The sequence below is a fragment of the Syzygium oleosum genome, unplaced genomic scaffold (genome assembly GCF_021117445.2).
Source record: "Syzygium oleosum isolate NSW1041296 unplaced genomic scaffold, Sole_v2.1 Sole_v2.16, whole genome shotgun sequence".
In the NCBI taxonomy this organism is placed as follows: Eukaryota; Viridiplantae; Streptophyta; class Magnoliopsida; order Myrtales; family Myrtaceae; genus Syzygium; species Syzygium oleosum.
The window spans coordinates 6,902,968-7,047,146 of record NW_026607500.1 but is presented as its reverse complement, the minus strand read 5'-3'; the positions used below and the strand labels follow the sequence as shown (position 1 = coordinate 7,047,146).

The following is a 144,179-nucleotide window of genomic DNA, read 5'->3' as shown; positions in this document are numbered from 1 at the left end:
GACCAAGACAAGTTTCCTTAGACTATAATTCTTTGACAGCATTAAGGAGGGATGGTCTTGGAGAGTGGTGAAGAAGTTGGCTACGAACACCTTCATAGGGAGAGCCGAGCTTCATAAGAAAAGAATGTAGACGGTGCCTATCTTGAGTCTGAAGTCGAGTAGATGGACACCGAGTACAGTTCAGGCATGATGGGCAGAGAATAGGAGCAAGAATATCCAGTTGACTCCAAAGTGAGTACATGTATTTGTAGAAATCTCGAATAGAGCGAGACCCTTGCGTAGCACTGTAAACTTCTTGCTTCAACTGATAAACTCGAATGTCCCCTGTCTGGGTGAACATCTCGGCAAGCTGATCCCATAAACTTTTCGCCTCAACAACATTAGAAAATTGTGGGCGAAGAGCAGGATCAATGGAAAATGATAGCCCATGCCTTCCGATCAGCAACATTCCATGCTCGAATTTCAGCGGCACGTTTCGCAACTTCATCAGATGATTCACTTTCAAGAGCACCAGGACAAGGACAAAGTCCCTCAACATGCTCAAACAAGTCGCAGTAAACAAGTGTTGCCATTGCCGATGGTTTCCAAAGAGAATAGTTTCAACCATCGAGTTTGACGTCAATACGGTCACTAGAATCACCCATAACAACAGAAAAAGAAATCACTAGCAAAGCTAGAAATATGGATTGAGGTGATCGAAAGGATCGAGAAAGAAGAAGCGCGGATTAGAACGAGCAAGGATGATGGCCTAAAAGCCCTAAACTCATTATCTTAATTTCTGATGCGGAAGATCCAATTTATGGCAACCGCAGAGCATATTTTAAAAAAAATAATGAGCTCATTGTCTTAATTTCTGATGCGGAAGATCCAATTGATGGCAACCGCAGAGCATACTCTTCAAGACAAAGAACCTGGCTCTGATACCATGATAAGAAAGAAAGATTAAAAGAGAATGGTATTTGTTCTCTTATAATGGTATATGAAACAATGTACATGAGAAGCCTTTATATAGGCTTAGAGGAGTAAAGGAGCCTAGCATTCTTCCTATGTGGGACCAAAGAGAAAGAAGAGATGTAAAGGAAAACCTACAAAACTATACAACATGTTCTAACACTTACAAGAAAGTATTGAGCAGAAGACACAAAATTTAAGCCAGGGTAACCAGATAGAGCAAGTCATAAGTCCCGACCGGTGCTATTATCTCTGATCGACTCAGCCACGTTGAGGATAGAAAATCCAGCTCCAGCAGGGGAATCGAGGAAGAGCAAATTGGCCTCTAGGAAAAAAGAAAACGACAAGATGTTATTATTCAATCTTCGTCTTAAATATGGATTTCTTAGTGATGACGCATTGTTTACAAGTTTGAAACAAGTAACATTCATAATGATAAACATTGGTTCAAATACAAAAACAAAAATGGATCGTTTAGTCCGCCGTCAAGAAAAAGTAGTTACTTTGGTCCAAAGTTATATCGGACAACGAGTTGACAGGATAAAGCTAACCAACTGATATACCGAAAATGTTCAGCCTCCATACTATAATCTGCACACTAATTTAGACCATATTCAACACTAGTGTAAATTCTCAATTGAGTTTCGCCTGAGAGAGAGGCGGGCCTAAAAATTTTCTTGAGTTTGGCTTTCCCTCATCAATAAAAACAAACAGTAACTCATAAGGTAATAGCCATTCTAGACATTCAATGAACGAGTCTTTATGAAGTTTTAATACACGAAGCGTTGCTGAAACAAAATTACCAGTGTTCCATGCAAATTGTCTCTTAGAAAGCTTCCCGTCGGGCAAGATCTGAAAGGGTCCGATCTCTTGAAAAGCCCCGTACCCAATTGTCGAGGCGCCGGGTCCTCCATTGAGCCATAGGAGAAGAGGTTTAGACTCTGCATCTGATGACGCTTCAACCAACCAATAGAACAGCTTCTTCTTTTCGTTTATGGTCACATATCCCGAATACTAAGCAAAACTCGGGTCCGTTGGTTGTCCAGGTAATGTCATGATCTTGGCATTTGCTGCTTCATCTTTCGAAGGTCTTCCAGCAATGGACGACACCAGTAAGTTCAACAAGAGAAGGCAAACGGTATTCGATGACGCTTCTTTCGCCATCTTTCAATTGTGTCTTGGTGGGGTTTCTTCTGAATGTTCTTGGAATCCTTCTCCTCTTATACATCTGTGTATGTTTTGGTGTTAACCAACCGACTGAAGAGATAAAGTTGTTTGCACGGTTTTGGGCAAATAACAGTAATTTGTTGCCTCTTGTTGGCAACAGTACGTCATTCTTCTAGAGGTTTTGATGGTTATAAGTTAAGATGTTTGTTTTACCAACGTCGAGCTTTTCTGAGCTGTAAGCACAAGGGATGGCTGAATTAGGGTTGTGCGAGTTAAGGGCAATAAGGCTTGAGACTGCGATGCAGAGTCTGTTACCAGTGAAAAGAAAAAAAAAAGGAAAAGAGAAGAAAAGAAAAAAGAAAAGGAAAAGGAAAAGGAAAAGGAAAAGAATAAATAAAATTCGGAAAAATATTAAAAAATTATTCACGTTCATGCTGGTCGTGCCACAAAGGTTAGCTAGCGTCCATGTAGGCGATTTTCGGTCAAAATTGGCCTGATGGACTATATTGTCATATTGTCAAAATGTTTAGACTAGATTTGCCATATTGAAAGGTTAATGACTGAATTGGCACAAGCGCAATAAGTTAAAAACTTTTTGGAATTTTCTTAATTATTTTGACGTCACTAACTTCTAATAGGAAATAGGTCGCTGGTCAAATAAATTGGAGCAATCCACTTAGCTATGACAAATCTGTTAGTACCATGCCTAATTGAGTTTTATGAAGCAATTGCCAAGAGATTTGGTGAGATTACTATTATTGATTTGCAGAGAAGAAAAAAAATTGAGGATAATATTACTTCAAATTCATATTCCTTAACCTTATTTTGTGCATTAAAATAAGTAAAACATATCTCCTATGTCCTAACTTTTATTTTTGTCAAGAAAAGACATATGTCCTTAATAATAAAAGGGAACCGGGTACGAAGAGTCGAGAATAATAATTAATTAATCACTATATATGCTTCACTTTTTTATTTATTCGAAAAACATAGGTCTTTGAATATTAACTTCGAAGTTTCCTTGTTATGCTACTGAAATATCTTAAAATATTCTTTATTATATTATTAGGATGGACAGAAACATGAAAATAATGGGAGCGGGATTTAGTCAGGCAACAAGAAGAATATTAATAGTACGAAAACGATATGCTAGAAGATCGGCAAAAGAACACTACAAGTGCCATAACTTGTGTACGGCGCTCACTTTGGTGCCATAAGTTTTTTTTGGATCACTTTAGTGCTAAAATTTTTGAAAAACGATCACTTAAGTGCCAACTCCGGTGCCGTACACAATTTTTTGCCGGAAATCCGACGTGGCATTTTTTTTTATTAATTTCTGAAGCTGACGTGGCTCACCGGAGATTGACACTTAAGTGATCGTTTTTCAAAAATTTTAGCACTTAAATGATCGTTTTTAAAATTTTTTAGCACTTAAGTGATCGTTTTTCAAAAATTTTAGCACTGAAGTGATCCAAAAAAAACTTATGACACTTAAGTGATCGTTTTTCCTCCGACTTGGCACCAAAGTGATCCGAAAAAAAGTTATGGCACCAAAGTGATCACCGTACACAAGTTATGACACTTATAGTGTTATTTTGCCCTAGAAGATCGGTTTCGTCCTTTTTTCCCAAAAAAATCGCCAAACCAATGCCAGCTCCTTTTATAAGCGCTCCTCAATGAAGACCGAGTTTGAAATTGGCAAATGAGAAAACAGCTGGTCATTGTATAGTTGATTAGACGATTACAGTGTAAAAAGGTGCACGACCTAGACTTTAGGATGACTCAAAACTAAAATCAGACGGCACAAACTCAAACGTGTGAAAGTCTAGAAACATAAACTTAGTTTGGGATTAGCCAAATTGGAAAGTATAGAATTGAATTAGCAGTCATACGATATGTTTATGGCTCTTTTGACAATTTTCCCACAAATACAATCTTCCTCTCCATCGGATGCAGTTTTTTGAATCCACATGTGTGGTCAAAACCCAATAATATGATGCCCTATTAATGTGGTGGGCCAAATAACAAACCGTAAGATTTTGTGGGATCACCATCAACTATTCCAAAAACTTAAGTTATTAGATGAATGCGTCATTTAGCATTTAATCTTGTCTTTTGACTAGTATTAAGCATTGACATATTTAATTAGAGAGACAAATAAGAGTCTGAAAGAAATCGATTTCAAGATCTACTCTCTAATACCAGTAAGATTTCGTGGAATCACAACTAACTATTCTAAAAGCTTAAGCTGTTAGATAAATGTGTGGTTTAATATTTAAATATTTTATCACACACAAGGCTAGATTCGGGTAGATGGTCCAAACAGCAGATAGTTTACATGCAATAGCGTGGAACATCGAACCTGAAATATGTATTTGTTCATAACAGATTGACCATATTACCGATCGTAGAGTCTAATAGGTTTACAACACATTGATCTCGAGAACAGCCAAAGCAGGAGATTTATGAAGGGGAGCCCTTGTAACCTTCCCTTTGCTAACTCAAAATCCATCTCCAAGGTGTGTGGTACAAGCATGGTGATGAGGATTAGCAACAAATTACATAGGAGTCGACATTGTTACAGGAGAGCATTGGTGATTTGTGGCAACAAAATACCGATTCCCCACGTTGTATTTTGAAATCCAAGCTAAATTCTGCAACTGTGTCAACAAGGACACGGTATTCGGCGTTTGTGCTGGAACGTGAAGCAGTGTGTATGTATATGAAACTTTAGAGATTAGCATCATAAAGAGTAGCTAAATGAATGGTGAATTGCCTAGTTTGAGGACAACCGGCCATTTAGAATCAGAAAATGCAAGCAATCCATGTCTTCTATGGAGAGATAAAGTCCCACAAGCTATTTTATTGGCAACATAGTGAATGACCCGTTTGGTATCTCAAAAAGATGACTCGTAGAAGGTTTTATCATAAATTGCCAAATAGAATTCGCGGCAGAGGCATGAACCAGGACGTGCTAAAGCTAAGATTTGTACTCGGGGTCTTGCATCATAACACTTGTACTTTACAATAAGCGTGTTCATCCTGCTTGCCTAAATCGTACATTCAAATCGCTATGATAGTGTGTTTTTCTAAGATGAATCTCCGGATCACGAGATTTATGCGCTCCTCGGTAGTCACCCGATATGCCTTGCTTGAAAGGCCATCATTACTTTATTCAATTAGCATTGTTCAAAAATGGAAAATTTATCGGGAGAAATAAATGTAGCTTAATGGTAACATTATTAATCATGACATGATTTAACATGGTCCTCTATGGAAATGAAATCTTGATCAAACAAGATAAACATAATCTTTGCAGTGACATGTTGAAAGGTGTGGCAAAGCGTGGTTAAAGCCAATAGCAATCAGCTTGCCAAATTTGACCAAGACCCAACAAATTCATGCCAATTATTTATTTTATTTTTCATTTTCCCAAGACTTATTCATTAGTTTGATGTATGGTGATAGTGATAATGATAATGATGATAGGGATAATATTGGCTTGTCCGAAGTACAGCTATTGGGCCAATAATAAGGAATAAACAAATGGAGAGAGTGATTAGAAGCACGGTTTGATCACGTCACAGCACGTACTTTTCAATATAAACCAGAACATCCGATATTTATTTTTTGTCCAAATGAATATAATATTACTTTCGAAGACTTGGACTCTGCTCGAACACATTTCGAGACTGTTCAACTCGAGAGAGGCTACTGAAACTCCAAAGACTATGAAAAATGAAAATTTCAAGTGGCGTGGACTTTTCATAATGGCCAAGAATGGGGTCCTCTACATCGGATGCAGTGTTTTGGATTTACATTGCTAACCGGACTTCACCTTTCGCTGTTTTGATACGATCCTATCTCAGATAGCCAGGATATCCGATTTTCGGAATTCTGGACTATGGATGCTGAGGCTTAAAAAAATGTCCGAGGAAGTTGAAGGAGAATGGGGGACACTAAGGGAGGCCTAATAGTGTGTGTATTCTCTGTTCGTCAGAAGAAGAGGCCTAATAGATTATAACCCCTTTTTTTAATGGCAAAGAAGCCTATTTTAAGTGGATAAATTCGGAGGCCATGCAATACGCTACTAACATCATGGATTAAGTAAGACGCAAGTCAACATAATAAGGATTTGTTGATCCTACAAGCCTTTTGCAAATGCTAGAACGTTCATCCAGCTACATGTTTCCCTCTCGCCAATTAACTCGTTAGAATGTTGAAAGTCCCAATTCTTCAGCTTCTTCCAATTGGATAGATCAGGCAAGCTTCGCAAGGATATGCAGTATCCGATCTGAAGACTTTCTAGTGATTCTAGTCTGTGAAGACCTTGAATCTCAACTAGTTCCGGACAGCCCCATACTTTGAGGTCCTTGAGGTTCTTGAAGTCAGATAAGTTGGAAAGGTCCACAACTTCAAGAAGATCACAATTGTAAACTGTAAGTTTACTCAAACTAGAGGGAAGTTGTCCAATGTGATGCAGGTTCTTGCAGTTGTTGAGTTCAAGTTCCTCTAGACAGCAAAGGAAACCCAAATATGAGCTTATGCTGGTGATACTTGAAAGTTCCAATCTACAACATGGGCTGGAGATGTCTCGAGCTTTTTCTAGAAAAGTGGTGGGGAATGTGACGGGAAAACATAATTCCAGATTTCTTAAATTCACTAGGTTGGAGATTTCTGGAGCTTTTTCTGAGGCTGTTGAGGATAGACATAGACTTACCAAACTCTGGGGAAGCTTTGGTACATTCTTCACCCGAGTTTGTGTTAATTTCAAAATCTTCAAGAATGGTAGTCTCACAATATCACTAGGAATCATCTCTACCTGCTTGCAACTCTCTCCATAAATCTCCTCAAGTTTCTCCAACATCCCAATTGTCTCGGGTAACTTTTGCACGTGACTTCTGCTTATTTTCAACAATTTCAAGCTCTTTAGATTGACAATAGCATTTGGCAACTCTGCAATGCCTGTATCTGAGACATCCAACTCAACTAAACCTTTCAGCATTCCAGTCGAGTTGGGAAGCGTAATTAGCTTGAAGGCTCCACAAATGACCAAGCGCTCAAGATTTACAAGTGCTCCAATTGAGCTTGGCACTTGACTAATGCTTAAAGGGAAATTGTAGTTATCAATAAGCAGCTCGGTCAATGCTTCTAGAGAATCCAATTCAACGGGAAGCACTTGGAGACGACGACATCTATTTAGATTCAAGTGCTTCAGACGTTTCAGATGACCAATGGATCGATCAATCCTTAATAGACTTTCACAACGCTCTAGAATTAATATTTCTAAAGATAAATATGCAGAGAGGTTAGGAGTTTCCTCTAACAAGAAGCAGTTTGACAGATTAAGGACCTTCAATCTTGTAGCCACCTGTAAAATATAAATGTATATTCAACGAGTTTGATTTATAATTAGCAGGACATAAACAAATATATCAACTAAGGAAGCTTTCCACTAAAGTAACTTTATAAATATTCTGTGCATATCCATTCCTCTCTAACTTATGCCAAAATCACTCTTCGTCTCACTTTTTCATTTCTTCCAATATTGTCCCCAACAACAAATAAAAGAAAATGGATATATTTTCAAAATACCCTTGTATCAAATAATAAAAAGACAAAAGAATGTAACCAAAATATCTCTTATAGATTATTACATCCCTTTTCAACTTCATCATGGAATTACCGATATTGTCCTCGACACTCGTACTTATGACTTTCCTATGTGAATGCATCATCAAAACATCAATATAGAAAATAATCTTACATGTCTTCTAACTATCAACTAATCTATATTTGCAGTTTACTATTTTTACATTTTTTTGTTTTTTGTTTCATACATCTTTTTATACTATTGATGTACTAAACAAGTTAGTTTGCATGCTCAATTTTACTTACATCCGATGTATGCGGAGAGTCTTATTCACCACCTATGTTTAACTTAATATAAACATCTAAAAGTAACAACTTATTGGCTTGATTAGGGAACTCAAAACAACATGAATGTTCATATAATGTTCTATAAAAGTAATGTAAGTCAATAGATATCAAGCGACAACAATTATTCCATTAGACGATTTAACAATTCTATAAATCACTTGTATGGATATCTAAATAAGTCATTGCCCAAAAAATGGAGTTACTAGTAACATGGAATGTCCACAGTACAATACCCTTTAATCGTACAGCTACAATCAATTTGAATTGAAGAAAGTCATCAGGAAAAGATTTTCCATAAATGATAAAACATCAATAGCATAGTATCAATGTAAAATTATAAATGCAATGCAGATTAAGGACCAACAACCAAATCTTAAAATCTTTTTTTTGGTAAATTTATTGTTTTTTTTTTTTTTTTTTTTTTGATAACCCAGGAACCCCCGCACGGCCGACAGCCGGAGGGGTAAACCTGGGGTGACGCTAGCGCAGGACCCACCACCACGGCGCCACACTTAAGAATCCCTAACGACTACGCTGGGGTTCGAACTCTGATCCCTTCGTGGGGGGACTAGAGCGCAAGCCAACGCAGTCGCTGCGGGCGGTGGTTGGTAAATTTATTGTTTGATTCGATAAAAATGAAAAATGCAATCTCGAAAGATGTACACATGTTACATTCTCTCCTAGCATAGTGATCGAATGTAACATTTTTTCTATTGACCGTAATGTGTACGACACATCTATGACATATATGTAAAGTAATTGTTTGAGTTGATATACTTCTAGTGAAAACTTAATAGTTAAGTTTCAAGCCTGTGGAATGAGGGATTGGTGTCATGAGCCTTCTTCAAGACCAAGATTTGTTCTATGAATTAAGCCAACAATTTTTTATTATAAAAAAATAATCAATAAAATGACGGTCTACAACCCTGTGCGACACAAGAGCTAGTGTGACTAGAAGAAAATATAACATGTTATACCGAGTTATTTGCACATATATACCTTGAGCTGAGTCCAACCACCCCAACGTTCATTGATGAAGCTCCATGATAGGTCAAGGATGACTAGGTTTTTTGGGCAAAAGTTGGTTGCTTGCATTTCTTCTGGAAAAGAATCCCAAGAAAGCCATCTCAATTCTGAAAAGAGATCCTCAAAGTCTCCAGAGAGGGTCCAACCAGACATTTGGAGAAACCTAATATTTGGCACTTTGATAAAGTCTTTCGATGTCAAAACAAACTCCTGGAGAGGCGTGTTAACTTTCGTACAGAACGCTGCAACAGTTTCGGTTCCCTAAATTGAGGAAAGAGTCAGTTCAATGTGAGGAGTTCCAAACAAGGCCTGAAATAAAGGGAAAATAGTCCAAGGAAGATTTCTACAATGAAAAACAGTAGACGAGGGTACACTTAGACTTATACCTTCTTTCTCTGGACAATATTAGGAACTTCTTCCTGATTCCACACCCGAGAACCCTTTCTTGGGTCTATGCAATTTTCTTGGTACACAATGCTCCTTCCTAAGTCTTTAAGCTGATCATGCATCCGTAGTTCATTCTGTTCTCCGATTTTCACCAAGGACATTAAAAGTAGAACTTCAATTCCCTCATCTGGAAAAAATCCACAGTCATCCCACATGTAAGCTGCATAGCTCTTATTATGTCCATCAAGAAAGCAAGCAATATCAAGAAATATTTGTTGTTGCTGATGATCTAACGCCTCATAACTCAACATTAACTTGTCCTTCACATCCTTATGAGGAAAATGTTCCATCTTTTTCAATGTATCTTGCCACACTGCTTCCCTTTTTCCATATAAAAATGAGCCAATGACTTCAATAGCCAAAGGAAGCCCTCCTGTTCTTCTAGTAACTTTCTTAGATAAACTCAAGAATACTATTGGAGGTTTGTTGCTTCTAAAGGCATGCTTGCTAAAAAGTTGAAGAGCTTGGAGATTGTTGAGTTCCTTAGCTTCATAAATCAAACAATGTTCAAATTGATCTTGGAATCCACATAAAACACTTTTGTCTCTTGTTGTAACAACTATTCTACTTCCCGAACCAAACCATTCATTCTTTGCTGCTAATGCCATAAGTTGGCTCCTATGATCTACATCATCAAGGAAAATAAGAACTTTCTTTCTGTTGAATCTATCTCTGATCATATTGATCCCATGATCGATGCTAGAAAGTTCAACTCCTATGTTTCCAAGGACATCAGAAAGTAGCTGCCTCTGCAAATTTGACAGACCAGAACCTTTTGATGCTTCTCGGATATTTGAAATGAAGCTGCAACTCTCAAAATTAGTGGATAGTTTGTGGTAGACAACCTTGGCAAGAGTTGTCTTGCCTATTCCACCCATTCCCCAAATACCAATGAGCCTTATGTCTTTAGATTCAACATTCAGCAAATCTACTACTTCATACACGGATTTGTCCATTCCAACTAAATGATCAGCTATGTGAACACAAGATACCTTAAGCTTAACCAACACTTTCCGAGCAATCAAACGTGCGAGTTCTCCATGGCTGTGTCAGGATGTACAACATAATCAAGTTAATTATGAGATTGATGGCAAACTTGTATACATGCAAGATCAAGCAATAACATGAATTATCAAAATTGATGCTGGACCTGGTGAACAAAAGAAAAAATAGATGATTCTTTGGTTCTGTTCAATCTAGGATAATAGATTATAATGCTCATGTCGAGAAGGCGATCCTTCAGTCTTGAGATAATGGAGTGTAGAATTCCTTGACATATTCCATCACAATTTATTGTCCAGAACAAAGGAAAAGCTGTCCTCTTCATATTATAATCAGTATTCAAGCAAAAGAAATAGAGAGAAAAAGGAAGATGGAGTTGAGTGAGTTAACATACCCTGTGTTCTTGGTGTCCCATCCCTTGATTCCAGTAACTTCCTTGAGCGCCTCAGCCCAGCTCCGCACAATCTCAGCCCCACGTTTTTCTTCATGCAGAGTTAATGCATCCCTGTATACTTTGGTTTCAAGCTTCACATCGAAAGGTTCCACATCATAAAAAATGGGCATAACCTCCAGTTCATTGGTTTTCCTTCGCTCCATCATGTGTTCCAGCTCACGCAGGCACCAGCTACTGGAGGCATAGCCTCTAGAGAAGATGGGAATGCAGATTTTAGAGTCATCGATGGCCTGCAAAATCTCTGGGCTGATCTCTTCACCGACGTCGATGCCCTTCTTGTCTATGAAAACATGGATACCCTTATCTAGCAAGGCGTGATAGAGGGAATCTGTGAAGTTTGCGCGAGTATCCGGTCCTCGAAAACTCAAGAACACGTCGAACTTAGCTCCTGATGAGCCATGGCTTGTGGATCCAGTTTCCGGAGATGAGCTCCTTATTCTCTTCATCCTAACCGTGTCTGCCAAAATTTTGAAAGCAAATCACAAAAGATTTGATATGCTTTTCCCGTCGAAGTACATGTACAATCACAGCACATTTTATAATGATTTTACAAGACTTGGATGATGGAAAACACGGTATGATGCAATTCAAGGAAGTTGCAAGAACTCCGTGTGGAACAGGGGACAACGAGCGATGGTCAGGTAGGAAAGTGAGGGTCGGTTTCCATTCCTGTCGTGTTGCGGCATTGATCGAGAGAAATGGCAGAGATATGATTGAAGGCTTAAGAAATGGCCTAAGCCCCACAAGTTGACATAATCTAGAAGAAGTGAAGTCCAAGTCGAGTAGTCTCAAAATGCGGGGGACAGTGGGAGTGGTTCGTCTGTTCTCATCAATTTAAGGTACCATATTGACCCCAAATACCAAAGTATATTTGCAAAAATTAACGAGACTTTAGGAGTTTAACAAGACCCAAGCGGGTGGATGGGGCGAGAATCAAGTGAAATGTCCGAGAAATGTTGCTCTAGACTTGTGGAGTTGCACATCTCACCTAGCTTGAACAGAAAAATAAAAAGGATAATTCCATTTTGATCCTGTTAAATATGTCTTGAATTTTATGTATTCGATCCGGTTCATGACCTGACCCGACATATTTTGTGCGACCCGAAAGTGGAGAGAAAATTAAAATTTGGTTCGTGACGCGGAGGGTTGGACCGATAGGCCCAACCTGTAGCAAGCGAACAAATCTCCATGGCGGACCGCCCAAGCTGGAGCAAGCGAATCAATGTCTCAGGGGGTTCGGGGGCGTAACCCCCGAGGAAAATTTTCGAGAGCACTATTTATACTGCGGCTAGGTTTTCTCATTGATGTACAGAGAGAAATTTATTTTCAAAGAGTTTTGTAAGCCGTGAGCTTTTGTCGTTGTTTCGACTTCTGAAAAACTGTACTCTCTTTTGATTATAGTGGAATCTTGTCATGCCTCGCCCGTGGACGTAGATCACCTCGTGATCGAACCACGTAAATCCCTGTGTTCTGTTTTTGTTTTTCCGCGTTTGCTACAACATGATCACGTCTAAAATTCAGGTTTCTTACTTATTCAATTGATTACTTAACAAGTTGCCTCGAGAGCACTCTTTGACCAAAACCTTGTGACCATAGACTTCCGTGGTATGGACAAACAACCAAAAGTGGGTTGAGCCATTATCTTGTCCGACGCATTCTAAAACATTATCGTTGTGACCGTGAAACCTTCCCTAGTGAAGGGTCATTTTAAATTCTCCCCTGCCGAAAGTCAGTTTACAACTAAAACGATCAATTTCTTAAAATTTCATTCCAAAGTCATTGTCAACCCTTCATAAAAAAATCTTACGTTGATTAAAAACATCATAATAACCAAAGTTCCGACGGGAAATCTATCTCACTACCTAGGTATCTCTAATGTAGTGATTCTTGTGGTCAACTAAAATTCTAATAATGAGTTGCACTGAAGGTTTGATTATAACGTTGCTCGTGGAAAAGTGATAAACACTCCTATGATATTCTTACCATATCACAACTCTTTGGTTATTCCTAATCAAGCAATTATCAAATCAAAAAAATGTGAATTTTATATGATGTCATTTAGAGGTATTGTAAGGGTCTGCATAGCAACGTTTCTGTTCCCAGAAATAATTTTTGATCAGAAATAGTTTTTTCTAATTTCTATTTCTTGGAACAGTTTCTGAGCAAAAAATAGCGTTTAGTAACTGCACAAAACTTCTATTCCTGGAATAGAAAAAGAATAGAAACGCATTTAGGGCGCGAATGATTCATTTCTATTCCATGGACGAGTTTCTCCCTTCTAAGCTACCGGCGGAGGACGGCGGGTGGCGGTGGGGGGCGGAGGACGGTGGTCGGCGGTAGCAGAGGATGGCGGCCGACGGTGGGAGGTAGTGGAGCACGGCGGTTAGCGGTGGAGCACGGTGGCATCGGGTGGCGGTGACGGCAGCGGGGGGCGACGGCGGGAGGTGGTTGACGGCGGAGGGTGGCCATCGTCGGTCGATGGAGCACGATAGCCGGTGGCGAAGGATGGCGGCCGATGGTGGGTGACCGCCGGCGTCGGGTGGCCAGAGGCAGGAGTTGGTGGCCGGCGGCCGAGGGTAGCCAGCACCCGAGGGCAGCCAGCGCCGGGTGGTGGCCGACATCGGGCGGTGGAGCACAATGGCCGGCGGCAGAGCATGGCGACTGGTGGTGGGTGGCCGGCAGCGGCGGAGGACGGCAACCGATGGTGGGTGATCGCCGGCGTCGGGTGGTTGGTGGGGGGAGGCGGCCAACGCCGGGTGGCGGCCGGCGTCGAGTGATGGAGCACGGCGGCCAGAGGTGGAGGATGGCGGCCAGTCGCGGGTGGCGACAAGCGTCAAGCGGCGGAGAATAGTGGTCGACGACAAGAGGCGGCCAACGGGCGGGAGGCGGCCGGCGAGCGTTGGCCGGCGGGCGGCGGCGGAAGGCGGGCGGTAGGTGGCGGCGAAGGACGGCGAGAGGCGGCGGTGGGCGGGTTGCGGCCAATGGATTGTTTCTTATTTTTGGAGAATTCTAGAAAAAAAAATCGTTTCTTTTTTCTTGTTCCAGAAACAAAGAAGCAAATTTTTTTTGCTTCTTGTTTCTGTTCCAAATCTATTTTTGGAACACTTTTTTGTTCCAGAAACAAAAAAATAGATTTTTTTCACTAAACGAATTTCCGTTCTTTTTCTGTTCCGGGGAACAAAAGAACAGAAAAACAAAGAAACATAAACGTTACTAAACAGACCCTAAGTCAATAGTTATTGTTAACACCTTAATTTTGACTCATGTATTTGCCATTCTTCTTATACGAAAATTAGGATCAAACTCGACCCTCAAACAAAAATGTTGATATAAGCACGGCTTTACGTTTGCATTTAGGAACTAGATGCATGTAAGCTTAGGATTATTTTTACATGAAGCAAAGGTGGCGTTGGAGGAGACCAAGAACAAGTTGGAATGTTATTTTTACATTGGGTTATGCTTAAATGAAAAAATCATGACCGGAAGACAAGACGGAGTAGATGTGGGCTGAAAAGAAAAGTTTATTGGATTAACGAATACAGGTCGAGTTCTAAAAGGGAGCACGATCTAAAAGACAAAATAATAATAACAAGGGTTAATAACACAAAAAATCTCAAATTATGCTCATTGTGACAAAAATATCTTGAATTTTTTTCTATGTCACTAAAAAGTCTAAATTTGCCCATTGTGACACAAATGCCCTAAACTTTTTTTTTTATGTCATAAAAAACTCTAAACTTATACCTGTGTGACAAGCATACCCTGAATAGAACTGATAAAGATGGTATATATGTTACACATGTATACGTTTGGATTTTTTCGTGATACAAAAAAAAAATTGGGGATATTTTTATTACAACGAGTATAGTTTGAGATTTTTTATGATATTTTTTCTAATAACAATGGGACGAGAAGGTTATAGTGGAATGTCCGGATATCGGATGATAAATTTGAGAAATAAAAAAAAATGAAGGCGGTGGAAGATCGTGGTGGAGACAATGTCATAAATTAAGTAGAGCCCACGAGAACTTTCTTCCTCTGACTATCACCCACCCACCATGTATCCTCGTTAATGGAGGAGAATTCGGGCGTGCTGGGAGGGAGATGAACGAACGCACATCTGATCTCTCATCACTCTTTGTCAATTTTCGCGGCTGAAGAGAAGACTTTGGTTCGTAGAAGGAACCCAGTTGATTGCACTTTTGAAAATTTTAAAACTCAATACAAGCTTTAGGACTTGATTACACTTTTTAAAAGTTTTAGAACTCAATTATACTTTCGTGCGCTCATCTCCATGTCCCTCCCTAACGACGTCGTACTCGGGGCCATAGCCGTGTCCTGACACTTGCACTGCGCGATAAACGTGTTTGTCATGCTCGCCCGAGCCCCTACGTTTGGAGCATTACGATCATCGCGTGTTTTCCTGAGGAGAATTTCTGGGACCACGGAATCTACGCACTCAACACGCCTCGTGTGAAAGGATGTCCTTATTGTGGTGTGGTCCGTGTGGAGCACTTAATCAATCATAGTTAAATTATAATTCATTAACTTAAACTTTTGAGTGAATATAGATTCAACTGAATATGTTAATAGGCTCGGATTTGAACTCCCTCTTAGTATTAAAATCGATTGTCGAATTGATGGAGTACGGACTATATCAGGTTTCTACCTTACCAAAAAAAGACTATATCAAGTTTCTACTGCGCGCTCCCAACACATCTAATAAGAATAAGCCAAATATGATGAAAATATTTAGTGCGATGGTAACATGATTAGTCGGATGCGACTCAACCCGGTCCTTACATGGAAACGAAATCTCGATCGCACAAGATAAACATGATCTTTGTAGTTACATGTTGAGGGGGGTGCGGCAAAAATCGTGACTTTAAAGCCTATAGCAGCCAGGTTGCCAAATTTAACCAAGACCCAACAAATCCATGCCCAATTATTTTCTCCCGGAATCAAGTTTGCTTGGGCGGCGAACTTGCCTGGACGTGGTCGACTAGGGCCACGAAATTTGTGAGATCTTGACGTTTATCATTGTGACATTTCGAAATTTCGCTCATTTGGGATTTATGAAATGAATTATTTTATTAATGTACTTGTAGCTAATTCTCGCCCGGAACTGATCATTCCTGGGATACTAACCTATAGGGAAAGGCTAGTGAGGGATTTAAATTCGTACGACTAGAGGAATTCGACCGTGAACTGAATTTCGACCATAAAATCGTCGAGGTGACATTTTGAGCCAGTGTAGGCCGTTCTTAGGAAAGGATGGGCTGATTCGTCATTATCATGTACGTGGATCACGGGTGATTCCGTTTGATTCCGAAATGAATTGACAAACGATCCCGAACTTATTCCGAACGATCGTACTCATCGGAACTAGTGATCGATCCTCGCGATTTTATTGGCAACCGAAGTCGTTACAGTCTGAATAAATTGCGCGTGACTCGATTTAGTATCAGTCGCGGGTCGTATAGGCGATTTTCCCAAAAGCCACCCGTTAATCTGAGAAACACTCGAGTTACGTTATATATATAATTTGAATATTGATTAGAGACCAAACCGAGCATCAGAAAATTTGGAAAGTCACGTTGGAACGTATAACTCTGGATTTCTTCGGATTTTTCAGAAAAATTCGATTTCGGCAAGAAACGGAGAAAGTGACCATTTTACCTTTGGGAATTATTAAAGGGGTTAGTTTTATGGGCAAAGGGCATTTTACCCTCAAATTTGGAAAGGACAATTTTGCCCTTGGACTTTTAAGAAATTACAACATTACCCTTGGATATTTTTGGGTGAAATTTGATCTGAGCCGTCGATTTCAAGATTAGATCGAATCTGGACCGTTGGATCAAAATGTGAGAGAGGGGTATTTTGGTCATTTGGCAAAATTGGTCAAAACTTGAAAGATAAGTTAGACCATTCTCTCTCCTCTCTCTCTCCCCCATTCGGTCACCCCCCCCCCCCCCCCCCCACCGTGAGCCTCCCCCTCCATCTCTCTCCCTCCCGCCGCCACTACCGCACCGCCCATCGCCGCGCCGCCGCCGATCCGCCGCCCCACCCTCACACCACCTCACCGCCGTTCTCTCTCTCTCCCTCTCCCTCTCGAGTTCTTTCCCCTTGCTTGTGAGCCAAGCCGACCCCACCATGAGCCGATCACCGCCCGTCGGGAGCCGTACACCGTCGCCGCCGCAAGATTGCCGTCGATCGCCACCGTTTTTCACTCTAGCTGCGTGAGTCTAGGGTCGGGTAAGTCGCGCCCTAAACCCGACTTAGGATATTGGGTATCGACGGGTAATTTTGGTTGAAATCGGGTTTATTTGAGTACGGGATTGTACGGATTAGGAGTAAAATCAATTGGCGGGCCTAGGATTGAATTTAGTAAATTTTTAATGGAAACTTTGAGGACAACAGTTGGCTGTGAGTGACTGTTCAGTGGACTGTGATGGGTCGATCGGGACGCAAATTGGATTTTTAGAATCGGCAATTAACGATGAGAAAATGTCGTGAAGGACCGGAATTGATTTGACGCCATTTGGTTGGAGAAAAATGGCAAATTGTATGTTTAATATGTGTTGGAACTACGACTGGGTTGAGGTGATGAAATTGAGTGCATGGTTGTGTAATTACATGATTGAAAATTGCCTTTTGGGTGCACGCTTGAGCCAAACTGATTTATTTATTAAAATTGGCCATGTCAAATGCTTAGTGAGCATATTTTGCGTGTGAATTGAGGCGTGCGCAGGCCACGTGTGATTGGCCAATTAAGTGTGGTAAATGCTTGTTGAGCATGTGCATGAGTAAGAAAGAAATGTGGTTAGACATGTGTTCGTGGAAAGTGTGCCGTCCTGAGGCGTGTACTTCAACGTGGACGATGCCCGGTATTACCGGAAGACTGCCAGCCTGAGGCGTGTACTTCAACGCGGGATGTGCAGTAGGTGGTAGGTGTTGAGCCTGAGGCATGTACTTTAACGGCGGGCAAGAAACATGGCCTGAGGCGTGTACGTTAACGCGGGCCCTGAAGTGTTGTGATAAGTGGTCGCAGTGAACCTGAGGCGTGTACTGTAACGCGGGTCACTGGCAAGGAATGTGGAAAAGAGATAATGAGAATGTAATGAGTGCATGACATGAGATTTGCCCATGCTTGTGATCGTATGTGAAATGCCTGCTATGTGATGATTTAGTGTATATGCGATAGTGCTTTGTGATTGTCTGGAGGTACGTGATAGCCTAGGTGGGGTTTAGAGGTGTACTTACTGAGATGTAGTCTCATGGTTGTTTCAATCAATATTTTTTTCAGAACCCCGACCCGAGCCATGAATCCTCCGCCACCGCCACCTGAGCGTTTTGGGGTACCAGTGCACTCCGAGTATGAGGTTGTAGAATTTCCTATGGGTGATGGCATGACCTGGATTAAGCATACTACGATTGTTTTTGTAGAGGTAGGACTACCTTTATGGGAGACCCATGTCTATACTGCCTGGTTCTTCCGGGATGTAGCAGGGGATGAGTTCGGACCCGTTAGGGGTTTCGACGTTCCGTTTGACTTAGTTGGGGATTGGGACCCGTCTACCATACCCCCGATAGATGTAGAGTTGACCAATGCAGAGATTAGTTTAGCTCAGTCTGGTTTGCATCCAGCGCCCGCAACTCAATAACCTTCCGGGGCTGAGCACGAACCCGAGCCCGAGGTATCGCAAGCAGAAGACGACCCGATGGACATAGATTTGATCCAATTCCCGAGGAGGAACCAGAGGAGATAGAGCCCGAGAACGAGCCTGATGAGTCTGAAGAGTCCGAGGAGAATCCGGAGTATAAACTTCCATATGAGCAGTTTATGGATCCCAATTTCGTGCCTGAGGATAACTTCTTTGAAGGACCGGCTGAGGAAGATCAATTTGAAGTTCCATCCAAGTCGGGTGACATTAATCACCCGATTGAAATTGAGGCAGAGCCGGAGTCATCCGAGGAGCAAGCTGTTCAGGGGAATTCGGATTCGGATGGCGAGGAGTCGGACTCAGAGTGGACGCCGAATAAGGCGCGTAGGGGCTAGTATAGGTGTTGAGAATGGATTTTTGGAAGGGTACCATTTTTGGGGTTAGAATACCAGGTCATCGAACTCTTTTTGCTATAAGTGGCGGGTAGTACAGTGTGCCTATGTAAATGATGGCCGTAAATTGTGAATATTATGGTTTAAGTTTGAATGAGAAAAGAATATGTGTATTCTCCCTACTCTCCCCAGTTTTGATTGTCAGGGTTTTGTGATTTCCGCTGTTGAATTAAATCTCTGATAATTATAAGTGAGGTCGGCGATACCCTGGGATGTCGCACTATTTCGACCTAAGAGGGATGTTGCGTGCCAGATGGGGTTCGGGGCGTGACAATCATATTCTATTTTCGTTTCTTTATTTTGTTTTCCTAGACTAATTTAGTAGCTTGATGAACGGGTGATGGTGACGATGATTGATAGGGATAAGACTGGTTTTGTCTCAAAGTACAGCGCGATTAGGACTATCACGGGGGGAGATTTAAAATTAAGGTATGATCACAGATGGAGAGATTGACCATGTCATTTGCACTTAACTTTTTTTTCAATATTAATGAATACGGGGTTGCTTTCAAGGACTTTGGGACTTTTTGCCTCGAAATTCCAAAGACGTACGAGAAATGGAATTTGAGTGGGGATGCAGCTTCTTTGGATTGACAGTGCGTGGTCGAAACCCAATAATATGATAGGCCCAATATAATGTTTCGGATGTGAGCCCCTGTGGGTATTCTAAGTGACGAGGAAGATGGAAAAGTACCAAAAAAATTATAAACCTATTGTATTAGTATCAATTCATATATATATATATATATATATATATATATATCTTTTAATCGAATTAATTTAATCCTAAACCTTTTCACATTTGTACCAATTTAATCCATCCAGCCAATTTAGGCCGAAAATTCCTGACGTGGACGCCGGCCGTACTACGTGACATAATCGGCACTGACGTGGACAATTTTTAATATTTTTTTCCTTTTTCTTTTTTTTCCCGCTTTCTCCTTCCTTGGGCTCGTAGGGAAAAAAGGGAAAAAAAGAAAAAAGGAAAAAGGAAAAAAATATGAAAAATTCAAAAAAAGTACTAAAAATTATCTACGTCAGCTCCGGTCGTGCCACGTAAGATGGCTAGCATCAAAGTCAGCGATTTCCGGCTTAATTGGCCGGATGGACTGAATTGATACTAATGTGAAAAGGTTTATGACTAAATTAGTCAAACTGAAAGATTTAGGACGGAATTAGTGCTAATACAATAGGTTTATGACTTTTTTGGTACTTTTTCCCGATGAAGACTATTCTAGGTAGGTAAGTTCGGGGCTTATGAAATATCTTGCTAACATCGTGGGTCGAGTAAGATGCGAATCTGAATTTGGATGGACCGTAAGAAAAACATTGGATTGTTTAGGCACCATAGCGTGTGAAACCAAACGTGTGATGTGTGTATTATGTTTTACAGCACATCGATCGTATTACCGACCCGAGCGTCCCAAAATATTTTTTATACATTGGGTTCGCGAAATGTTAATCTCGAAAATAGAAGAAGCATGACATAGTTAGAGGGAACCATACTAACCACCTTCCCTTTGCAAAATCAAAATTAATCTCCAGAGTGTTTGGTGCAAGGATGATGGAGAGGGATTAGCAACAAATTACAAAGGTTTCGATGGTGTTATAGGAAGTGGTCGTGGCAACGAGTTACCGGTACCCTGCGTTTTGCTCCCCGTTTTGGACATGTCCATCATGTTTTGGACGCAGCTGGTATCAATTCTAGTAATAGGTTCGATATTCATGCCAACTGCTTCTTCATGTATGCTAACCCACTTCTATTACGTGTCTGTCCACGATCTCCATCACTTCTTTTAAGAATGAGGTTTGGCCAGAAAAAAAACTGTTCTCGCAAATTTTTTTGACTTTAACCTGTTTGGCATTAACCCAACCCCTTTTGCCACATGTATGCCGGCCACGTGTATGCCAACTGCCTATGCCACATGTTTGGTTATGAGAGATGATCGGTTTTAAGGTGGATCGATTCTCACCCTCAAACCGGGAACCGTACTGTCAGCAGGGACGATTCCTAGCTTCTAACATCGTGAACTGGCCCACATGATCCTGGAACAGGTGGTGATTTCTTTCTTTCTTTCATTCTTTCTTTTTCTATTCCATACAAGGAAGCTAAAATGTTTGAGATGTATGTATATATACAAAATGGGTGATTGATCGTATGCCCATGCCCAATCTCAATGTTTTGGCCCATTAAGATCGAAGGAAATTAGCCCTTGTTAATTCGAGGAAAGAAAAAACCTAAAGCCCACTCAGATCACAAAATAAAACAAACCCAAGAAGGAATCAAAATGGACACCCCCAAGAAAAAGGCCTAACGTTTCCCATTTCCCTTCGCTCCTTTTAGCTCGCGTGTCCATAGCGAATGGCTCGCCCGATTCCTTCTCTAGAGCTGGCATTTGCATGACGGGATCAGCTCTTGATCATGCACACGCGGAACCGACGGAGAAATTCTCTCCCTAGGGAGCGATTCCCTGGGGATTTCCACGTCTCCGGACGCTGTTCACCGCTGCTGTCATTCATTTTTAACGCCGTGCATTGGAGCTCAGCTCTGCTTTGTTTCTCGGCCGGGAACTTGTGAAGTGGCTTGGCTCGCCGGCGCCGATCCTCATCGCTGGTGCACTGAGGTTGGGAGTCATAGAATTTTTCGCCAGTCAGAATCGATAATCCATCTCAAGAAGGCGCAGCGCTGAAGGAAGGAAATTATTTTTGTTCCGGTTCACGGCTGCGAGAGAGCACAAGAGAGGAACGCTTGGGCACGAAATTTTTTCTCGTCGAACCAAGTGCGAGAGGCTTCGAGAACACACTGACCGACACTGAAATCCGCCATTTATGGTCGCTAGCATTCGCCGTGGACGATCGCCTTCCGCCGCTCGCCACCGGGGTTACAAATTTAGAGAAAGACATTCGTACGTACACATCCCTAAAGAGAGAGCCAACAGTCTTCTGGATCGAATATTCCCTTCGTTAAAAGCGTTCTTTATCGTTTCAGAACGCTCTTTGAGGCATAGAGCATTGCCGTCTTCAGTTTAGAAGACGGCAGTTGCAATGCTCTGTTTTGGCTCTGTTTCGCAGCCAAAAAGCCTAGAAGTAATTGGACTATGCTCGATCCCACTTCTGCAGCGTCAACCACGGGCGACGACGTCTTGGAAATTATGGTTCTCAGTTCAATCGGTGTTCCTGGTCATCTCATCTACCAGGTACGAGTATTCTTAATCTAATATAGCTAATCGAGTATGAGAAATGGGTTTGAGACTCATGCGAAATTCATCTCTAGTTAAAGTTTATCTATGTTTCAAATGTGTATTGACGTTGTCGTGATGACCTGGTAGCGATTCTTGGCCTGATATGTGGATAGAAGTTCATTAATTGAAGTGCATGCCACCTATTAGAGGAAATGTCTGATCAAAATCAGAATGCAGGTTCTCTGAAGGAAACAAGTTCAATAGCCATTTCTTCTAGTGTTTTACTTCTCGCATATGATTGGTGCATTTTCAAGTATGTATATGTCATTTTTCATGATTGAACCGAGAGCCATATCTTGTTAACCCGACTCATTAAAACCATATTGATTCTAGTCATGCATGAATCAATTCATGTTATTTTTTGATTTAATGATTGATGTGGAAACCGTATTTCGTAGTTCTCAAATTACCATGAACAAGACTGACCAATCGAGTTGTTGCTCATGTGGTTGATTCTTTTTTATATTCGATATGTTGACTACATATTTAATGAAAAGCAGCTTGCTAAAAAAACAAGTCTTGGAATTTGGAATGGAACAACTGAGTAGCTCATTAAAGGTCATCAAGCACATCGATAATGTCATTTGGCTGTCAAATATGAGGGAAAGGGAGGAAAATCTTGAGCATCTGGACACGCCAGACCAACCACTCATAGTAAATGAAAGTAACACCAATGATGAGATTCAAGAAGCTCCCGAAGAATTGATGGATGTCAGTTTGCTTTTCTCATCCTCTTGTATAGCTAGATTTTTAAATTTAACACGAGTTTCTCTTGCGGCTATACGCCCACTGATTGAGTGCCAATTGACTTACTTTGCAGGTATTAGAAGACACATGTAGTGATCCTGAGGTCGACCTTGGGTGACGTTTCATGCTCAGCATGGAGCAATCTCCTTGGTCCTGCTCGTCATCAAGGTCCTCTTCACGCTGGAATCCCCTCGTGGCTCATCATGTAGGGCCATCTGGGTGACGCAAAGCGCTTCCTTACCAGGACCTCCAACTCTAAGGAGGAGGCTGCGCTAACATAAAGCAGGCTGCCGACATCCCTAAGAAGTGCAATGAGGACGTTGTTAAGATCACCAAGCAGAGCACTGGAGAGGGCATTTGGAAGGATCTCATCCTCAACCTGACCCTATCCTTCCACAACGTGCTCATCGGAGAGCATTTGTTGAGGATTAATCGACTTAATGATATTATATTCGATTTATAGTATATATCAGTATATAGTTTTTGTAAGGTAATTTTTTATTTTTCTTTATTGTTCGTCTATCTCATATTTAGAATTTCACGATGATTGTCATTAGTATAATTTCAAGAAAATATAATATTTTCATACAAGCCGAACACGCAAAACCAGGATAGGAACCTTAGTCAATACGAATATCCCAAAAATTATAAAAGTTAAATTTCATGCAAAACATTGCTTACATGATACATTCAATAGGAATTTGTAGGCACTTTTCATAATCCATTAATTACCAAAAGGTCCATTTTGAAATAGACAATGTACCATAACAGTTCTTGCATTTCAGTTGGTAAGGTAAGCTTAGCATTTTCAAGAACATATGAATCCTTTAAAGTAAAGGGATGATATGCATGACGAACGTTCAACCCCATGCTGGCATTTGCTTCCTGCCATCGTCATATCCTCATTGGCCTCTCTCTCTGCCTCTCAAAAAAAATTGGGGGACACGATCTCATGCTATCAAAAAATAAGGAGGGATGTTCAATGAACGACAAATAAGGAGGGATGCCCAATAATCGACGAATAAGGAGTCTCACCCTTATTTGATTCACTAGAGATTACCTGATTCAAATTAAATGACCAAATTTGCTTGCTCTAGAGTTTCTTCTATTTGTGAAAAAAAGAGCTAGAGGAGGGTTTCTCTTATCCAACAAGGCAACCCTGTATGAGGCAGCTACCTCTGCCGGTGCTGCGAAGATGGAGAACCTGCCTTTGTGGGAGCAACTCCGGTGAAAGGAATGGTACAAAAACTCCAGAGGTCTCTCTTCTTGCTTCTTTCTCCTTAGTTGGCCAAGCTCCAATCCCTTTTTTTTTTCTTTTTTCCTTTATGGTTTTTTCTGTGCTCGACTTTTCGTCGCTAATTTCTCATAAAGATTCATACATTATTGCTGTTTTTCTCAAGAACTGTGATTTTGTTTTCGTTGTTGTTAGAATTAGTGTGATCGGGGTTACAGATGACACATCTTGGATATCTAAAGAACCCAAATAAGGGTTGAAGTTTACCTTGATTTTGAGTGGTTTTTGCCCGAAAATTCGACCTTGTCAGTGCGACTTTTTGATTTTGGCTCATTGGTGGGCCACCTTCGACCTTCTCAACACTTGATTCCATCGATGAAATGTTGAGTGGCGGAGGGTAGGTAAAGTTATTTTGTATTGTTAACTAGTGAGCTATTGCACATGCGACCCTGAAGTGAAATCAAAAGTCGGATATTATGATGATAAGTTTAAAGCTGGGCTGAAATTGCTCGTGATATTATGATGATAAGTTTAAAGCTGGGCGGAAATTGCAATTTGGGCAAAATACAGGTTGCTTAGTTTAGCCATGTTCCCTATATTAGTTAAAATTAATTCATTTATATGTCACTTTTAAGTAGTTAAGAATTTGAATTTCGGAATTAGTAGTTGAATTTTGGCAGTTTGGAGTGCTAGGATGCACGTGTGAATTGTGTTAGAGAAATCCCATATCAGTTGGTGTAAAGCAATTAATATTTCATAATCAGTCTATAACTCATTGACTTAAGCTTTCGAGTGAATGTATGTATAATTGGATATGTTAATAAGCTCAGACTTGAGCTCTCTCTTGGTAATCTCTCTAGGCGAAAGGTACTCAACTTCTGATAAGCGCTTCCAACAAATGGTATTAAAGCCGATGGTAGATTGATGGGCCCCCAATCTATTTAAGTTGAGATATCTTCATGCAGAAGGATATCTAGATTAAGGGGAAGTAAACCCAACACAGAGTTCACATGTAAGGGGGAGATTGTTAGAATTAGAGAAATCCCACATCAGAGAATTGGTGTGGTGTAGAGTAATTAATATATCCTAGTTGGTTAATAAATCATTGGCTTAAATTTTTGAGTGAATATAGGTTTAACTAGATATGTTAACAGGATCGAACTTGAGCTCTCTCTTGGCGATCTCCTCAGGCAAAAGGTATCAAGCGAAAGTTTTTTGAACAGCCGGCAGTGGTCCCACAAAATTTCACTTGGTATTAGAGCAGGAGGTCCTAAGTACAAATCTTTCCAAGCTCCTATTTACCTCACCAATTACGTATTTCCACGCTTAATACTAGATAAAAAAAGCTAGACTAAACGTGAGGGGGAGTGAGAGAATCATTAAATATTAAACTGCACATTCATCTAATAACTTTAGCATTTAGAAATGTTAATGTGTTATCACAAAATCTCACATGGTATCAAAATAGTAGGTCTTGAGTTCGAATATTTCCAAGCCTCTATTTGCCTCCCTAATTAAATATTTCCATACTTAATACTAGACAAATGTCGTGACCTCTCCCTAGGGCCCCTCGGAAGTGGTTTAGAGATATTGCTCGGAAGACGGTCCGAATGGTTCACCTAAAGATGGCAATCCAAGGGGTCCATCAATTAAGAGCGTGGGCCCTCCCAAGTATATACCTTGTGTGACATTAGATTTCGTTTTTTAATTCTTTAACACCCTAAGTATTTTCTAGGAGTCGTCACTAGCCATTTGGGGTCAGCTAGAAACCAATTGAGATGCGGTAGTGTCGTCTCAATTCCTACGCAACCAAAATTTCTAGGTCGAGGGACTTGATTATGCTAATATTTCTATTAATACCCTTTCGGTTCCTCTAACTTGAAGTGTCTTATCTAAGTGCTCATACAATCTTGATTTTGTCAATTATGATCCTAAAGGTATTAATCCACTAAGTGAGCATGCTGATATTCTTGTAGGGTTCAGTATGATTCTAAACTAATCCTAATAGCTCTTGAAAAGAAATTAACAATCAATTTTTTAAAAGATGGTGTGATAAGTAAACACCAAAGTAATTGAAAGCATATCTAAGTGCAAGAAAGGAAAACACAATACAAATTGGGCAAAAAATATACATGGCCTTATTTTTGAGCCTCGAGACATGATCTCTCGAAAGCTTGCTATTTGAAACTAGGGCGAACCTAAGTCTAACTAATTGATTAAGGAGGAGCAAAGGCTAGAGTAGCCTAATCATTTATTTAAAAGATGAGGCTAAGTCTAATTGGTTTTATTAGGCATAACCTATGCTAATTACTTAAACTAGCCTAATTAAGACTACACTAGTCTAAACTATTACAAAAGATTAAAGACCAGCATGGACATTGATTTGTCGCCACCATTTACTCACCGGAGAAGGTGCATGGCAAGATCTCCTCCTCCACCTGACCCCGTACGTTAGCCACACGCTCATCTGCACCATTGGGATCCACTTCTTCCAACAAGCCCTCAAGCGGTCCCGGGCTGTTCATCTATGTTTTTGCATTAATCTCATGTCATCTCACGTGTTTGCATTATGTTAAGCTCAATTCTTAGCGTCGTAACTCGTTTGTTATCTTCCGAGGTGCATTAGTTTATCTAGGTTGTAGTTTACTTCTACCGTGCATATCAATGAAGACGAAAAGAAAAATCAAAGTTGCATTTACGTAGAAATTGCATCATAGGAATAGGTCCAATTCAAGCTTAGACTCCATTTATTTTGTGATATTTCAACGTTTATAACACCTAGGAAATTGAGTTAACGCACTATCTTTTCATAGCCAACCGAAAACTTATATTTAAATTCAGGAAAACGATTTCCTTTTTAAAAGTCAGAAAACATTGACTTTTCATAATTTTTCGTTTTCCTTCTTGTAGGGTTGTTAGAATCGAACTGAGATACGAACCAAACCGAACCAAACCAAAAATTTCGTGCATTTCGATTCGGTTTCGATTCGAATAATCAAAATTAAACATTTTTTTTCAATTCGGTTTATTTTAGTTCGGTTCAATCCGATTGAACCGAGCTGAAATAAACACTTCGGTTTTAGCCCTAAAACTAAAAGCCCTATCTCGCCCTCGCGCTGCATCTGCCATCTCCTGCGTCGACTCAAAGCAAGAAGCCATCTCCTGCGTCGACTTAGGGCCCGTTTGGTTCGGCTTTTCAAATGCAACTTGGGGGAATGCAAATACCTTTAGGTAAAAGCCACTTGGGGAAATATAAGTGGTGTTTGGTAAAAAAAAAATTGTGAAGCTACTTTGGCCTAAGTAGTGTTTGGTAAAAAAATTTTTGCAAAGGGCTTTGGCAATTTTTATTCTTAATATTCCGGTTTTGCCCCTATTACTATTCATCTTCTTCACCGTGAGGGTGGCCGGCGACGGTGGCCGGCGAGGGCGGATCTGGCCGGCGAAGGCCCGGCGAGGTCGCCTGACCCAAGCGACGGCCGCCCTGGGTCGGGCGACGGCCCAGCGCTGTCGCTGGGTCGCGCGACCTCGCGACGGTCCGCCCGAGGTCGCGCGACCCAGCGACGGCCGCCCTGGGTCGCGCGACCTCAGCGACGGCCGCCCGAGGTCGCGCGACCCAGGCGACGGCCGCCTGGGTCGCGCGACTCCAGGCGACGGTCGCCCTCGAGGTCGCGCGACTCCAGGCGACCGCCGACCCAAGCGACGGCGCGCCGGACGGTCGCCCGACCTCAGCGACCGCCGACCCGGCGACGGCGCTTGGGCGGTCGCCCGAGACCCCAGGCGGCCGTCGCCTGGGTCAGGCGACCTCCGGCCCGGCCGGCCAAATCCGCCCTCGCCGGCCGTTCGCCGGCCACCCTCGCCGGCCACCCTCACGGTGAAGAAGATGAACAGTAACAGGGCAGAAAATTGAAATTTGAGTGAGGGCAATTTGGGAAGGAAAAATAGGCTTCAGCATTCCACAAATGCTGAAAGCCCAAAGCTAGTCCGGACCAACTTTGGGCTTTCAGCATTCCAATGGCATTCCAAACGCTGGTTTTCAGGTTTTCGGACTCGGAAAGCCGAACTAAACGGTTCAGCATTTTGGGAAGGGGCTTTCGAGGCCGAAAGCCCCTTCCCAAAGCTGAACCAAACGGGGCCTTAAAGCTTTTAGCTGTGTTCAAGATTCGGCTCTGTCATTGCTTTTGCTCCAGAGATTGAGCGATAAGTTCGTCGCTTCGTTCGTTGCTGCTTCTTGTTCTTTGTATTGTCTCTTGTTGTTCCCGAGTGTTTGATGAGGTTTTTGGGGCAAGGGGCTTGCGGATTGATTGAGTTCTTATTGGCATGATTTTGTTTCCTGAGATCAATTCTTGGAATTATGGAACCATTAGGTTGTAGTTGCTGTTCTTAACTTATTGTTACGTGCAAAGCTTCGAGTGAAGTTTCCGGTTGTGCACGTAAGGTGTTCGATGAAATGATGATGAGAAACCCATTTGACGTTAGGTGCATTTGCACTGAGTTGGAGTTGCATTTGCTATGTCTTCCAATACATCAGTTTTTGATAAGTTAGCGTGGGCATATTTGGAAGTAACTCGTTTTGGCAAATCTGATCCAAAACAGAAAACAAAGCCATGAATAAAAAGCAAAAAAATAAAAATAAAAGCAGAATAAGAAACCGAAAACTTATCCGGACCAAACCAAACCAATTTGATTTTTCAGTTCCTTGCCAATTCGGTTCGAGCGAGTTTCGGTTCGGTTCAAGGGGGCACCCTTAATGGTTCGGTCCGGTTTTTCAAGAAAACCGAACCGAACCGAACCGTTTATACCCCTACCTTCTTGGAATAGGCCAGGAGCAAGCAGCATGCACATCTCAGTTTCTTTTCTTGTGGTAGAGGAAGAAAATGGAAAGAAAGGAGCAAAAGTCGAGAGATAAAAGTAGAGGAATGAAACACAATAACCTTCCTCATTGCAGTTGAGAATTTGGAATCAAGAACCAGCAGGAAATATCAAGCACTCCCAACTACAGAAACATGAATTCCTTAGCCGGTTGTGTACTGGAAGCACTTCACTAGTTCCAGGCTGTCCTAGAAATTCACAAATGATTGACATCAACCGCTTCATCAAATCGAACATGGATATTTTCATGATCCATCACTCGAGCGATACCGCGCCAAACTTCTCATTGTTGACTTGGTGCCCGTGGCATGGGTGTATTCGATAGGAAGCTCTTGAACAAAGCATGTGCATGAGAGGGAAGATACATTGGGACTTCGTGTCCTGATCCCAAAACAGCAACGAATGTAAGCCCTTCGTATACCTCGATCCAACCTCCGAGCTGATCAGAAACCAAAGAGTCCTCTTTTAGTTTGCTGTGAATTACTGCGTGAAAGCTTTTCTTCAACTTGATTTGAATTGCACTTACCAGATTGTTATGGTTCCAGGGGTGCCATTTATTCTGTAGTTTGAGCTTAAGTGCCTCAATGTTGCGCCGAGTCGTTGACAAAGTAATGGCTATATCTGTAGTCCCGCTGCTCAAAAGTAAAGAAATAATCTGTGAAAAACAAATATTCGGTACTACTGATGTCTAAAAGAAAAAAAAGACTTCTTGATGATGAATTAGAATATGACATTCATTTTCATCGTTTAATGTTAATGCACTAATTCGACCAATTCAATACAATTTTGATTAAATGCATTGGAATGATTTTCTCTTTCCTTGATTCTAAATCTAATACGACTTACCTATATATCCAAATGCGCAAATGGGCCTCTACGAGTTCTTTTAGAACCGGCAACATCGATGATTCTGTGTCACTTTCTATGTAGCTGTTTTGAACCAGGTCACTGCATAAGCCAAACCACATGATTCATTGTTCTCCTGAAAATTTTCATGCCCTTGATTTGAGTGAAGTTCTTGTATCATGAACAATACCTGTCTAGAGTGTAGTTCACTGGAATATAGGAGGGGTCAATGTGGAAAGCTTCCTGCACCTCTCGCCTTCTCAAGTAATTAATAGTGTCATTATCCGAGTAATATCCAAACCCATCTCTGTACATCAAATCCTACTTGCAGAGAAAAACGAATGATAAGTATCAAAGTGCTGTCAGGCTTTCTTATCCGTTCATTTTCTAGCCTCTAAGAATAAATTCAGGAGCTCTCTCACCTGTATGGGGCTCGCAGATGGTCTCATATATAGGTTAAAATTGTTGACGTCTCCAATTTCATTCATAAATGCTTCATCCTAGGCTTTATTGCAGCCATCAGAATGTCTATCAACAACGCAAAAGTTCTGTATGTTTCGGTATGTAGTGTCTGACAGCAACCCGTGATTCCAAAAGCAATCAGCCATTCCCGGTTCTCCGGTTTCGTCGTCAAGAAGAGGGTTTCCTAGCTAAAAGATTTTACCCAAGAATAGCACTAGTTTAGTCCAGTTCAATGGTGAAAATGGATATGCTTTGACATGCTGATTCCACACTAATCATCTCACCAATATTCCCTTGAGATTGATGATTGGTCGCACGATCCCGTTGTTGTGATTTAGTATCAGTCGAGCGAGTTGAGGCACATAATGTCCTGGTGTTAGTGTTCATTATCGAACTCCTGAGTGACCTGAAATTACATTATAAATCAAATGGCCACAAAACACACGTACCTGCATAGCTCTCTCCTGCAACATAGAAGTCCCGGTATTTGTATTTTGGAAAGATTTCGAGCCATTTATTTAAAAATGTTCGACTGTCCATGGCTGAGATAGAAAGAATTAGAAATAACTTTGAGACTTCTTACAAGAAAGTATTGAGCAGAAGACACAAAATTTAAGCCAGGGTAACCAGATAGAGCAAGTCATAAGTCCCGACCGGTGCTATTATCTCCGATCGACTCAGCAACGTTGAGGATAGAAAATCCAGCTCCAGCAGGGGAATCAAGGAAGAGCAAATTGGCCTCTAGGAAAAAAGAAAACAACAAGATGTTATTATTCGATCTTCGTCTTAAATATGGGTTTCTTAGTGATGACGCATTGTTTACAAGTTTGAAACAAGTAACATTCATAATGATAAACATTGGTTCAAATACAAAAACAAAAATGGATCATTTAGTCCGCCGTCAAGAAAAAGTAGTTACTTTGGTCCAAAGTTATATCAGACAACGAGTTGACAGGATAAAGCTAACCGACTGATATACCGAAAATGTTCAGCCTCCATACTATAATCTGCACACTAATTTAGACCATATTCAACGCTAGTGTAAATTCTCAATTGAGTTTCGCCTGAGATAGAGGCGGGCCTAAAAATTTTCTTGAGTTTGGCTTTCCCTCATCAATAAAAACAAACAGCAACTCACATAAGGTAATAGCCATTCTAGACATTCAATGAACGAGTCTTTAGGAAGTTTTAATACACGAAGCGTTGCTGAAACAAAATTACCAGTGTTCCATGCAAATTGTCTCTTAGAAAGCTTCCCGTCGGGCAAGATCTGAAAGGGTCCGATCTCTTGAAAAGCCCCGTACCCGATTGTCGAGGCACCGGGTCCTCCATTGAGCCATAGGAGAAGAGGTTTAGACTCTGCATCTGATGACGCTTCAACCAACCAATAGAACAGCTTCTTCTTTTCGTTTATGGTCACATATCCTGAATACTGAGCAAAACTCGCGTCCGTAGGTTGTCCAGGTAATGTCGTGATCTTGGCATTTGCTGCTTCATCTTTTGAAGGTCTTGCAGCGATGGACGACACCAGTAAGTTCAACAAGAGAAGGCAAACGGTATTCGATGACGCTTCTTTTGCCATCTTTCAATTGTGTCTTGGTGGGGTTTCTTCTGAATGTTCTTGGAATCCTTCTCCTCTTATGCATCTGTGCATGTTTTGGTATTAACCAACCGACTGAAGAGATAAAGTTGTTTGCACGGTTTTGGGCAAATAACAGTAATTTGTTGCCTCTTGTTGGCAACAATACGTCATTCTTCTAGAGGTTTTGAGGGTTATAAGTTAAGATGTTTGTTTTACTAATGTCGAGCTTTTCTGAGCTGTAAGCACAAGGGATGGCTGAATTAGGGTTGTGCGAGTTAAGGGCAATAAGGCTCGAGACTGCGATGCAGAGTCTGTTACCAGTGAAAAGAAAAAAGAAAAGGAAAAGGAAAAGAATAAATAAATAAATTTGGAAAAATATTAAAAATTTTAAAAAATTATTCACGTCTGCACTGGTCGTGCCACGTAGGATGGCCAGCGTCCACGTCGGCAATTTCCGACCAAAATTGGTCTGATGGACTACATTGTCATATTGTCAAAATGTTTAGGACTAGATTTGCCATATTGAAAGGTTAAGAACTGAATTAGCACAAGCGTAATAGGTTAAAAACTTTTTGAAATTTTCTTAATTATTTCGACGTCACTAACTTCTAATAGGAAATAGGTCGCTGGTCAAAAAAATCGGAGCGATCCACTCAGCTATGACAAATCTATTAGCACCATGCCTGATTGAGTATCATAAAGCAATTGCCAAGAGATTTGGTGAGATTACTATTACTGATTTGCAGAGAAGAAAAAAAACTTGAGGATGAAAATTTCTCTTCAAATTCATATTCCTTAACCTTATTTTGTGCATTAAAATAAGTAAAACATTATCTCCTGCGTCCTAACTTTTATTTTTGTCTTCTATCAAAAAAAACTTTTATTTTTGTCAAGAAAAGGCATATGTCGTTATTTCATATTTTGATAAGCAATTGAGGAGAACATGTACTAGGACGGGATAATGAAAGAGAACCGGGGTAAGAAAAGTTGAGAATAATAATTAATTAATAACTATATGTGCCTCACTTCTTCTTTTTGGTGAAAAACATAGGTCTTTGACTGTCAACTTCGAAGTTTCCTCGTTATACTACTGAAATATCTTAAAATATTTTTTTATTATATCATTAGGATGGACAGAAAAATGGAAATAATGGTAGCGGGATTTAGTCAGGCAATGAGAATATTAATAGTACGAAAACGATATGCTAGAAGACCGATTTGGTCCTTCTTTCCCAATGAACGGTCCTCAATGAAGATCGAGTTTGAAATTGGCAAATTTGAAACCAGCTGGTCATTCCATAATTGATTAGACGATGACAGTGCAAAAAGGTACACGAACAAGACTTGAGGATGACTCAAAACTAAAATCAGACGGCACAAACTCAAATCAAACTCTAAAGTGTGACGGTCTGACAAAGAGAAAAGAAACATAAACTTGGACTAAATAAGCTGAATCTGACGATTTGGTTGAGTGGGTGTGCTTTTCTTCTTTCGTCCATGTATAATTATGAGCTTCTAGGATCTCACTTTTCACGTTTTAAGACTTGTCGTCCACGGTTTGGATGTGTCCCCACATTCTGGGCATGTCTCCCATGTTTTGGACGTGGCTGGTATTGATTTCTAGTAATAGGTTTGGTACTCCTGTCAGTCACTTCTCCGCGTATGCCGATCTACTTTTGTCATGTGTCTGGTATCACGCCCTCGCCCCAGCGACCTTCGCCGACGTGCTGGCGACCGGCAAAGGGAGCAGAGGAAAATTCGAAAAAAAAAAAGAATTTAAAAGATATTGCAAAAAGACGTCGTTTCGTCTACTTCAGCTGCCGGCCGACCATTGATCGTACCGCGTAGGATGGCTCTGGCCGGTGCTAATTGGACTGCAACATCAACGATTCCCGGCCAAATTAGTCGGATGGACTACATTAAAAGATAGTCAAAATTTTTATGATTAAATTGATCAAATTAAAAAGTTCAGAACAAAATTAGCGGCCGTACAATAGATTTATGCCTTTTTTTTAAATAATTTTTCCACTAAATTAATATTCCTCTCTGTCGGACGCAGTTTCTTCGGATCCACATGCGTTGTGAAAACCCAACTATATGATACCCTATTAATGTCATGGACCAAGTTAGACGCCTCCAAACTGTGACATTCCGAATTTCGACCCATTTTTGGGATTTATAGAACGTGTAATTCGTAAGTGTGCTTATAGTAAAATCTCGCCCGGGAACTGATCACTCTCGGTTATTTTTTTTAAAACTAGAGATTTCGCTAGAATCGCACTCGATCGAATTTGGCCGTTATTTAGAGCTCAAACTTTGGTTTCGAATTTCTCGGAGTTCTAGGACGAATTTAATTAGACGGTGTCGATATTATTGTGGCCAGTGTCGATATTTCCAGGAATAGTGAAAAAGTGAAATTTTGACCGAGTGCGAATTTGGACTAGTAGACCTTCCTCATAGTGTGTTTTAATTAATATCGTTTGGCCTTTTTCTTAAGTTATAAATTAGAGTTTTCGTGGGCCGTTAGATCGTTTTCAGATTTGAATCGTGGCCGTCAGATCGCACTTGATTGCGATATTTGACACACTCTCTCTCTCTCTCTCTCTCTCTCTCTCTCTCTCTCTCTCTCTCTCTCTCTCTCTCTCCCCTCCCTCGCTGCCGCGCATGTTTCCCCCCATGCACACGTCCCTCTGTGCACATTTTCCCCCTTCTGTAGGACTCTCTCTCTCATTTTTCTTCTTTCTTTTCTTCTTCCTCTCTCTTCTTCTTCTTCTTTTTCTTCGCTGGTCTTCCTTTCCGCCCCGACCGCTTCTGTTCCTGCTCCTGCTCGACCGCCCGAGCTCGTTGCCGCCCGACCGCCGTGCGGCGCCGCCGTCGCCAGCCAGCCCGACCGCTGCGCCGCGCCGTCCGCCCCGCCGCTCACCCCAAGCCCGACTGCCCTCTCCTCCCTCTCTCCCTCTCCTTCGCGCGAGGAGCAGCTCGCCACTGCGTCCACCACGGCCAAGCTCCGCCGAGCAGCCGGCCAGCTTATCCGACCTCGCCCTGCCGCCCATGACGCCACCGTGTCGCCTCCGGCCGCCACGCGACCTCCCCTTTTCCCCTTGTTTTTCTTCCCCGGCGCCTTCCCCTGTTTCGGGCCCCAGCTTCGCCGCCGCTGCGTACCGCCGTTCCTGCCGCCTCCGCCACCCGGCCTCTCCCCTCAGCCCTCCGCCGCCAAGCTGCCCCCTTGGCCACCACCACCTCCCTTTCCCCTACTTTTTCCTTCCTCCCTGACGCCTCCCCTGTTTTGAGCTCTCCCCGGCTCCGCCTCGTTCAGCTGCCTTTCCGGCCACCGCCGCTGCTCCGTCCGCCACCACCTCGCTCTCAGCAACCCTGCCCAGTCACCTGCAGCTGCCGTGCCCGCCTGGACAGCCCAACATCGCCCCAGCTCAGCCTTGGCCGGACTGTCCCGGTCGTGGCCGAGCCTCCGTCACCGCCGCCCTCGCCCTCGCCCTGGCCTGGCCTCTACCCAGGCCGTGGCCGAGCTGCTCAGCCACTTGCCCGTGGCCTAGCCGCTTGCCCGGCCGTGGCCGAGCCCGTTGCCCAAGCATCCCGGGCCTTGGCCGAGCTCGCCTAGCCCGCTGCCCAGCCGTGCCCGAGTCGTCCCAGCCGCTGCACGTCTCCGTCGTGCCCGTGCTCGTGCCCGCGTGCTTGCCCACACGCCCGGTCGTGGCCGAGAGCCCCGGGCCGTGGCCGAGGGTGTGCCGAGCCGTGGCCGGCCACCGTGCCCGTTGCGCCCTCGCTCGTGCCGAGTCACCGCCGCTCCGACCGGGCCATTTCAGGCCATAGTGGATTTTTCCCTGGCCAAATTTAAGTAAGCGACTCCCTAAACCCTACCTAGTACATTAGGTATTATTAGACTTGTCTAGGGGTTAATTAGTACCGGTTTAAGGATTGAACTTGGGGTAGAATTGCTAGTTGGATGTGGCTTGTAGTGGATTATATTGTTATATACATCGAGTGGCTGATTGAGATGGATTAGCTGGTCATCGTGGCGTTTGTGAGTGGAATTGATATTTGATTGTGACCGACTTGAATGTCGGGTTGGTGAGATAATGTGGTGAGTATGACTTGAATTTGAATTGTACGACTTGTGAGAATGGCGAATTGTGTGGTGGCGTGTGTGCTTGGAAGGAAAGTTGGACCTGAAGCGTGTTTACGCGGGTCATTGGACAAAGCCCGGATTGATCGGAGGACTGCTAGCCTGAGGCGTGTTTACGCGGGCTGTGAAAGGAAGGTTAGACTTGAGGGGTGTTTACGCGGGTCATTGGTAGATGTTGAGCCTGAGGCGTATTTACGCGGGCTGTAAGAATAGACCTGAGGCGTATTTACGCGGGTCGTGTGAATGGACTTAAGGCGTGTTTACGTGGGTCGTGTGATTGGGCTTGAGGCGTGTTTATGCGAGCTGTGAGAATGGACCTAAGGCGTGTTTACGCGGGTCGTGTGAATAGACCTGATGCGTGTTTACGCGGGTCGTGTGAATAGACCTGATGCGTGTTTACGCGGATCGTGTGATTGGGCTTGAGGCGTGTTTACGCGGGTCGTGTGAATAGACCTGATGCGTGTTTACGCGGGTCGTGTGATTGGGCTTGAGGCGTGTTTACGGGGGTCGTGTGATTGGGCTTGAGGCATGTTTACGCGGGCTGTGAGAATGGACCTGAGGCATGTTTACGCGGGTCGTGTGATTGGGCTTGAGGCATGTTTACGCGTGCTGTGAGAATGGACCTGAGGCATGTTTACACGGGTCGTGTGATTAGGCCTGAGGCGTGTTTACACGGGCTGTGAGAATGGACCTGAGGCTTGTTTGCGCGGGTCGTGTGATTGGGCATGGGGCGTGTTTACGCGGGCTGTGAGAATGGACCTGAGGCTTGTTTGCGCGGGTCGTGTGATTGGGCATGGGGCGTGTTTACGCGGGCTGTGAGAATGGACCTGAGGCGTGTTTGCGCGGGTCGTGTGATTGGGCATGGGGCGTGTTTACGCGGGCTGTGAGAATGGACCTGAGGCGTGTTTGCGCGGGTCGTGTGATTGGGCATGGGGCGTGTTTACACGGGCTGTGAGAATGGACCTGAGGCATGTTTACACGGGTCGTGTGATTAGGCCTGAGGCGTGTTTACACGGGCTGTGAGAATGGACCTGAGGCGTGTTTGCGCGGGTCGTGTGATTGGGCATGGGGCGTGTTTACGCGGGCTGTGAGAATGGACCTGAGGCGCGTTGACGCGGGTCGTGGATAGTTGGTTGGACACGTGTGCGTAATGTAAGTGGTTGGATTGGCTGGATGAATATGTGGATGTTTAGTTGAATTGGTTGAATGTACGTGTGGATATTTGGTTGGATTGGTTGAGTGCAAGTGTGGATGGCGCTCGAGTGATTGTGTTATATTCTTGGGATATTATTGAATTACCATGATTTGACTAATGTGCAGAGTTGGCGTGTGATTTGAGGCAAGGTAAGTACATTATGTGAAATTTGCTATGTGGATAGTTAGATTGCATGTTTAGACTCGTCTGGATACGCATTGGCCTACGTGGGGTTTAGGGTGTCTGCTTATTAAGAAGTGTTCTCATGGTTGTTTAACCAAACATTTCAGATCTGCGACCGTGATTGATTGGAGACGCTGCAAGGATAATCTTGGGGATCGAGGACGGGTCAAGTACCCTGTATTTTGAGTGCCCCTTTTGTAGAGTAGTTAAGTTTACGAACCACGGTCTCTTTTGATGAAAGTGGTTCTATCGTTTGTGGCCTAGCTGGCAGTTGTCTTTTGTGAACATTGTATGTATCTGCCAAGTGTATGAATTGCAAGTATTGATTTGTGCTATTGCTACCCCTTCGTCATTTTTAATTGTCTGGATTATTTCATTTTGTTTCCGCACGTGCCTAATCTCTTATGTTTGGGTTCGGTCGGCGACATGCCTGGGACGTCGCTTTTAATGATCGACCATCGAGGGATGTCGTGAGCCCCTTGGGGTTCGGAGCGTGACACAAATAGTGTATTGTTTACAAGTGACAGTGCGGAACATTGAACCTGGAATATGTATGTTAGGTTTTGTATCACGTTGACCATATTTCTGATCTTAGAGTCTAATAGGTTTACATCACATTGATCTCAAAGAACAGGCGAAGCAGAATTACTCATAATCCATCTTCAAGGTGTGTGTGGTACAAGCATTGTGAAGAGGATTAGCAACAAATTACACAGGAGTCGACATTGTTATAGGAGAGCGCCGGTGGTTGTGGCAACAAAATACCAATACCCCACATTTTATTTTGAAATCCAAACTAAATTCTGCTACTGTGTGAACCAGGACACGATATTCGACGTTTGTGCCGGAACGAGAAGCAGTGTGTTGTATATGAATCTCTAGAGATTAGTCATCATAAAGAGTAGCTTAGGGTGTATTTGGTAATCATTTTGTTCCCGGAAATAATTTTTGCTCAGAAATGATTTTTTTTTATTTTGTTCCCGGAAATAATTTCTAGGCATTTAAAAGGCGTTTGGTAACAGCAAAAAATTTCCATTCTTGAAATAGAAAAAGAACATATATACGTTTGGTAATTGCACAAAAATTCTTTCTATTAATAATATTTTAATATTTCTTTCTTTTTTTCTTCTTCTCCTTCTTGGCCATGGCCGGCGAGGACGTCGTGGCCCTCGTCTAGGCCGCGAGTGGCGAGGGTGGCCCTCGCTAGCCATTTCCAGCCCTTGCCCAAGTCGGCGAGAGCCACCCTCGAGGCTCGCGGCCTGGGAGAAGGCCTCCCTCGCCGGATCTAGCGAGGGTGGTAGCTGCCCAGGCCAAGGCTTGCGAGGGTTGGACCCTTACTGGCTCGGGCAAGGGCTGGAAATGGCCGACAAAGGCCACCCTCGCCTAGGCTACAAGGGTCCAACCCTCGCCTTCGCCTATGGCCGGTTGCCGATCGCCGGCAACCCGGCCATGGCCAAGAAGAAGAATAGGAAAGAAGAAAAAGAAAAAGACAAAGAAAATCTTTTCTATTTCTCATTCTTGTTGCCTTGCATGTTGATTCTATTCCAAAATTGATTTTGGGAACAAATTTGTGCCCCGGAACAAAAAATTTACCAAACGGATTTTTATTCCAAAATTAATTCTGAAAACAAAAGAATAGAATTAATTACTATTTGGCCAGTTACTAAACGCACTCTTAATGAAGGGTGAATTGCCTAGTTTGAGGACAACCGACCTTTTGGAATCAGAAAATGCAAGCAATCCATGTCTTCTATAAGAGGAGAGGCGAAGGCCCATTATCTATTTTATTGGCCACATAGCGAATGGCCTGTTTGGTATCTCGAAAAGATCACTCGTAGGACGTTTTATCATAAATTGCCAAATAGAATTCGCCTGCAAAGGCAGGATACCAAGTAGAGGTGTTAACAATTCGGTTCGGATTTTCGGGAAATCCAAACCGCACCGAACCAGTAGGGTGAGCATTTGAACCGAACCGAATAGCGATTCGAACCAAATATAACCCAAACAAAAAACCCGGTTCAATTCGGTTTGGTTCGGTTCGGATCGGATCGGATTTTCGGTTTTTTCCCCCTTTTTTTTTAAATTCACGTATCCTTTCTCTCTCTCCTCCCACTGCGCCCTTCCCCCTCTCTCTAATGGGGCGTTTTGCTTCACCTTCACAACAATAGTGGTTTCTCCTCCACCTCCGCTGCAAGACGAAAATCAAAAGTTCGTGCCTTATATCACACTCTCTCCACTACAAGACGACTCAAAAGCCCCGAACCTGCACTAGTAAAAATCCAGAGCTGAATTCCCACATACGCAACCACTCCAGCTCCAATTTCACCTCCAGAAGCGAAACACACCCAGCATTTTTTCTCCCAAACCCAGAAAAAAAAAAAAGAAACCATCTTTTAAGGGCATTCCACACCCAGTCAATCGCAAAACAAACGGAAGGCGCCAATCTCTCACAAGCCAGCACATCTCCTAGAACAGCAGCGGGCATGCGCGAGCTCAGAAGATAGAAAATGAAAAAGAAAACTCTCCCACCGCAAAATCACGAGCAAGAGGGGGGCCTCGTCCGCTACGAAGAAGAATCCGCGAGGATGCGAGAGGGAACGGAGAATGAGCTCGTGAATTAATGGAAACTTCTGAAGGGATTGGATGAGTGAGAGAGAGAAGGGAGACGTGAAGATTGAGAGAGAGAAACCCAGCCGCCAATTCTAAGATTGAGAGGGAACGGAGAATGAGCGAGGGCCGCCCTCGCTCGACGCCGGCGAGGGCCCCCCTCGCCGGAAAGGAAAAAAAAAGAAAAAAAAAAGCAGAAAAGACGAAAATGCCCATGGACTAAATACATTGGGGTAAATGTGTCACAAAAAGCAAAGTTCGGGGTTTTTGGTGTCACAAAAAAAAGTTCGGGGTAAATGTGTCACAGATGGCAAAGTTTGGGGTTTTTTCCCTATATTTATTTATACATAATTATTTTTTAAAAACTTATGTGTATAATTTTTTTGGCCTAATTCCATTAAAAACCCCAAACTTTATGTTATGTTTCAAATCTACCTCAAACTTTTTTCTATCTCATAAAAAACCATCAACTTCTACTTTCTTCCCAAATCTGCCCTCTGTTATTTTTTGTCCAATTATATCCTTGGAATTTGACTAGTGAGTTCCACATCATTCTAATCTTCTAAGTGAATTTTTTTTTTCATTTTTTTCCTTTCTTCTTATCCTTTTCACTTTTGTCATAACAAACCACCGTCAACCCAACCATGATATCAACCGGTGGCCTTCGGGATGATGCGTCCGACGGGGATGTTGCGGAGGGCACCGCCGGCGGTCCTGTAGCCACAACAGCTCTTGCAAAAGTGGCGCGACTAAAAGAGGTTGGAGCTATTTTAGTAGCAGAACTTGGTACTGGTGGAATCACAGGGAGGGCATTTTAGCTGTTCTTGCTCTGGAAGTTAAGGACTCGTCGTGGGTTGAAATAGTGATGATGGGTCTTGATGCATTTTAGTGAGACTTACCAAAAATAAGTTCAAGTTCCGAGAGTTTTAAGGACTGAAAATGGTCGAAATCAGCGGCTTTGAGGCCAAAATGATTTAATTTTGAAGTGATTATGTGAGTTAGAGCTCAAAGGCATGTGCGAAACTGAGTCTTGGTTCCATTTTGTTGAGCTTAAGAGGAGAGATCAACTCAAATGTGAGGTTGCGTGCCTCAATCGCGGGTGGCAACCTCCATTAATGGAGGCCGACCATAGAGCACAAAGTGAGAGAGAGAAGAGCTTGGGCTCGTTCTGTTTTCGCCTGGGCATGAAATAATTCTACAAAGCTGCGGGGATGACTGAGCGAAGGTAATGGCCAATAAAAATGCCTTCTTGAAGCTTGAAAAACTGGAACCGAAAATAGGGGTCTCGGTTGAGACTGCCGGAGTTGATTCCGATGACTGCCCACAGTCGTGGAGGGGTTGTCGGAGGTCGTGGTGTGGCGTCGGAGTTCTGGGTGGCGATGGGTGAGCGCCGGTGAACTATGGCCGAGCATGTCTATGCGAAGAAGACGATGAACAGTATCCATGGCGGCAGTAAAAGGAAGGAGAAAAAGTGAAAAGGATAAGAAGAAAGGAAAAAAATGAAAAAAAAAATTCATTTGGAAGATTAGAATGACGTGGAACTCACTAGTCAAATTCCAAGGGTATAATTGGACAAAAAATAACAGAGGGCAGATTTGGGAAGAAAGTAGAAGTTGATGGTTTTTTATGAGATAGAAAAAAGTTTGGGGTAAATTTGGAACATAACATAAAGTTTGGAGTTTTTAATGGAATTAGGCCTAATTTTTTTAGGGTAAATTCATTCTAGGATTTTTATTATTATTTATTTACTTATTTGAATCAAATTTAAAAATAATAATTTATTGTGTATATATAAAAATATATATTTAATATGCAACGTGTCCTAACGTGTCGGAATTCTCTATTTTTTGAGAAATAACGTGTCGCGTGTCGTGTCGCGTGTCGTGTCACGTGTCACGTGTCACGTGTCGCGTGTCGCGTGTCGGTGCTACTTAGGCCGCGATACGATTGAATCTGAATTTCGCGCATTTTCAGTTTGGTTCGGTTTAAACCGACTGAACCGGTAAAAAAGAAATGTGGTTTTTTTCGTGATCCGAACCGAAAACCGAACCTAATAAAAATGCACGAAATTTCGATTTGGTTTGATTCGGCTTCAGTTTCGGCTCGATTTTCTGATTCAGTTCTGACACCTGTTGAAGTTGGCAAATACTTCGAGGACCCTTGTTTCTCATACGGGGCACGCCCACATGAGCTTAGGAAAACGAAGTATGATCTAACGACATGTGACTCCTGCGCACAGAATGCGGGGGTTCGGGGGCAGCGCTCCTGACACGGGGGTCCCGCTGACAGGACAGCGGGCGGGGGTTCCGCTCATCGGTGAGCGGACGGCGACCCCGCTCGCCGGTGAGCAGGCGGGGGCTCGGGGGCAGCGCCCTCGAAACAACATCGGGTTTGCTGGCCCGTTTATTGTGGGATTAAAGGGATTCAGATAGGCCTGGGCTTTGGGCCCATTTTAAGTTCTATATATTATACTCGTATGAAAAATTATTAGAACGAGCGGTTGTGATTGTAAACCCTAAATATCATAGTGAAATCCCTTTGCAGGACGTAGCCCTATTCGGGGGTGAACCTGAATAAACTTATGTGTCAATTTCTTCTATTTTCTCTGTAATTGTTCTGATTCGATTTCAGATACACCCCCATCAACACCCCTAATACCAGGACGTGTTAAAGCTAAAAGGGCGTTCCCCGCAATGCCTGTTGAAAAAATGGTCCGGCGACTTATAACCAGTGGCTTGATTTGGAAAGTGATACCAGTACTTTACTGGGTGTCTTACCACGGAAGAGACAGAGTACATCATAAGGAAAGTGATGTTTGGACGAGAAAAGGCATATCCAACGTCGTGTGCTCCTCAAAGTCCTCGTTACCGACGTCGTACTCGGTGCCTTGTATCATAACACTTGTATTGTACGGTAAGTGTGTTCATCTTGCTCGTCTAAACAGTACATTCGAATCGTTATGATCGTGTGTTTTCCTAAGGAGGCTAATCTCCATATCACGAGATCTATGCGCTCCTCAGTAGTCGCCCAATACGCCTTGCTTGAAAGGCCTTCATTATTTTATTCAATTAGCATTAACCAAATAAGGAGAAATTTATCAGGATAAATCAATACTGCGCGATGCTGACATAATTAATTGGGATGCGATCTAACATGGTCCTATCTGTAAATGAAATCTTGATCAAACAAGACAAAAATAATCTTTGCAGTGACATGTTGAAAGGGGTGACAAAATTGTGATAAAAGCCAATAGCAATCAGCTTGCCAAATTTGACGAAGACCCAACAAATTCATGCCAATTATTTTTCCAGGAATCAAGTTGCTTGGGCGGCGAACTTGCTTGGACGTGGTAGACTCGGACCACGAAATTTTGTGAGATTTTTGACATTTTGTTTATCTAATTTTCCATTTTCCTAAGACTTATTCACTAGTTTGATTGATGAATGGTGATACCGATGATGATGATGATGAGACTAGTTTGTCTGAAGAACAGCGACCATGCCTATCACGGGAGAAATTGAATTAAGGAATAATCAGATGGAGAGAGTGATTAGAAGCACGGTTTGACCATGTTACTGCACGTACTTTTCAATATAAGCCAGAACATCCGATATTTATTTATTTATTTTATCGAAATGAATACGAGGTTGCTTTCAAAGACTTGGTTTTTTGCTCGAACATAATTTGAGACCGTTGAACTTGAGAAGCTACTTAAATACTGTGCTAAAATCATGGATCAAATAAGACACAAGTCAACGTAATAAGGATTTTCTGACCCAAAAAAAAAACGTAATAAAGATTTGCTGATCATACAAGCTTTTTTTTAAATTCTAGGGTGGAGATCATAGCTTCGAGCTACTTGTTTTCCTCTCGCCGAATCTATTGTAAGAGCATCAACGTCCCACATTTTCAGCTTCTTCCAGTTGGATAAATCAGGTAAGCGTAGCAAGGAACAACCTCTGATGTAAAGACTTTCCAGTGATTCCAATTTGTCAAGACCTTGAATCTCAACCAGTTTCGGACAGTCCCGGAGGACCTTGAGCTTCTTGAAGTTAGATAAGTCGGAAAGGTCCACAACTTCAAGAGATCTGCAATCGTAAACTTTAAATTTCCTCAAACTAGAGGGAAGCTGTCCAACGCGGTGTAGCTTGTTGCAGTTCCAGAGTACAAGCTCTTTCAGACAGCGAAAGCAACCCAAATATGAGCTTATGCTGGTGATACTTGGAAGTTCCAACATACACTTTGGGCTGGAGATGCTGGAGATGTCTAGAACGCCACTTATAAAAACGCAATCTTTTGAGGGAAAACATAAATTCAGATCTATTAAACTCACTAAGTTGGAGATCTCCGGATTTTTTCTTGAGACTGTTGAGGACAGACGTAGAATTACCAAACTCTGTGGAAGCTTTGGTACATTCTTCACTAGAGTGTATGTTAATTTCAAAATCTTCAAGACTGGTAGTCTCGCAATATCACTAGGAATCATCTCTAGCAGCGTGCAATGCTCTCCATAAATCTCCTCGAGTTTCTCCAGCATCCCAATAGCCTCGGGTAACTTTTGCATGTGACTCTCATTCATCTTCAACACTTTCAAGCTCTCTAGATTGACAATGGTTTTTGGCAACTCTACAATGCCTGTTTCCGAGATATCCAACTCAGCTAAACGTTTCAGCATTCCAATCGAGTCGGGAAGCATCATTAGCTCGATGGCTCCAACAATGACCAAGCGCTCAAGATTTACGAGTTCTCCGATTGAGCTTGGAACTTGACTAATGCTTTCACAGAAATCATGATTCTCTATGAGCAACTCGGTCAATGCTTTCAGAGAACCCAAATCATCAGGTAGCGCTTGGAGCTTAGCACATCCACCTAGTCTCAAGTGCTTCAGACGTCTCAGGTGACCGATGGATCTATCAATTCTTAACAAACTTTCACATCCCTTTAGATTTAATATTTCTAAAGATAAATATCCAGAGAGGTCAGGAGTTGTGCTTAACTCGCTGCACCATGACAGATCAAGGACCTTTAATCTTGTAGCCACCTGCCATAAGCAAAAATATCGACTAAGGAAGCATTCCACCAAAGTAACTTCATAAATGCTCTGTGCAAATCCATTCCTTTATAACTTAAGCCAAAACCACTCTCTGTCACACATTTTTTAAATTTTTTTCCAATATTATCCCCATCAACAAATAAAAGAAAATGGATCTATTTTCAAAGTACCCCTGGATCGAATAATAAAAAGACAAGAGAATGTAAGCAGCATATCTCTTATAGATTATAACATCCCTTTTCAACTTCATCATGGAATTACCGATATTGTCCCCGACACTAGTACTTATGACTTTCCTATGTAAATGCATCATCAATAAACATCAATATAGAAAATAATCTTACATGTCTTCTGACAATCAACTAATCTATTTATGCAGTTTTCTGTTTTCTTTTTATGTTTTTTTGTTTCATACATTAAAGCGCTCACATAACCTTTGAAGAGTATAACATCTTTTTAAACTATTGACGTACTAAACAAGTCAATTTGCATGTGCAATTTTACTCGCATCCTATGTATAGTATAGATAGTCTTATTCACCACTTATGTTTAAACATCTAGTAGTGACAACTTATTGGCTTGATCAAGGAACTCAAAACAACGTGAATGTTCATATAATGTTCTATAAAAGTAGTGTAAGTCAATAGATATGAAGCAAGATCAATTATTCCATTAGATGATTTAACAATTCGATAAATCACTTGTATGAATATCTGAATAAGTAATTTCCCAAAAATGGAGTTACTAGTAACATGGAATGCCCACATTACAATACCCTTTAATCATGCAGCTACAATCAATTTGAATAAGAAAGCCATCTTTCAACCAAAAAAGAATAAGAAGAAAGCCATCAGGAAAAGATTTGCCATAAATGATAAAACAGCAATAGCATAGTATCAATGTAAAATTATAAATGCAATGCAGATTAATGATCAACAACCAAATCTTAACATCTTTTTTTTGGTAAATTTATCGTTTTTTTGGTAAGGTTGGTAAATTTATCGTTTCATTCAATAAAAATGGAAAACGCAATCTTGGAAGATCTACACATGTTACATTCTCTCCATAAACACAACAAAATATCTATGAATAGAATATTGAAAGAATGAAGTAATAATATCGAAGGTAACATTATTCCCGTTGACCATAGTGTGTACAACAAATCTATGACTTAAATGTAAAGTAATTGTTTGAGTCAATATAATTCTAGTGAAAACTAGTTCAGCTGTGGAATGAGGGATAGTTGTCATAAGCCTTCGTCAAGACCAAGACTTGTTCTATGAATTAAGTCAATAAACTTTATTAAAAAAAAAAGGATCAATAAAATGACGATCTACAACCCCATGCGACACGTGCTGGTGTGACTCGAAGAAAATATAACATGTTATACCAAATTATTTGTACACACATACCTTGAGTTGAGTCCAACCACCCCAATGTTCATCTATTGAGCTATGCGATAGGTCAAGGATGACTAGATTTTTTGGGCAAAAGTTGGTTGCCTGCATTTCTTTTGGACATCGTTGCCAACAAAGCCATCTCAATTCTGAAAAGAGACCCTCAAGGTCTCCAGAGAGGGTCCTACCAGATATTTTGAGAAATCTAATATTTGGCACTTCGATAAAGTCTTCTGATGTCAAAACAGAGTCTCGGAGAAGTTCCATATAGAAAGCTGCAGCAGTTTCAGTTCCCTAAATTGAGGAAAGAGTGGATTCAACGTGAGGAGTTCCAAATAGAGCCTGCAATAAAGGGAAAACAGTCCAAGGAAGATTTCTGCAATGAAAAAAGTAGACGAGGGTGCACTTAGACATATACCTTCTTATTATGGACAAAATCAGGACCTTCTTCCTGATTCCACACCCAAGAACCCTTTCTTGGGTCTTTGCAATACACAATGCTCCTGCCTAAGTCCTTAAGCTGATCATGCATCCATAGTTCATTCTTGTCTTCGATTTTCACCAAGGACATTAAAAGCAGACGATCAATCCCCTCATCCGTAAAAAATACATAGTCATCCCACATGTAATCTGCATAACTCTTGTTTTGTCCGACTAGAAAGCAAGCAATATCAAGAAATATTTGTTGATGCCGATGATCTAACACCTCATAACTCAACATTAACTTTTTCTCCACATCCTTAAGAAGAAAACCTTCCATCTTTTCCAATGTATCTTGCCACACTGTTTCCCTTTTTCCACGTAACAATGGGCCAATCACTTCCATAGTTAAAGGAAGACCTCCGGTTTTTGCAATAACTTTCTTAGATAGTTTCAAGAATGCATTTGGAGGAGAGTCGCTTCTAAAGGCATGCTTGCTCAAAAGTTGAAGAGCTTTGTCATTGTTGAGTTCCTCAGCTTCATAAATTAAACAATGGTCATATTGATCTTGGAATCCAAGTAAAACACCTTTGTCTCTTGTTGTAACAACTATCCTACTTCCCCAACCAAACCATTCTTTTGTTGCTGCCAATGCCCTAAGTTGGCTCGCATGGTCTACATCATCAAGAAAAATAAGAACTTTCTTTCTGCAAAATCGAGTTTTGATCATATTCATCCCATGATCAGTGCTAGAAAGTTCAACTCCTACATCACCAATGATATCAGAGACTAATTGCCTCTGCCCACTTGACAGACCAGAACCTTGTGATGCTCCTCGAATATTTGAAATGAAGCTGTGACTCTCAAAATTAGTAGATAGCTTGCGGTAAACAACCTTGGCAAGAGTCGTCTTGCCTATTCCACCCATCCCGCATATTCCGATGAGCCTTATGTCGTCGGATTCGACATTCAGCAAATATACTACTTTGTTCACCGATTCATCGATTCCAACTAAATCATCGGGTATATGAACACGAGACACATTAAGCTTAACCGACACTTTCCGAGCAATCAACCGTGCAAGTTCTCCGTGGCTGTGTCAGGACACACAACATAATCAAGTGAATTAGGAGATTGATGGCAAACTTGTACACTTGCAAGATCAAACAATAACATGAAGTTACGAAATTGATGCTGGACCCAGAGAACAAAAGAATGAATACATGATTTTCTGGTTCTGTTCAATAAGACGATAGGTTATAATGCTTATGTCGAGCAGGTAATCCTCGAGTCTTGAGACAATGGAGTGTAAAATTCCATGCGATATCCATCACAATTTTTGGTCCAGAACTAAGAAAAAATTTTGCTCTATAAATTAAATCCGCATTCAAGCAAAAGAAATAGAGATAAAAGGGAAGGTGGAGTTGAGTGAGTTAACATACCCCGTGTTTCTGGTGTCCCATCCCTTGATTTTAGTAACTTCCTTGAGCGCCTCCTCCCAGCCCTGCACGGTCTCATCCCCACGTTCTCTTTTATGCTGAGTCAATGCATCCCTATATGCTCCGGTTTCAAGCTTCACAACAGAAGGTTCCACGTCATAGAAAATGGGCATAACCTCCAGTCCGTGGGTTTTCCTACGCTTCATCATGTGTTCCAGCTCGCGTAGGCACCACCTACTGGAGGCATAGCCTTTGGAGAAGATGGGAATGCAGACTTTCGAGTCATCGATGGCCTGGTAAATCTCAGGGCCAATCTCATCACCGACATCGATCCCCTTCTTGTCTATGAAAACACTGAGACCCTTATCTTCCAGGGCACAATGGAGGGTGTCTGTGAAGGTCCTGCGAGTATCTGGTCCTCGAAAGCTCAAGAACACATCGAACAGAGCTCCCGATGTGCCCTGGCTAGTGGATCCTGTTTCCGAACTACTCCTTTTCCGTTTCATCGCAGCTGCGTCTACTGCCATCAAAGATTTCACAAAAGATTTTACAGACTTGGGTGGGATGATGAGCCCACCAGAGGCTCAACATTCAGAGTCAAGTCGAGTAGAAGACGAAGCCTAAGCAAACGGAAAATATGGGGGCGTCTTTGGTCAGTCCTCATCAATTATCGCGTCCACACCAATAAACTTAAGGAACAACATAAAACACATGTACTTAATCAAACAAACGAAAAAAAAAGGTGAGGCTCTGGAACTTTCAGAAGACAAACGCTGGTGCAAAAAAAGGTCTAGAGGCCGGAGGGTGTGACCCAACAAGCATTGATGAGAAATTTTCTCATGACGGAAAAAAAAAAAAAAACGTCGGAGTCCAGGAACACGAGATGGTGATTGAGAGTAGGAAAGTATCTATGAACACTAGATAATGAGAAACTATTGAACAGACTTAAATGAAAGCCCAGTCCTCTGACCTTCGGAATGAGCCTCGCCGCTGCGATCTACACACCAACCAACAAGCTATTTCAGCAAAATCCGTAAACAAGATGAGTAAACAAAAATCTCTAAAAGGGCAAGTTGTTCAAAACCTGAAGGGCCACCCGTCGAAGGAGCTAAACTATTGAACAAACTTAAATGAAACCGGAAAGCTGAAAGAGTTGCAAACTCCATCCATCTCAAAACTAGTAAGAATTAACAACAAAAACACAAAGCAAACAAAATAAAAAGAAATTAACTCTGAATAAGCAGCTATCTTTACGTGTAATGCACGGATATATCCATTAAATTTGAATTTGAAGGAACAAAGCAGAAGTAAATTTCTTGTGGAAATATTATATATTTCAAGGGAAATATGTATAATTGTGTCGGCAATAAAGATTAGATTAAACAAAAATTAAAACATAAAAAATAAAGCTCGAAACTAGCTTTTTTTACTTTTCATGCTTGTGCACCATGTCACTGTCCTTTAATTGGAATGTGTCATCTTTTCGTTTCTTCGAAAGGTGATTAAAAAGAGTTTCAGTCTTGGTGAAGCAAAGGCACACTTTTTCACTTCCATTGGACTGGAGCCCACCCGAGTCAAGTCAACATAATTTAGTGGAAGTCGAGGTCTGAGTAACCTATAAATGTGAAACACATGTACCTAAAAAAGGAAAAGAAATGAAGAATTGGGACTTGATTGACATTAAGATCGAGTGGCCTGATCGTAAGTAATGGTCATGAACAAAGTGTTGCTTTTTCGGAGTTACTTTATTATACTAGTCAAAAGCAACAAGAAAAATAAAATCTAAAAAAGCTGAATTTGTGACTAATTTAGGTGTAAGTAATTTTTATATCGATTTAGGTTGGATGATTTGTTTATGTGATTTTCTATTGAATAAAAATTTACGTATAAAGGAAAATTAAAATTATTATCAAATTTTTTAAATTTTGTTATGCAATCCATAAACCCGGATCGAATTATCGAAATGGGAAATTTGCTAACATGGAGATGTCTAAAAATCTCAAATAAATCAAGATTAGAATCAAACAATATCAAATTAGATAATCAATAATTGCGAACTAGGCAACGAATACTCAAATGGAATCGGTTCGAGAAATCACCTAGTTTGAAGTATTTGTTTCCAGGAATCGGCGCTGGCGACGGGAGCTTTACGGCGACCGGTGAGGAGGAACGCCCGGTCCAAAGCAGCAACGATGGCAAGTCAGCAAGGACACAGCAAATTGCAGACAGGTTCGCTAGAACAAAAGATGCAGCGGTGAAGGTTTGTTGGTGGTGTTGAGCAGTCCAACTGGAAAGCTGGGGTCGCCGGACCCTGCTTGGAGATTCGATCAACGCTAGTCTGCGCTGGGCAACCTGCGAAAAGAAATCAAAACGCAGCAGAGGAAACAAAACAGCAAAGCGGTGGCGTCAACTGGAGCTGGGATGCCGCCTGGAATCACCGGAAACCGCCCGGGGCTGCAGCTGCGGTGCTAGAATAAGTCGGCACAGCTGCCGTCGGGCTTGCAGCAGGACGTGCTGAGCGCGACGAAGCGTGCCGGCAAGCGAGGTGGTGGCGCGACGATGGACGAGCCGGCGGCGAACGCGATGACCGGTGAGGGGCAGCGGCGGTGGCGCTGGCGCTGGTAGAAGGATGGGAGGCAGAGATCGACACCAGCAAACAAGGTCTCGAGAATTTCGAGGAGAAAGCAAACTAGAACGCCGAACGAAAGCAGCAACTACGCCGAGAAATCAAACCACGCCGGCGAACAAGGACCGGAGAACACCCAAGAACGATGAACAGTCGCCTCTTTTGTCTCTCTAATTGTTGCGTGTCTGAGGGTTGTGCAGAAGCTGCCGTCCCATTGCTCACCTAAGCGTGTCTTTTTAGAGTGTTCTTTTTTTTTTTTTTTGTACTTTTTCGTTTTTTTAAGAAAAAATGACATAAATAGTCCCCAAACATTGATTCAATGTGTAATATTATCCACGAGCTTTTACTTTATTTAATGTGATCCTTAAACTATAGCTTAATATGTAATGTGGCCCCTGAATTTTTAATTTGTTCAATATGATTCATGAATTTTTGATACATATTAAATTTACTTCTTGAACTCCTTCTATTAATTTAAGTTCATGGACAACATTGGATATTTTCATATAGTTTAAGTTTTAAATTGAATATATACCAAAAGTTCATGGATCACACTGAATAAATAAAAAGTTTAGGGAACACATTACATATTGGGCTAAAGTCCATGAATCACATTAAATAAATTAAAAGTTCATGGACCGTTTTATATATTGGGCTAAAGTTTAACGACTATTTCTATCATTATCGCTTTTGTGAACTATTAATCTCCCCCTTTCTTTTAAAATAACCATATATTACTCTCAATATTTCTTTCCCTCTCAAACCTCACGTAAAGCTCTCCCAGAATTTGCTTCAGATTTTCTTTATTGTTGATGTTGACCGAGCAATCCTAGCTCGATTGGCTCTCATCTTTTCCTTTTTAATTTATTGTTTGCCTTCGTCGTTTCCCGCAATGTGGAAGACCACGATAATTCGTCTTCTTTTCTTCGATCTTGCCATGATACGGTTGCGAAGACTTCGATGATGGAAAGGGCGGTATGATGCATTTCAAGGAAGTTGCAAGAACTACGTGTGGAACAGGGGTCAATGAGTGATGGTTAAGTTATCAATTTCTATTTACATTTCTATCTTCAAGAATTACTATAGATTGGGTTTGATCTACAATCTTCTATTTACATTTCTTTATAATGCCTTAAAATGACTATACTTTTAAAAAAATTACCAACTTTAATTAGATTGACTTATCTACTTTTCTCTATCTAATTTATCAATTAGTTTTCGGTTACCCAAAAAAAAACTCTTGTTTAAGTTACTTGCTAAGTTTAATTTTTTTGTTAATTACCAACCTTTCTTTTTTTTTTTACCAATTTCCATTGACTTTTCTTTTTTACGCCTTAAATTTACTAACTCTCATTTGTCAACCTTTTCTTCGATTGAGTTTTCAACCAGTTGTGAACTCTCATTTGAGTTAATTATCAATGTTTATTTGGTTTTTCTTAATTTATTAACGTTTCCATTTAATTACTTAATCTGGCGAAGTCACCAAATAAATATGGGTAATTTTCTATATAATTTGGTAAGTTTAAGATGGTGATAATTGAATAAAATTTGCCAACTAATAAGAGAATTGGTTTATGAGTCATAAAAGAAATTAGGAACTAATTTCTTGGAGCCCACGAGGAAACTTCCAAGAAGGCGCTCAAAAGGTTATCTCCGTGGGTGGCACACCGTGTGAAGTGGGTAAAGACTAACGCTATGTTGCCCAGCCATCAACACAAAGAAAGAGTTTAAAGATCAGTCATGAAAGAAATTTCAAATTAATGGCGCATAGAAGCGCACCGTCATCTAGACAAACAGCCATAAATGAGTCAAAAGACATCATCTCTGTTGTATGCATTCTACAAGCACTATCGTCATGACCACAAGCATTGAAGTTCATGACATAAACCATGTGCTGAGGCACCCGAAAAATTTATCTCACCCCAACCAACGCAGTGAACCAAACAACATATTCAATTTGAATAAACAAAATCAGAAACAAAACCCTAGAATCGAATCGATGCAGAGATCCCCAATCACAAAAACCTAGACTCGAAAAAATGAAGTTGTACCTTCCACTCTTCGATGCAGGGATTCTCAATGTACAAAGCACTAGGTGAAGTTGGTTTTCTTTCCATCCAAAATAATATTCTCTTGTTGTTTTCAAACTTATATTTCTTAGCAAATACTTAAAATTACCAACTTTAGTTGGAGTGGCCAAATAGTTTGAGGTTACCAATGTTAATTACCATGTTTATTTTTAATTATAAACTTTTCTTATTTTTTTTTATCAACTTTCAATTACCTTCCTTTATTACGCCTTAAACTTTCCAAGTACTCACTTTAATTTAAGTGATTTATCAACCTTTTCTTCGATTAATTTTCAACTGGTTACTGACTCTTATTTGGGTTACTTAGCAACGCTTGTTTAATTTTTCTTGATTTATCAACTTTTCCATTATATTATTTAATCTGTAATAGAATTGGTAAGTCACCAAACAAACATTGGTAATTTCATATATATTTGGTAAACGTAAGATGTTGTTAAGAAAGTTAAAATAAAGGTTGCTGAATAATGAGAAATTTTTTTTTGCCAATGATAAAAGAAGTTGGTGATTTAAAAAAAAAGAAAAAAAGACTTTGGTAACCAATTTCTTAGGGTCCACGAGGAGCTTTCCAAGAACGACACTCTAAAGGTAAAAATCTCCATGGCTGGTGTACCGCGGGAAGTGGAAAAGAGTGACATTCTTTTCCCAGCCACCAAGAAAAAGAAGTAGTTTAAAGTCAATCATGAAAGAATTCACAAACGATCATCCATTATTGTGTCTCTATGACCTTTCTTGGAAATCAAAAATCAACTGTTCTTTAAAACTTCCGAATACCTACTACTTGACATGTACGTAACAAAACAAAACAGAGGAATTAAAACCAAGAGGGCTATGAAAATGCGAGATGGCGAGATAATATTAGTAAGTTCGATGAATGTACTTAGCAAGAGGAATAATTGCGAGATGGCTTGTCTTGTAATACGAAACTTCATTAAAGTTGTTTGTGTATAGTTGTGAGCTGGCGCACCATTTGCCTTCCGCCGACTATATGTTTCGTGTGTGTTCTTTGTAAAAGGGAAAACAAGATAACGCATTTAACCAGCACCAAACTATTAGATCGCGATGCATTTTTTGAAGAGTTCTCTAGAGGATCATGCGAGATTGTAGAGGACAATTAATCCGATCTCCTAAATCAATCTCTCTCTTTAGCTCCAATAGCACTTCAATCAGCAGACAACTATTTAAGTTCATATGATTTTTCTGAATTGTAGAAACATAAAAGCGCTCGTGTAATTGCTTGATATTTAGAACTATTGGCTCTAGACAACGGAAGGATCGATGTGCTCACAACCATCAGTAAAGTTTTCTCCCACAAATTTGTTGAGAAATCACTTTAATTAGTTATTTTCTTACTCTTTCATTATTTTTCAACCATGATCGCAAACTGCAGTATATTGATATATAACTTATGAAGGTTTAAGTGCAAAGTTTAAGCATAATCTAATTGAAATTTTACTCATCATTCTATTTTTTTTTCAAGCACAGAAATAATATATTTACTATTGAATCAATAAATTTGTACTTACCTTTAATTTTTTATTTGGTTTTCCCGCTGCTGAAAATTTCTGAATCCGTCCGTGATTTTCTCCATCGTAACACGAATATAAAAGCAGCCAAGATTAGTCCAACGAAATCTCAATTACAGAAGGAAAAAAAATCACAAAACTAACCTCAAATGGTCCAAATAGGATTCAACCAGGTCGGCAGGTCCTTGAATGCCTTAGGCTAGTTCCGCCTAATGATCAGCATGGCTCGCTGATGCGGTGGACCTTTAGACCAATCGCTATAATGGCCCAACAATGGAGCTAACACGGGACTGACGCAGAGCGACTCTGACTATAGTCAAAGTAGAGACTGATGAGGAGTGACACGAAGGGACACGAATTCTTGTGAGGCAGGTCACTATCACATGAAACTGAATCGAGACAATCAAGCATTTATGACAAACCCACTTGTAAACACAGAGAGAAGATAATGTACATAATTAAGGCATTTATCTACGTGAAAGATAAACTGTGTAAGGGACTCTTTGTAAATAGTTAGAGGTGTGGTTTGTAGTTTCGGGCGATATTGCTGTGTATAACAAAGTATTGGAGAGTCTCATGGTTACCTAGTTTATAGCGGGATTACTGTAGAAGGAAGTTAGGTCTTGCACGACAGCAAGTTCTACACTTGAAACAAGGCGGTAATTGCACTCTTGGCATAACTAGTAGGATTCATCCTATTTGGGCTGTTAGAGCTTGAAAAGAGGATTAGGTAGACTCACACCGGGCCTCTATTAATCGCTTTTGCAATTTCTATTTCTTTATACTCTTTAATTTCCATTGGTTATATTGCTAGTTCACTTTACTTACTCATAGAAGTGGAATTTTTATTGGGATTAATTTTACAAAATTAATTTGTGTTTTCTTTAAAAACAAATTGGTCCTCCCTCTTTGGTTGGTTATTTGGGCCTAACAATTGGTATCGTAGTAGGCTCCTTGTTGTAAAAGTGATATACTTTTGCGATAAAGATGGATGCCAATAATTGTTGGAACTAGGTCAAACCGATTACCCGACCTCCTTTGTTTAATGGTGCTAATTATTCTCGCTAATTATTTTCATTTGAAACATAGGATGGCCATGTTCATTCAATCAATGGACCACGAACTTAGGTGGCTGTGCAAAATGGATCCTTTGTACCAATGAAGATAGGGGAAACCCCTAGTGCTCCCAAAGATAAAATGAGTTCACGGCATGTTCTCTATTGTGCAGTTGCCCATGCTGAATTCGACCGAATTCCGTCATGTCAAACGGCCAAAGAAATTCGGAACCGATTGGTGGTCACCTATGAACGAACTAATTGCGTGAAAAAGACCTAGATTGGCGTGCTACAACTAAATAATGTATTCTTCATGGTGGAGCCCCATGAGAGCAGCAAGGATGTGTTCGTTCACTTCATGGACATCATCAACGCCTAGCCACTCTTAATAAGACTATTTCTAGTGATATACTGAGGGAAAATTGTTATTTCAATCCTAAGCCAAATTATATCGATTTCAATTCGGTTCTAAACTTTTCGAATGATCCAACGTAGTCCTTAACCTTTAAATGAAATTTCAATCTAATCCTTTAGGCCAAGTGTCGCTTGAAATTGCTGACATGGCGGTTCAGCCATCGCTAACCGTCTTACTTGTCATAGCCGGTAATCTAGCATTGAATTTTCCAGATTTTTTTCTTTTATTTATTTTATATATTTTCATTCCTTGTTACTGTTCATCTTCCAAAATGAACTTACAGCTTCTCTAATTTTTTTTGGACACGCAAAATAGTTGCATCAAATTGTCCGGCTCAACGTGATAGATTATCCCAATCCGTTAAATCCAAAAGTTCAATCATTAAAACCCCTAATAAGAATCAACACATCATAATATAAACATTGCATTGAATTAAGTGGCGTTGAAGCAAATCAAAGACAAATTACTCACCAGAATGTCTCGAGGCAAGGCTTCGAGATCGGATCGTGCGAGGTTGTTGCTCCCCTCATCTTTGATCTTTAGGAAAGAGGATTAAGTTGAAGTTGTCGAGCAACAACCTCGCGCTGCACTGCCTCTTCAGCAGAGCTCAGAAGTTGGCGGAATAGGCCATCTGTGCTGCCACCTCGGGAGCCTCAGAGATCCTGATCCTCTTCCGCCTTGGACCTCGCGTGCCCTTCCCACGCCCAAATCCTTATCCCCCCTTCCCATTGCTCACCAAGCTCTCTGCAAATCTGCATCGCTTCCAAATGCAACATCAAGTGCAACATCATTTAACCCCACAAAGCCCTTTTTCTTGATCTCCAAATCGGAAAAAACTCCCTATGTAGAAATCAAATAGGAGTCGATCACAACATCCATTTAACCTATAGAGAGCTTTCCAAGAAAACAGTAAACAATTAGAAAAACTCATAAAACTATGCAAAACAATGTCATTTCAAGTAAAGTTGTCCACATCAGATCGCCAGCCATGATACGTGGGACGGGTGGCAATGAATGGATTGCCATGTTGCCTATATCGGGCGAGTATTCACTGGGAGGACTAGATTGGAAGTTTACTAAAAATTAAAGACTACATTGAGACAAGTAAAAGTTTAGCACCAAATTGGAATGCATACAATAGATTTAAGACTTTTTTTTTGGTCGAAACAATAGATTTAAGATTGAAATCGCAATATTTTTAATGAATTTAGAATGAAATTATTGGCTCTATAATGTCTTATGAAGTAGAGAAAGAAAATGAAGCCCATAGGAAAAAGAAAAAGGCAATCGCCTTAGACAGTGGTGATAGCAACGAGGAAGAGTTTCGATCACGGATGAGGATGACAAAGATGAAGGGGAAAAGTGTCAAAAAAGTCCTAAACCTTTTGCATTTATGCCAATTTAGTCCTAAACCTTTTTTTGGTGCCAATTCAATCCTAAACCTTTTGCATTGGTGCCAATTCAGTCCTAAACCTTTTTTTGATGCCAATTCAGTCTTAAACCTTTTGGTATTGGTGCCAATTCAGTTCTAAACCTTTTGTATTGGTGTCAATTGAGTCATAAATCTTTTTTTTGTGCCAATTCAGTCCTAAACCTTTTGTATTTGTGCCAATTCAGTCCTTTCGGTTAATTTAGCTAAAAAAGGTTTAGGATTGAATTGCCACAAATGTAAAAGGTTTAGGACTGAATTGGCATCAATACAAAAGGTTTGGAACTAAATTAGCACAAAAAAAAGGTTTAGGACTGAATTGGCACCAATACAAAAGGTTTAGGACTGAATTGGCATCAATACCAAAAGGTTTAGGACTGCATTGGCACCAAAAAAAGGTTTATGACTGAATTGGCACCAAAAAAAGATTTAGGACTAAATTGGTATCAATGCAAAAGGTTTAGGACTTTTTTGACACTTTTGCCTACATGCTTCCATGTAAATTCAAAAAGTTCCTTCGGAAGAGAAGTTTCAAAGGAAGATGGAATTACAAAAGGCAGACAAAGAAAGCTTTAAGTAAACATGGAGTGACGCTAAAAGTGAATCAAGTGAGGATGAAGCAGAAGCTGCAAATCTATGTTTGATGGCCAACGTTGTAGAAGCTGAGGTAAAAGCACTAACGTCGATTCTACACCAAATGAGAAGTCCCATGACGCATTTAAAAATTATTTTTTAGCATTGTACATGTACAGTTTCTACAAGAATACCTTCGAAGAGAAACTTGATGGAAAACTTCACAAGAATGCGTACATCATTTCCTCGGAGCATTTTGATCCTTCCAAAGGATATTGTTTTTTTTTATGTTGCGATGGAAAATTGTAGGCATAAAAAATTAGGCCATGCAAGTTTAAACGAATCTCCATTCTTTGGCAAAGGATTTAGTTCATGGCCTACCGAAGATCAAATTCGAGAAAAAGAATTTTGGTGATGCATGTTCTTTGGAGGGCAATATAAGTCAAGATACGCATGAGAGCGTGCCCGGACATCCAGAGAAATGAATCTGGTCCAAAGAAGCTTGGCTGGGCAACAAAATCAGAAACTGCTAATCCAGTCTCCTAAACCAACACCTCCCTTTGAATCTACAATGCGAGTTTCATGAAAAGAAAGGCCTAATATCATAAACAATCTTGAACATTGTCAAATCACAACCAAACCAATAAACTATTAGAACATTATCGGCATAATTCCAAAAAACAACACAAGCTTTACATTAAGTGATAATTCTGGTCCAAACTTTTTTTTATCTTATAAAAAATCACCAACTTTCACTTAAATCCCAACTCTGACCCCGTTGACTTGGAATCGTTAATTGTCCCAAGTGACTTTTCCACCTCAGGAATAAATCCATGTCGCTTGCTAGCTGGATTTAAAGCGTTATTCATTGTCTTCTTTTCTAAGCCACAGCCTGAAGAAATGTGAATTGTTCATGGTCTCCTTTACTTCACCAGGAAGTCAAAAAGATCTCCAGATTGAGTCTTTCCAGCCAGCCTCCACCGTCTCGTCGTAATTTGAAGGTTTGAATCACCACCCGTCGAGAGACACCATCAACGAGATCCGCCAAGCTCACGACCATAACCTTTTTTTCTTAAATAAGCCCAAGCCCTCCCATTGAAACTTCGAAGTCTACGTCGAATGGACATTAATCAATTGATCTCATTTAATATATCAAGCTCTAGTGATAAACATTAATAAATTGATTTTGTTGGGAAGTATAGTGAAGGAGATTCTAAAGCTATGCCCTACCAAAGTGCCTTTAACAATCTACAAGATCTCAAGCTTTGGTTAACGGTGGCCAGATTTGGAACTCGAGTAAAAGTTGGTGATTTTTATTGAGACGAAAAAAAAAGTTCAGGCCAAAATTGTCATTCAAGATAAAGTTAGCGCTTTTCTTTTGGAATTAACCCGAACATTATCTTAACTTAAAATGAAAAAGCTAGGGGAGTTATCATCTAAATTAATAAGCCATCACCACTAATCAACTCAATGCCAGAGTTAGTGGATTCTATAATTCCTTGGCCCTAATCAATGCTGAAAAAGTAGGACGCATCGTCCATTAAAATGTTGGTAAATAGTAATACTATATCATTTCAAAGACCATGAAATTATGATCAGATATTATATGCAATCTGTGCTTCACGGATTGCTACACGGATCTATAATGAAGAAATGATATACAAAGATTCGTGTATAAAGTAACCTTCATGTTATCGTATTTGCAATAAGAATGTAGTGTTAGCATAACATCAATAATTTTTTAGCAACTTATTAATGGAATAGCTAACCTGATTTTTTTATCTCTTTCTTTACTATGATTCAAGTAAACATAATTTATAAATTATGTGTAATATGTTACTAAATTAAAGATATATAAATTATGTGTATTTTTTCCAAAAAAAAAAGTACACATATTTTTATATATCTTTAATTTAGTAACATATTTGTATACTAATGTAAATTATAATGTTATTATTAAGGTGAGAAATTTCTTTAATAGAAAGGAGTACAATTAGATTGAATATAGAGAGAGGGGAGGAAGAGGGACAAAAAAGTAATAAGCAGGTAGCATAATGAGTGCATAGGAAAGGATCGAATCCCTTTTAAATTGGACACTAACTCTTAGAGAAGACATTGTTATTATCTATTTAGCATTTATATGGATAAATAATACTACTTAAGCACACATTTTCTACTTTCGAGTTCATTTTTTCCCCTTTCAAGTTGCAAAAGCAATCGAAAGTAATCTATTCATATAAGAGGTTTAAAATGGCGACCTAACTTCAGAAAAACTTCAATTTTCTTATTTCCAGTTTAAAATAAGTTCACAATAAATGAATTTTACTGTTTCCTTGGCATCCCATTTCAAACAAACGTAAAAAAATATTTGATCATGACAAGTTCTTGGTAAGAGAGAGAGACACACACACAGTGATGGTGGCGGCGGCGGCGCAATCTCGGACTGGTTGCAACGTGGTGTTGGGCGGCCATTAGCCACGGTGAAGAGTAACCGCTGTTTGCGACAGCCGCGAGCACGGTGGCATAATGTGTAGAGGGTGGGACAGAGATGATGATTGACGCAAGATGTGACGTTGATGGGTCTGTTGTGAGATGTGGAAGGACAGAGTAGCATTTTAAATTATGTTGACAGTGGTGACCGAGTGATTTTGAAAATATTTAAAATCCTTTTTTGAGATTAAAAATTGTTCTTGCTATTAGAAAATAAGGATAAAATATTTACCAGTTTTTTAAATATATTCAGTAATTGATAATATTGCTTCAGAAAAACTTCACGATTATATATATATTACTTGGAGGCTAGACTCTCAGCTATAAATACTCAGCTATGAAATAAAAGAATATAATCCTAGATACCTAGATGAATAAGGATGTACCATAATCTATACTATCAGTAAATATGAATGTCGATACATATCAATTAAGATTTACACATCAATTCATTTATGGAGTAGATTACTTATACATATTAATTTAATTTTTGTTTTTACAAGCCAAACACATAACAAGAAAACGGAAAATGAAAATTAGAAAGTATTATCAAGTTAAAAACATTTTCCAAAACCAAATGGCCAATCTCCACATAATTTCATGAAAAAGATTAAGGCTAGATGGTTGAGTACATAAAAAAGTTAACAAACAAATATAGAAAGTCAATGAGAAGATTTTCCTTAAAACATTCATACATCATCTGAGAAAAATAAACCCTTGGACCCTATTAATGTACCGAAAACCAAATTATATGTTCAAGATAATTAATCTCCTGTGGTTGTGAAAAAACAACAAATTGCTTACTCTTGTAATATATAAGAGCAAAGAAAACTCATAAGATTCTACCACGGGGGACAACTATATCTGCTCTTAATTTATTCACACTTAATTGAGTGTGTATACAGGTACATGAGTATAACTCCTAGCAACTCCATATTATTAAGAAAATTGACCATTTCATGATTGAACAAATTACTTACACTCCTTACCCAAAAAAAAAACAAATTACTTACACTAGTGCACTCCCACACCAGCAAAAGCCGGAAATAGAACGTTCTTGAATCATTAGAAATACTGCTACATTGATCACTATTTTCATAGATCATTACTTTATTGCAAAAAGCAAGCTAGATTTCGAGAGATCGAGAGCTTAATAATATTTATAAGTTTTCTTCGTGGCGGAGATTGAATGTGCGAGAAGATAGTCTAAACTTATGTAATTGGGATTTTGTTGAAGAGTGCCTAGAACACCTGTTAAGAAACTCAAAAAAAGATTGAACGTCACATTTTAGTTGCCTCTTTGTAGATCCTACCTCAGTCATCATCGTAAAATGAGTCAGTCACATTTTGATGACAATTTCCTCCAAGCCTCAAAATTCAGGATTTACTGATCTTACAAGCTTTTTCAATTGCTAGAGTGGGAGATCATCTCTTCGAGCTACTTGTTATCCCCATCACCAATCTCTCTTCAGCTTCTTCCAGTTGGATAGATCAGCTCACCTTCGTAAGGATTTGCACTGTCCGATCGAACGGCTTTTCAGTGATTCCAGTCTGTCGAGACCTTTAATCTCAACCAATTTTGGACACATATAAATCAACAAGAGTTGTAGATTGACCAAGTTGGAAAGGTCAACAACTTCAAGAAGATTGCAGCTGCGAACTTCAAGTTTCCTCAAACTAGAGGGAAGCTGTCCAAGGCTGCACAGGTTGTCACAATCCATGAGTTGAAGTTCTTTTAGACAGCAAAGGCGACCCCAATATAAGCTTATGCCAATGAAATTTGGAAGTTCCAACATACAACATGGGCTGTAAGTTCTCGCCTTTGGAAAAGCTCTGATGGAGGTTGAGTTGGTAAAACATAATTCCAGATTCCTTAAACTCACAAGGTTGGTGATGTTTGGAGCTTTTTTAATGGCTGTTGAGGATAGACATAGACTTACCAAACTCTGGGGAAGCTGTGGTACATTTTGCACACGAGTTTGTGTTAATTTCAAAATCTTCAAGAAAGGTAGTCTCCCTATATCACCAGGAATCATCTCTAGCCACAAGCAATTCTCTCCATAGATCTCTTCAAGTTTCTTCAACATCCCCATTGCCTCGGGTAACTTTTGCATGCGACTTCTATTCATCTTCAACACTTTCAAGCTCTTTAGATTGACAATGATATTTGGCAACTCTCTAATGCTTGTGCTTGAGATATCCAACTCAGCCAAAGATTGCAGCATTCCGATAGAGTCGGGAAGTGTCGTTAGCTCCGGAACTCCACAAATGGCCAAGCACTCGAGTTTTATGAGTGCTCCAATAGATCTCGGGACTTGACTAATGCTTCCGAAGAAATTATAGTTACGTATGAGTAGCTCAGTTAAAGCTTTCAGAGAACCTAATTCAACAGGAAGCACTTGGAGACGAGTACAGCTATTTAAATTCAAGTGCTTCAAACGTCTCAGATGACCAATAGATCTATCAATCCTTAACAAGTTCCTGCACTCTTCTAGAATTAATATTTCTAAGGAAAAATATGCAGAGAGGTCAGGAGTTTTCTTTAACCTGGGGCACTTTGACAGATTAAGGACCTTCAATCTCGTAGCCACCTGTCAAATCATTATGTATATTAAACGAGTTTGATTTATAGAAGTTATGTAAGATTAAAACAAATATATCCACTAAGGAAGCATTCCACCAAAGTAACTTTATAAATACTCTGTATATATGCATTCCTCTATAATTTAAGCCAAAATCACTTGTCTCACTTTTTTAAATTTCTTCCAGTATTGTCCCCAATGACAAATAAAAGAAAATAGATCTATTTTTCAAATTACCCGAGTATGGAATAATAAAAAGATAAAAGAACGTAACACCACATCTCCTATAAATTATAACATCTCTTTTCAACTTCATCATGGAATTACCGATTTTGTTCCCAACACTAGTACTTATGATTCCAAATTTTGCAGCTTTGCCTATGTACATGTATAAAAAAAAAATTAATGTAGAAAATAATCTTACATGTCTTCTGACTATCAACTAATCTATCGTTGCAGTTTATTATTTTATTTTTATTTTTTTGTTTCATTCATTAAGACAAGGGCGTTATTAGCTTCCACATAACCTTTTGAAGAGTACGATATTAGAATTGATGTACTAAATAAATCTATTGTTTGGTGTTTCTTCGGTAGCACATCCTATGTATAGTATAGATAGTCTTATTCACTACTCTTATTTCACTCAATTTGAATAATTATTAACAACTTATTGGCATGATTAGGAAACTCAAAACAACGTGAACGTTCATATAATGTTATTCAAAAAGTAATGTAAGTCAACAGATATTAAGCGGTCATATTCCAATAGATGATTTAACAATCCTATAAATTACAGAAATTACGAAATATGTATGAATATCTAATCCAGTCATTTCATTTATTAATTGTGATACCCAAAATGTAGTTTCTAGTAACATAACATGTACACATTACAATACCCTTTACTCATGCAGCTACAATCATTTTGAATCGAAGAAAGTCATCAAGAGAAGATCTGCCAAAATAACAAAACAGCAGTAACATAGCATCAATCTAAAACCGTAAATGCAATTGAGATTAATGACGAACAACCAAATCTTAATTTTTATTTTATTTTTGGTAAGCTAATTGTTTGATTCGATAAAAATGAAAAAAGCAATCTTGAAAAATCTACACATGTTACATTCTCTCCATCTACACAACGTAATATCTATGAACGCAATATCAAAAGAATGAGATAAAAGTGATCAAGGGTAACATTCTTTCCGTCGACCAAAGTGTGTATAACGTGGATATGCAAGTAGCATTATGTATTCAATCACATCTTTGACATCCATCTAAAGTCAATGTTTGATTCGACATACTTCTAGTGAAAACTCAACAGTTGTATTTCAAACCTATGGAATGAGGGATTGTTGTCCTAGGCATTCTTAAAGACCAAGGTCTGTTTGAATTAAGGCAACAAAATTTAATTGACAAAATAGCAATAAAATAACAATCTACAACCCCATGAGACACAAGACCTGGTGTGACTGGAAGAAAATATAACATGTTATATTTAATCATTTGCACATACCTTGAGTTGAGTCCAACCACCCCAAAGTTCGTCTATTCGGCTACTTGATAGGTCGAGGATGAGTAGATTTTTTGGGCAAAAGTTGGTCGCGCTCAGCATGGAAGGACCATTCTTCCAAGAAAGCCATCTTAATTCTGAAAAGAGATCCTCAAAGTCTCCAGAGAGGTTCCCACCAGCCATTTCAAGAAATCTAATACTTGGCACTTTCATAAATTCATCTGATGTCAAAACAGTGGCTGGTCTAGACCTGCCAAAGTTCATACTGGTCGCAACAACAATTTCGGTTCCCTAAAATGAGGAAAGAGTCAGTTAAATGAGAGTTCCAAATAATGTTTGAAATGAAGGGAAAACAATCCAAGGAAGATTTCTACAAGGAAGACTTTGTACCTTCTTTCTCTTGATCATATCAAGAGCTTCTTCATGATTCCACACTCGTGAACATTGTCCTGAATCTTTAAAATTTTCTTGGTAGACAATGCTCTTGCCTAAGTCTTTGAGCTGATCATGCATCCATAGTTGATTGTCTTCTCCAATTTTCACCAAGGACATCAAAAGTAGAGCTTCAATCCCCTCATTCGGGTAAAATCCACAGTCATACCACATGTAATCTGCGTAACTCTTTTTTTCTCCAGCTAGAAAGCAAGCAATATCCAGAAATATTTGTCGTTGCTGATAATCTAACACCTCATAACTCAACATTAACTTTTCCTTCACATCCTTATGAGGGTAATGTTCCATCTTTTTCAGTATATCTTCCCACACTGCTTTCTTTTTCCCGTACAATAATGAGCCCATCACTTCAATTGCCAAAGGAAGCCCTCCGATTTTTGAAGTAACTTTCTTAGACAGACTCAAAAATGCATTTGGAGGAGAGTTGCTTCTAAAGGCATGCTTGCTAAAGAGTTTAAGAGCTTCGAGATCCTTGAGTCCCTTAGCTTCATAAATCAAACAATGTTCCAACTGATCTTGGAATCCACTTAAAACACTTTTATCTCTTGTTGTAACAACTATTCTACTTCCCGAACCAAGCCATTCTGTCTTTGCTGCTAATGCCATAAGTTGGCTCCTATGATCTACATCATCAAGGACAATAAGAACTTTCTTTATCTTGAATCTATCTTTGATCATATTTATCCCATGATCGACGCTAGAAAGTTCAACTCCTACATTGCCAAGGATATCAAAGACTAGTTGCCTTTGCAAATTTGACAAACCAAGACTTTTTGATGCTTCTCGGATATTTGAAATGAAACTACAACTTATAAAATTAGTAAAAAGTTTGTGGTAAACAACCTTGGCAAGAGTTGTCTTGCCTATTCCACCCATTCCGCAAATTCCAATGAGTCTTCTGTCCTCAGATTCGACATTCAGCAAATCTACTACTTCGTCCACTGATTCGTCCATTCCAACTAGATTATCAGATATATGAACATAAGACACCTTAAGCTTAACCAATACTTTCTGAGCAATCAATCGTGCGAGTTCTCCATGGCTGTGTCAGCACACACAACATAATCAAGTTAATTATGGTCTAAAACAAAGAAAAAATTATGCTCTTCAAAATATAATCAATAATCAAGCAAAAGAAACGGAGAAGAAACAAGAAGACAGAGTTCAGTGTGTTAATTTACCCTTGGTTCTTTGTGTCCCATCCCTTGACTCTAGCAACTTCCTTGAGCGCCTCTGCCCAGGGTTGCACAATCTCAGGCCCGTGTTTTTCTTCATGCAGAGTTAACGCATCCTTATACACTTCGGTTTCAAGCATCACGTCAGAGGGTTCCACGTCATAGAAAATGGGTAAAACCTCTAGATCGTTGGTTTTCCTACGCTCCATCATGTGTTCCAGCTCGCGCAAGCACCATTTACTGGATGCGTAGCCCCTAGAGAAGATGGGAATGCAGATTTTCGAGTCATCAATGGCCTGGAAAATCTCTGGGCCGATCTCTACACCTACATCGATTCCCTTCTTGTCTATGAAAACCTGGATACCCTTATCTAGCAGGGCATGATAGAGTGAATCTGTGAAATTTGCACGAGTATCCGGTCCTCGAAAACTCAAGAACACGTCGAACTCAGCTCCTGATGAGCCATGGCTTGTGGATCCAGTTTCCCAAAAAGAGCTCCTGTTTCTTTCCATCTTAGTTGAGTCTGCTAAAATTCCAAAAGCAAATCACAAAAGATTTGACATGCTTTTCTCGTCAATGTACGTGTAAAACTGCACTCATTTTAAAGTGATTTTACAAGACTTGGATGATGGAAAACGCAGTGTTATGCAATTCAAGTAAGTTGCAAGAACTCCGTTTGGAACAGGGGTTGACGAGCGATGGTCAGGTAGGAAAGTGAGGCTCGGTTTCCTTTTCCATATCCATTGTGTTGCCGCATCGATCGAGAGAAGTGGTAAAGATACGATTGAAGGACTAAGAAATGGGCCTAAGCCCCACAAGTTGACATAATTTGGAGGAAGTAAAGTCAGCCATACCTCAGTTACTTTCGAGCTCCTTGCTCTGTTGCCACGGCAGATCTGGAAAGCACGGAACAACCTCGTGTTCAGAGCTCAAAGTCCGAACCCCCAGCAACTCATCGAACTCGACTCTGGCGATGAATCATGATCTCAGAGGATGGCGTAAACAAAAACGCAGGCGAAATCACGGCAGCGAATGGACTTACCCCAATGTCGGAAACCCCCATCCCGCGACATGCCCGAGATGAACGTTGATGGATCTTTCGTACAAGAAATAGGGGAAGGAGCCATTGCTTGTGTATGTCGCCGCGACAGCTACGGCTTCTCGGCATTACAAGCAGAAGCGGCAGCCATTGTTGAAACCCTGAAGTACTTCGAAGCAAAAAAAGCCGAACTGAAGCTAGGAGCGTGAAACAGATCAGGTTGATCTGGTGAAGGAGACATACGGAAGCGCAGATCAAGCAAGTTGGGGGAGGTGGTTGCTCTTATCACTGAAGCCCAAGCCCATTTGACATGTTTTCCAACATCTTGAGATAGCCCCGTTACAAGAGAGATTGTGATATGGTTACTGCGGATATGGGTAGTCAATGCATCTCACCACCCAATCTCATGTTGAAGATTTCCATGATAAATCTTATATGTTGATTGAAAGCACAACAACCAAGGTTCTTCAGGGAAATCTATCTCACCACCTACGTATCTCTAATGTAGTGATCCCTGTAGTAACTATTGTATGGATTATCAACTTAAATTTAGAATAATTTACTGACTTTTATCGTATTAAATTATCGATTAGTTTTCAATAAGCAACTCTTATTTATTTGGGTTACTAATTTTTATTTGTATTGGTTGGAAGCCCTTATATTTACCAATTCTAATTAAAGATTACCGGCCTTAGTTAATGTGATTCGCCGACTTGTCTCCCATAATGTTACTACTTAGTATTGGGTTATTAACTCTCATTTAAGTTACTTACCGACAATTTATTTAGTTTTTTATTTTTAACTTTTCTTATTGTCTAAAAACTTCTATTTGCATTTCTTAGCAATGCCTTAGAATTACCAACTTTTTTTAAATTACCATATTTAATTATAGTGACTTGCTAATTTTTCTCTAATTAAATTATCAAATAGTTTGGAGTTACCAACTCATTGAGTTACTTACCAAGTTTTTTTTTAATTAACAAATTTTCTTATTTTATTCACCGATTTTCATTCACCTTTTCTTTATTACACCTTAAATTTATCAACTCTTGAAGAGATTTTTAATCAATGATAAGAGAAGTTAGTATTTTAAACAAAAATTAAATATACATTGATAACTAATTTCTTAGAGCCCACGTGGAGCTTTCCAACAAGGACGCTCACAATATAATCTCCATGGTTGGCTACCGTGTGAAGTGGAAAAGAGTAACACCTCTTTCCCAGCCCTCAACAAAAAGAAAAAGTTAAAGATCCGTCGTCAAAATAATTACAAACCAACTTACTTTTTCTCATCCATTATCATGTTTCCATGGCCTTTTTGGAAATTTGGAATCAACTGTTATTTAAAAATTTTGAATACATACATGACATATATCATGAAAGTAATTACAAATGATCCTACTTTTTCTCATCCATTATCGGATTTCCGTGAACTTTCTTGAAAATCTAGAATCAACTATTCTTTAAAAATTTGGAATACATACGCGACATATATCATGAAAGTAAACGATTTTACTTTTTCTTATCCGTTATCGAGTTTCCATGACCTTTCTTGGAACTCTAGAATAAACTGCTCTGTAAAAATTTGGAATATACGTGACATATACATAACATAGCAAAACAGAGGAAAGGAAACCAAGAGAGCTGGGAAAATCGTAGAGGAAAGGAAATAGTATTACTAAGTTTTATCACTCTACTTATCAAGAGGAATTATTGCGAGAAAATTTTTCATGTAATATGAAACTCCATTAAGGTTGTGTAGAGTTGTGAGCTGGTGCACTTTTTGTCTTCTACTGATTATCTGTTTCATGTGTTCTTCGTAAAAGGGAAAACAAGAAAACGCATTTAACCAGCAACAGTTGTAGACGATTGCATTTAATCCGATATCCTCAATCAATCTCTCTTTTTGGCTTGGACAACACTTCAATGAGCACACATCTATCCAAGTTGGTATGGTTTTTTTGAATTGTAGAAACATGAAAACTCTCATGTAATTGCTTGATATTCAGAGTCATCAGCTCTAGCTTCTAATGGTCGCATCCAACTCAAGCATTGATACCATTAAAGCATCAGCTAGTCCTAATCACCTAGCTCAAAAAAATTATATTGATAACTTTACCATATTATGTTATACCACTAATCAAGAAACCACCCATTTAATAAATCAATACCTAAAGTATTTTGATGACAGCAAAACTTAAAGTATTTGATAAGTTCATTTAAGTGTACAGAGGATCATATATAAACTATGCAAGCTTTATATATTCACTTGCCATCTTGTAATGCCAACATCAGCACATTCTGCAGCACATATTGCAGTTAGACAAAATTTATTTAACTAAAAAGAAATGCATCGTTTTAAACATTTACGAATTAATTTATTCATAAATATCGACCAAATATATATAGCATGGAAATGTTAAAGTTACGTTTCTATTAGACTACGAACTCGATAAGTCTTTATTCCCGTTTTAAAACTCATATTCTCTCATAAGTTGAACACTAAATAATAATAGCGCATCTTTATTTATGGTCAACTTTTTATATTGTTTTTATATCTATGGGTTTTGGGTTTTATTTGCGTATCTGACAAAATGTATTTAGACCAATGAATGATTTGTCATTCAGGATTGTTAGGTATGGAGTTTCACCTTATGCAATTATAACCTGAAATTAATTGATCAAGGGATGACTTCGGTTTGGTCTCTATATATCGTGTATCGGACCTAATTATAACATTTCTCTTGAATTCCGGAAAAAGAGATTATCAACTAATACTCAATTGTAATTCCTAAATTTGTCATTTAGGATCAAGTTTTACATAAATCTTCAGTTATTCCTTTATTAGTTTTATCTGGACAGGACCGAATTATTAATTTTTGTATATTTTCGTATTATTTATAGCTTTATCGTTCTAAATCCATTTATAACTTATTTATCAAATAGAACTAACCCATATAATATAACTATTCAGCCATTAAATATGGGTTAAAAATGGGTTTGTCTGCTTGCCATGACCAGAGATTTCATAAGCCAGAACCCAAGCGTTAAAACTCGAAATGGAAAGGGCGCAAAACCAACCTATCGGGTGGATTCCGCCGGCAAGACACTCTCTGAAGTAGATACGAAAGGATCGTGGATCGAAGAGTCGACGGATGGTGCGACTGCAGGTGTATGCCGAGATCCGAGTGGAATTCTTATTGACGGATTTGCAAATGCGGTCACAGCTCCCTCCTCAACGATTGCTGCTGAAACCCCTCGCCTTACCAGATTGCAAAAGAAAGCCGACCCAGCTCAAGTGGGTTAACGTGCCCTATTGGCCCCGCGAGGCAAATCAACAGGTGCATTAGATTGTTAAAGCCCATCGCAAGCGGGCCCGCTTAATCCCCACAGACCATGTTAGATATCTTATGTTCAGCAACTTACAAACTCTGTCCTGTTCTAGGATTGTTGCTTGACGAAACGATCGGGTTTCTTCGGAAAAGAAGAGGAGGAGGAGGCAAGGACAGAGATCAAGTGCTTAGTATCAGATGTGATGCGACCTGTGAGTGGGTGGGTTTTTTATGGGGTTAATGTCACGAAAAAATTTTAAACTAATATATTTGTGATAAATTTACCATAAATTAATTTTTTGACCACCGAAAACCTCAAATTGGTATACCTGTGACAAATCTACCTCAAATTAAGTTTTTGATCACCAAAAACTTTAAACTGGTACATTTGTGATAAATTTACCATTTTTGAATTTCCGTTAAATTGGATTAATATCACAAACTGGTACACATGTGACTAACAAATGGCAAAATCCCAAATTGGTACACTTGTCAATTATTACATGTCATTCAACTCAGCAATTTGTCGGTAAAATTTAACAAAAGCTAATTTGTCACATGTATACCATTTTTGGATTTTTTGTGATTAAAAAATTAGTTTGAAGTAAATTTATCACAAATTTATCAGTTTGAGGTTTTTTTATGGTATTAACCCTTATTTGTAATAGGAGAGTATTTTACATTAAGTTGACATGTTGGTAATCAAGTGATGTCGAGAATATTTTAAATTATTATTTGAAGATTTCAAGGTTACCTCTTCTTATTTTTTGATCCTGGAAGTATATTTTGGATATTTTCAAGATTGCTTTTATCTAGATGAGGAATTTGATGTTTATTTAAATTTTGTATTATAGATGATGTATCTTTTTTTCTTGCTTGAAGGTGACTCAAAGGGATCGTAAGTTCTTAGCAGTAATTACCTAGGTTATTTCATCGCAGTACACAATTGAGTTATCGAATAAAGTTTTGCTCTCTGGAATTATTCTTACTTTCTTTTTGTTCTGCTGTTTGTCCTTTTTGGTGGATTTTGAAGGTTCACGAGCGATGGAGAGATTTCTATATTTTTGGAATGGCCAACCAAGTTGGTGGATTCGATTAAGAGTCTCTTCCTTCTTTCCTTATCCTCCTTTTCTTTTGCATTTGGTGTTCCGTACGTCCCAATGTATTTTTGAGCCGAAGACCCATAAAGAAGAAACCTGATTCTCATGTCTTTATGGTAGCATGGACTTCTTGTCATTTGGTGATGACCGTACGGCCAAACACCAAGAAGTAGCATGCAAGGGCTAAATATGTCAATTGGCGCATAAACCCAAGAAAGGAGGGGGAGAAAATTGATGGTTTTCCCTTGGCCTAATTATTTATAATTATGCTATTATTATGTACCAATACTTTGTACCGTCTCTCAAATATTATTTTTATAAGCCTTATTTTATCATATCCTATCCCATTCAATTCTTTATATAGGATGTCGAGTAAAGATTGGACCTTTCTCAAATAAGGCCCATTCTATTATTGTATTAGTTAATTTTAATTTTCATGTATATTTCACTTATATACCTTTGTAACATAGGCACCTTATGCTCTATCCACCAGTTTTTTTTTTTTTGACCAGTTGAACCTGTTGAACTATATGTTTGACCACTTGTAGACCTCCAATGCTAAAAAGGACCGGACCGGACCAGATGCCGGGTGCAAATGAAAGTCCAAAAATATCCTTCAATTAATTATGAGATAAATGCATTAAAAGTCTTAAAACTTATCATAAAAGTGCAATTGAATCCTAAAACTTTCAAAAAATACGATCAAGTTCTAAAACTTATCACGAAAGTACAATCAAGTCCTAAAACTTTCAAAAAGTGCGATCAAGTCCTAAAACTTGTCACGAAAGTGCAAACAAGTCCTAAAACTTGCTAAGTTGGTTCAATCAAGTCCTTCAAAGGACGGGAAAATTACCAAAAAAGTCCTTAACCTTTTGTTATTGTATCAATTCAGTCCTAAACCTTTCTTTTGGCCAATTCAGTCCTAAACTTTTTATAATCGTGTCAATTCAATCCTTTTGGCTGGCCAGCGCTGACGTGGACGTCGGGCGGCGCTGACATGGCGCCAACCAGCTAACATGGCAATATTTTAATATTTTTTTTTCATTTTTTTTAAATTTTTTCCTTTCTCTTTTTTTTTTCTTTCCTTCCTCCCCTTGGCCTAGCTAGGGAAGGCTCGTTGGCAAGGTGGGTGGCGCCGGCTGGGCGAGGTCCGCCCTCACCGGAGCTGGGCAAGCCGCTCTTTCGCCAGCGGCGGCGGGGTGGAGCTCGCCATGGCACCCAGTGGCGGCGGGGCGAGCTCGCCTAGCCATGGCAAGCTCCCCCCCCACCGGAGCCGGGCAGGCGAGGCGAGGCCGCCCGGCGCGCGGGGCAAAACTCGCCATGGCTGGGAGAGCTCCACCTCGCCCAGATCTGGCGAGCTCCGCCCCCACCGCCGCTAGGCGAGCCTTGCTAGAGCTTGCCCAGCTTCGGCGGGGGCGGAGCTCGCCCAACCATGGCGAGCTGCGCCTTCACCGGAGCTAGGCAAGCCGCCCTCGCAACCGCTGGACGAGGGCAGAGCTCGCCCAGCCGGCGCCTCCCACCTCGCCAGCGAGCCTGCCCCTGGCCTAGGAAAGAAAAAAAAAAGAGAAAGGAAAAAATTTAAAAAAATTTCGAAAAAAATAAAAAAATATTAAAATATTGTCATGTCAGCCGGCCGGCCAAAAGGACTAAATTAGCACAATTGTAAAAGGTTTAGGACTGAATTGGCCGAAAAAAAATGTTTAGGACTGAATTGGCACAATAGCAAAAGGTTTATGACCTTTTTGGTAATTTTCCCTCAAAGGATTTAATTGCATTTTCGTGACAAGTTTTAGGACTTAATAACATTTTTTTTTGAAAGTTTTAAGACTCAATTACACTTTCATGACAAGTTTTAGGACTTCTAATGCACTTATCCCATTAATTATTGAGTTAATACCACGAAAAATCCCAAACTGGTACACCTGTGATAATTTTATCCCGAACTTTTTTTTACCACAAAAACCTTAAACTAATACACTTGTGATAATTTAACTATAAATTGATACACCTGTGACAATTTTACCCCGAACATATCACAAAAAACCCCAAACTGTTACACCTTTGACAATTTTACCCCGAACTATTTTTTTGACCACCAAAAATCCTAAACCGGTACACCTGTGACAATTTTACCCCGAACTAATTTTTTAATATTATTTTTATTTTTTTGATTTTTTTTATTTTTTCTTTTCTTTCTTTTTTTTTCCTTCACCTTCAACCTCTAGCCAGTTGCCGGACTGGTGAAAGGCCAGAGGCTGAAGCTGGCGAGGCTCGACCTCACCGTTGCAAGGCAAGGCCAGCCTCGCCAGTTGCCGACGAGTTCGAGCCTTGCCAGATCTGAAGATAAAGATGAAGGAAAAAGAAAAGAAAAGAAAAGAAAAGAAAAGAAATAATAAATAATAAATAATTAGAAAAAATAAATAAAAAAATTTGAAAACATATAAAAAAATAATATTAAAAAATTATTTTTGGGTAAAATTGTCACGTGTGTACTAGTTTGAGGTTTTTTGATGTAAAAAAAATAGTTTGTGGTAAATTTGTCATGGTGTACCAGTTTGGGATTTTTTATTGTAAGTTCGGGATAAAATTATTGCAGGTATACCAGTTTGGCGTAAAATTATCATACATGTACTAGTTTTGAGTTTTTTGTGGTATGTTCGGGGTAAAATTATCATAGGTGTACCAGTTTGGGATTTTTTGTGATAAAAAAAAAGTTCGGAGTAAAATTATCAAAGATGTACCAATTTAAAGTTTTTCATGGTATTAACCCTTAATTATTTAATGTCTCCACCTCCTATTATTTACGTGAGACGAACTAGAGGCAGAACATATCAAAGCTCGAAGGGCCATCTAGCTTTTCTTGAAAATCTCTCTTTCCCCCTGTTTTTAGGCAGCGGCAGGCCGGGAAGAACCACAAAAAATGTGGGAATCGTCAACTAGTTTCGAAACCTTTAAACAAAATAAAAACTAGATTAAAAAAATTTTGTTTTCAATTTTCCCCACCCTTTTTGCCGACAAAAGATATGAAATTGTCGTCTAGCTATCTGTTTCGAATCCCACATACCTATAAACCCGCACTGATTTCTCTCATTGAGTGACACAGATAGGAGACTAAAGTCTCTTTTCAAGTGAGTTAGCCCTAAATGCTATTAGCACCAAAATACAAAAAAAAAAATACATGAAGTAGCTATTAACTATTACCTAAACATATATTACATTCTAAGAAAATTTATATGTGTCAGTTTTTTTTTTGAGCTATTTTGTATAGCTTAAAGATATATATGTCAGCCCTAAATGCTATTATAAAACCTTCAAAACCTTTAAACAAAAAAAATTAGCTACTAATTATTACCTAAGCAACTACCAATGATCCCGTTTTTATATATACATGAATCACTTTAAACGTACTTTTTTAGAAACATCAATGTAAGATTAGTGGTATATCTGACCTTTTTTTTTTATCTAATTAATGTGAATGGTAATGGTTACTAAGTAATGTAAAGGGAAGTGGAAGAGAATGGAGTTTAGCCATGATGTGGTACAACTACAAAGCTCCACGTTACAATTGAACAAGAGTCGCGTCCAATGTCCCTGTTGCAAATATTATCCCATTCTCTAATATTGTTCTCAGTAGTCTATGCTTCTTATTTCCAAGCAGATAGTTTTACTATCTCGCATCTAAGCACAAACTATAGCTCTGCCCATACTTCTCAAAAGATTAGAGTATTAAGCTCTAGTAGACAACTGAAAAGTATTTAAAGCTCTCTCAAAATTTGGAATAATAAATTCTCGATCTCTCTCTCTTCATCGCCTTGGTCTTCTTTTATACTCCTCCCATCCAAGTTTCCTGCTGGACAATCTTTAGAGGATCAATCTCAATCTAGCCATTAGGCAATTGTTGAGAAGATTAAATAGCCGTTGAGGTTGATCAACCAGAATTCCATTGATTTGATCGCTCATACAATCAAATCTTGATTTCCAAAAATGGAGTGCTTCAACTGTAGAAACAATCAAGATATCTTGCATGATTGAATACATGTCGTAGATAATCTTGGTTACTTTAAATCTTATAAATTGGAAGTCCATAGCATATCACAAGGTGTCGAGGAATAAAATATCTCAAGAAAATGTTCTTAAAATTCGTGATAAAAAGTTTTCATCGCAGGTTTATAAGTACACTACTCATATTCACAGTCATTGCCTATATCTAGTCGTGGATATCCACGCAGTACTCTGCCCATATTTATGCAGTGCTCTGCCCATATCCACGTAGTACACTGCTGATATTGATGCACTATCATGATGATATCCATGCGGTATTCTGTTGATATTCAAGCGATAAATACACCTAGCTCATGGATACATTCAATTGCTCTCCTAAAGATACTTTGAGTATGATATTGATGTAGACTGTCACTCCACGAACCTCAACGAACTCGCGGCACCCTTCCAAGGTCGCATTGAACACGACGTCCCGGGACGCATCGCCGACCCAAACGAAACACCCAATGACATACACAAGCGGAAGCGAAATCTACACAACCCAGACAGTAAACAATGAAGAAGGGGTAGTACTTGTACAAATCAATAAACGCATTTCATAAACTTGACAGTTACTTACAACGTTTAACCTTACAAACAAGCATTAGGCCTCTAAGGTTAGAATCCACCATCATCATAAAAAGGGGACAAGTGGTAGGATAGGCTAACTTAGCTATACAAAAAAGGGTTCCACCAAAAAGGATTCCTAGACCTAGCACTCATCACCCCTATGGTGCCCAGTCCGAGTCGGACCTTACCGACTTAGACTCCGTATCAGTCTTGATCTCGATCGACTCTTCCTCGGGCTCCAACTCTATGGGCTCCTCTTCGGGATCGGACTCCATGGTGTTGCGACCTACCTCACGAGGGCCGAACTCGATAAGGCGGGTTTAGAGGTAAGTGTTCATGAAACAGTTCATACGGCACATCATAAAAGACGGCTTACCGAAGTGTTAATCTTTTGGTCATCCGTACGGTCCATTAATCATGAACGCGGATCTTCCCTAATCCATACCTCGCGTGACAGCGGATCGATTTTATCTTTTTTAGGAGTCGCCACTAGCCTAGGTCGGAGGTCAGCTAGAATACCCAACCAATACGCGGGAATTTCGTATTGGTTTCTACGAGAACTAGAGATCATAGGTTTGGGGACTAGCTTACGTTAATATTTCTATTAACTCCTTTTCGGTGCCACTAAACTTATCATGGTTGTTATCTAAGTTGTCATGCATTTTTTTTTTACCATTTTCATGTCAAAGTCTTAGTCCACTAGGTGTTCATACATCTTGTTTTTGTGTTTTCATTTAAGATTCTAAACTAATCCTATCCTAATCTAGAAAAGAAAGAAAGAAACAATTGTATTGAAAGGCATTGCGTAAAGTAAACAACCAAGGTATTAAAAGGACAAACTAATTCTAAGTGCGAGAAATTAAAAGCCCGCAACTCGTCGGGTGTTTATTACAACATGAATGGAAAACCCGAAACATGATCGGGAATGAATGAATTGAATACAAATTGAGACCGGATAGGACATCGGTCTATCACCTTGGTCTTCCATGACCTTGGAGTATCCCCTCCACGCACCGCACCTCGGGTGTCGGTGTTTACATTCACAACATACATTCACAACAAATGATGCACAGAGGAACAACCAAAAAAACACAATGGTGCAAACAATTCACTAATCAAACACGGGCCTCGGGATCGGCCTTTACTTTACATGCATTTCAATTCACCCACCCACTTAATCATCTAACATTATTTGATTAATGGTTAACGATAACGAGCTACCATTTGCATTCACAAAACAGCAACTCTTACCGATTAACCCCTAAAATCGGGTTCTAAGTGACCATAATGGGCTACCCGCCGATCATGCATCGGGCCTAACATACATCTAACAAGCACATGCATAATAATGAAATAAGCATGCGTTCAGGCATATGGGCCTTCTTTCCCAACCAATCAAACAATGGAAAGTGGGCTTCATAAGAAGACCACTTAATCAATCATTGCCTAATTTGGATTAATTCTGTTCAGATGTGATTAACTAAGCTAATGATGTCCAAATGAAGTGATTCAGGTATCATTAGAAAGCTCATGTTGTGAGGATAAAAAATCAAGCAGACCATTTTTCCTAATTCCCCACCGATTTTCACGAAAATGACGATTTTACCCTCAGTGACAATCTAGACCCGGTTCAGTTAGGGATTTCAAAATAACGGCGGGAAAAATAACAAAATCTATAAAAACTGCGTGGAATTTTTTAGACGGTTAGGATTCTCCGTGTGTAACAACTTTCTATTTTTGAGTTTTTGCTAAAAAGTCCTCCAAATTTTTATAAAATTCGGTTTTCACCAAGGACTCATTTGCAAATCGAATTTTAACCCGAGGAGACCCTGTTTGAGATTTTTAGCAAATCGACCCCATAAAAATTGCTATTAGGCCCTCAAAATTTCCAGTATACATAACAAGACCCTAACGAACAACTTTTGAGTTTTGAGTTTTTGCAAACGAGGACTCTAACTTTATCAAATTCGGAGAAACATATTTTGGATTCCAGAGGAAGGAAAATCAGATCTGAACACAGATACTGATTAAATAATCAAAATTCCTTTTGAAAATCCAAATGAAATCCGATTTTGATTAAATTAGTATCACTGGAAAGCTCTCGATCTCAGTGTGAACTTTTATGAATAATACCTTTCCAGATTTTGAACACATGAATTTATAAAAATCGAAGAACACATGAAGATCAGTCAGAAACTAGTCTGTCACCGGATCTAGGCATATATGACGCTGCAAATCGTACAATCCTAACATAATTGAAATTTTATGAAAATTTTATGATGAACAGATTAAGATGTGTTCTACGTTTTTCATGCAGGAAGTTTTCTCAAAAAACAAACGTAGAAAATCATAAAAATCAAAGAATAGCACAACATCAGTCAGGAAATCATCAGAACAGGTTCAAACATCACATTCCAGATTCTGATCCTAACTTTCGAAGTGATTTTCACCTAGCAAACGAAGTCCGATTGAGGCATGTAATATATCAAATCGAAACTTGAGACATGTATTATGACTCGCTAGTTCATCACTTCACGAGATTTTGACATTTACTAGCTGAAATCGCCATCACAAACATGCAGGTTTCTCTGTACACGAATTCACAGAATATCACCCAAGTGTACATACCTTGTTCAAGAGTGTTGCTGAGCTCAAACGAGCTATTTTGGCCACCAATGAACTTCGGAATGGCGCCAAATATAGCTCCCGGTATCTACGTCACAATGCAAGAAAATTGACGTAAGATTGCGATCTAAAGAGGAAGGAGTAAAAACAAGCTCAAAGTTGAACTCCGGTGGCTTTTCTGGTGAAAGCCGGCCACCACAGCTTTGTGATGAGGCTGAGGATGCTGATCGCAAGCCTTGGACCGCCAATGGAAGACGCCGGAATTGCCGGAATCGCCGGCTGGACAGATCGCCGGCAGCAATGCCGGTGGTTGAACCGAGATGAAGATGACGCCGGCGAAGGAGCTCCGGCAACCAGAACTGGTGGCTGATCTTGCGACCAGCCTCGGGACGCCGAGAGGCTGCCGGAGTGGCGGCGGTACGCCGGAAATCGGCGGCAAGTGGCCGGCGTGAGCAAAGAAGACTCACGGCCAAGAGAGAGAGGGAGAGGGAGAGAGATACGTGAGATGTAGAGAGGGAGGGAAGAGAGGAGAGATAATTCAGATCTGGAAATATGTATCCTTCTTAAATTTTGGAGGAAAAAATGCCTATATACTCCCCTCAACTTTGAATCCTAGCCCTTAGATTAATCCAATGGCCTAGAATGCATCCCTAATGATTAAGAATATTCCTTAAGGGCTAAGGATATGTGACATGGCATTATGGACGGCTATGATCGATTCTAAATGAACGGCCATGATCGATTTGTTTATCCCCTAAATAATTTGATTAATTCTTAATAAAGGGCATTTTAGTAATTTCATTTAGGGGCATTTTCGTAATTTTCATTTAAGGGCATTTTTGTAATTTTGGGCTTAAAAGGACATGACCGGCCTTGGTTGGTCGGAATAGACCGCCGGCCGCCGGATTTTCGATTGGAAAATGGCCGGTCCGATCGGACCGGTTCAATTCGGGTGAAACTGGGTTGAAACGGTTGAATCGGTTTGACCTGAATTTGACCGGGTTGAATCGATTCAATCCTTGGCTCAATTTGTTGCAATTTTGTACAATTTGATCCCTATCATGATTAATTGACCCAATTAATATTGAATTGAATTTGATTGGATTGAACCGATTTGAAATTCAGACACAAATTGATCCAATTTTACTTGTTTAGCCCAATTGTTCTTTAATTTGAGTTAATTTCATGACCGAGCTAGACTAACAAATTTAATTGAAATCCAATTGGCCAAATTGAACCTTAATTCATCAAATTGGATATTAGTCTAGAGTGGGTCAGGTTGAATTGCACTAATTAGACCAATTACTCTTAGATTTCTCAATCATTGGATCACTAAATTTATCAAATTGGTTCAAATTCATATGAATTTTCCAAAATTGATCTCGAATTGGGATTTCGTATAAGAAATTAAGCTCATTCGTGTCTCAATTACGCAGATCATGAAGAATAGATCAAAATCACTGATTAGGGCCAAAATTGGGGGTTTTTGCGTTTGGCTTGGAATTACAAAATTTGTTCCAAAATTGAATGTAATATGACCTCTAGATCAAATGTCGTGAAGAAAACTAACCTAAAAAATGACTAGAAATGAAGTAATTTCATTTTTGGCCGATTTGAATCAAATTCCGCAATTTGAGGAAAAATTGATTCTAAATCGATTTTTGCAAAATTTCAAATGCCAAAGTCAAATTGGATGTAAAATAAAATGATTTTGAGATTTTTGTATTTTCTAATTTTATTGGTCAAAGGTTTGATCAAAAGTCAAACCCTAGTTGACTTTTTACTAGGAGTTTGATTTTATGATCAAATCTTTGAATTTTTCTGAAATTTTCACTTCTAAAGTGAAATTGGACTTGAAAGGAATCCTTTGTGAGAAAGCCTCAATTTGGCCTGGGGTTGACTTTTGGTCAAAGAGTTGATCGAAAAGTCAACTCGAAAGTCAATTTTTTGACTTTTCGGGTTCTTGCATGAAATGAATGGTAAATTGTCTACAGAAGCTAGGCTAACAAACATAATTAAAAAACGACACTTTTTGCTCAAGAAACGGGTTCCGTCGCAATCGAAAACCCTAATCTTGAATTTTCTGTTTTTAATGACACGTCGGCTAAAAATTAGATGTCAACACATGGGCTCCTCTTGAGATTCCTCCTCGGGTTTGGGCTCCTCAGGTTTTGGCACGGGCTCAGGTACCATAGGTTCCGGCTCAAAAGGGTCTTCAGCATCAATGACCTCGCCATCAAGGGCATACTTATCCGCAGGCTCCAGTCCATGGCATCCTCACCACCATGCTATTGTCCTTCGAATCCACGGATCGGACCGATCATCTCCAACCCCTCACGATAGAACCGAGCTAGATAAGTGTGACGCTGCAAATCATCCAGGTCCTCAATCTACCCAGACTGTACTAAGGTGTCTAATGTAGGTCTTATTTGCACCAACGGGATACTCGGTCTCCACATGAGCAGTATGCATAGACCCCAAAACACCAAGGCGGCATGGTTAGGGTCGAGGATATGAAATGGTTTATAATTCAACTATGAGAATAAATCTCAATAAGCAAACCCCTCAACCCCACATAGGCCAAGGCGTACCCCAGACAAGACGAAACATACATTTGACACCCCAGAGTCCACACAAGCATTCTTACCTTGTCATCAATTTGTGCACAAATCTGCATATTAGTTCAATCACTATATACAATAACATCACACGACCACCTCACATTCAACCAAGCACATTATACATACGCGTTCTTCCAAGCCATCCGCGACCCACGTAATACGCCTCAGGTCCATACCACAACCAGCGTAACACGCATCAGGTTGACAGCCATTCGATCTATCCGGGCTTTGTCCCGCGTAACACGCCTCAGGACTGTCCAATCTCTGCGTAAATACACATCAGGGCATTTGAAATCACACACACCACGTGACCCAACAATTCCGCATCAATCACACGTTCAAACGACACCCTACTATGTCCAACGCCAATCATTCCAATCAGTCCGTGCAAGTATCAAACTCATTCCCCAAGGCATCACAAATCAGCCACATTGCATAATCACCATTCTAACACATTTTAAATATCCAAATTCAAGTCACAAACTCACTACATTAGCCCACAATTCCGGCACTCAAACCGGCCATACTCAGCCCACAATTCAACACGAACCGGCCCCCATCGAGTATCGAATTTCACTCACAAGTGCCACGACAAATCAACCATACATGTGCCCACCATATCATCACATTTAACTCACATTCCAAGCCATAAACAACCAACATTAATCTAACAAACCAGCAATTAAACCCACCAAAACCAGTTACTAATTAAGCCTTTAAATCACCCCAATCCACCCAACATTTCAACCACGATCAGCCCACAAATTTAGCAACCAAATTCAACCATAAAAAGCCCCTAATCCACCCGATTTAGCCTCTAAACAAGTCCAATAAATATCCGAAGTCCTATATGAGGTTTAGGGAGTCGCTTATCTCGACTTAAGTAAGAAAATGGGGCAAGGGTAATAAGGGGGGAGTCGGAACAGCCACGGCAACTGGGCGATGGCGACAACGGGAGTGGTGACCAGGGGGTGAGCGGCTAGGTTCACAGCGGGGACGGCGGGCAAGGAATGAAGCAGAAGCAGCCACATCATCGCTAGAACAACAGGGGCGACGACGGCTGGGTTGGCAGCGGGAACAAGGGCGACGGAAACAAAACAAGGGGAGCGGAACAGGCGAAGGAGTGGTAGGGGAGTCTCGTCGGAACAGGTGCGGCGATGGCGGAGTTGCTGGAAGCTCGACCGGCATGCGGCGACCCACGGCGGCGACGGACAAGGCTAGCAGCGAGCTGGGCAGCAGCTGCTCGGCCAAGGGAGGGAGTCGGCTGGACGGGGCAAAAGACGGGGCGGTGAGCAAGAAACGGGGGAAGGATGCTGGGTAATGGCGCGGCCAGAGGCAAAGGCGGCGATGGACGGCCGCTGGGGCGAACGGAGCGCAGCAGCTAGATGGGCAACGTGCGGTGGTTGGGCGTTGGGTAGGAAGCACACGTGCGGAGGAGGAAGAGGGAGCAGATCGACTGAACTAGAGGAGAGGGGGTGGCAAGCGGCGGACGACTGGCAAGCGGCGGTTTTGACGGACAATCGGCGAGCGGCGGTCAGGCGACTGTTGGACGAGCGACATGCGGCGGCTGGGGCGACGAGCAAGGGCGTGCACGGAGGAGAGGGAAAGAGAGTGGTCGGGAGAGAGAGAGAGAGAGAGAGAGAGAGAGAGAGAGAGAGAGAGAGAGAGAGAGAGAGAGAGAGAGAGTACAAATTAGCCGATAACCCCACTCAAGAAGATCCAAGGGCCACAATCTCATCTTAGTGGGCAAGCCAAGATCCTAGGGTCTAGAAAAATCCCCACTTCTAATTAAAAGAAAAGCTAAATGGCATAATTGAAAATAAGCAAAGTGGAACGGGCAAAGTGGTCATTTTTCTCACTCGGTCCAAATTTCATTTTCTGATAAATCCAGGCATCTCGAGGCTGGCCACACTTATTTTGACATCGTCTAATTAATTTCATCGTGAAACTCCGAGGAATTCGACATCCAAGTTCGGGCTCTAAATAACTGTCAAATTCGATCAGACTCGACTTTAGGAATCTCATACTAACGGGCAGCCATTGGGAGTTACGCATGATCAAGCCGTGACCGATACGAGATCGAGCCATGGCGACTCCGGTTGTCATGTAATTGCGAGGGTAAATCGCTATTTCCGAAATACGCGATTATTCAAATTGGATTCGGGGTCGTTTGCAAATCCATGCACCTGGCCAAGCGGAATCACCCGCATTCCATTTGCATGACATTGGCGAATAGATCCCTAGTCATTCCCGGATCGGTCTATATTGGCCATAAAATATTCCCTCAGCAATCCTTATGGTCGAAAGTCAATCCATGATCGAGTCCTACAGTTGCGCAAACTTAAATCCCTAGCTAGCCTTCCCCAAATGGTTAGTGTCCCAAGAATGATCAATTCCTTGGGAGATTATCTACAAGCGCGTTGATGAAATACTCATTTTATAAATCGCAAAAATTGATCGAAATTTAGATCATCTGGACTTAACACTTTGGCATATCCAAGATTATGTGTGCTTCACACAGGTTCTTCGAGTCAATCAGAATCTTTCTACCAATCATATCAAAGTTCTTTTTCAACGCATATTCAACTTGAAATACAAACAATTCTTGCATTTATCAAGATCGACATAAACCATTGATATTTTTGTCAGCTTCAGAACATAACAAGGATTTTCTCAACAATTAGAAGCACAGTTTGATCATGTCATTGCACGTACTTTTCAATATAAGCCATATTATCTGATGTTTATTTTTTTATCTTTTTTTTGGTTGAAATAAACACGAGGTTGCTTTCAAAGACTTAGACTTTTTCTCGTACACAATTTAAGATTGTTCAACTCGAGAGGCCACTGAAAACATCACAGAAAGCAAACAAAACAATTTGAGACTGTTGGACTTCCTACATTGGATCAGTGGTTTTGGGATTTGCATTGCGTGGTCATAACCGAATAAAATCACAGGCCCAAAAAGTTCTGACAAAGTTTTAAGGGAGGCCTAATGGTGTGCGACTGCGTATTCTTTGTCCATCAGAAATTGAGGCCTAATAGATTATACCCTTTTTTTTAATGGCAAGGAAGCCCATTTTAAGTAGATAAATTTTGGGCACATTATGATGGGGGTGTATACAAACCGAATTAGAACAATCACGCAGAAAATAGAAAGAAAAATAAATAATGCACGAGTTTACCCAGGTTCACCCCTAAGTAGGTCTACGTCCTACAAAGGAATCTCACTATGATTTAGGTTTACAACCACAGCCACTCGTTACAATGATTTTTCATACAAGAACAATATATAAGACTTAAAATGAGCTCAAAGCTCAAACCTATCAGAATCCCTTTGATCCCACAACAAATGGGTTAGTGAAAAATCCGATGTTGTTTCGGAGGCGCTGCCCCCGAGCGGAACCCCCGCTCGCTATCCGATCAGCGGGACCCCCGTTTCGGGAGCGCTGCCCCCGAACCCCCGCATTTCGTACGCATAGGTCACATGTCGTCGAATTATACTTCGATTTCCTTAAGCTCACATGGACGTGCTCGGTATGAGAAACAAGGGTCCCCGAAGTATTCGCCAACTCCAACACATTAAACAACATATTTTTGACCAATAAATATACCCTGCTAACATCATGGATCAAATAAGGCATGGGCCAACATAATAAGAATTAACTAATCCTACAAGCTTTTTCCAAGTTCTAGGGTGGAAAGATCATCGCTTCGAGCTACTTGTTGTCCTCTCGCCAAATATGTCGTAAGAATATCGAATGTCCCACTTCTTCAGCTTCTTCCAGTTGGATAGATCAGGTAAGTGTAGCAAGGAACTACAGCATCCGATGTAAAGACTTTCCAGTGATTCCAGTCTGTCAAGACCTTGAATCTCAACCAGTTTCGGACAGTCCCATACTTCGAGGTCCTTGAGATTCTTGAAGTTAGATAAGTCGGAAAGGTCGACAACTTCAAGAAGATTGCAACTGTTAATTGTAAGTTTCCTCAAACTAGAGGGAAGCTATCCAACCGGCGTAGGTTCTTGCAGTTGTTGAGTTCTAGTTCTTTTAGACAGTAAATGCAACCCAAATATGAGCTTAGGCTAGTTATACTTAGAAGTGCCAACATACAATATGGGCTGTAAGTTCTCTCTTTTCGAAAAGCTGTGATGGAGGTGAAGTCTAATTCCAGATTTCTTAAATTCACAAGGTTGGAGATCTCTGGAGCCTTTCTTGAGGTTGTTGAGGATAGATGTAGACTTATCAAACTCTGGGGAAGCTTTGGCACATTCTCCAAACGAGTTCCTGTTAATTTCAAAATCTTCAAGAGAGGTAGTGTCACAATATCACCAGGAATCATCTTTAGCCGCTTGCAATCCTCTCCATAAATCTCTTCAAGTTTCTCCAGCATCACAATTGCCTTGGGTAACTTTTGCATGCGACTTTTGTTCATCTTCAACACTTTCAAGTTCTTTAAATTGACAATGGTATTTGGCAACTCTACAATGTACATGTTTGAGACATCCAACTCAGCTAAACATTTCAGCATTCCAATCGAGTCCGGAAGTGTCGTTAGTTTGTAAGTTCCACAAAGAGACAAGCACTCAAGATTTACAAGTTTTCCAATTGAGCTTGGGACTTGCCTAATGTCCGCGGTATCTATGAGTAGCTCAGTCAAAGCTTTCAGAGTACCTAATTCCACAGGCAGCACTTGGAGATCAAAACATTCATTTAGATTCACGTGTTTCAGACGTCTCAGATGACCAATAGATCGATCAATCCTTAACAATTTCCTACAATCCTCTAGAATTAATACTTCTAAGGTAAATATGCAGAGAGGTCAGGAGTTGTCCTTAACCTTAAGCACATTGAAAGATTAACGACCTTCAATCTTGTAGCCACCTATCAAATGATTACGTCTATTCAACAGGTGTGATATAAAACTTTTGCAGGACATTAACAAATATGTTGACTAAGGAAGCTTTCACCAAAGTTACTTTATAAATACTCTGTCCATATCCATTCCTTTGTAACTTAAGCCAAAACTACTCATTTTCTAACTTTTTTCATTTCTTCCGATATTGTCCCCAAATAAAAGAAAATGGATCTATTCTCAAATAAAAGAATGTAACCAATATATCTCCGACAAATTATAACACCCCCTTTTTAACTCCATCATGGAATACCCATTTTGTCCCCGACACACTAGTATTTATGACTCTTTACGGCTTTTGCTATGTTGCATCGTAAAAAATTTGAATATAGAAAATAATTTTGCATATCTTCTCACTATCGACTAATCTATATTTGCAGTTTACTGTTTTGTCTTTTTCTGTGTTTTGTTTCATACATGAAGATAAGGGCGGTATCAGCTTTAACGTAACCTTTTGAAGAGTATAATATTTGCTTATACTATTGAGGTTGTAAATAAAACAGTTTGGATGTGATCAATTTCACTAGGCAATTTTTGTTATACTGCTAATTTCTCTATTGCTTGGTTTTTCTTGGGCATTGCATTCTATGGATACACTACAAAAAAACAAGGGATTAGCGACGAATTTTGCGACGAAAAATTTGGCAAAATCCGTCGCTAATCGAATTTGCGACGAAATTAGCGACGGAAAAAATTCCGTCGCTAATTCGGTGTCGCAAAATTTTGCGACGGAAAATTTCAATTTCCGTCGCTAAATTGCGACGGAAAAAAATTCGTCGCAAATTAGCCATGAACTTTATTCGTCACAAAATTTGTCGGAAATTTTGTCGCAAAATTCGTCGTAAATTAGCCACGAACTTTATCCGTCGTAAATAATTTGTCACAAAATTCGTCACAAATTAGCTACTAACTTTATTCGTCACAAATTAGCCACGAACTTTATTCGTCGCAAAATTAGCCACGAACTTTATTCGTCACAAAATTAGCCACGAACTTTATTCGTCGCAAATTTGCCACGACCTTTATTCGTCGCAAATTAGCCACGAACTTTATTTGTCGCAAAATTGGTCGCAAAATTGGTCGCAAAATTTCGAATAAGTAGCATCCGACAGATCCTCAATCATGTGCTCTTCGTATCCTCGTAGCGCACAGAGTTTCTCTTCTATCTTCGCGAACATTTTGTTGCGTTCTTCCTCCAAACGAGCGGTGACGGTTTCTGAGATGGGGTCTAGTTTGACCACTACGGGTGTAGAACCCAATGCCTCCTCAGTAATATTCCTTCTCGCAGGCCCTTCTACGGGCTCGGGAACAGCTTGAGGTGCGACTCGACCAGCGTTTGGTGTTGCCAACGCGGCCCTCATATCATTGGCGAATTGAGTGAGCTGAGCCGCAAGATCATTGATCTTGTCGTCGAGAGCGGCGAAACGGGCATCTTGCTCCTCAATATTCATTTGTGCGGCCCTTGATCGTGTTCAAATCGGCGATTGCCTCGAAGCCACAGCTTTGACTTAGTGGACGAAAGGAGTGTTGGCGGGCCATTAGATTCGATGTGGATACAGTGATTGTCGGAAGGAGTCACTCTCCGACCTCTTGGTTTCTCGATTCCTCTCTTTGCGTGTTGAACGAGCTTAAATACAGACAATTTGTGATCACCTGAATCATAAATAAGCGAGCATACATAAGTGCATGATTCATATAGAAGACCGGTCCATGACAATGGTCTATCCGCTTTCATTGATTCATTAAATAGTTTTTAACTGAATAACACTCCTAAACTCGAAAAGCGAACTAGAAATTGAAAACTCAAAGATCCTAAACATCAAGCTAATAAAACTAAGAAAAGAAAAGAAAGGAAAATAAAATCCTAAGACAAATGAACTTAGAAAAGGAATGACTAGATCTAAAACAACAAACTCAACCCATTTAACTCCTTCTGTTCTATATGCGAATGGGAAGCCAACACTTGACGTAATTGCCTATTCTCCTTAGCAACACGCTTTAGACTTCCTTCAACTTTCTCCGCCCTCCTCTTAAGATAGTTGATTTCCGCTTGGCGAGTTGGCTTCTCTGTCACATCTGGGATCTTTGGGAGGAACTCGGTCGGGATCTTATGCCGACGGATGTATTGGGTCGTGGCATAGTATGCCTTTTCCTTCCCTTCAAGCTCGTCTTCGGGCCAATTTAGCTTTCAAGCACGGCAGGCGAGCCAGGCTCGTTCAACACGACAAAGCTCTCCTTTGTAATCTTCTTCCTTTCTAACAAATCGGACGTGAAACTAATCCAGCTTAAGAGGGGGCAGTAGATCTTGGACAACCCGATATTGGCGGGCCACTCGGAGTGGGTAGTAGGAGGTGATGCCAGTAATTCCCAACAACGGGATCGGTTCATTATCGCTATGAGAGAGACATGACTCGCGAAGTTGGAATTATTTAGCTTGCCATAGGAAAACCTTAGTTTTTGGATTCTTCAACAAATTCACCCATTTTGAGAAAGAAAGGTTCGGGGTTCGATCTTGATGATTCTTAAATGCCTGAATAGGATGATTAGTCTCACTAATGTCACTAACGTTCATGTGAATACCGAACCTACTTATATGGGAAAAAACTAGATTTGTAAAAGTTCGACGGGAGCACGAAAAACCTTTTCTTCATTTTCTTTAAATCGGGTGAGCGACAAAAATGTTTCGGCCAAGTGTTGACAAAGCTAATTCCACCACATATTTGTCTGACCACCCACGCGACAGAAGGATCGATAGCATTCTTACGAAAGGGAAATATTATGAATCCAAAGAAAGCTAGAAGAAAGATCTTTCCTTTCAAAAGGGGTGTGGCATCCATAAAACACTAACCTAAGAAGGAGAGTGGGCATGTGTGATAATTATCTTTTAGCACTCTTCCTATTTGGTTCTTATTCATCCTAAGAAAGTCAGATAAAATCGATTCCGGCTCTAACCCAAGGGGTGGATCGATTAACTCCAAATTCAAAGGTTTTCCTATGGCAACGCTATATTCTTCCAAAGTCGGAGTCAACTCATGCTTATGGAATACGAACGTGGACGTTTGGGGACACCAGAAATGAGCTATTGCTTGCATGACTCCACTTTGGATGTCAATGTCGAGAAGAGGCAAAAGGCGACCAAGTTTGTTCTCCACATAGGCTCGGCCCTCACGATCCAATTGATCCCACCAATGCTTGAGTTCGGCCTTCGGAGTAGGAATGAATCGAATGTCGGATCTTCCCATTGCATATAGACCAAGACTCGACCAACCTAACTGTCATGGACCAGCCAAAGCATAAAGGTAAGTAAATTGCAAAAGTAAAGGGTATGAAACTTACTTTACCAAACAATCATGTCAACCACATAGACATGCGCATAAAACGTGCGGCTCGACTTCTACTCTAGATGGCTTAACAAATTGGAGTTACGAGGGTGGGATGACTAGTCGCGGCCTCGCGCACTAAACCAAGTCCTCGTAACTTCTCCTCGGTCAAGAATGATACCCCAATGCGACGTGGCCTCGTGGGCAAAGGTAAGCATTCTTGACACCAAGAAAGAAGCTTTCGGGATTGAGTTGGGCAACCTCTACTACACGGCCTCGTGGTCGAAGTTGTATCCAACTCAATACCATCCTAAACATTTCTAGTGTAGCCCAGGTCCGGCAGCATGGTTGTGTGTGCAATAGTGTAGTGCTAAAACATTTAAAGCATGCACAATAGTTTATAAGCAAACAATGCTTCAAGCATCCAAAAAAATAAACATTCATTCCCCAAATCCCAAACCTGCAAAATAAGGGGTCAATGGCAAGAACGTTCACGTTAGGGATGTATTTGAACAAGATAAACGGCCTAAGTCCTCTAAAAAGTCCCCAGCGGAGTCGCCAAGCTGTCGCAACCTCCCCGAACCGGCCCCGCCGCCTAAGGGGTTTGGCTAATTGATTACTAAGTTAAACCTAGCTCGAACTCTCCCAAGCCTATACCAATTCGCGACTTAGATTTAAATTATTAACATGCAAATCAATTTCATTCGGGAGTCGCCACTAATCAGTTTTTGGTGGGTCGATTAGACACCCAAGTAAAGCACGGGAGAAATGCTTCACTTCTACGAATCAAATATTCAATGGGTACGGGGACTTGATTACACTAATTGACCAATTAGTGCCATTTCGGTACCTAACCTTGTTCAATCACCGCCTAACATATTCACACTAATTGGGAGTCTCAAAATTCGATTCCTAACCAAGCTAAGGGAAGCAACTGTCAATACCTGAACCTAACATGCATGGTCAATCACGTTCGAGGTTAAATTAAACACGCAATTTAAAGTGCACAAACCAAACAACGTGCAATGAAACATGACTCTAATCACATAATAGGGCAAGAAAAACCAATTCCAAAGTCCAAATAAATTTTCTGATTTTTCGAAATTTTTTAACTTTTAATTAATTTTTTTTAATTTTTTTTTGAAAAAATATTTTTTAATATTAAAATAATATAATAATATAAAACAGACCGAGTCAGATCCCCACATCCGACCTGGATAAAATATATATTTAAAATTTTTCTTTTTAAAATTTTTTTAATAATAAAATAATATTAAAGTAATATAAAAGGACCCGGGTCAGATCTCCACATCCGACCTGGATCGGGACTGACCCCAGCACGCCGGCTTGGGTCCACGACCGGACCGGGTTCATTTATTGAGCCCGATCTGGCAAATTTAAAAAAGAAAAAGGGCCCAGCCCGAAGAAACTTTTTTTTTTAAAAAAAAGAACAAAAGCCCAGCCCAACAAGAAATAAAAAAAACTAGCCCAAATTGACCAATCCGGTCCACCCGCGAAATGGCCCAAAATCTAAAAGCCACATTCTAACTCTTAAACTAAAAAGCCCGGAACAAATAACACCAAATAAACATAAAATCGGCCCAAACACTAACAAAACCCTACTCGATTTCAACCCGTCCGCCCGACCCGATTTGCGGCCGCGGACCCGAATCGTCGAAAACCCTACTCGGTTCGTCCGATTGCCTGACCCGACTTGCGGCCTCCGACCCAACTCCCGGCCACCACCCTGAGTCGCCCAACCCGGTTCGCAGCCGCCACTCGACGGTGAGCCGCCGCTCCTACTAGCTCCGGCCTCCACGGCCGACTCTCCGCCTAGGTCCACATCGCCGCCCCAACGAGGGGCGGCAAGTGTTTTCCACCCGGGTCACCGCCATGGTGACTAGCAACCGACCGAGGTCGTCCAAGCCCCGACGAAGGGCTGGACAGCCGCGAATCAGCCAAGTCCCGACGAGGGACTGGCTGGCCGCCTCCTCCCGCGATCACGCTAGTGGCAACCGGCGGCCAGCCGAGACCACCAGGCGTTCCAGCACAGAAAACTCAACAGAATAGAGACTAATTCAAGAAACTTGGTTCGGACATAACATCGAACAGTTGGAGCGTGCAACGAAAACGACAGATTTTAGGCTCGATCGAGGCTCAAAAGCATTCGAAATTCACACACAAAAAATGCATAGACAAACAGGATCAAGCTCGGGGTGTCACAGGCTGAAACTCGCGCGAGCCGGACGGCCGCGAGCTCCGGCCAATGAACCCGAGAATAGAAGCAAAAATAGGGGAAGGGGTGCCGTTGCGGTGCTCCCTATCCGGCTCGGCGGCGGCGAACGAGGGCGAGTGAGATAGATCGGACTACGTCCGGTCGCCTCGCACACCACCGAGCCGAAATCCTCGAGAGATCGGCCCCGAATTGTACGAAGCAAAACCCGACAGAAGCTCGGGTCTGTGACCTACCGCGTGAGATGGGGCGCGCGCCGGAGCTTGGCCGGCCACGGTTGAGGTGTGGCGATCACTGAGGAGGGCGTTCGCTCTCAGATCTCGCTCCCTGAAGCTCTCAGACTCACCCTCTCTCGTGGGTCTCTCTCTCTCACTCGGATCTCCCTCGGTTCTCCTCGATTTCTCTCTCTCGCTCTGTTCTGCCCCCCCTCCGATTTAAGGTCGGTCGACAGGCAGGCGCGCATGGCCCTTGCCACTGCCAACCTGCCGTGGCTGGCCGATCTGCCGACCCAGGGATCACGCTGCCCCCTGCTCCTCTGTTTCGGCTTCTGTTCCGTTCTACTCCTCCCCCGTACGTTATGAAGGTTGACTGGGGAGGGGGAAGGTTGAACAGTGCGCGGGCCGAGCCGTGGAAAATGGGCCGGCCCGCGTGAAAATAGAAAAGGGAAACATGAGCCGCACGCAATAAAAGAAAAAAAAAAGGGGGAAAAAAGAATGGGCCGACGAACCCGGCCCGGAAATCCTTTTTTTTTTTTTGTGTCCTAATAGGCCCTATTAATGCAAATGTGCCTAATGTCTATATGGTATGCAATTTAATGAAAATATTTTTTTGTTTAGTGGTTAAAAATTAAATCCTAATTTTTTTATGCGATAAAACCCTAAATGATTGAGCAAAATTTAGGTGTCAACACTTAGGTGTGAGATAGTGTGATCTATCGGCTTGGGTATAAGTAGCACCATCTTTGGGTAGAAGCGCTTGGGTATAAGCGGCACAACTTGACTATGATCTCTCATTGATCATCTAGTGGAATCCAACTAGTAGGCTATTAGCGTGGGAAAGTGGACGTAGGCTTTATCTAAGTCGAACCACTATACGTCTTGTGTGCAGATTTTCTCATCCCTTAAAGCTCTTTCTATTTATTACATTCTATTGCACACTTGTTCAATTGTTTCCAAAGATTGTTTAAAATCCGAACGTTGTACTTCAAGTTCAAACTTTGTACTTAATCTTTTGAATTCCACTTTAAATTTATCAAGAATTGTTAAAATCACATGTTCAACCCCCTCTCTAGGCAATCCTTGTTAGCCACCTCATATTCAAGATAGGAAAATAAAATATATCTTTCATTCCCTATTCAATAACCAAAATTTTGAGCTCAATATTCTTTATTGTTCTTCAATTAAAAAACAAGATCCTTTCTAATTTGACTTCCCTCAAGTGCATCCCTATGTGAAATTTTGGCTATTATGGGCTTGCCCAAATTTTGTGTTCTCTTGGGCTTAGTCCAGATACTCTAATTAAGCTAAGAGCATCCTTGCTTAACTTAATCCAATTATGATGCAATTTATGTTGGCTTATTACTACTAAATGACAATGCTCCTAATATGTTGGTGTAATTTAACAATATTTTTATTTGGAGGTCAAGGTCGATCCTTAATTTTTTTATGCAAAAAATAGGGTTGCCAAAATTTAGGTGTCAACAAGTTTAGGAGAGTGAACGTAGGCTTAATCTAAATCGAAGCACTATAAAGATCTACGTGCACAACCTTCTATCTCTCTATTTATTTCTATATTTATCTGATAGAAGCAACGCACTTGACATAACTAGTTCATTCTCGCATGTATCAAACTGTTTTGGCATATATCAATTTGATTCTCTTTATTCCACGAAAATATATCAAGTTTCATTATATAACATATCCACCCCCTCTAGGTTATATCTATAGCCATAACAAGGTCAACTTTGATTCATCATCTAGGGAGCCTTAGACATGAGATCTAGGCTTGTGTCAAGCATACATGAGCCTTTAGTCTCATCTCGAGCTCGTTGCCACTATTGATGAGGACAATCGATGGCTACTACGACACGAACAGTGATTGTGACTCGAAAGAGAGAGAATGAAGGGTAAGGGAGAAAGAGGGCATGTTTGTCTTGAGCCAAGGGAAGAAAGGAATGACAACAGCCATGCAAATTTGGGAGTGGCAACACTAAAGCAAATTACCAAAAAAGTTCTAAAACTATTGCAATTGTGCCAATTCAATCATCCAGTCAATTTTGGCCAGAAATCACTGACATGGACGTTGGCCATCCTATGTGGTGCGGCCAGTGCTGACATGGATATTTTTAAATAATATTTTAATTACTTTTCAAATTCTTTATTTATTCTTTATTTTTTCCTTTTTTTCTTTCTCTTTCTTTTTTCTTCCTTTCTTCCTCTAGTTGATCATTGGACCTCAGCGACCAGGCAGAGGTGTTGACACCTAAATTTTAGCGACCATTTAGTCGTAATTTGTATAGAAAATTAGGGATTAAATTTTTAACCCCTAAACAAAAATATTTAGGTTGCATAACATATAGTTTAAATTCATTTTAGATTAATTGCATTTTGCATCGGACCGGCGGTAACGAACGAGCTTAAATTTCATCGAATGGGACTCGGCTCGCTTGGAATGCAAGGGCCGGGAATTACAAGTCAAACGGGCTCGGTTGTTTTAATTTGAGCTTAATTCAACCCATTATCCTTAATTAATTCAGCCCATTTAAATTAAATTAAAATCTAAGCCCAAGCCTAAGCCCATTAGGACTAGAGAGCCCATCTAATTGACCTAGATTAGTGTTATATATACATCATTAGGTCAGGATTTTAGGGAGGACACACAATTTCGGACACAGTTTTTCAGATCAGAATTTTCAGAGAGAAAAAGTGAGAGAAGAAAAAAAAGAAGAAGAAGAAGAGAGAGGAGGTGCAGCACGTCCAAGAAGAGAAGAGAGAGGAGAGTGGGGGTCGCAGTTTTTTTACAAAGATATAGCACTAGAGAGAAGAAATTCACGCCAGTTCTTCATCAGCACCTCATAACTTCATGCATGCGAAGTCTGGATTCAAGTGAAGCTTTGCTTCTGTGCTCTTGACACCTCACCTTGCTGCACCCTCCTACGAAGCTGCTGCATCTGATCCGAGAAGTCTCTGCCGAGCAGCTACCGCATAAAAGACCAGCCACGAAACCCCCCCGTGAAGTCCTCACTGTTTCTGCTTTGCAGATTAATCCGTGACGGTTCATACGAGTCCAACGCTCACCGCGAGATCTGATACTAGTGAGCCACCCCCAGCAATCGTTGGTTGGCGAGATCAAGATTTCTGGGTGATTTTCATCCGAATCCAGCAATACCCGACAAATCCCAGGCTTGTCCAGTTCAACGTGGGTCAAAGCTTCATTACTTGACTCTTTGACCATATTTTTTAATCCAGGAATATTGAAGACCATCTTGCTACGCCCAACTTTTTTTTTGACCCTGGTTTATTGAACTTCGTCGTGGGCACTCCTCAAAGAGCCATCTTGCTGCCCCTAAGCTGCCGTTGGTCCCGCCACCACCGCGCGCTCCACCGCGCCCGTCGCCGGATGCCACCGTGAGCTGCCGCGCCGACGCCGCGTTGCCCGTCGTCCGAGTCCAATCCCGATTCCGTTAAGTTCGAATTTGGAAACTATCCGCAAATTAGGTAACGATCTTATCTGGTATCGTTTCGAATATTTCATTACATGATTTGGGTGATATTGTTATCTGTTGTGGATTTTTGTTAATCTTTGGGTGCGTATGTGATATCCGCAAATATTTAAAAATCACCCAAAGTTAGGAAACTTTCCTAACTTGACAACATGTCGGGACGACTATCCGATCTCAACCATGAGATACGATACTCGGTGGCACGGAAAATTATTATCCTATCCATAACCACTTGGGTACGATAATGATTTTTATCCGCTGTCCAAATTTGAATAATCGGCTTTTCGTCGATATCTATAACCCTATAGATATGACCGATAGTTTGATTTTTGTGCCTAATCCGAGTTTGAAACAAATATGGCGGATCCTGTGGACGTTTTGAATGTGGTTGCTATCCATGTTTATTTAATTGCTTTCCTTTTTCAAATAAACAGAAAATTCAAAAAAATATTAATTAGATTTGAATTAGAGTTTTTGCATGTCTAGGAATCCTAAATGTATCTAGAAGATAGAGTAGTTATTTAATTTAAATTAGGACTTGAGATGATCTATTTCCTAGTTTAAATTAAGTAATATTCTAATCTTAATAGATTATTCAGGTTATTCATTATTTCGAATTTTAACAAAAATCCTAAAAAGAAATCATGCTAGGGTAGATTAAGTCATCATAGTTTGCATTTTAATTTAGGCATTTTTATTATTCCGAATTTAAATTGAGAAAATACCAAAAATAATCATTCGTCCTGTCATTAGAAATAGGTCACGTCGTCGCATGACATATAGTTTGCATGTTAGGTTGCATTAATCACATGTCATTTTCGCACGTCATTACATACAGGCTAGATTTCATTTAAATAAGTGAAAATCCAAAAAAAAAGAAATTGAGTGAATTGCTTGTTAATTAGAAATCATATTAGGGTGTCAATGTGATTTTCTAGCTAACAATGCAGATGCTTACGTTGCTTCCAGGTAAGTAATTCTTCCAAACTTGCAATTTATTTAATGCTTTCTGGGTGTTAAATTGGTGGTTTGCGCATCCGCATGAACACCTCACATGTTAGTAACTAAGTTGAAATGGATCCAAACTGCCTGCCAAAACATTTTTGAAAAGAAAAGGTACCGAAAGGGCGTTAGACCGATCTAGCGTAATCAAGTCCCCGGGCTTAGAATCTCTGTTCGTAGGAATAAAACATATCTCCCTATGTTTTATTTAGGTTTCTAATCAACCTACCATAAATTGATTAGTGGCGACTCCAAGCATAAAAACTTTTGCATGTTAAAAACTTAAACCCTAAGTTGCGAATTGGTAGGGCTTGAGAGGGCCCGAGTTAGGCTTAGTCTTAACAATCCATTAGCCTGAGAGAAATTTTAGGTCGCGACAAGAGGCAAGGGGCGATGGCCAGCGAGGGCGAGGCTTGACCTTTCCAACAACGGCAAGGCTCAACCTCGTCGGATTTGGCGAGGGCAAACCTTGCCAGGGGCGGGTGAGGCTCACCCTCCCCAGTGGCTAGCGAGGTCAACCTTGCCGGCCATTGCCGAGGTATAGCAACCAGCTAGAGGAAGAATGGAAGCAAAAAAATAAAGGGAAAGAAAAGAAAAAAAAAAGGAAAAAGAAAAGAATAAATAAATGATTTGACAAATTATTAAAATTTTATTTAAAAATGTCCACGTCAGCCTAACCGCGCTACGTAGGATAGCCGGCATCCATGTCAGCGATTTCTGATCAAATTTGATTGGATGGATTGAATTGGCACAAACGCAAAAGGTTTAGGACCGTTTTGGTAATTCTGTCGGCGGTATTGCAATGGCTTGCTAGGGCAGCCGAGCGTGGCAGTTTGCAGCTACTGTGGGTGCATCAATAGAGCTTAGCAAAGAGAGATGGGAGAATCAAAGAGAGAGAATGAGAGGAGAGGTTGGGTTTTTTTGGGATTTAATTTTGAGGTTGGGATGGAAATTATAGATCGGCGCAAGGTTGGGACATAGTCCCCCCAGCTGTTTATTGTCTGGTAAAGGATAAGTTCGGATATCACTCGGATACAAACTAGGTCTGCATAACATCTTCTCTCGACATGCCACCTCTGATGCAAAAGTGTCGGTCGCCACTAAACTTAATTCTCTCTGACCTATGTCACTAGTCACTCACCCAAGTTATTCGATCATTTTGTCTTTTCTACTTCTCCTGCCGTCCCTGTGCACCTGGCCTTACTTGTCACCCAAACCACCATGTCTTGCTACGGTCCCCTCCTACTCACAGTGCAACCCTTAAAAGTAGAAGCCTAACAACCCAGAAATCAACCACTTTTCTGACTCCTTGCATGACCTAGGTCTATTCGAAGGATGTTAAATGGTTTGTTCAGGCATCTTCACTCCGTGAACCCGGCTGCTATTGAAACTCAGAGACATACAACATAGTGATGGCATAGCTTCAGCTTTTTAAGTCTCTCTAGCATCGTAGACAAATCTTATAAAAAAAATGGATTGATTAGTTTAATCAAGAGCAAGAACAACCACTCCACATGGTGACAAAAGCACCGTCAAAGCTCCTACAGAGAACCACACTTCCAACGGCTAGGATCCAATTAGACTGTTAGTTGACTGGAATGGAGACAGAAAACTCTCGCCATCGTTGGAGCCACAGGAATTCGGAGATGGTCGTGTGAGGATGTTAGACATCCACGACACACACTCTCACTCACTTCGGTCGGACACCCGCAACACTTTATACATGTATCTGGACAGATGGGCATTACTGAACTTTTTTTTTTATAATTGAGAATCCGTCACCATTTCCCGGAGACGAGCTCGCACAGGTAATCGGGGCGCCTATATCTCGGGGGAGACTAACCCAGCAACCCACCACCAGGGCCCCCCACTTAAATTACGGAATCGAGCGGGGATTCAAATCCAGAACCTCTAAGGAGGGAAGGAAAGCGCCCACCAACTCGGCCATGCGCAGGTGGGTGGCATTACTGAACTTTGATCTCCTGCTTATATATATATGGCTTTTTCAAGTGAACCTTCGTTCAACACGTGCTCATACTTTGGTCCTGAATTGTTTCTGCACCAAAAAAAGTGTGTCCGCGAGCGCGAGAGAGAGAGAGAGAGAGAGAGGAGACAATGAAGGGAGCAATAGGAGTGAGAAAAGGTGCATGGACTGAGGAAGAGGACGTGTTGCTGAAGAAGTGCGTGGAAAAATATGGTGAAGGAAATTGGCACCTAGTCCCTCACAGAGCAGGTATACAATTGATCACCCCAGAGAGAGAGAGAGAGAGAGAGCTACTTCGCTGTTACAATAAGAGTATGTATCAATGGGTTTGAGTTTGCAGGGTTGAACAGATGCAGGAAAAGTTGCAGGTTGAGGTGGTTGAACTATCTGAAGCCCAACATCAAGAGAGGGGCATTCCAAGAGGACGAGGTTGACATGATCATCAGGCTTCAAAAGCTTCTTGGTAATCGGTGAGTAAAGCTCTCCCAAGTTCGTGTTACTCGTCGCATATCATATACATCATGATGTCAACATGTCAACACTAATAAATCATCCATCTCTTCGACCATTTCCTTCGGGTCTTCTAATGTGAGTTTCGCCGGCGGGATCATCACAAAAGATAGAAAAGACTGGGTTAAGAAAATATCGTGTATAAAAGAGACGTGAAGGACTTGTTTGAGTGCATGAATATGAAGCCCGTCTGCTTAAATATCCATTTAAAATCGAGCATATACATACATACATCCATACATACATACATAAATATATCTATCTATATATGGCTCATGCTATTTCCACTTTTCAAATTGATATAGAAACGCCCTAAAATTTAAATAGTCCAAAATAGCTATCGCTAGGCATTGATGAAAGAGGAAAAATATACTTTTAATATAGATAAATAAGTTAATGATTTTTGTCAAATTTTCATATATTGTTATTTCTTCTTCTTTTGTGTTCAAATCAGAGTAGTCTACATGTTCGTTGTTTTTACGGGAATCATCTCAGATTCTAGTATTCTAATAGATTTAGTGATTGGAATTCTAATTTAAAAGAATATTAATAAGGTATATTTTTTTTACAATGTCTCTCTAAAGTTAAATCTCTAATAATTCCTTGTAATATACAATTATTTAGTTCAAATGTTTTTAGGGGAAGTCTTTGGTTAGAGTTGTGAACTCTTTATAATTGTAATTTATATGTTATATATGCTAGTTAACAAAGATTACAAACAAAGTTCAAAATCATTATAGAAAAACCTTTATAGAAATCAGTTTAAGCACATTGATAAGAAATGAAAATTTGTATAAACACAAACGGAAAATGACACAAGGTGGTGGAATAAAATATGATTGTTTGGATTAATGCGGACAGTCTTGAATTTTTATGACAATGTGTGAATTTTTCATTCTCAATAAAATTGCAACTTTCACCCTTTTCATTTGTGATTTTGATTCGTTAGCTCCCTTGAGGTTATTTTCGTCAACTCGTTATGTCGGAGAGCATTTTAGCCATATGTCGTGTGGAAATAGGCACACCTTTCAAACACGTAATAAAACTTGTAGGAATAATCTTAGGTTGGGCCACTTGCTAAAATATAAGAACTGAGTTTTGGAATAGTAAGAATGTCAACCTACACGTCTTTACCTTTTTTAAAAAAAAAATGGAAATCAATGCCCTTCAGTAACATTCAATATCAAGAAAACATAGTGCTCACTATATTCAACATTGTTTAGGAATGAATTCAATGAGCTTGTCGGTAGAAAATGCTCTTTTACATGAAGTCGACTAGCTTGTCATTTGGCTATCATTAGTCACCGGAACATTTATGGTTTTGGAAGCAACTAGGCACTAGTCGCTTAAAACTTGCGAAGACTAGATGTTGTCCAAAACACTTTAATTGTATTAAAGTTTGTCACGTCACAAAACATGAGTGGTTGAGGAAATACGGAAGTAATTATAAACCACGAAAATGTCAATTATCTTTAGATGAAGATGTTTCAACTCCCAAAATGGTAAAGCAAGATTAGAATATTTGTCGGATGAATAAGTAAATACTTGGTCAGTGTATACGTGTCTCGTTTTGACTGGGCAAACTCCACATGAAGTCTAGCATTATGTGTCTAGTTGAGCGAGTAGTACGAATCCATCCTTTTTTTGTTATAAACTTGTTTAAGAACTTCTTTTCCAGAAATGAACTTGCACCAAAAACCTAGCTGAAATGTTGAGGCAAAGAAACTTAAAAAAGGAAAAAAATCTTGCTGGCATTAAACCTACCAAATAGAGCAAGTGGCGTCGGCAAAGGGCAGACAGCCTCATCTTGATATGGAAAATGAAAGAAACTTCGTGAAAATAAATGTACAAATATTTAGTGGCCCCCGAAAAATGCTTCTTGCCGTTACGTGGGGTCACGTAAATTTATGATGACAATGAAGAAAGACTTGCTTTTGTACGGTGAACTTTTTGGCGAGAGCTACGCTTTATAGAGTTTTTTTCCCCCTCAAAACACTTTATAGAGTTCGGAATTGAGCAATTTGCCATGATGATTTTTATGTGCCGATTGCTTTTTTCATAATCAATAAAATTTCACCGAAATCTGACTATAGTTCATCGACAAAGTGTAGATGTGATAACCACATGAAATCGATGTAAAATTTAAATAGACGTCATGCCGATGTCATGTGATAACCGAATATATGATGGCTGATTCATCATCATTTTAGCATTAACTACTCAATAATTTTGATGATCATCGATGAAAATTAGAAATATCATATTCTCCGTCAAAGTAGAGGTTATAAGTAGTTAAGTGTTAATTATTAATTACTAATAAGACAGCGTGAAGAGAAAACTCTAACCGAGAATGAGATTGATAATATTGCCTATTACTTGACCGAGGAATGCCATATGTACAGTCTCTCGATTTATTGTACATTGTACTGCAATCTGAGTCATTTAGTTTCAAGGTCTTGTGTGTTGCCATCAGTGAATTTTCTGCCACATATTTTTTTTTTGTGTGTGTAGCAAACGTATAGACTTTTAATAGAGGGTATAATTGTCAAAAATGAAAATGTGCCATCAATTTTGCCAAAACAGTTCAGACTTTCGCGTCTTTGAATTTTCCTTGTAGAACTTTCTTGTCTAATAGAGACGGTTGGACAGCCAGATCCGATTGATCTAGAAGCGAGTGTCGTGTCCAATTAATGTTATGGCCCTTTAGGTTGAACATTTTGATGGGGAAAAAGTCAAACTTACCTAAAGGGTATTTAGTGAAACGTTACGGACAATTTTAACACAAAATTTGACTAATCTCAATTAATATAAGGGTTTTGTCAAAAAAATATTCCAATGATGCTTGATAAACAACTAGATAAGAAAATCTTGCAATTTCCAATTCACCGAGTGCCCTTGTAATATATACAATCAATGTATTTAAAATTTGAATATCTAATCAGAAAGGTATCATTAACAAGTGCTCCAAAACACTTATTAATAGAACTCTTAAGAATAGATGAGTAACTTGCTTTAGAGGTGAGAGATGGTCTAGTAATACTCGTTGACATTTCCAGATGCAAGGTCACGAGTTCAAACCTACTTGCAATAGTAGTTATTGTATCTCAATTTGGGGAATGATGTATGGACTTCTAGCACTTCAGTGAGAAATTATGGTGACATGGCTGGCCTACCTCAGACCAATGGGCCATGAGTTAGGCGGAACGAAGGCCCTTTCACAGTCTTAGGTTCGAACATTACGTAGCGAGGCGTGGAATTCTCTTGGTAGTGCTTACAGGGGAGCAGTCAATCTGGTTGTCCATGCTCGCCTTTTCGATTAGGGAAAAAAATGGAAAGCAAGAGGTGGCATATGTTAGACAATTGAAATGATATCCAAAGTTATGCGCATAAGATATATTTATAGAATTGTCAGCCGTGAAGTTGTGGATTCCTGAGGTAACCAAAAGGAAGAAACACAAAACCAAAGTGATTCGATGTTTTTTTCCAACTGAGAAATGCATGCAAATAAAATGAAATATTAATGTCGTAGTCAAAGTTTTGGACAGATGAATCAATCTCAAATTAGAAATACACAATCAATTATCAATGTGCTAAGAGCACTGAAATTACAAGCTTAAGGGACGTGCATGTCCTTTTCTTAACCAATATCAGCATGTGTGATGTCATTTAACCCTCTATTAGGCTCCGTTCGTTTGACGAAAAATATTCTCTCGAAAAATATTTTCCGGGTTTTCCGGTATTCGGGGGGCGGAAAACGTTTTCCGTGGGAAAATATTTTCCTTCCCCCCTCACAAAATAGCCTAAGTCTATGGAAAATGACTTCCGCTTCTTCAAAAGCGGAAATCATTTTCCGGAGCTTCTTCTTCTTCTTCACTAAGGTCGCCGGCCGCCGCCGCCGCCGCCGCCGCCGCCGGCCGCCGCCGCCGCCGGTCGCCGGCGAAAAATATTTTCCGAAACTTTTTCATATTGGTCGCCGAACACCGGAAAATTATGTTCCGGGAAAACATTTTCCAGGAAAAAGACTTCCGGAAAAATATTTTTCAAAAGGAGAATATTTTCCGCCAAACGAATGGAGCCTTAATGTTACTATGATTTGACAATTGAGTTAATTGGCGATATGGGAATCGAAATAAGTCCAAGCCCTGCACGGATAACTTAAACAAGCAAGACACAAGTGGGCACGTAGAAATATTAGATCATATTAAAATTTAAGACGCGAGAGGGTATGCAGAATTATTTATTCCAATTCATGTGTATGCTAACTAAATATAAGTGTTCCATTTTGCTTTTGATGGTAACCAATGTTGATCTAATGAATCGTCCTTCCCTAATTCTCATATTCTAGATGATAATCTGTCCAAGTTCATGCAGATGGTCACTGATTGCAGGCAGACTTCCGGGAAGAACCGCGAACGACGTGAAGAACTATTGGAACACACGTTTGGCTAAAAGTTTCGTCTATCACAAGCCGAAGGAGGACAGCCAGCCCGGCAAATGCGCCACCAAAGTGAACGTCATTAGGCCTCGACCTTGGACCTTCTCGAAGAGCTCAGCATGGTTCATGGGAAAAGCTACCCTAGTGGCTTCATGTACTCCACCAGGTGAAAACCCTGGACAACCATCTCCACTGTTGTCTCGTCAGGACAAGGAGAGCGCATGGCGGGAAAATCTATTCACCGACAGCGGCCCCGACGAAGGACTCCTCACCTCAAGAAATAGGTCAGAAGGACAGCCGGATGCAAATTCTTGGCCTCGGGAATTCGCCATGGAAGAGAGACAAAATGGCTGGAACGAGCTCTCTTTCGATGCTGACGTTTGGGAACTTCTTGGCAATAGTCCTCAAGCCGTTATCTAGCTATGGCTTACGAGCTATTTCTACTAGGCCAAAGTTGAGTCGCTTATGTGCTATGTAATTATCTAAAAGTGTGCTATAACTAAACCATTTACTAAACTTGTGATTGGTGCATCTGACTATAAGAAGAAGCTTGTTATATAAGTGACTCCTTGCGGTATATAACATCCGTAAAGGAGTAGTCACATTCATCTTAATAAGTCATATAATTGGACTATGAAGTTCATGATGGAAATTGTTGGTGTTAACATGAGAATGATTGGTCATTCAAGTGGGATGTTGAGCCGCAGTAAGAGCTCTCCACACAGAAAAGCAATTGATATGAGGTTAGGGCCCGTGCCCATTGACACGGGGCCCAAAATTTGAGCCCAAATGTAAATTGCTCCATCGCAAACACAATATAATTGGCAAAGTCTATCGATGGAATGTCTAATAAACTCATCAATCATGAGGGTCATAATTGTACAATGCACAAGCCCGCTAGTGGAATGCCTGATGAACTCGTATCTTGAGCTTCCAATTGAATGAGTTTAAGTGGAGTAGATGACGCGTGGTCACAATCAACTGACTCGAAATGGGAAAGGATGTTGAAAATTGAGTCATGGAGGGTCCATTGACCAAATTATTAAACGTAGCTAGAGAAGAACGGGACCTATGAAGGAACAGCTCATAAATTATAGGAAAAATTTGTGAACAGCTCTCAGCACATTCAATGCAGACAATAAATTGTGAGCAAGAATCAAAAGACATCACAAATCACAAGAAGCTCATCGGATCTCGAAGAAGATCTTTCGAATTGGGTTCTTATTTTCTTAATTTTAAATTTCCTAATTCCAGTACTTGTCTTGTAGAAGCTTTCCAACCATGTAGTGCGAGCTTCTTCCTTTCTCTATGCACTTTATAGATTTCCATTGAGAAGTTTATGTTCAAATACAGTCATCGAGCAAGCATCTCACGTGTAATTAAAAGGAAATAAACACAAAACAAATCAAAAATGTCTTTCAAATAGAAATTTGAAGAAAAAAATGCAAAATACAATTAGGGGAGAAAGAAATTACGTTGGCAGTGACTAGGGGTCGATGGACATGCCTCTTCGGACTCGAGCGAAGTTGGCCCAGACACCGTTGCCACCTCCTCTGCTGAACCAGACCATAGAATGAGAGATGGTGAGTGTCACCAGTGAGCAAGTGAGGGCCATGGCCCTTGCCACTTGCTGGCGAGATCCGTTGCAACCTCACCCGATATGGGCGAGGGCAGCAGCAGCACAGCTGCAATCAAATTGGAAGCAAGAAAATAGAGGCACAATCAAGTTACAAATCTATCGCCCTACCAACACCATTTTTGCTTTTTGCAAGTAACCCCACAACAAGAACAACCTCATGCATCATCAGTAACATCATCAACAAGAAGAAGAGATTGGCATCCTTAAATATCTAATTGTGATCTCGCCAAGAAATTGAGAACTTACATTGTAGCTCCACGCTACATGTAACAGCCTGAATTTCGATGTAATTCCGGGATCAATAAATTGACCATATTTCGCATTTCATTTTAGTAAGTCTCGCCCAGAGCTGATCACTCTCGGGATACTAACCAATGGGGTATGGCTAACTAGGAAAATGGTACGTGGACCAGGGACCCGATCGTGAATTGGGCACCGATCTCGAGAAATGACGAGAGAATATTATGAATCAGTATGGACCGATCTTAGGAAAGGTAACGGATCTGGTTTGGCCAAGGCCAATGATGTACCATCGGATCGCAGGTGATTCTGCAAGACCGAAAGTACACGTGGCCAACCAGTCTTGAACTTGAACCGAGCGATCGTGACCTCTGGAACTAATGATAATTTCTCATTCTCTCAATGATCGAGACCATTACGATATGGATAGCCCTAGGTCGATACGCGTAACTCCTAAACAGCCGCCCGTTAGTGAGAGACCCTGAAATTGAAAGTTTAGCGAGTTTTGTTCACGGAATTGAGCCCTGATTTCGAGGTCGATTTTCGAAGGCTTAAGAGACTGTTTTTGGGAATCTGACGTCATATTACGCTGGCCACACACGTTTAGGGTTAGTACGAGTGAAAATTGGAATTTCGGTCCGGGGGTGAGAAATTACGGTTTTGCCCCTGTGGGCACCGAGGCCGGATTCGGAGGCCGTTTGAGGTTATTTTTCGTGGCCAATGTTATTTTGGGGTGGCCACGCACATTTAGAGTGGTTTTGGCCAAAAAGTGGAATATCGACAAAAATTGGAAAAAAATAATATTATTTTATTCCTGAAACTTTGCAGTCAGTTTTCGAGGACTTAAAAAGTGAATTTCGCGATTCCGACGCCATATTATGTTGGCCACGCACATATGGAACGCGTGTGTGCGAAAATTGGAATTTTGACCCGGGACCGAAAAATTACCAAAATGCCCTTGGACCCATTTTTGGTAATTCCGAATTTTGGATTTAATTAGGGGACTAACCAAGGTGAGTTAGGGCTAAACCAGGTCTGGTCAGCTTGGGTTAAGGATCAATGACCATTTTACCCCTAAATTATTGGATGAGAAGGAAGGATAGCCCTTGGATCAAGGGCAAAATTGTCCAATTGGCCTAGATCTTGACACTTGGACTCCACTAAGACCAAATTTGACTCATATTTGACAAGAAATCTCTCTCTCTCTCTTCCATTCTGCTGATCTGCTGAGAGCTCCCTCCCATTTCCTCTCTTCATCGCCATTTCTGTTCTGCCGTGCACAATTCTGCACGTCCTGGTACTGTTCACGCCGGAACAGTACCATCTGGAGCTGCTGGTCGCCACCAGCCACCGTCCCGCACCACCAGCAACCATTTTCGCCCTTAAACAGCCACCACAGTCTCATTTCCAGCTCTGAACAGAAGAAAACAGCAGCAAATCGCCGTTCCCGTCGTCGCCGTGACCGCCGGCTTGCACCCGGAACGCCGCCATCGATCCTTACCGCGCGTCGGTGATCGACCGCCCGTTCCCGTCGTCCCGAGTCACTAATAGGCGAGTATAAACCCCTAAACCCTTAATTAGTCTAATTGTGTTCTTAGGGGGTAATTAGGGGTTAATTAAGCTCATTTAGGACCTAATGATGTTTATTTGGGTGTAGGATGATTATGATAGGTCATTAGGGCTTAATGAGGTTATTTAAGTGTGGATTAGTGTTCAAAACAGCCCTTGTTCTGGTACTGTTCACAAAGTACCGAAAATGTGCATATATGTCTAAGTTTTGCACTAATTGAATTCAATGATTCAAGGCTTGAAATTAGACAATTCAAGTGTTAATTAAGCTCATTTGAGGCTTAATTATATGTATTTGGTGGTTGGATGTTTGGGGTAGGTGATTAGGCCTTAATGAGATGGTTTAAAGGTGGTTTAGTGCCTAAATGTTAATTTTTCCTGGTACTGTTCATTCAGTACCGAAAATGCCTAATTTGTGCCCAAGTTGAATATTCTAAGAATAATGGACTAATGACAAGAATTTAGGCATTTTTAGGGGATGATTAGGACGTGTATAAATCCTATTGAATGACCCCGAAGTGGTGAGAACAACTATTGAGATGGATTTGCCTAGGGCGGGCCTTTAACGCATTGAACTACCTTGGAATGAATGTGCGAATGAATGTGGGATTCGTTGAACCAAAGTGGAAATATATTGAATGTGCCAAGGATCCGTTGAATTCGTTGATTTGGTGAATAATTGTGTTCGGCATGTTGGCTTAGGTATTATCGGTGTAGTCTGAACTGGATTAGGTAGTACCAGTGTGTAATTCGAACTGGATTAAGGATCGATCGTTGGAAATTAAGTCTAAGGAATTTAGTGGGATTATTAGAAATAATTATTGGACTAGCACAGATTAATCGGGGATTATGTGATTGGACTGCTGGGTATGCCCGGGTTGATTGACTGGTTGATTTCTGTACCCAATTGTTGGGAAATTGAGTAATGCCATGTCGTGTGACTGCGTGGCCGACTTGTGCGGAGTGTGATTGGCCATATGATGGCTTGATTGGATTATTGAATTGCACATTGTGGAATTGAGCCACATGGTATTAATTGGCCAGTGAACGATTGTTGCGGCATGAAATTAACTGAATGCTTGAATTGTGCTGATGCTCATGTTGCATTGTTTTGCATTTCATGGCACGCATAGTGAATGTCAGGAACGAGGCGTGTGATGAATTGTGCGAGAATGCGTGCCCGCCATGAGCATGTGATCACCTAAATGCCCTGATGCGTGATACGCGGGGTGCAGATAATAATTGATTGTGTGTATGTGTGATCACAATTTTGCCCTGATGCGTGTTACGCGGGGTGTGCCGTCCTGATGCGTTTTACGCGGGACGATGCCCGGTACGTCCGGAAGACGACCAACCTGATGCGTTTTACGTGGGCTCTGGTTCGTGAGGAGATCGGTGTTGCGCCTGATGCGTTTTGACGCGGGCTAGAGACACTGGGCCAGTTGATGCGTTTTAACGCGGGCCACGAAGTGTTGTGATTAAATGAAGAGACCTGATGCGTTTTACACGGGTCGTAATAAATGATAAATTGAGCAAGTGCCAAGGTGCCAGTGTGGGTTAGTGAGCCGAGGCATGAGTATGGTGTGACGATAGCATTGCATACATAAGAATGCATGGGCCGGTTTGCGGGTGTGCGGGACTCGGTGATTGACACGCGTTATTACCATTATTAAGTATGAGCATACGTTTGACGTACGCGTGAACCGAGTGCTCGCGTATGTGACTTGATTTAAATCATGATTGTCAATAACCCGCGGGTCAGCCGGGTAAGAGATGCGGGTCGAGGGGGCCTAGGTCGGAGTTTATTTATAAATTGGTTGGTTACGTTGTTTTGTGCTGTTGGTCAGGCGATTGCATGTTAGCCTAGCCTAGGTTTAGGGGGGTCATACTCGCTGAGATTCGTCTCACGGTTGTGTAAACCGAAACATTTTCAGACCCCCAGCCGTAGGATGCCGAGGACACCACCACTTTTTGATCCAGCGGTCGTTGAGCGTGCACCCCTGTGGAGACGGAGCAGATCGAAGAAGTGGCTGTTTAGTTATTCCTAGAAGTTGGTGTTTTATTTGAGTTGTTGGGAGCACTGTAAAAAGAGTTTTAAAATAGTGATATAAGTATGTACATATTTTCTGCGTTGATCGTTGTTTATTGCTTGGCTATCCTTAGTCTCATGCGATTTATTGTATGGGTGTATATATTTATTTATATACGTTGCTTCCGTATGTGTTTGATCTCTGATTGGGCGTTGGGTCGGCAATGCTTCCTGGGAGCGTTGCACCATGATCGACCGTCGACGGGATGTTGCGTTCCGGTAGAGTACGGGGCGTGACACTACAACCATAACGTGGCCTCTTTGTTCAAGGTCCACATTGGCCAAAAAGATAGTACAGGATGACATTTAACAAATTGGAAAAATACAAGGTGATGTTGGCCAAAAGTATCACTTAGAGGGGGGTGAATAGATGACTTCAAGATACTTGACAAAATATTACGGAATTAAAAGTGTCAAGTGCGATATAAATGCGACCGGGAAAAACATAGTGTTAATATAAGCCGATTCTGATGATATTCAACAGTGTAGTATGGTGCTTCTATCAATCAATAAGTAAATAGGATCAGAGAGACAAATAACAAAACACTAGAGTTTATAATGGTTTGGCTTGATGTTGCTGAGGAAACCTCCTAATAGATTTTGAAGTTGACAAAACTATCCATGTTAATTTTGTAAGTCTAACACGTACTCTAAAGTATTTTGATCTAGGAAGATATATTCTGGAAATGGCTATTTCGAGAGAACTAAAATTTATGGACACTCAAACTAAACGAGGACTAGAAGAAAAATTTCAGACTTTACGGCTTTCAGAACGAGAAGTTCGGACTTTACTGAAAAAGTCACTCAGACGATATATTAAGTAGATGAAGAACTTCATACTTTACTTTTGAAAGCTTCAGACCCTACTGAAGACCCACACTGACTTAAATTCTGGATGTGAAGCAAAAACTAAAAGTTACTCAGACTCTGAAACTACTCAGAACCAAAATAACGGCTAGTGATCTGGCATGGATTTCCTCTGAAGACTATCCAACGGCTAGTTTGGAAGTGGAAGAGTATAAAAGGAGATTAGCAAGGAGCAGAAGGTATTGAACAAAATCAAGAATCAACAAGTCTAAAGTCTGAGCATACTCCGATTCTATCACTTGTCTTTCGTAAGTCAAACACTGAGATCTTAAGGGATATTTTGTAAGAGTAATTGTGTGAGATAGAGAGTTCTATCATTCACTGAGTGATATCACTCAGAACTTGTAATACTTCTTGATCACATATTGAAATCCAGCCAATAGGCTGTAAGCGTGGGAAAGTGGACGTAGGACTGATCTAAGCCGAACCACTATAACTTCTTGTATGCAGTTTTTTTATCCCTAAACTCTTATTTTACATACTACACACTAGCACATTATCTATATAAACTACTCAAAATCTGAACATTATTCAGACTTTACTGGTGATCAATTGTTTCCGCTTTAAATTGATTAAAATCATTAAAATCACCTTTTCACCCCCCTCTAGGTGATCCTTGCTAGCTACATCAATTAGTATCAGAGCAGGTTGCTCGTTTATTGAAGTGTTTTACTTCTAAGCTAACGATCTTTATGGCTAGCATGAGTGCTCCAGGTCTCATTGAAGGACAAAGCAATTCCAAACCACCATATTTCAATGGCAAGGAATACAATGTCTGGAAAAACAAGATGAAGGCAATCATTAAATTAGTTAATCACATGCAGTGGGATGTTGTCATCAGAGGAGTCAATCCAAAGTCTTCTACACCTGCATCTGCTTCAAAAGAAAAGTTAAACGAAAGCAAATCAGACGAAGCTCCATTATCTCAAACTGAGATATCAAAAAGAGAAGCTTTAGATTTAAAAGCAATTTATTCTTTTTACTATGCTTTAGCACCTATTGAATATAAGCAAATTGCTTCTTATGAATCAGCAAAGGATATATGGGACACTCTCTACACTACATATGAAGGAACAGATCGAGCAAAAGAAACCCAGATCAACCTATTACTCGGGCATTATGAATCCTTTAGAATGAAGTCAGGAGAATCAGTTGCTCATATGTATGACAGATTTATTGATATAGTAAATGGTCTTGCATATCAAGGACAACCAGTCTCAGATGCAATGAAAGTGAACAAGCTTCTGAGGGGATTATCAAAGGAGTGGGACAACATAAAAACCTCACTTCGAAAGACTCAAAGGATCATGCCTCTATCAATGAATGAACTAATTGGAACTCTTCAGTCATATAAAACTGAATAACTGAATGAAAAGAACAAATCCAGAGGTAATAAGTTAATTACTTTAAAATCTAATATTGATTCTGATGATGCAGATTCAGAAAAAGAGGATATTGATGATGAAGAACTAGCTCTCTTCATAAAGAAGTATAATAAGATGAAAAAGAAAGGAAGAAACTTCAAAGGGAAGAAGCCATTTGAGAAGAAGAAGATCCCTAATGAGACAGAGAAAGCAAAGGAAGTAATTTGCTTCTATTGCAGGAAGCGTGGACACATTAAACCAAACTGTCCACTCTTGAAGAAAAAGAAGAGAAAATATGAAAAGGCAAAGAAAGCCCTAAAAGCAGAAACTTGGAGTGACATAGAATGTGAAAACAATGATAAGACATTGTAAACTTCTGTCTGATGGCTAGATCAGACTCAGACTTAGACTCAAATTCATACTCAGATTCTAACACTGAAGTTGAAATCGAGGTAAAGTATCCTGAAATTCTAATTGAAGTATCAAATTATATTGATGAATTATGTTCTGAATTTAAGGCTGCTCTTAAGAGAATCTTCGAACTGAAAAAGGAAAATTTTGTGCTAAGGGAGCAGGATATTTCTCAAAAGGACAAAATCGATTTTCTACAAAAAGAATTTCATCAAATCAAGGAAAATCGAGATTTACTTGCCGGAAAAAATTCTGTTTTGAAAATGAAGTTTTCTGATATTACTTCCAAATTTTCAAGTGGTTCAAAAACGCTGGAACATATTCTTTCCATACAAATTCGTTATTATAACAAATCAGGTCTCGATTTTGTTAAGGAAAGTGATCATTTAATGGATCTTTCAAAAGTCAAGGAGAGATTAAGGCAAAGACCTCCTAGACAAGCTTACAAAAATCACTTTCAAAGGAATTTTGTAAAATCTGTTGGCCGAAGTGCACTTAAGTGCTCAAAATATAGAGATCCACAGCACTTTGAGAATGAATGTCCTAAGGTCTGGAGACCAATTCGGAGAAATTTTGTTAAAATAGCCTATACCACTAACTCTCAAGGACCCAAACAAATCTAGGTATCAAAGAAAACTTGAATGTATATGATTTTTGCAGGTTACTAGCAAGAGAAAGAGAAAATGATACTTGGACAATGGCTATTCAAGACATACGACAGGAGATCCAACCATGTTTATCAAATTTCAAAATCTAAATGGTGGAAGTGTTTCCTTTGGAAGAAACAACAAAGGAAAAATTGTTGGAAAAGGAGCCATTGAGATTGGAGGACTTATAATCAATGATGTCTCATTGGTGAAAGGTCTTAACTACAATCTGATAAGCATAAGTCAACTATGTGACACAGGCTTCAGAATCAACTTTCAAGAGAATATATGTTCTAGAACAAGCAAAGGTTGCTCTCAAACCTTCACAGGACGAAGATATGGTAATATCTATCTTCTAGATGTAAATTTTGATTCCACTCAATGCTTAATTTATATCAAGGAAGATGAAGGCCAATGGTATAGAAGATTGGGGCACATCAGTATGAAATAAATTTCAAAGATATCAAACAAAAAACTTGTTCGAGGTCTACCAGATTTAAAGTACAAGAAAACAAAATAGTGTGTAGCCTGCACTTTAGGGAAACAAGTCAGAAGCTCTTTTAAATCTATACATCATATTTCTACTAATCGTGCTCTGCAGCTTCTACATATGGATCTGTTTGGACCAACCAGAACTCAAAGTATTAGTGGTAATAAGTATTGTTTAGTTATTGTTGATGATTTTACTAGATTCACTTGGGTATTCTTTCTTGCACATAAAAATGAAGCTCTTTCATATTTCTCAAAATTTGCAAGAAAAGTTCAAAATGAAAAGGGTTATACCATTTCCAGCATAAAAAATGATCATGAGGGAGAATTTGAAAACCAAAGTTTTTCAGATTTTTATGAGGAAAATGGCTTTCAACACAATTTTTCTACTTCTTATACACCAGAACAAAATGGTGTTGTGGAATGGAAAAATCGTTCTTTACAAGAAATGGCAAAAACTCTTTTGATTGAAAGCAAGATTCCATATCATTTTTGGGCAGAAGCAGTTTCAACAGCTTGTTATATTATCAATAGAGTTTTTCTAAGTCTTATTATTGATAAAACCCTATATGAGCTTTACAAAGGTAGAAAACCCAGTATTTCATATTTTCATGTGTTTGGTTGTAAGTGCTTTACACTCAAAAATCCAAATGATTGCTTTAGAAAGTTTGATGAGAAAGCAGATGAAGAATTTTTCCTCGGATATTCCACAACAAGCAAAGCATACAATGTCTTCAACAAAAATTCTCAGACTGTGGAAGAAACAATGAACATGAGATTTGATGAGAGTACTCAGACTCAAAAGGATGAATCCGAACCATCTCACAATGCTCAAGAAATGCCTGAAGCCCAACAAGACTCTCCAAAGATCATTGAATTTGTTGAAGAAAGAAAGGAAGATTCATCGATCACTCAGAATCAACCAGAATCTTCATAATCTGATCATACTCAGAAGGAAAGATTTAATAGAAACTAGAAACAAAAATCTAGTCATCTGAAGAATCTCATCATTAGAGAAGTAGAAGATGGCATCAAAACTCGTTCCAAACGCAAGGAAAATATCAATGCCAAGGTATTAATATCTGAGATAGAAGCAAAAGGAATTGATGAAGCACTTTCAGAAGAAAGCTGGATAGAAGCAATGCGGGAAGTACTTCATCAATTCAGACTCAATGAAGTATGGGAACTTGTGTCAAGACCCAAAAATCATCCAGTAATTAGAACAAGATGGGTATTCAGAAACAAACTGGATGACAAGGGAAAAGTTACCCGGAACAAAACAAGGTTTGTAGCAAAAGGCTACTCACAAGAAGAAGGCATAATTATGATGAAACCTATGCACCGGTTGCCAGGTTATAAGCCATAAGGCTACTTTTAGCTTATGCTTGTTTCATAACTTTAAACTGTTTCAAATGGATGTGAAAAGTGCATTCTTAAATGGCTACATCAAAAAAGAAGTATATGTAGAATAACCCCTTGGTTTTGAAGAACCAAGAAAGTCTAACTATGTTTACAAGCTTAAAAATGCACTTTATGGTCAGAAACAAGCACCTCTTGTTTGGTATATGAGCGGTTAAGTAATTTTCTTCTGCAAAATGACTTTATGAAAGGTAAAGTTGATACAACCTTGTTCATTAAGAGAAAAGGTAAAGATTTTTTAATTATTCAAATTTATGTGGATGATATTATATTTGGATTCTCTAATGAAGTGCTTTGCAAGGAATTTTCAAAGTGCATGCAGAATGAGTTCGAAATGAGCATGATGGGAGAACTAACCTTCTTTCTTGGACTACAAGTGAAACAGACAAAGGATGATACCTTTATCTACCAAGAAAAGTATGCAAAAGAAATTGTGAAGAAGTTTGATTACAGAACAGCAAGAAAACAGTCTCATTCGTCCAAATTGGATAAGGATGAGAATGGTAAACAGGTTGATCAGAAGGTGTATAGAAGTATGATAAGATTATTACTATATTTTACTGCATCTAGACCTGACATTTTATTTAGTGTCTGTATGTGCACTAGATTCCAATCTGACTCAAATGAATCACATCTTACAGCAGTAAAGAGAATAATCAAATACATTGGAACATATCCAATGTTAGGTCTATGGTATTCAAAGGGACCATACTTTACACTTTTTGGTTATTATGATGCTGACCTTGCTGGCTATAAAGTGGACAGGAAAAGCACTTCAGGAACTTGCCAATTACTTTGAAATATGTTGGTATCATGATACTCAAAGAAACAAAGAACAATTGCACTATCTACAGCAGACACAGAATATATGGCTTTGGGAAGCTATTATGCTTAGATTTTGTGGATGAAACAACAACTGTAAGATTTTGGGATTAAAGATTGAAGTGTTGCAATCAAATGTGACAACACAAGTGCTATAAATCTAACAAATAATCCAATTATTCATTCAAGAGCCAAGCACATTGAAATCAAACATCACTTCATCAGAGACCATGTTCAAAACGGTGAAGTGAATATTCAATTCACTGATTCTAACAATCAATTAGCAGATATATTCATAAAACCTTTAGATAAATCTTCTTATGAATTTAATCGAAATAAATTATGTATCACTTACCCTTTTGCTTGAAGAATTTTTTAAGGCAGGAATCACTTAGACTCAGATTACCAAAGTTTGACCGATACAACTCAGAAGGAAGGTAAAATATTTATTTCAAATTTTGGAGGGAATATTTTATTTTTGGAAGAAAATTGGGCACGTATCCTTACAATATTATTTTGTGAAATAATGTTATTTGATTGATTGAGTGTGCTTAAAATATTTCTATAAAATCGGATCTCAATATATATAACTTCCAAAAACAGTTTTATTTCAAAAAAACCGTCTACCTTTTAAAAACCCGAATAGGAACCTGACTGTTCTTTCCCAACTCTCCCAACCTCTTCAGACTTTCTTCCTCTTCGTTCACAATCTTTCTTCTCTAAAACCCTTATGAATCATCATGCCATTCAAGAGAAGATCGTCCAAAATTATTAATAGAAAATCCAAGTCTACAGAAAGTCCAAAATACATGGATCTTACAGACTCATCCGACATAGAATCAAACAAGCAAGTGCCTTCTGAAGCGGCTCCTCAACGGTCGTCTCCACCAAAACAATCTGGTAAAATAGATTTTCATTTCAAAATTTCGATCATGTGTGGAAGACATATGAACAGTTGAAAAACTTTTAAGCACATGATCTTCGTTCTCGAAATTTTTTTCTGCTCCAGAAATTGATTTCTGGAACAGAAATCTGTTTTGATTTGTTGATTTTTTTTGCACCTAAAAAAATTTAAATTTTACTTAAAATGGGTGGCTATAGGTATTATAAGCCATTCTGTGAAGTTTTGAAATTTTTATTTTTTTTAATTTTTTTTTGGGGCCTAAAAAAATTTAAATTTCACTCAAAGTGGGTGGCCACAGGTATTCTAAGCCATTTTGTGAAGTTTTGAAATTTTTTATTTTTTTTATTTTTTTTGGGCATCTCAAAAAATTTAAATTTCACTCAAAGTGGGTGGCCACAGGTATTTTAAGCCATTTTGTGAAGTTTTGAAAATTTTTATTTTTTTATTATTTTTCTTTTTTTTTGGCACCTCAAAAAATTTAAATTGCACTCAAAGTGGGTGGCCACAGGTATTTTAAGACATTTTGTGAAGTTTTGAAATTTTTGATTTTTTTTGGGCACCTCAAAAAATTTAAATTTCACTTAAAGTGGGTGGCCACATGTGTTCTAAGCCATTCTGTGAAGTTTTGCAATTTTTGATTTTTTTTTATTTTTTTAAAAAAATTCACCAAATTTCATATTTTCCCGAAATCTGACTTTTTTTTATTTTCTAGAAATTTTTATGAATTTTTCTAGAATTTTTCAATTTTTATGTATTTTCTGAAAAAACGCTTAATCAACCATACGATCGTCATTCTGTTCCGGAATACATTCCATGCACACCCTAATCAACCACACGATCGTCAATGAACGCTTAATCAGCCACATGATCGACAAATTAACCAGGCGAACATCAATCAAAGCCACATACAATCCTGAAATTAGCCCCTAACTTAGCCAACCAATCAGACACTAAACAATCCCTAAACAAGTCCGATTAATACCCATTATACTAGGTAGGGTTTAGGGAGTCGCTTACTTGGTTCAAGGCCAAGAAAAACAAAACAATGGGGCAAAATGGCCGGTCGGCCAGTGGCGGGCTCAGGGCGGGCGTGGGCGCAAGTAGCGGCTAGTCGGCCAGGCGCTCGGCACGGCGCTTGGCCACGGCCGGGCGAGTGGCCGGGCGAGCTGGGCGACGGACGGGCGAGTGGCTAGGCGAGCGGCTGGGCGAGAGGCTAGGCCACGGGCGACGGCTCGGCCACGGGTGAGCTACTGGGCGCGCAGGTGACGACAACGGCTCGGCGGCGACGAGCGAGCAGGCGATGGAGGCTCGGCCAGAACAGGGGTACTCAGCGGCGACGGCGAACGACGGTGGAGCTGGGCGACGACGGCGTTGGGCGGCTGCTGGGCGGCAACGGCTACGAGCTCGGGTGAGGCGCGCGGACGAGCTGGGTGGCGGCGAGCTCGGCCAGGCGAGCGGCGAGCATGCGGGCGGAGCGACGACACTCGCAGCTGTTGGGCGGCGACGGCGTCGGGCGGTTGCTGGGCAGCGATGGCGACGACCACGAGCTCGGGCGAGGCGCGCGGGCAAGCTGGGCGCCGACGAGCGGCGAGCACGCAGGCGGAGCAGCGACACTTGCGGTTGCGAGCTGCCGGGTGTGCAGGCGACAACGGTGACGGCGAGCTGGCGGTCTGGCGATGGGGACAACGTACGGCGGCTGGGCAGCGCGGGGTTGCGGCGGACACGGCGGCGATAGAGCTGCTGCTTGCTCGCGGAGGGGAGGGGGAAGGCAGTCGACAGAGGGGGGCACGGCGGTGGGCGGGCGGCGCAGCTGGGCAGAGGCGAACGGCTGGACGGAAGAGAGAGAGATAGAAAAAGAAGAAGAAAGGGAAGAAGAAGAAGAAGAAGAGAAAAAGGAAGAGAGAGAGGGGGGAGGGAAAGGTCTGCCATGCAGAGGGGGTGAGTGGACGTGACCGGGGGGGGGGGGTGAGGGAGAGAGAGAGAAGCAAAAAGTCAAACGTGCGCGAATGTGGAATCCGTCGCAAATTTGTGACGGATTCCAAAAATAAAGGCCATTTTACATTTCCGTCGCAAATTTGCGACGGATTCCAAAAACAAAGGCCAATTTGCGACGGATTCGAAATTCGTGACCTTTTTTACATTTCCGTCGCAAATTTGCGAAGGATTTTGCGACGGACTCCAAAAATGGCCATTTTACATTTCCGTCGCAAAATCTGTCGCAATTGCGACAGATTTTGCGACGGATTCGAAAATAAAGGCCATTTTCGAATCCGTCGCAAATTTGCGACGGATTCGAAATTCGCGGCCTTTTTTACATTTCCGTCGCAAATTTGCGACGGATTCCAAAAATAAAGGCCATTTTACATTTCCGTCGCAAATTTGCGACAGATTTGAAAATAAAGGCCATTTTCGAATTCGTCGCAAATTTGCGATGGATTTTGCGACGGATTCGTAATTCGCGGCCTTTTTTACATTTTTGTCGCAAAATCCGTCGCAATTTTGCGACAGATTCCAAAAATAAAGGCCATTTTACATTTCCGTCACAAAATCCGTCGCAAATTTGCGACGGATTCGAAAATAGCCTTTATTTTTGGAATCCGTCGCAAATTTGCGACAGAAATGTAAAATGGCCATTTTTGGAGTCCGTCGCAAATTTGCGACGGATTCGAAAAATGGCAGCGAATTTCGAATTCGTCGCAAATTTGAGATGGATGTCGCGACGGATTCCACATTCGCGGCCATTTTTTGGAATCTGTCGCAAAATCCGTCGCAAATTTGCGACTGATTTTGCGACGGAAATGTGGATAAAGGCCATTTTGGAATCCGTCGCGAATTTGCGATGGAAATGTTGATAAATGCCTTTTTCGAATCCGTCGCAAATTTCCGACGGAAATGTTGATAAAGGTCATTTTCGAATTTTACTCAAATTTGTGACGGATTCGAAATTCGCAGCCATTTTCGAATCCATAGCTAATTTGCGACGAATTCGAAAAATGGCCATGAATTTCACTTCCGTGGCTATTTCTTCGATGAAATAAGTTTTTGTCGCAAAATGGGTGACGAAATTAGTGACGATCAAAATCTAATGGAAAATAGAATATCGCAAATGTCATCGCACGAATAATATTTGACTTGTCGTCATTTAGCAATAAATTTTCCGACGATCAATTACATTAACAAGAATAATCAACAACAACAATAATAATAATAACAATAACAATAATAACAAGAACAATAATAATAATTATGACAACCAAAATATCACATGTCGCAATAATAATTACACATCATTAGTGTTTTGTCACAAAAATTTTAATCTTCATGTTCGTCTTCGTCTTCGTCTTCTCCTTCGTCTTCGTCTTCGTCTTAATCTGCATCTTCGTTCTCGTCTTGATCTTGATCTTCATCTTCTTCATGAGCATTATCTTCATCATCTGTCTCAAAATCAGATTCTGTACCATCTTCTACATCTAATTCGCAAATTTCAGTTGGATCCACATCTATCATTACTCCACATGGATCTCGTAAAGTTGGAATGTTATATTCCTCAGTTTCAACCGTGTTACAAACTTCCTCTTATTGATAAGCTCTATCCTTCCAGTGTTCCTCGATTTTTCTCCGTGCTTTGATTTTACATACAGCCCACCAATCAGCTTTGTCACGTTTCAAACTAGGATATGATGCATAACATACTTGAATTGCTTATTGTGCTAAGACAAATGATTCATATTTCATATATCTTTTCTTGTGATTTATTTTAACCAAATTAAACTTCGTATGCCCATTCATTCCTTTGACGGGGTCGAACCACTTGCACTTAACATTAATGGTCCATGGTACTCTATTTCTATAATTTCATCCAACAAGTCATAAAAATTTTCTTTTGAACTGCCACCATTGGATGACCGAACACACATACCACTATTCATTGTGGCTTTTCCCATTCCATATTCTTGAGTATGAAAATTATATCCGTTTATGAAATATGCTGGCCAACTTCGTACTCTTAACTTTAGACCCCATGACAGATAATATAGCAATCCTTGCTCTTCAAGTTCATCATGATTACTGTGAACCTAAGGTTACACACGCAAAGTCAATAATATATATTTTAATAAATGATGTATAAAATATTAATAACTTGGTTTTGATCCATAGGCAACTTACATATGTTTTGAACCATGCTGCAAATTGTTCATCGCACAAACGGTCAAACTCATTTGGTGGTAGTCCATACATTGAAGTTTGGAAAATCCTAGTAATAAATACCATTTATATATTAGCAAATATTTGACACACAATACATATATTTGCAAATTTACACTTACTCGAAGTATCGCTCAACTTCTGGATAGTTCAGTAAAATATATGTATGGACTGCATGCCATTCTTCGCCTGTTAAGTAACGAAACTTACATGCCCCGCTTGGTCGACCCAAATAATTGAAAATAGAGAATGATTTGCAATTGGGATCAATGGGGCCCTCATCATTTCTGCCTGCTCTCTGCCTCTTACACTGCACATGCGGCTCAAAATAGTATGATGCAAATGTTGTCACTTCTTCCATAATATATGCATTACAAATTGAAGCTTCAACACATGCCTTATTCTTCACTTTTTTCTTCAAATGATATAAGAATCTAGTTACAATAGAAAGAAGCTTATCGGAACATAATATATAATAAAGTAATTTGAACTTTATTTTTTAAAAAATTTTACCTCTCAAATGGATACATCCATCAAAATTGGACGGGACCTGCAACTTTGGCCTTATAAGGTAAGTGAACTAAGAAATGCTCCATCGAATTAAAAAACGATGGAGGAAATATCCTTTCTAAGTTGCAAAGAATAATTGGAATATCTCTCTTTAGTTTCTCCATGTGTGATGCTTTTAACACTGTCGAGCAAATATCATACAGGAAATTACTTAACTTTGTAATGGCACCCCATACAAAGTTCGGTAGAACTTCCTTGAAAGCTATTGTAATTAGTCTTTCCATAAATATGTGACAATCGTGACTCTTCAAATCTGTTAACTTGCATTCTTTGAAATCAACACATCTCTCGAGGTTCGAAGCATATCCATCAGGAAACTGCACAGATTTCAACCATTGACAAACAACTCATCTCTGCTCCTTATCCAATGTATAAACTGCTTTTGGTTTTGGTCCCCTGCTTCTTGAATCCACATCTAGTGTTGGCCGATCACAAATATCTCTCATATATTTTCTTGCGATCAAGTTGTCTTTTATTTTTCTAGTGATATCCATCACAGTATTTATGACATTGTCGAAAATATTCTTTTCTATGTGCATGACGTCAAGATTATGATGAATAAGATGGGCCTTCCAATATGGTAGATCCCAAAATATACTGCGTTTAGTCCACTTATGTGTACTTCTGTATGCAATAGTCATGCCGTGAGGGTTCTGAACAACAGTTGGAAAGTCCTACACCCACTCTCAATGGTGGAGGTGTTCTTTCAGTCCTATTCTTGATGAACTCTTTTTTATTCCTTCTGAATGTTTGATTTATCGATAAAAATTGTCTGTGATAGTTAAAATAGTTAGGCTTCTTTCCATGTTTTAATCTAAATGACTTTGATCTCTCCAAACATATCGGATATCCTAAGATCCCAGCTGTACTCCATCCAAAAAACATTCCGTAAGCTGGAAAGTCATTTATCGTCCAAAAAAGAGCAACATTCATTACAAATATTTGATCGGTAGAAACATCATATGTAAGGACACCTTCATCCCATAGCCGTTGTAACTCTTCATTCAATGGTTGTATATAAACATCTATTAACTTTTTCGGATTTTGCGGGCCAGTCACGATCAATGTCAAAAACATATAAGGTGTTTTCATGCACATACTAGGTAGAAGATTGTACGGCATTAAGATAACTGGCCAACATGAATAACTTTTTCCTGATTTCCCAAATGGGGCAAATCTATCAGCACAGAGACCTAACCTGATGTTTCGAGGCTCTATCGCAAACTCAGGGTATGTTCTATCAAAATGTTTTCATGCCTCTGTATCTGAAGGATGACACATTAGACCCTCTTCTGTTTCATGATTTGCATGCCAAGTCATGTGTTCAGCAGTGGCTTAAGACGCATAAAGCCTTTGCAATTTGGAGATTAAGGGCAGATAAAATATTTGCTTGCAGGGTCTACGTTTCTGATTATGACCCTGCCTCCTGTTAATCTTGTACCTAGGTTGGCTACAGAATTTGCAAGATTCTGCATTTTCATCATCTCTCCAATATAACATACAACCCCTACTACATACATCAATCCTTACAACCGGAAGACCTAAGTTATTCACTAGCTTTTTCATATCATAAAAATCACTTGGCATGATGTTATCACGAGGCATTGTTTTCCGCATTACTTCAACAAAAGAGTTGAAGCAATCCGCAGACACATTATGCTCTGCCTTGATATTTAACAGTCTTGCTATCACTAATAACTTAATGTGGTTGTCACAACCTGCCCATATAGGTTCATCTGCTGCTTTCAACACTTCCCGGAACTGATTAGATGGAAAAGTTCCATTACACATATTCTCATCAAAACCCGTTGCTCCTATCTCTTCCAATTGTGATGCATGACTAGTACCCACTTGTTCAAGTGTAGGAGTAAAACTAGTACTTGCATGGTTCGATTCTGAAATAAAATTCTGACCAGCTGCATCAATCACCATCCTCTCGTATGGGTTCAATTGGTCATAATAGCTACATTCTTCCCTAACTAAAAATTGGTTACTTCTTCGATATCCTTCATCGGATATAAATGGTTTACCATGGCAAGTCTAATTATAATAGTTCGGAGTAAACCCAAATCTACAAAGATAATCTCTAACTTTATCACACACATGAAATTTACCATTACTGCACTTTTTACACGGACACCTTAATTTATTTCCATCTATGAACTCATATTTACTACTAGCAAAGCCTAAAAATAGTTTCAACCCAGTACGAAACTCATCGGTCAATCCTCGACGTCCAGGTAAGTTCTTATTATACATCCAAGCCCTGTCTCTTTGCATTGTGCCTGTCGCGCCCTGAACTCCAACGGGTTCGCAACACCCCTTCAATGGCCGTATTGATCGCGACGTCCCAGAACGCGTCGCCGACCCAAACGAAACACCCAAAGTCGTATGCAAGCGGAAGCGAAATTTAAATAACCCAGACAATAAAATAATGACCAAAGGGTAGCACTACAGCATTCACAAATACACAACATCAAAAGGGAACAGTGGTTGGGTAGCCTACTATACTATATAAGAGAGGGGAATCCAAAGATGAGACGAAGCATCAAATGCCCAAGGTCACTTCCGGTCTCTGAACCGCACGTGACGACTATTCGTCACTCCAAACTTGAAAATGTTTAACAACGGGGAATGAGATAAATCTCAATAAGCATACCCCTAAACCCCACATAGGCCAATGCGTACCCAGACAAGTCTCAACATGCAATTTAACCAACGACAAATTGGAATACACATAGACATACTTACCTCACCTCCAATCACACACCAACTCTGCATATTGGTCAAACACTATAACGTAAAAATAGCCCCGAGCACATATCACAATCATTCGAGCGCCATACACACGTGCGTTCACCCAATTCAATCAAGCACATTCCACATGCACGTCCATCCAACTATCCACAACCCACGTAAACAGGCCTTAGGTCCTTTCCCACAGCCCGCGTCAACACGCCTCAGGCCTATTCTCACAGCCCGCGTAAACACGCCTTAGGCCTATTCTCACAGCTCGCGTCAACACACCTCAGGCTCATTCTCACAGCCCGCATAAACACGCCTCAGGCTCATTCTCACAACCCGCATAAACACGCCTCAGGCTCATTCTCACAGCTCGCGTAAACACGCCTCAGGCCCATTCTCACTTTCCCATGACCCGCGGAAACACGCCTCAGGTCCAACTTTCTTTCCAATGACCCGCGTAAACACACCTCAGGTCTTTTCTTGCCTTTCTCGCCACACCCCCATAACCACGCCTCAGGTTGGCAGCCCTCCGATAAATCCGGGCTTTGTCCAATGACCCGCGTAAATACGCCTCAGGTTTATCCTGTCTTCCATAGCTCGCGTAAACACGCCTCAGGCCATTCAGACAAGCGCATACACCACATTTCATTGAGCACATACAATCACCACTAGACAAATCTCAATCATCCGCCAACTCAACTCATATAATACTCAATCACACGTCAAAGCCAATCCATCAAATTCACATTCAGTCATTAAACCACACATGGACCATCACAAGTTAACCCGCCATTCAAACACTCCCGGCTCCTCATACAATCACACCAAGCCGGTCCTTAGACCGCCACAACTCAACCTACATTTTCTCATTAGCTCGGCCCAAACAAACTAACACAAACAATCGTCAATCGAACATTGAATCACAAGCGAACAACTAATACTCATAACACGATTTCCCACCTCAGACAATCCACAATTTCAGCCACGTGATCAGCCACCTAGCACACCATTCCGACATAACATAACCCACATGTCATTCCGTAGGTTACCTAGTACCGGCCCATCGATTCGGCCACTAATCAAACAAGAATCAAGCATAAATCTCGCAACAACCAGCCACTAAATAGCCAAAATTCAGCCTGCACGTCACGCCCCTTGACTCACGAAGCAACACACCACGATTGCCACTCGAAGGTTTCCGAACCAGCCATTAACCTCCTCAAATCAGCCACAATTTCTCCACGATTTCACACCAAACAACCCCTAATCAAGTCTAGCAATACCTAATGTCCTAAGAGAGGTTTCGGGAGTCGCTTACCTCGGGCCTAAGCGAGAACAAGCCGAGCAAGGGTAGCGAAGGGGACCGGAACAGCAACGGCAGCAGCCTCGGCACAGCCGCAACTCCGGCGAACGCGCAGCGGCACCCGGCGGCGACGACTGGACGGCTGCCACATGGGAGAGGAAGCGGACAGGGGGCTAAAGCAGGGCGGCAGCTGAGCTCACAGCCGGAGGGCGGCCGGGCGACGGCAAAGGCGCGGCGGAGGCTCGGCCACGACCGGGATAGCCCGGCCAAGGCTGAGCTGGGGCGGTGCTGGCTATCTAGGCGAGCATGGCGGCTGCAAGTGGCTGGGTAGGGTTGCTGGGAGCTGGGTGGTGGCGGACGGAGCAGCGGCGGCGGCCGTAACAGCGGCACGCGGCGGCGGCGAAGTTAGGGGGCCGAAACAAGGGAAGGCACCGGGGAAAGAAAAACAGGGGGAAAGGGGAGGTGGTGGCGGCCAAGCGAGCAGCTGGGCGGCGAAGGTGGCTGAGGGGAGAGGCCGGGTGACGGAGGCGGAGCGGCGGCGACCGGAACGGCGGCACACGGCGGCGGCAAAGCTGGGGGGCCGAAATAGGGGAAAGCGCCGAGAGAGAAGAAAAACAGGGGAAAGGGTGGTCGCGCGGTGGCAGGAGGAGGCATGGCGGCGTCACGGGCGGTCGGGCGACGGAGGACGGGCCGACGAGAGGCTGGGTAGCGCCGGACCGCAGCGGGCGCGGCGGTGACTTGCTGCTGCGCGCGATAGGAAGGAGAAGAATAGCCAAGCCGGAGGGAGGGACGGCCGGATGGGCTGTGCAGCGGCCGGGGGGCGGCGATGCCAGGCAGACTGTCGGCGACGGTCAGGCACGGCGAGCGGCAAGCAGGAAGCCAGAGCAAAAAAAACAGGAGTCGGGGGCGGAAGAGACGAAGAAGAAGTGGAAAAGAAGAGGAAGAAAAGAAAAAGAAAAGAAAAGAAAGGAAGAGAGAGAGGGAGGAGACGTGAGCAGAAAAAAGGGGGGGAAGGGACGTTGCATGCATGGAGTAGAGGCGCGGCAGAGGGGGAGGAGAGAGAGAGAGAGAGAGAAAGGACAAAAGTCATAATTTGTCCTCGAGTGCAATATAACGGTCACGATTCGAACCCAAAAATCAATCTAACGGTCCACGAAAATCCTAATTAATAATTAGAAAAAAGGGCCAAAAGAAATCAAATAAAACACACTACGAGGGAGGTCTACTAGTCTAAATCCGTATCCGGTCAAAATTTCACTTTTCACATATCCCGGGCAATATCGAGGTTGGCCACAATAATATTGACACCGTCCAATTAAATTCGTTCCGGAACTCCGAGAAATTCGACACCAAAGTTTGGGCTCTAAATAACGGCCAAATTCGATCGAGTGCGATTCTAGCGAAATTTCTAATTTAAAAATAATAACCCAACAGTGATCAGTTCTGGGCGAGATTTTATTATAAGCGCACTGACGAAATACCTGTTTTATAAATCCCAAAAATGGACCGAAATTCGGAATGTCACAACTCTTGCCCTCTTACAAAAATTTCGTCCTCGAAATTTACAATCCAACCCAACTATTCAACCAAATGGGGGCATTGGTGTCGCATCAACTCTTCGCTTTCCTATGTTGCACCTTCGGTTCTATGGTGCTCCCAAATTACTTTGACCATTGGGATTATCTTGTTCTACAGCACTCGCTCCATTTTGTCCTCGATTCTTTCTGGCTTTTCCACGTACGACACTCTGTCGTCCACATCTATTTCTTCGCAATTTAGCACGTGGGTCAGGTCCGGTTCATATTTCCTTAACATAGACACGTGGAATACATTGTGCACTTGGGATAAATTCGGCGGTAGCGCGAGACGATAAGCCAAGGTGCCAATTCTCTCTAAGACCTCAAATGGACCCACGTACCTCGAGCTCAACTTTCCTTTCTTGCCAAACCGTGACAATCCTCTCATCGGTGATACTTTGAGGAAAACATGGTCCTCCACTTGAAATTCCAAAGGCTTATGTCTCCGGTCCGTATAATTCTTTTGGGGGCTCTGAGCGGTCTTAATCCTATCCCGAATCACCTTGATTGTTTCAATTGACTGCTGAACCAACTCGGGACCCGTGATGCTTCTCTCACCAACTTCATCCTAACAAACCGGTGTTCTGCAAGCTCTGCCATACAGCGCTTCAAACGGTGCCATTTTGATACTCTGCTGGTAGCTATTATTGTAAGCAAATTCAACCAAATGCAACTGTTCCTCCCAACTACCTTTAAAATCCAATACACATGCCCGCAACATATCTTCCAAAGTCTGAATTGTCCTTTTAGACTGGCCATCCATTTGGGGGTGATAGGCCGTGCTAAATTGTAACTTCGTTCCTAATGCCGTATGAAGACTTTTCCAAAAAGCGGCAGTGAATTTAGGATTACGGTCTGAGGTAATCATCACTGGCACTTCATGGAGACAGACTATTTGTCGCACGTATATCTCGGCATACTTTTCCAAGGCGAAGTCGTTTCGCACTAGCAGAAAATATGCTGACTTTATCAATCAATCGACTACCACCCAAATCGAATCGTGACCCCTCTGACTCCTCGGTAATCCCATTACAAAGTCCATTGTGACGTGCTCCCATTTCCATTCAGGGATTTCCAATGGCTGCAACATTCTACCCGGCTTGCAATGTTGCGCCTTCACTTATTGACATGTTAAACACTTGGCCACATGCTTGGCCACATCCACTTTCATGCCATTCCACCAATAATGTTGTTGCAAGTTCTGATACATCTTTGTACTACTCGGGTGAATACTATAATTACTACGGTGTGCTACAGACAAAATTTCTTCCTTCAGTTCTACATCACTAGATACACACAACTGTCCATGGAACTTCAGAATCCCATCCTCGGATGTCTGAAAGTCCGGTTTCTCTTTTAGTGACATCCAATTCTAGAATCTTCTGAATCTCCAGGTCTGTCAATTGTAAAGCCTTTATCTTAGTCTGGACTTCCGGTTCAATCTTCAATGCGGCAAGCAGACTTGAGACATGACTCACTTCAAACTTAAATTCTGAATCCCGAACTCCTTCCAATAGGGTCCATTCCTTGACCATCGTATGCGCAATGCTCGATTTCCGACTTAGTGCATCCGCTACCTTATTAGCCTTTCCGAGACAATATAGAATCTCGTAGTCATAATCCTTAAGGAGTTCCATCCAATGGCTCTGTCTCATGTTCAATTTATTTTGGGAAAATAAGTACCTTAAACTTGATGATCCGTATAAATTTGAAACTTCTCCCCACACAAGTAATGTCTCCAAATCTTAGAAGCGAAGATAATCGCGGCCAATTCCAAGTCGTGCGTCGGGTAATTCAACTCATGCGGTCTCAATTATCGCGATGCGTATGTGACTACTATTCCGTGTTGCATTAGCACGCATCCTAATCCCTTTAGTGACGCGTCACTGTAGATCTCATATCGTCCCAGACTTCACGGAATCGTCAACACTAGCGCGGTCGTCAACCTCTCCTTTAACTCCTGAAAACTCTTTTCGCACTTATCCGTCCATTCAAACCTCATCTCCTTCTTTAATATTCGCATCAACAGCGTCGCTAATGCCAAAAAACTTTCCACGAAGCGTTTGTAATGTCCTGCTAGACCCAAGAAACTTCGAACCTCTATCGCTGTCGTCGATCTTAGCCAATTCGTAACTACCTCAATCTTTATCGGGTCCACGGAAATTCCATTCTCAGAAGTCACATGTCCAAGAAATACTACCCGATTTAGCCAGAACTCGCACTTATTAAACTTGGCATAGAGTGCGTGTTCTCTTAAACTCCGTAGAACTTTTTTCAAGTGTAACTCGTGCTCGGCAGAACTCTTCGAATATACCAGGATATCGTCTATGAACACGATTACAAATTGATCCAGGATATCCGCCAACTCAACTCATATAATACTCAATCACACGTCAAAGCCAATCCACCAAATTCACATTCAGTCATTAAACCACACATGGACCATCACAAGTTAACCCGCCATTCAAACACTCCCGGCTCCTCATACAATCACACCAAGCCGGTCCTTAGACCGCCACAACTCAACCTACATTTTCTCATTAGCTCGGCCCAAACAAACTAACACAAACAATCGTCAATCGAACATTGAATCACAAGCGAACAACTAATACTCATAACACGATTTCCCACCTCAGACAATCCACAATTTCAGCCATGTGATCAGCCACCTAGCACACCATTCCGACATAACATAACCCACATGTCATTCCGTAGGTTACCTAGTACCGGCCCATCGATTCGGCCACTAATCAAACAAGAATCAAGCATAAATCTCGCAACAACCAGCCACTAAATAGCCAAAATTCAGCCTGCACGTCACGCCCCTTGACTCACGAAGCAACACACCACGATTGCCACTCGAAGGTTTCCGAACCAGCCATTAACCTCCTCAAATCAGCCACAATTTCTCCACGATTTCACACCAAACAACCCCTAATCAAGTCTAGCAATACCCAATATCCTAAGAGAGGTTTAGGGAGTCGCTTACCTCGGGCCTAAGCGAGAACAAACCGAGCAAGGGTAGCGAGAACAAGCCGAGCAAGGGGGACCAGAACAGCAACGGCAGTAGCCTCGGCACAGCCGCAACTCCGGCGAACGCGCGGCGACTCCCGGCGGCGACTACTAGACGGCTGCCACACGGGAAAGGAAGCGGACAGGGGGCTGAAGTAGGGGCGGCTACTGGGCTCACGGCCGGAGGACGGCTAGGCGACGGCGACGGTGACGGCGCGACGGAGGATCGGCCACAACCGGGACAGCCCGGCCAAGGCTGAGCTGGGGCGGTGCTGGCTATCTAGGCGAGCATGGCAGCTGCAAGTGGCCGGGTAGGGTTGCTGGGAGCTGGGTGGTGGCGGACAGAGCAGCGGCGACGGCCGGAACGGCGGCGGCGAAGTTGGGGGGCCGAAACAGGGGAAGGCACCGGGGAAAGAAAAACGAGGGGAAAGGGGAGGTGGTGGCGGCCAAGCGAGCAGCTGGGCGGTGTAGGTGGCTGAAGGGAGAGGCCGGGTGGAGGAGGCGGAGTGGCGGCGGCCGGAACGGCGGCATGAGGAGGCTGCGGCGAAGCTGGGGGGCCGAAATAGGGGAAGGCGCCGAGGGAGAAGAAAAACAAGGGAAAAGGTGGTCGCGCGGTGGCTGGAGGCGGCACGGCAGCGTCACGGGCGACGGAGGACGAGCCAACGAGCGGCTGGGCAGCGCCGGACCGCGGCGGGTGCGGCGACGACTTGCTACTGCGCGCAACAGGGAGGAGAAGAATAGCCAAGTCGGATGGAGGGACGGCCGGATGGGCGGTGCGACGGCCGTTGGGGCGGTGATGCCAGGCGGACTGCCAGCGACGGTCAGGCGCGGTGAGCGGCAAGCAGGAAGCCAGAGCAGAAAAGCAAGAGTCGGGGGCGGAAGAGACGAAGAAGAAGAGGAAGAGAAGAGGAAGAAAAGAAAAAGAAAAGAAAAGAAAGGAAGAGAGAGAGGGAGGAGACGTGAGCAGAAAAAAGGGGGGGAAGGGACGTTGCATTCATGGGGCAGAGGCGCGGCAGAGGGGGAGGAGAGAGAGAGAGAGAGAGAGAGAGAGAGAGAGAGAGAGAGAGAGAGAGAGAGAGGACAAAAGTCATAATTTGTCCTCGAATGCGATCCAACGATCACGATTCGAACCCAAAAATCAATCTAATGGTCCACGAAAATCCTAATTAATAATTAGGAAAAAGGGCCAAAAGAAATCAAATAAAACACACTACGAGGGAGGTCTTCTAGTCCAAATCCGCGTCCAGTCAAAATTTCACTTTTCGCATATCCCTTGCAATATCGAGGCTGGCCACAATAATGTCAACACCATCCAATTAAATTCGTTCCGGAACTCCGAGAAATTCGACACCAAAATTTGGGCTCTAAATAACGGCCAAATTCGATCGAGTGCGATTCTAGCGAAATCTCTAATTTAAAAATAATAACCCAAGAGTGATCAGTTTCGCGTGAGATTTTATTATAAGCGCACTGACGAAATACCTGTTTTATAAATCCCAAAAATGGACCGAAATTCGGAATGTCACAGTGTCTGTATAAAAATAAAAAAATCTCGTAAAATATCAAAAATATCATATCTACTGTTCTTAATTAAAACCATAAAATTATAAAAATTATAATTTTGTTTTTGACGCAATAATTACTTTCAAATTGATAAAAATTAAAAAATTACCATGTAAAGAAGACTTAACCCAAATATTTGACTGAAATCTTTGTAGTAGAAAGTGGTCAATTTGATGAGAATTGCAACGTTCACTTGGATTGCGAGACCTTCAAATGGACACGTACCTAAAAAAAATAAAAATCACTTAAGATTCATTTTTTAATAATTTTTTATATTTTTCGGATTTTTTTTAATGTTTTTTTTCCTGTTTTTTCCCCTATATTTTTCTCCGGTCGCAGGTCCGGCGAACGGCTGAGGCCGGTGAGTTCGACCTCGCCGGCCATGGGCGAGGCCGAGCGGCCTCGCCCAGGTGTGGCGGTCGACCTTGCCGTCGCCCAGATATGGGCGACGGCAAGGTCGACCGGCGGCCATGGCGAGGCCACTCAGCCTCGCCCCATGGCCGACGAGGCCGCTCGGCCTCCCCCCATGGCCAGCGAGGTCTCGCCGGTCGCCGGACCGGCGACTGGCGAAGAAGTTAGGAAAAAAAAACAAAAAAATAGTCAATGAAATAAAAAAAATCGAATCCAGCGATGAATAGTTTTGCGACGAACCGTATTCATCGCCAATTAGTCACGAAGTTAGCTATGATACTTACCGGTAGCAAAGCTTTACCGAGATTGATTTGTGCGCGCACGGATAGGTTTATCGAGAGAAACGAAAGAGGGAGAAAAGCGAGGGGGATATGAGGAATCAGTACGGAGAGAGAGAAATTGATGGTGGGGGTGGACATCACGAAAGTTATTTTCCGTCATAAATTACAAATTAGCGACAAATTCGTTTTCGTCGCAAAATCCGTTGCAAATTAGAGAGGAATTTTTTCTCCGTCGCAAATTAGCGACGGTAAAAAAATCCATCGCTAATTTCGTCGCAAAATAGTAAATTTCGTTGCATAAATTAGCGACGGAAATTAATCCGTCGCTAATTCCGTCGTAAATTAGTGACGGAAAATTGGTCGTCGCTAATTGGCGACGGAATTCGCGACGGACTTATTTTCCGTCGCAAATTAGCGACGGAAAATAAATCCGTCGCTAATTGGTCGTCGCTAATTTGCGAAGGAACTCGCGACGGATTTATTTTTTGTCGCAAATTAGCGACGACCAATTTTCCGTCGCTAATTTGCGACCGAATTAGTGACGGATTTATTTTCCGTCACTAATTTGCGACGAATTTTTATTTTGTACCAAATTCCGTCGTAAATTAGCGAAGAATACTTTTCATCGCTAATTTGCGACGGAAAAAAAATCCGTCACAAATTTCGTCGCAAATTAGCGACGAAAAATTCCCCTTCGCAAATTTCCGTGGCAAAATCCATGTTTTTTTGTAGTGCTAGTATAGATAGTGTTATTCACTACTTATATTTCGCTTGATTTAAACATCTATTAGTGTTGTGATTAGGGAACTCAAAACAACATGAATGTTCATATAATGTTCTTGAGAAAGTAATCACATCAATGCGAATGTTAAAATAATGTTATTTAGAAAATCATGTAAGTATATAGATTTTAAGCGAAAAAATTATTCCATTTAATGATTTAACAATCCTATAAACTACAGTAATGTAGTTACCAGTAACATAGAATGTCCACATTACAATTCCCTTTAATGATGCAGCTACAATCAATCTGAAATTGAGAAAGTCATGAGGAGTAGATTTGCCATAAATGATTAAACAGCAATAACATAGTATCTATGTAGAACTATAAATGCAATGGAGATTGATAACCAACAACCAAATCTTAACATCTTTGTTTTTGGTAAGTTAATTGTTTGATTCAATAGAAATGAAAAATGCAATCTTGAAAAATCTAAACATGTTACATTCTATCCATCAATAAAACAAAATATCTATGAATACAATATTGAAAGAATGAAATGAAACCGATCGAACATAACATTCTTTCCGTCAGCCAAAGTGTCTTTAACGGGAGATACGAGTAGCATTATGTCTTCAAATCACATCTATGACATAAATGTAAAGTAGTTGTTTAATTCGATGTGCTTCTAGTGGAAACTCAATAGTTAAGTTTCAAACCTCTTGAACGAGGATTGGTGTCATAAGCCTACTTCAAGAACAAGATTTGTTCTATGAATTAAGCCAATAACATTTAATTAAAAAAAAAGAGCAATAAAATGACAATCTACAAATCCATGTGACACGAGCTGGTGAAACTGAAAGAAAATATAACATGTTATACCAAATTATTTGCACATACCTTAAGTTGAGTCCAACCACCCCAATCTTCGTCTATTGGGCTCCCTGATAGGTCGAGGATGAGCAGATTTTTCGGGCAAAAGTTTATTGCCTGCAATTCTGTTGGACAACAACGCCAGGAAAGCCATCTCAATTCTGAAAAGTGATCCTCAAAGTCTCCAAAGAGGTCCCCACCAAACATTTTGAGAAATCTAATATTCGGCACCTTCCTAACTTTTTTTGATGTCAAAACATTGTCTCGTCGAAGAGCGTAGAATTTGACACGGATCGCTACAACAGTTTCGGTTCCCTAACATGAGGAAAGAGTTAGTTCTATGCGAGGAGTCCCAAATAAAGTCTGAAATATAGGAAAAACAGTCATAAAAGATTTCTGCAATGAACAAAGAAGAGGAGGGTGTACTTAGACTTATACCTTCTTTCTCAGGATCATATCAAGAGCTTCTTTGTGATTCCACACCTGAGAACGTTTTCCTGGGTCATTGCAGTTTTCTTGGTATACAATACTCCTACCTAAGTCTTTAAGCTGATCATGCATCCATAATTGGTTCTTTTTTGTAATTTTCACTAAGGACATTAAAAGTAGAACTTCAATCCCCTCATCCGGAAAAAATCCGTAGTCATCCGACATGTAATCTGCATAACTCTTATTTTCCCCGACTAGAAAGCAAGCAATATCAAGAAATATCTGTTGTTGCTGATGATCTAATGCTTCATAACTTAACATTAACTTTTCCTTCACATCCTTATGAGGACAATGTTCCATCTTTTTCAATGCATCTCGCCACACTGCTTCCTTTTTTCCATATAAAAATGAGCCAATCACTTCAATAGCCAACGGAAGCCCTCCGGTTTTTGCAGCAACTTCGTGAGATAGACTCAAGAATGCATTTTGTCACGCCCCGCACCCTACGAGCGTGCGGTCATCCCTTGGTGGTCGATCATTGAACGCGACGTCCCAGGACGCGTCGCCGACCCAAATGAAACACCCAACAATAAAAGCAAGCGGAAGCGAAACTAATTAACCCAGATAATAAACAACGACAAAGGGATAGTGCGAAACAAAAATTTCATACCATCATAAAATAGTCACTATACAAAACGATAACTCGGGCTACCAATTTAGAACCACAGTTTTCAAAAGGGGGCGGTCGTTGACAAACTTATCTCCTCTACAAAAGGTAATCAAAAGACAGGGTAAATGATCTATTCTTCAATCCCTGTGGTGCTCTGGCGGCGTCTCCGAATCGATTACGGTCGCGGATCTGAAATGGTTATATAATAACCGTGAGAACGAGTCTCAATAAGCAACCCCCTAAACCCCACGTAGGCCAATGCGTACCCAGACAAGTCATACATGCAATCTACCCCATAACATATAAAATTCACGTCATTGTACTTACCTCGTCATCAAGTCCATGCCAACTCTACACGTTAGTCGTCACGTGACAAGGCAATAATATTAATTAAATAACACATCACAAGTCGCTCAAACACCAACCACGCTTTCACTCAATCACTCCAACTAATTCAACCAGTCAATTCAATCACACTCCATTCGCATGCGTGGCCGAGCAACTTTCTCACGACCTCCCAGGTCCTTTCACACGGCCCGCGTCAACACGCCTCAGGCCAGCCCTCAGATCAAGCCGGGCTCAGTCCCGCGTAACCACGCCTCAGGACATTTCTCTCGACCCGCGTAACCACGCCTCAGGTCCTTACTTGCCTTTCTAGCCACACCCGCGTAACCACGCCTCGGGTTGGCGCCTCGAGATCAAGCGGGCTCGGTCCCGCGTAACCACGCCTCGGGACATTTCTCTCGACCCGCGTAACCACGCCTCGGGTCCTTACTTGCCTTTCTAGCCACACCCGCGTAACCACGCCTCGGGTTGGCAGCCTCGAGATCAAGCCGGGCTTCGTCCCTCACTTGGACATTTCACACTTTCCCACGACCCGCTCTTGCGTCTCGGTCACCCTCGGATCAAGCCGGGCTTTTCTCATGCACATGCACCACAATACAAAATTCACCATGCTCTTAGTCATATAAATCAATTTCAATCACCACCCTTTCACCAATGTCAATCTAGCACGCCACATCAGTCAACTCAATTCATGCTCCCCACATCAGTCCACCGACCCGACATTCATGTCGGCACATTCAATTAATTCAATTCACCCACAAGCGCCACAACCATTCAGTCAGGCATATTTATCTCGGTAAATCACTAAATTAGTCACACAATTACCGCCACAATAATTCACAAATTGAGCACAATCAATCAAATTAGCCCATGCCTAATTAAATTCCTAAGCCGGTACTAAATTTCACCCTAAACAAGTCTAAAAATACCCAAAGTACTAGGTAGGATTTAGGAAGTCACTTACTTGGTTTTGGCCCGGAGAAAATCGGCTCGGGCCTAAAATGGCCCGGGTGAACAGTGCCGAACTAGGCGCGGGCACGGGCCAACGGGCGCGGTGGCCGGCCAACGCGGGCACAATGGCCGATCGGCGTGCACGGCGCGCGGCGCGATGGCCGTGCGGCGTGCCCGGGGCGCACGGGCGAACGAACGGCGGCGCGCCCGGGTCGGATGGGCGATGCGCCCGGGTCGGACGGGCACGGCGCGCCGGGCGAGCTCGGCCACGGCCCGGCTGGCTTGGATCGCTTGGCTACGGCCCGGGCCGGCCCGAGTCGCTTGCCACGGCTACGCGTTGGCCGGGCTGGTTGGGCCGGGCCTAGCTAGCTGGTCGGGGCGGTGACCGGGCGGCGCGCGACTACGGCGACGGCGACGCGGCGCGGTGGTGGCGAGCGGCGGCGACGAGCTGCGGGAGGGTGGAGGTCGGCGGGGTGGAGGCGAGAGAGAGAGAGAGAGAGAGAGGCTGGAGGCGAGGGGGTGGCGGGCCGCGGCGACGCGCGCGGCTAAACATGGCGACGGCAGCGGGCAGGCTGCGGCACAGCGGCGCGCGGCGAGTGGAGGAGGAGATGGAGGTCGGCACAGGCGGTGAGGCGAGGTGAGGAGAGAGAAGCTGGGGCCGAGAAGGGGGGCAGCGGCGCGATCTGGCCGGACAAGCGCGACAGGCGCGGCAGCGGCACGACGGGCGGCTAGGCGGCGCGGCGGCTCGCGCGAGCTGGAACGACGGCGAGCCGAGCTCACGCGCTCGGGAGGAGGAGAAGGCAGAGTCGGTTGGGGCTACCGGGCGACACGGCGGCTCAACGACGGCGCGGGGAGGACGGCGGCATCGGCGAGTGGGGCGGCGTTAGGCGGGGCGGAACGGCGGTCGAACGGCGGTCGGCGAGCGGGGCACGGCGGAGCGGGAACCCGGTCGGGGGAAAAAGAAGCCAACGAGGAAGAAGAAGCGGAGAAGAGAGAAAGAAAGGAAAAGAAAAGAAAAAGAAAGAGGAGAGAGAGAGTTGCATGGGGAAGGGGGGGGAAACGTGCGCATGGCAGGGGGTGGGACGTGCGCGGAGGGGACGTGCTCAGCGCGGCAGAGGGAGGAGAGAGAGAGAGAGAGAGAGAGAGAGAGAGAGAGAGAGAGAGAGAGAGAGAGAGAGAGAGTGAGACTCAAAGTCAAAGCTCTCACTCGAGTGCGATCCAACGGACACGGTTCAAACCCGAAAACGATCTAACGGTCCCCTATAATCCTAATTAATAATATAGGAAAATGGCCAAAATAAAATAACTCGAAACACACTACGAGGGAGGTCTACCAGTCCAAATTCGCACCCGGTCCAAAAATCCACTTTCTCACTATTCCTAATCACCTCGACGCTGGCCACAATAATATCGACACCGTCCAATTTATTTCGTCCCGAAGCTCTCGAAAATCGACTGCCAAGGTCAGGGTCTAAATAACGGCCAAATTCGATCGAATGCGATTCTAGCGAAATCTCAAGATTTAAAAATAATAACCGGGAGTGATCAGTTCCCGGGCGAGATTTTTACTATAAGCGCACTGACGAAATACCCGTTCTATAAATCCCAAAAATGGGTCAAAATCCGGAATGTCACACATTTGGAGGAAAGTTGCTTCTAAAGGCATGCTTGCTAAAAAGTTGAAGAGCTTCGAGATTGTTGAGTTCCTTAGCTTCATAAATCAAACAATATCCAAAATGATTTTGGAATCCACTTAAAACACTTATGTCCCTTGATGTAACCACAATTCTACTTCCTAAACCAAACCAATCTCCCTCTGCTGCTAATGCCATTAGTTGGAACCTATGATTTACATCATCAAGGAAAATAAGAACTTTCTTTCTTCTAAATCGTTCTTTGATTATATTTTTCCCTTGATCGATGCTAGGAACCTCAATTCCTTTGTCCCCCGGGATATCATGCACTAGTTGCCTCTGCAAATTTAGAAGACCAGAATTTGAACTTTCTGATGCTTCTCAAATATCTAGGATAAAGCTACAACTGTCAAAATTAGCTGACAATTTGTGATAAACAGCCTTGGCATGAGTTGTCTTGCCTATACCGCCAATTCCACATAGGCCAATGAGCCTTATGTCCTGAGACTCAACACTTAACAAATCTATTACTTCATCCACTGAACGGTCAATCCCGACCAAGTGAGTGGACAGATGAACCGGAGACACATCAAGCTTAAGTAAAATTTCACGAGCTATAAACCGTGCGAATTCTCCATGGCTGCATGTCAGTAGAAAATAATGAAGTTACTGACATATTTAAAACAAGAACGTGTATAGACAAGATCATTAAATGATATGAGTTAGCCACAAAATGTGGGACATATAGGGCCTGTTTTAGCTTTTGCTTTAAAATTTGTTTTTGTTTTGTTTTGATTCACTGTGTGGGCTGGGCGTGAGTTGAATTTAAGTGTGGGTATGGGCTTTTTTTAGTTTGAGTTTAAGGAGGGTTGGCATCTGCTTAAATAAAGCATTTTTTTAAGAAATAAATATCAATAGATTGGTTCACAGTCGATTCTATCCTGCAATCGATCTGGTTGGTTTTCAAGTTCCACTGAGGTAGATGTAAAAATTGGGAGACCGGCCCGAAATCTAATCTGATCAGATCGGTTTTTCTTATGAAGTTTTTTGTTCGGATTGCAGAAACACATTACTTCAACAAGCCTGTAATCGACCAAAAAAAAAAAACAAGCCTGTTCAAGTTCCGATTCCAATCCCAAAAACAAAAACCTTCCCGTGGAAATTGAAAAAAAATGTATGAATTAAATCAGATCTGAAAGTGGAAAAGGAAATTTGGGTAAAGAGCAATATTGGTAAATTTCTCTTTAAGAAAGAGCCATTTTGGCCTTAAATGGAAAAAAAGAAGAAGAGGTAGTAAATATTGAAGATGTTCTAAGGCACCGATGTCGATGAAAAAGTTTACAATCTCAAGTGTAGTCCTCGATGCACTTCTGCCAACCACAGAGAGACACATTAGGTGGTCCCCCCACAAATCCACCCCCTCCCCCCCGGTGATGACCGTCGGGTGATATTAGTGCATTACATTGTGTAAAAGTGAACAGTACAATAAATGTGGCGAAAAAGAAAAAATGATGAAAACTGATTGTAAACGGAAAACCAACCAAACCGAACCATAAATTTGAGATGGTTAGCAACAGTTCGGGTCATGGGTTCAAGCTAAACGGATTGTGTTCAAGGCTTTTCAGGCCAATTCAGATTTCAATACCAAAATTTTATCCGATTCGTCCTCCCTTGACAAAAAATTGGTGGCCATTGATTGACTCTGATTGGGTTTTAATCATTGAGTTTCCAACTATCACAACTTGACAAAGACACGCAAAGAGCAAATTAAAAAATTGTGCTCTTCAACAATAATCAAGCAAAAGAAACAGAGAGAAAAGGGAAGATGGAGTTTTTTTTTTTTGGTCAGAGGGAAGATGGAGTTGAGTGAGTTAACATACCCTGTGTTCTTGGTCTCCCATCCCTCGACTCCAGTAACTTCCTTGAGCACCTTTGCCCAGCGCTGCACAATCTCAGCCCCATGTTTTTCTTCATGCAGAGTTAATGCATCCTTATATACTCTTGTTTCAAGCTTTACATCCGAAGGTTCCACGTCATAGAAAATGGGCATTACCTCTTTTCCAGAGGCTTTTCTCCGTGCCATCATGCGTTCCAACTCACGAAGGCACCAGCTACTGGAGGCGTAACCTTTGGAGAAGATGGGAATGCAGATTTTCGAGTCATCGATGGCCTGAAAAATCTCGAAGCCAATCTCTTCACCAACGCCAATCCCCTTCTTATCCATGAAAACATGGACACCCCTATCTAGCAGGGCATGATAGAGGGAATCTGTGAAGGTAGCGCGGGTATCCGGTCCTCGAAAACTCAAGAACACATCAAACTGACCTCCAGATGTGCCGTTGTTACTGAATCATGTTTCTGAACAACTCCTTTTTCTTTTCATTGGAGCTGCGTCTACCGCCCCCAAAGGTTTCACAAAAGATTTAGAAGACTCGGGATGATGGGAAATTCTGCACCTATGCATTTCAAGCAAGTTTGTATTGCTTGAGTTCCGTGAAATTGAGTTTCTCTTTCCGATTTCCATCAGCTTTCACGCAATAATTTCTGGTCAAGTCAAAAAAACAAAAAACTGAGACCCTTAGAGCTTTGAGAAGGCGAACGCTGGTGCAAAAAGGTCCAGAGGCCGGAGAGTGGAACCCAACAAGCATTGATGGGAGATTATCTCATGACCGGAAAAAGAAAAACACAAACTTTGGAGTCCAACAAGGGATGGGGTTAGAGACCAGGAATCTATGAACACTGGATACTGAGTTAAACTATCAAACAAACTCAAAGAAAAATAATTAAAGAAGAACCTGAAAGAGTTGCAAACTGTTGTAGCAAACGCGGAAAAGCAAACACAGAACACGAGGATTTACGTGGTTCGATCACAACGTGATCTACGTCCACGGGCGAGGCAAGACAAAATTCCACTATAATCAAAGAGAGTACAGTTTTCAGAAGTCGAAACAACGACAAAAGCTCACGGCTTACAAAACTCTCTGAAAATAAAATTCTCTCTCTCTACATCAATGAGAAAACCTAGCCGCAGTATAAATAGTGCTCCCGAAATTTTTCCTTGCTACGAGTTGGGCCTATCGGCCCAACTCTCCGCGTCGCGAACTAAATCTCAATTTTTGGGTCGCACAAAAATATGTCGGGTCGGGTGTTGAACCGGACCGAGAACATAAAATTCAAGACATATTTAACACAAACTCCAATCATCTCAAAATTGGGAAAAGTGTCAAAAAAAAAGTTCTAAATCTATTACATTGATACTAATTTAGTCCTAAATCTTTTATTTTTGTGCCAATTTAGTCATTCCGGCTAATTTTGGTCGGATTTTGCTGACGTCAATGCTGGCGGTGCTATGTAGGCCAACCGCTAACGACGTGGATAATTTTTAATAATATTTTTTCGATTTTTTTATTTTTCTGATTTTTTCTTTTCTTTCTTGGCTTTCTTCCTCCCCCAGCCACCGGCCATGGCTGGGCGGGCTGCCCTCGCCCGGCCAGGCAACGCCCGACGCAGCTTGGGGGAGCCCCGACGAGGGTTGGCCTCGCCAGAACTGGCCTGGGTGAGGCCAACCCTCGCCGGGACGCCCTCGCCCAGGAGAGTGTCAGGTGGGCCTCGCCTGTGGTAGGCGACAGCGGCCTCGCCTAGCCAAGTCCGCCATGGCGAGGGTGGTGGCCAAAGGTGGCCCGGTCACCGGAAAAAAGGTTGGAGAAAGAAGAAAGAAAAAGAAAAAAAATCTAAAAATTATTAAAAAATTATTAAAAATTGTTCACGCCAGCATTAATGGGGTCACTTAAGTCGGTTGGCGTCAATGTCAACAAAATCCGATCAGAATTAGCCAGAAGGATTGAATTGGTACAAAGACAAAAAATTTAGGACTCAATTGGTACTAAAAAAAAGGTTTAAGACTAAATTGACATCAATGCAAAAGATTTATGACTTTTTTAACACTTTTCCCTCTCAAAATCAGTAAGAATTAACAACAAAAACACAAAGCAAGACACCAAACAAAAGAAAAAGAACTCAACTCTAGATAAGCAGCTATCTTTACCTCTATTAATTCAATTTCGAACGAACAAATCAAAAGTACATTTCTTGTGCACGCAAGATAGACGACTCACCTACAACTGCTTGAGAAATGGGGTCATGAATATCTAAATTCCATCGAGTTTAAACAAGTGAAAAGATAAAATTGCAGGTCGCGAAACAAAAAAATTGAGCGAAGAGAGAATTTCAAGAATTTGAGGACCCTCTGCCGTGCGCAGCTTCAGGGTCTTAATGTATTGTCCCGACTCGTAGTGGGATGACCGACACCTGTCAGATAAAGACTTAACTGACCCAGTAAGGACGTGCCACACGCCCAATCGGACTTAGGGTTTTGCAAGGATTGACCAGTAGATTCTGCGGGGTTTACCGGCTGAGTCCAATTGGCCATTCACGTTCTATATGGACGGTCAGAATTGTTTCAACAACCGTTCTTTTTACATGCTCTGCTTCAATTCCAAACTTAATTGTGTGTAAGCGTGTCCTGAATTGATTAAAAAGGGCCGACCCGTACATGAATTGTTTACTTTTTGTGTATAAGCCGTTTGGCCCCGTTTATAAAACGAATTTATATAAGGCTCCATTCGTTTCATGAAAAATTTATTTTCCAAATTTTTTGGTGTTTGGGGGCAGAAAATAAACTAACCGCGAAAAACATTTTCCCTCAATGAGTGAAAACTAAGCCAAAAGTAACGAAAATGTTTTTCTCTTTTGAAAAAAAAGGAAAACATTTTCCCCTTCTTCTTTCATCATTCTTTTTCTTTTTCTTTTTTCTTTTTCTTTCTCTTTTCTATCTTCTTCTCCGGTAGATCACCGGCCACGGCCACGGCCGGTGACCGACCATAGGCAAACTCGAGCCTCGCCATAGGCCGAAGAGCCCGAGCTCGCCCAAGGTCACCGGACGTCGGCGACGCCGGTGAGCTTGGGCCTCGCCAGATTCGGCGAGCTGGGCAAGACTCGAGCTCGCTAGCCTTGGGCGATCTTGACCTTGTCAGCTTATGGTGAGGCTCGAGCTCGACTATGGCCCGTCACCGGCCGCCGGCCGCCCAAACACACTTAATTATGTAACATGCGCGTGTGTCTCGTGAACAGTAGGAATGACAATTCATGTGTTCGTGTTGCCATTGTGCTATGTCGTAGGTTTAATCCAAACACGACATATTTATTAATTGTGTTGCAATTTTGAAATCCAAACAAGATCGATTTATCATTTGGGTTATATGATGTGACACGTTTAATGCGTTTAAGATATGAAAATATAAACGCGTATATATGTTTAGACACATTTAGATACGAAATTAAGTCACTAAAACTTTCCAGTCGAAACTCAACATATTATTCAGGTTTTAGGAATTTATGACTAAATAATATGTGATTTTATATATCAATTATTAATCTATACATTTTGAAAGGTCTAAGGAGTAAATTTTTTTACCTTAAAAAAGCTAAAACAAACGGCAATATGCGTTTGTGGGTCCTACCACTAACCCCACGTCACCTCAACGAATCTTTCGTGGGTCCTACCCACCATAAAAAATCTTGAGAGAAGGTGGTGGGAAAAGCCTGGAAGCACGTCTGTCGGCACATAAATGTGCGCTCGTTTCGACCAAAAAAAAAAATAGGCGTTCGTTGAATATTTTGTTTCTTAAGAATGAAGAACTGAATTGACGTTTGTCAGAATTTCAGGTTATATTCTTTTTTTTTTTTGGTATTTCAGGTTATATTCACAACCACGCGATATTGTCTACTCATACAAAAGAGCTGAGTTTGTGAGAGTAAAGAAGGCCTACTACCTAAAAGATCCCAACTTTAACTCTTAGTCCCATTCTATATTTTAATTCCTAAAATTCTCCGACTTTAAGTCATATCCTAATTTTATCATAATTTTTTTTATGTTCTATAAAAAATCCCACACTATAAGTTCAGTTCCAATTATACTATAAATATTTTTTATCTCGTAAAGAACTCTCAATTTTAGGTTTAGTACCAATTTTATCATAAGCTTTTTTTTTATCTTATAAAAAAATTTCAGTTTTGGGTCTAGTTCCAATTTCACTTTAATTTTTTTTTTGTCTTGTAAAAGATCACAAATTTTTATTTAAGTCACAAAACCATTAATCCTCCATCAAAATCGCCCTTACGGATTTTGCGCTTGATCTTCGATCTCTCGTGTTTAGGAATGTTTCATTTTTCATGGTCGGAGAGCTTGCGCTCGGGACGCTCGAACTACTCGCGCTTTGAAGTTTTCCATCTCTAGGTTATCAACGAGAAATTTTGGACGGATGGTTAAGGGGGTAGATTTTTTACTCAAGTAAAAGTTTGTGATTTTTTACGAGAATGTAAAAATTTTAGGGTGAAATTGAGAATAAAAGGTAAAATTGGGACAAGACCTAAAGTTGGTGTTTTTCATATAACAAAAAAAAAATAGGATAAAATTAGAACATGATCTAAAGTTAAAGATTTTTCATGGGACAAGAAAAAGTTTATAGTACAATTAGG

At 41.1% G+C, this 144,179-nt stretch overlaps 4 protein-coding genes, 2 long non-coding RNA genes and 2 pseudogenes across 7 annotated transcripts; 3 read left to right on the top strand and 5 right to left on the bottom strand.

Annotated features, from left to right (window-relative positions):
• Nucleotides 1-6,291: 6,291 nt before the first annotated feature.
• LOC130140140 (disease resistance protein L6-like) lies at nucleotides 6,292-11,433 on the bottom strand (annotated as a pseudogene).
• Nucleotides 11,434-22,772: 11,339 nt separating this feature from the next.
• On the top strand, nucleotides 22,773-23,603 carry LOC130140150 (uncharacterized). Its single transcript, XR_008818135.1, has 2 exons — nucleotides 22,773-23,056; nucleotides 23,166-23,603. It is a non-coding gene; the product is annotated as an uncharacterized LOC130140150 (long non-coding RNA).
• A 4,848-nt stretch (nucleotides 23,604-28,451) lies between these two features.
• LOC130140151 (uncharacterized) lies at nucleotides 28,452-29,873 on the top strand. The gene is made up of 2 exons (XR_008818136.1): nucleotides 28,452-28,531; nucleotides 29,153-29,873. It is a non-coding gene; the product is annotated as an uncharacterized LOC130140151 (long non-coding RNA).
• Nucleotides 29,874-30,037: 164 nt separating this feature from the next.
• On the bottom strand, nucleotides 30,038-32,085 carry LOC115666784 (serine carboxypeptidase-like 34). The gene is made up of 6 exons (XM_030588442.2): nucleotides 31,725-32,085; nucleotides 31,189-31,244; nucleotides 30,953-30,967; nucleotides 30,464-30,541; nucleotides 30,232-30,362; nucleotides 30,038-30,143 (listed from the first exon to the last, which is right to left on the bottom strand). Exons 1-6 carry the CDS (start codon nucleotides 32,083-32,085, stop codon nucleotides 30,038-30,040), a joined length of 747 nt encoding a protein of 248 aa, XP_030444302.2.
• An 11,642-nt stretch (nucleotides 32,086-43,727) lies between these two features.
• On the bottom strand, nucleotides 43,728-49,613 carry LOC115684392 (disease resistance protein L6-like). Its single transcript, XM_056318763.1, has 4 exons — nucleotides 48,524-49,613; nucleotides 47,080-48,175; nucleotides 46,677-46,955; nucleotides 43,728-45,252 (listed from the first exon to the last, which is right to left on the bottom strand). Exons 1-4 carry the CDS (start codon nucleotides 49,045-49,047, stop codon nucleotides 44,035-44,037), a joined length of 3,117 nt encoding a protein of 1,038 aa, XP_056174738.1. The 5' UTR covers nucleotides 49,048-49,613; the 3' UTR covers nucleotides 43,728-44,034.
• Nucleotides 49,614-62,130: 12,517 nt separating this feature from the next.
• On the bottom strand, nucleotides 62,131-67,605 carry LOC130140147 (disease resistance protein L6-like). 2 transcript variants are annotated; one of them, XM_056318765.1, is made up of 7 exons: nucleotides 67,487-67,605; nucleotides 67,299-67,411; nucleotides 66,451-66,970; nucleotides 65,207-66,311; nucleotides 64,820-65,107; nucleotides 62,662-63,312; nucleotides 62,299-62,419 (listed from the first exon to the last, which is right to left on the bottom strand). In XM_056318765.1, the coding sequence occupies exons 3-7, from the start codon at nucleotides 66,954-66,956 to the stop codon at nucleotides 62,399-62,401; spliced, it is 2,571 nt and encodes an 856-aa protein (XP_056174740.1). In that variant the 5' UTR covers nucleotides 66,957-66,970; nucleotides 67,299-67,411; nucleotides 67,487-67,605; the 3' UTR covers nucleotides 62,299-62,398. The 2 variants fall into 2 exon arrangements, with proteins under 2 accessions (XP_056174739.1, XP_056174740.1); XM_056318764.1 differs by having other exon boundaries at nucleotides 62,131-63,312.
• A 17,766-nt stretch (nucleotides 67,606-85,371) lies between these two features.
• LOC115668203 (disease resistance protein L6-like) lies at nucleotides 85,372-140,374 on the bottom strand (annotated as a pseudogene).
• LOC115684414 (transcription factor MYB1-like) lies at nucleotides 99,008-104,407 on the top strand. Its single transcript, XM_056318766.1, has 3 exons — nucleotides 99,008-99,195; nucleotides 99,287-99,416; nucleotides 103,828-104,407. Exons 1-3 carry the CDS (start codon nucleotides 99,078-99,080, stop codon nucleotides 104,309-104,311), a joined length of 732 nt encoding a protein of 243 aa, XP_056174741.1. The 5' UTR covers nucleotides 99,008-99,077; the 3' UTR covers nucleotides 104,312-104,407.
• Nucleotides 140,375-144,179: the final 3,805 nt, after the last annotated feature.

What these genes read in the sequence shown, in the direction of transcription:
- LOC115684414 (XM_056318766.1), top strand. Translation starts at nt 99,078, where the DNA reads ATGAAGGGAGCAATAGGAGTGAGAAAAGGTGCATGGACTGAGGAAGAG. An exon ending in CCTAGTCCCTCACAGAGCAG is followed by an intron (nt 99,196 to 99,286) that starts GTATACAATTGA and finishes TTGAGTTTGCAG; the next exon opens with GGTTGAACAGATGCAGGAAA. An exon ending in CAAAAGCTTCTTGGTAATCG is followed by an intron (nt 99,417 to 103,827) that starts GTGAGTAAAGCT and finishes AAGTTCATGCAG; the next exon opens with ATGGTCACTGATTGCAGGCA.
- LOC115684392 (XM_056318763.1), bottom strand. Translation starts at nt 49,047, where the DNA reads ATGGCAGTAGACGCAGCTGCGATGAAACGGAAAAGGAGTAGTTCGGAA. An exon ending in TGGGACACCAGAAACACGGG is followed by an intron (nt 48,176 to 48,523) that starts GTATGTTAACTC and finishes GTCCTGACACAG; the next exon opens with CCACGGAGAACTTGCACGGT. An exon ending in ATTTTGTCCATAATAAGAAG is followed by an intron (nt 46,956 to 47,079) that starts GTATATGTCTAA and finishes TCCTCAATTTAG; the next exon opens with GGAACTGAAACTGCTGCAGC.
- LOC130140147 (XM_056318764.1), bottom strand. Translation starts at nt 66,956, where the DNA reads ATGGAAAGAAACAGGAGCTCTTTTTGGGAAACTGGATCCACAAGCCAT. An exon ending in TGGGACACAAAGAACCAAGG is followed by an intron (nt 66,312 to 66,450) that starts GTAAATTAACAC and finishes GTGCTGACACAG; the next exon opens with CCATGGAGAACTCGCACGAT. An exon ending in GTGGTTGGACTCAACTCAAG is followed by an intron (nt 63,313 to 64,819) that starts GTATGTGCAAAT and finishes ATGATTTGACAG; the next exon opens with GTGGCTACGAGATTGAAGGT.
- LOC115666784 (XM_030588442.2), bottom strand. Translation starts at nt 32,085, where the DNA reads ATGGCAAAAGAAGCGTCATCGAATACCGTTTGCCTTCTCTTGTTGAAC. An exon ending in ACAATTTGCATGGAACACTG is followed by an intron (nt 31,245 to 31,724) that starts GTAATTTTGTTT and finishes CTTTTTTCCTAG; the next exon opens with AGGCCAATTTGCTCTTCCTT. An exon ending in CATCTGCGAGCCCCATACAG is followed by an intron (nt 30,363 to 30,463) that starts GTGAGAGAGCTC and finishes CTCTGCAAGTAG; the next exon opens with GATTTGATGTACAGAGATGG.